At 35.5% G+C, this 106,835-nt stretch overlaps 1 protein-coding gene across 1 annotated transcript; it reads left to right on the forward strand.

The window, feature by feature from the left end:
* The first annotated feature begins 473 nt into the window (after positions 1–473).
* Positions 474–69,576, forward strand: DAP (death associated protein). Its single transcript, XM_074279125.1, has 4 exons — positions 474–817; positions 13,249–13,345; positions 65,905–65,947; positions 67,499–69,576. The coding sequence occupies exons 1-4, from the start codon at positions 763–765 to the stop codon at positions 67,613–67,615; spliced, it is 312 nt and encodes a 103-aa protein (XP_074135226.1). The 5' UTR covers positions 474–762; the 3' UTR covers positions 67,616–69,576.
* Positions 69,577–106,835: the final 37,259 nt, after the last annotated feature.

The following is a 106,835-nucleotide window of genomic DNA, read 5'->3' on the forward strand; positions in this document are numbered from 1 at the left end:
ACCCCGGGACAGGGTTCAGGAGCCTGCCAAAGAAGAGACCCACGGATTGGTGCGGAAAACGCTCATTCGAGAACCTTTTTGTTGTCTAGGAGACTACACTAGTAGACTAGTACTCTGGTACCACGCCCACCCACCCCAGAGTTCTTTCCAATTTTAGCTCCTGAAACAGCTCCTGAGCGAGTGTTCCTCTACCCCGGGCCTTTCGCTTCCTCTCTACCCTCCCCCTCCTTCAAATGAATGAAAGCTGTGCACAGAAACCGCAGCTACGTGGCTCTCGAGTCGGGCCGGGCCGGGCATGCTCAGTCGCCTGGGTTCACTTTGGGTTTGCAAAACTAAGGAAGGTTTCCCCCTCCCCCCCTTTTTTTCCCCATGAGTCCTTAGAACGTGGCGAGCCACAGGCCGAGCCCTTAGAACGGGGTGACACCCGGAGTTCTAGAACGCTATGACGTCACGGCGCACGTCCAGGCCCAAGCCGGACAGTGGGTGGTTCGAGGGTGCCAGGGCCACGGAGGAGCCACGTTGACAAGTCCGGAGGGCGCGCTGGGAGGGAGGGAGGCAGAGTCCTTCCCTGCCCCGCCCATCCCGGTAGTGGGGGCGGGGGAAGGGAGGGGGCGTGCCTCCCTGCCCCGCCAGCGGCTGCTCCAGCTGTTGCAACGCGACGACGCGCTCGAGCTCTTTTAGCGACGAGCGCGCGCTGCTGGTCGCTAGCTCCCACGTCCCTTGATCCGAGACTAAAAAGGAGAGAGCAAGTCACTGTCCACAATGTCTTCGCCCACTGACGAGAAAGTAGAGACTAGAGCTGGACACCCTCCTGCGGGTATTGATTCATCCCCACCCCCACTCCCGTTCCCCCATCCCGCCTCTCTCCTTTGACCCCCAGCCAAGCCCTGAAGAGTTAGGAGGACGACTGAGGGCATTTTCCAGGAGGGCAGTGGACGCAGGCCCTGCTGACACTCCCGCAGGGCAGAGGCGCCGCCCGCGGGGGCTGTCCACGTGCCCCGCGTGGCGGTATTTCACGCCTCAGGCTCCCCAGCTCCGCCACAGACTACCCTGGGGAGGAAGAGGTGTGCGGGGCAGTCGGGCAGGAGGGGTTTCTCCTGGCCTAGCTAGGAGGGGCCGCAAGGAGGGAGGGCATGGCTTCTCGCCTAGCGCTCTCCTTCCCTCCCCCCTCCCCCGGCTCTGGAGTCTGGAACGGCTTGGATGGTCTAGAGACCCCTGGCCAGGAGAGTTGGAGGAGGGGCGGTTCCCCCCTGCTGGAAGGCCTGGCACTTCTCTGGGGTGATGTGACTGATGGTTCTCTAATGAAGTTCTGTGTACCTGGAGTGACATTGATATTCACATCCTACACACCACTTAGGAAATACAAAGCATTATTGTTAGTTTCTTCTGTTTGTTTAGAAACAAACCTACGGGCTTCGTGGCTCTCCCTAGGTGTGGGGGAAAGCTTCCTGGGACGGGCCCATTTATAGATTTGGAGTTAAAGATAACTCTAGGGAGAAGCATTCTTTGACTGGTTCTAAAACCTGTTTTAAAAACTCTTTCGTCGTTGTATTTCAACATAGTTGACTCCCTTTATAATTCTGTATGTTTTGTTTTACTCGTTTAAAAATGTTATTTTGAGAAGAGGTTCACAAGCTTCTCCAGAGTGCCAAAGAGATCCACGACTCAGAAAGGTTAAGAATTCCAGCTTTAAGTTACGTTCTGTGGATTCCAGAAATCTGTATGCTAATGAGGCTTTTCTAGACTCATAATCAAAGTCCTTTTAAAAAACCTTTTAGGTGGTGAATGCTTATCTGGACGACCATGTGTTAGTGTTATTGAGGTTTTTCGGGGGGTGGGGCGAGGAAGGGACCAGAGAGGTAAAATTATTTGCACGGTAATTTTGGCCAATGATCTGATTTTAAGATAAATTTAAAGCTGACAATGTCTTGCTAAAAGAACTATAAGTAAAATATTAACAATTATGACTCAGAATAACATTTTAGAGTAATTTTTCTGACCCTCTAAATTTCCCATTGTTTTTCAACTACAAGGATACTGTTATTCAAGATCTTAAATTCTGATTTAATCGATAAAAGCACTTTTTAAAAATAATGAAGTGTAATTCTAAATATAGACGAATTTAAGTTAGGTGAGAAAGTAGAAGACAAGATATTTTCACCCTACTTAATTCTTCCCCCTTTTCGAACAGTGTTTTTGGTGTTTTTGTTTGTTTTTTTAATATTGTCTAGACAGTTATTTCTATCATCTCTTTGAGTTATACCTCTTGAGGTTCTTAAGTGGGAAGAAAGCATTCTTGATTTAAGGCTTGGTTGTGGAAGAACTAGGGGCAGGAAGCATTGTCATTTAATGTTTCATCCTTAATGTGTTAATTGGCTGAATGTAAAAGAAACTTGGAACAACTTGGAATATAGCAAAGGAATTGGGCCTGTCTGTGTTCTGTGGCATAATTTGTTCCCTTTTTTGCCCTGAACAGAAAATAGTTGAGATCAAATGGGTAGGATTTCTTAACTTTTATATAAGTAGGAGTGTCTAATTCTGGTGTTACATGGTAAGATTCCATTTACATGTTATTTGTGTTCTATGTGTAATGCTTATATTTTATGTTTTATAGTTTGACATGTGACACTGCTGTCCATATAACAGTTATAGTAAAAAGAACTTGTGTTATAATAGAATTCCTTGTGGTTTAAAAATATTGATTCCCTAAGGAAAAACTTCAGAATGCCCTCATTTTTCTTTTTTAAATTATAAAATAAGCATCCTTTAAAGAATTGCAAAATGTGATTTATGCATAAAATAAGAGAATAAATTGTTAAGAAGAGAAGCAGTGTTTATTTTACAGCAGCAAATTTAATAAAGAGGGAAAGAGAAGAGATCTGGTCTTATTCTTGGCTCTGCCATTAATTAGGTGTGTAGCTTTGGATAGTTCAGAAAACTCATTTCTTTTAAAATAAGGAATATTGAATTAGATCAGCTGTATTGTCCCTTCCAATTCTAAGGTTTATAAGAATTTTCTGGCTGTGTATGAAACAAAGTGAGATAATGCTCAATCCTAGAGTCCTATGGAGAATATATATACATAATCATCCAATGTGGTAGAATAGCCCCATGCCTTCTAATTGACATTTTGTATGATCAAATTAATGCTTTGGCAAACTATGATGCTCAATATTTGAATATTCAAATTGATGGACAGTTAGGATTGGTTTTTTTCATCCATTCTTTAACAGTATAAAGCCAAGAGTATGAGGAAGTGGTTTAGTTATCATTATCTTCACTTTATCTTCTCATTATTTTATATAGAACTTTACAATTCAGGTTACTTTGTATATTATACCATTTGAGTTTCACCATTTTATATGTTTACTAGTTCATACACAGCCAACCTTCTTTCTCCCCAATTGTTGGAATTGGAAGAGACAATACAGATGATTTGATTCAACATTTCTTATTTAATAGGAAAGGTTACTCGAGTTAGAGAATTGAACTGACTAGCCCTGACCAAGTAATGAGGAATCACTGAAATTTATTGAGTTGGAAGGGGAAAGGTGACATATTTAGTAGAATGTGAATTGACTCAGTGTGTGTAAAAAGATATATACACGCACACATATATAATTTTTGACTGAGGTTGACATTTCTAGGATCACACATTTACCTGTTACCTGTGTGAGCTTGGGAAAAATCATCTGAGCTTCAGCTTCTCCAACTTTAAATGAAATTGTGATTGGATCAAGGATTCTTAATCTTTGTGTGTCATAGAGCCCTCTGGTCTGTGTATTTCTTCTCAGAATACTGTCTTAAAATGCATAAAATAGAGGATTACTAAGTCAGTTATATTCAAATACAATTAAAATTTTAAAGCAACAGGTTCATGAGCCCTGTTAAGAAATTTTAGTTTAGATGGCTTCTGAAATCCATTCCAACTCCAGAATACATAAACGAGGACTAAGATATAAAAAGACTAGAGAGGTAGGGTCTAAGTTGTGAAGAGAGTTCCGTGCCAAACAAAGGAGTTTATATTTGATGCTGATGGTAACATGGTGTCACTAGAGTTTATTAAGGAGGAAGCTGATGGGACAGATTTATTCTTTAGAAAAATCACTTTGGCATCTGAGTGGACTATAGATTAAAGTGGAAAGAGATTTGAAGCAGGAAGATCAGTTAAAAAAAAACTTTCAATAGGCCAGGAAATAAATGATGGGGGCTTTAATGTGGTTGGTGGTCATGAGTGGAGAAAAAAAAAATATGTAGGAGATGTGATAAAGGTAGAAACAACAAGATTGGGCATAGGTTTGGAGGTGTGGGGTGTATGAGAATATTGAAATTGGGGAGGACAAGAAGCATGTGAGCCTGGTGTCCTTAGCAGAATAAGGGTAATTCAGAAGGATAGAGGGTTTGGGAGGAAAGTTAATGAGTTAAACAGATTGAGTACAAGATGTCTATGGGACATCCATTTAATGTTGTTTGGAAGGCTGTTATCAAGAACATATAGATCAGAGGGTATGTGGTTGTGTTTATCTCCATGTCAAACAGCATTTTGTATTTGCTCTGGGAGGCAAAAAGGAGTCATTGAAATTGAGTTGGGGCAGTGACATATATAGTAGAATTTACATATATTTAGAGTTAATTCTATCTCTGGTTCATAAATCATCTGGGAATAATTGTAGCAGTAAAAAATCCCAAATAAACCCACCAGATTAGAAAGAACATTTAGAAGTCATCTAAGTCAGTACCCCTGTTTTCAAGCCAAATTATGCTTAATTGCTCATAGCAACTAATTTTCCTTTAACAATATTTTAAGAAGTCTCCAGAAATCTCATAGCCATATATTCAAATGTTTCATAATTCCCATTGTTATGAATGTTGTATGGAAAATAGAGTATAAGCTTCTTGAAGGCTTATTCATAGTGACTTGAGCACAGTAGGTATTTAATTAGATTGGAAATATTTTCACATTTTACCTCCTCTGATTAAAATTTCTTTCACTGTCCTTCACTAAAGACAAATGGCCTTATATAAAAACACTCTTCAAGTCTCAAAAATTAATATATCGGTGTGCTTCATTTTGATAACTTTTATACTGGTTATTAATCCTATTGCATATTGTTCATTATTATATAAATAAAGTAGAATTTATTTATATTGAAAGTTAATCCTGCTTAAATAACTGAAAATGTATTTAATTTTCTCTAATGAAGTGGCTGTTTTAATACAGGTCAAAACCCACCAGAACATATTTTAAAGGAGGTGTTCTTAATTGGGATTCTGTGAACTTGTTCTTAAATATTCTGACAAATGTATGTAATTGGATTTTTTTGTCATTTTACATTTTATTTTATGCATGTTAAAAACATTATTCTGTATCTTTTTTTTTCCTTGAAATAAGTGCTCTATTATCTCAACTTAAAAATATTTACCCCAATCACACAAAATAGTTTGTCGGAATAATAATTCGATTTATACAATAATGGCATGAAGAAATTTGAAGTATTAAAAATGTAAATATTTCATCACTTTCATGTGAAAATAGCCAAATAGAGATTTCTGAATGTCCCAGCTAGGAAATCTGGTGGTTTATTTCCCATCCCAGTTTCCATTGTGTAAAATGAAACGATATTAAAAAAAAAAAAAAGAAACGATATTTGTAAAAGCTCTTTGCAAACCTTAAAGCACTATATAAATATTAGCTATTGTTATTATTAACAATTTATTATTATAGTGTTATACAAATGTAAATTCCTAATAACATTATTACCAGATATCAATAGCTTACATTTATATAGTGCTTTAACATTTTGCTTTACATGTTATTCATAGTTTCCTAAGATCCTTTGTGCCTTAGGTCCCCCTGTGAAGTACATACTGTTTTTATTCCTATCTTAGATTTTAGGAAACAGAGACAAAGAATTTGCCTGGATTACCCAGCTAGTATATGGCTGAAGAAGGATTTAAACAGATCTTTCTGACTGAGTTCAACACCTGGTGTACCCTACCAAAGCCAATGTCTGCTCCTCCATCCGTGTATTCACTACTAAGAAAGGATTGCACATAATTTGATATCATCAGCTGTTTGATGTCAAGCTTTGTATTTGTTATAATTTCCTTGAAACATATATTATAGGAGCAGCTAGGAGACATTGTGGATAGAGCACCCTGAAGTCAGGAGGCCTTCAGTTTAAATGTGCCCTCAGACATTTCACAGGGCCTAGCTGTTTGACCCTGGGCAAGTCACTTAATCCCAATTGCCTCGGGCAAGAAAAGAAAATAAATATATGTCAAAAACTTAGCATTTATGGATGTTATTTGATTCAAAATGGAATATAGCTTTTTCTATAATGAGAATTTTACTTTCAGAGAGCCCAAAATACCATGATTCTAGACATTTTCCTACCCTCTTTACCAATTAATTTATGTTAATCTACTAGTTTGGGAAAACTGGATCATTTCTCTTGATAAGAGAAGTACCCCTGAACTTTTTTTTTAACTGTTATATCTAGATGTTGGGCAGAAATCAAGAAAATGCATTTTCACATATAATTTGTAATGTACATATTGCATTTGACCAAAATCAAATATCTCTTTCATCAGACACACAAAGAACCCATTTTTGGACTGTGTTGCACTGTCATAGTCCCTTCATAATGGATGTGCTTTTTTTCTAGGTCTTTTTGCTCATAGCCTTTTTCATGACAGTAACAAATTTTTATTTCACTAGAGCATAGAATAATACTTTTAGGACTGGAAAAGATCTTAGAGATCATCTAGCTTTTTTACAGATGAGGAAACAGGTTCAGGAAGGTCATATTACTTGCCCAACTTTACACAGGTAGCAGGAGACAGGACTGAGATCAAACCGAGCTCATATGACTCCAAATAAATTGCTATTTTTATTCTACCATGTTTTTGAAATCTATGGACTCATCCTAATTTATGTTAATTATAGGCTAATGCTAAGTTTGATTTGGTCAAATAGCAGTTACCTAACATTTTAGGGAAAGGATAAAGAAAATGAGCAGTATGTCTTGGTAAGATCTTTTGTTAGTTACTGAGAGTGACTGGGCACAAGTGCTTTTAACCTCTTGAAACCCCAGTAGTCCCTATCAAGCAGAGGAATAGCACCACTTGCCAACCCTTTATTTCTAAGATGTGAGATTAATGAGGCAGTTAGTAAAGCATTTTGAAATGCTTGGGAGAAAGGTGCTGTGTAAATACAAAGTATTGTTGTTTATGAATGATGGATGATGCTTCATAATGTGCTAGCAAATGTGCTGCAGTTTGCAGTCCTTTGTAAAAATAATCAAGTCTTAATGATTTGAGACCTCACTGCTGCTCTCTACTACTAAATATTTGCAGAGAAATGGGGTGAGACTGCTTGTTTTATGAGAGTTATTGCACATACAGATTAGCAAAGTGAGAATTAGTGAGGTTCTGTTTCATCTAACAGCAGTAATGGTGTTCTGCTGCAGAAAGGAGGACATAATTATGAGCTGTACTATTACTCATTCCTGCCAGTCTTTGTATGCTTATGTCAGTGATGTGGATAGAATCTCATTGTTAAATACATTTGATTGGCCCAGTTCCCCTCCATTTCCCTTTGGAGCCAGAGCCATATGTTGCTAAACTTACTCTAAATTTGATTTATGATAAGTGGGAGTGTTACTAATTTTGATTTTTTTAATGTATTTTGAACCTTGATTGGAGGTAGGAAAATTAGGAGGTAGAGGGGAAGAATTATCATAGTAAGTAAAAATTGGGGGAAATCCATACTATATTTCCCAGAAAATTACAATAGTTTAGTTCTATATTAAATTATTCTAAAGCTGAAGATCCTTGCATATTTTCTACAGATTTATCTTCAGAATGGGTTACCCTTCTACCAACCTTTTTGTGACAAGGTAAATGAGTTCAGGTTTTTATGGTAAGCTTCAGAAGTAGTATTAAAACCCAGGTCTTCTTACTTCTCAGCCCAACATTTTACCCACTATGCTGAGCAATGTATTATGCTAGTAAAAAGGTAATTTTTCTTAACTGAAATAGAAATTATGCATTATTCTAGTTAACCAAAAAACTACTCACATCCCCAATATAAAAAATAATCCACATTGATCTTAATATATTTGTGATCTTAAAATATGATCTCTTTGGAAAGAAAAAAAGTAAATGTAGACTGCACCTGGTTATACAGTATGACTTTAAAATGTTATTATTGTGTAAATTTTTTTTAACATTTCTTTTAATTCAAGTAATGCTTTTTCTTTCCATACTATTGTTCTTTTTTTTTTACATCAGAACTTCCATAGAATTATAGATTTAATCTGGAAAGGATTTTGGAGAGCATTCAGTCCAGGGTGCCCCCCCATTCCATCCTCCAAATTTTATAAATGAGAGAACTAAGATTTTGAGGTCAATTAATTTGACCATACACATACAGCTAATAAGTGTTATAAGTGGGATTTGAACAGTTTCTGATTCTAAAACCAGCATGATATCAAATATGTTCTGTTATCTTTCTTATATTATTTTTCCAGTTATACATTATCACCTAAAGTACAACTAGAGGTTGAACGTAGTTTTTATATAAGCTAAATTTGGGTAAAAAATATATGCTTTGCAAATATTAATGTGCTGTGTAAATGTTACTTCTTTTCTTTCTTGACTTTTCCTATCTTTCTGTTTGTGTATTTCTTTTCATTATTCCTTCTTTAAAATAATTTTCTTTCTGACTTACAGGATTATTTTCTGAATGCTCTCTAAAAGCTTCTCATAAACCAGAGTGTGAATGGCATCAACATTTAGGGAGATCAGAGAAGGGTTCTTGCACAAAATGTTGCTGAGTGCTTCTTAAAGAGACAGATTCTGTGACACAGCTAGGGGAAAAAAAAGGTTTCTTTTAAGCATGGAAGGCAGCCAATGCAAACAAACAAACAAACAAAAGAACAAACAAACAATGTGAGTTAAAATGTGAGGAAAAGAAAGGTAGCAGATCAGTTGGATCTTAGAGTGTGGGAATGGGGATAAGGCTGATGAGGCCAAAGAGATAGGTTGAGACTAGCTTATGTAGGATTTTACCAGTGAAATAGAAAAAGTATTTTCTTAGCAATTAAAAGCCACTGGAGTTTGATGTGCCCAATTTATATCCATTTTGGAGTATAGTGGATAATAAATGCTCTGTGTTGACATATTTTGCCATTTCTTCTTGAGTTGTATTCCTCTAATATAGTAGAAGGCCTTTTAATTACAATAATTTCCTTTAACCTAGGGAATATCTAAACTATTTGTAAGCCATTGTTTTCGTAAGTCTTTCTAATAGGAGTGAGCAATAAGAAATTTTAATGGAGGTTAAAGTATCTAATCCAGGGTGTCATCAGCCAAGCTTTGGTACTTATTTTCTTTGAACCAAGCGTGAGATATCTCATATTCAGATATCAACTCCAAAGTCAAGTATGCTTTTTTATTATCACCAGTAGTTTCTTCCATTAGTCTTGGATTTTCACCAGATTATTTTCACTCTAGAAGACTGCTACAGGTTAATTCTGCATTTGTTTTAGGGAAGAGTGGGGAGAGGAAAGGGAATAGGAAAGTGTTCTATGTATGCATCTCCCCAGAACTCTGTAATCTTGAAATATGTGACTAATGAGACTGGAAGTACATTTAGAGAATATGCCAGGAAAAAAAAAAAGCAAAAAAAAGTTAAATAGAAATTTGGGGCAAAAACCCAAACTTGTACTTAGAAATTTCCTTATGCACACCACTCATTTTTCAAAGAACAACAGCGTGGTTTTCTAAAGTTTCTAGTAAAGAAAAAATATGTTTCCTTTACCTCAGGTTTCCCTGCCCAACATTTTTTCATAATAATACAGTTAATAAATGATCATCAAAATTTCACTGAAATAGTTGTTCTCTCAGAGAGAGAAAAGTCTTTCACACTTTGGTGAAGAGAAGCCTTTCAGAAAGCCTTTACTACTTAACCCAATCAGAAAACAGTTATTGGGTCAGCCTGGTAGTAATTGAATCACCAGGAGCAAGACAGTAAGAACAGGACCACTAATAACTAATTACTTTCCCCCTTCCCCTAGATCTTTGGGTATTTATTATTTAATTCTCCTTGTGGGGAGGCTGCCAGATCCATTGGGGAAAGGCAAGAGTTGTATAGTAAATCTTTACTGGTTTAATGGACCCCATTCAGATACCTCCAAATAATCCTCTTCAAACTCCTGTAGATACGCTCTGAACAGAGCTGGTCTGTCTTGCCTTATCTTTTAGTGGAAATTTAAGCTTCTGTGGTGGGGAAGTTGTGGGGAAAAGGAGTTGATTTTACTTTATAAAGTATCTTGTCTCATTTCTGTGTAAAAACCTAATTTAAGCTCACAGAGTCTAGATTTGAGTTGTTAAATACTGGACCAGTTAGAAATACTCCTGAGTAAAGTCCAAACCAGAATGAAATAGAATTGGGAAATATTTTAGAAAATAAATAAAATTATAAAAGACTTATATGAAATTTATTGTCTTAAAAATATATCTGGTATACAATTATCCACATTTATATATAAAATTTATATTTTATGATATAAAAATATATTCATATACACTTTATACAAAAATAGATTTATTAACAAAAAAACAGTTAAAGTTAACATAATTTTCTGAGTTAGTATGCATCCAGCAGAGATTCTTATATATAATTTGGTGCCCCTGACTCCCTTTATATACCCCTTGTCTGAATGTTAACCACTTAAGAATGTATCTCATAGCTATACAAATGCCTCCTAACAGCTGTCCTGTATTATTTTCCCTAATGCCCCATTTTCCCAGAACTAATTAATAATGTTAGACAGGATATGGCTATGTTTGCTGTTGCTGATATTGTTCCTGTTATCGTTTCACAAATGAAATTTATTCTAGAGGGAGCCTAAAGAATTAGGAATGCCTTTTGGACTTCATTATAAGAGTACCACTGGGTATTCATTGTAACTTTACAGTTATAATGATAAAATCCTAATTTGGGGGTAGTATCTTAAGTAAAATGTTTAAGTAAAATGTAATCTACCTCACCTTCAGTTCTTTATTGGTCTTTTTGTCACTCTATATTTGCATTAATCAATAAACTTAATGGTAAACATGAATGTTAATTGTCTATAAACTTAGTTGATTGAGCTAGTAATACTATATGGCTTTGGTGAGCCCCTTCAAATAATAGTTTGTAGTTATGATGAGAGATGAAAAATATTCTTTTTTTTACTTTAGATGACCTAACTTGTCAACAATTCATATAGTTTTACCCTTCTGCATCTGGGGTTTGTAGCCATTGCGTAATTGGAAGCCTTTTATATTTGTTAATTAGATTTCAAATTCCATTTTACAATGGGAAAATCACATTTCAAAAAGAAATTGTTAAATGAAAGATGCTTTACAGTTTTAAACTGTTGCTGATATCTTTACAGTCACGTTGACAAACGTTTATTAAAGGCATGGTACATGAAAGACACCATTAGATTGCATGGCAGAAATAAATATGACAGACCCTTTTTTAAGGAGCTTACAACCTACTACTAAAATAATCTTTCCAAAAGGAAAGGAAATAGGGAAAATAGTGTTCTCATATTGAAACATATAGAATATTCTTATAATATTGACAATTAATTTCCATAGCAAGCCTTTATTTTATGCTTTTCCCTTTTGTGTATTCTTTTAAAGATAATGTCCATTATCTATTTGTCAGTCTTGATGCATTATATAAATGCTAGCTGTATTATTTATCAAGTTAGTTAGATGGCACAGTGGATAAAGTTCAGGGCCTTAAGTTAGGAAGACTCATCTTCATGAGTTCAAAGCCGCCCTCAGACACTTATTGTGTGACCCCAGGCAAGTTACTTAACCCTGTCTGGATCAAGTGTCTTCATCTGTAAAGTGCACTTGAGAAGGAAATGGCAAACTACTCCATTATTATATTTGCTTTAAAAAAAAAAAAAAAAAATCCAAGTCACAAAGAGTTGATTTCAACGACTGAGTAACAACAAAAGTGGGATTTTGATTTTTATGAAAATAATCAGCATAGGTGTAGCCTCCTCCGTGAAGAATCCAATCCAATTGTATACTCTCCCTTCTCAAGTTACCTTATTTTTTTTCTGTGTCTATATATATAAAGAATGCAAAAAAAAATCCTAGAGGGCATGGAATTCATGTAGATATTTAATGTTTATTGAATTGAATAAAATTGAATTATTCATGGATTAGGAAGTTTGCTTTATAATCAGTTAAGTTAATAAGTTCACACATAAAACTACTACCAAGTTAGATGGGGGTGGACAGAATAATAATATGGTAATAATATGCCAAGGAGACCTCTAGTTAAAGGATCCCATAAAATTTCCTGAGGTAGGAGATTAAGTATCTTTTCTTACAGATGCTAATGGACAAGTTTTGGGGAGAAGAACAACCATATTAGGTGTTAGGAAATTGTTATCCTTTTTATGTTCCTGATATTGTGGTAAGCCCAGGGGATTCAAAGAAAGACAGTTCACTCAAGAGGCTCTAATGGGAGAGACCACTAACAAGGTACATTTAAGATATACACAAAATATTTGGAAGAATCTCAGAAGGAAAAGTATTATGAGAGAAGTTAACATTTTATAGTCAAGTAATTAAGAGCCATAATAAGCTTTTGATTATTTAAAGATAATAGTAGTGAAATTCTTTCCTGTGTTGTTGCTGTTTCCAAATCCTGACCACTCAATAAGCATATGGCACAGTATGAGAAATATTTGGCCAAATCCTCTCAAGTCTGTTTCCTCATCCATCAGATAGGAATAAAAATACTTGTGTACTACTTTATAGGGTTGTTGGATGGTTGAAGTTTTAAAATGTAAAGAGGTTTAGAAAAGAAGCTATGAAAGGGTATAGGAAGTATAAAATTGAAAGGACAGATTACTTTCCCCAACCAGTTTATAATATACTTTCTGTTGACACTAAAAATGTTTGGTTAACACAAGATCTTGGATAAGAATTCAGACAAATTAAAGTGAAATGGATCAAAGTGGACTAAGTGAAGGAAATAGTGATTGAATTTCCATGTCCTGCTTCCTTCTAGACTTATGTAGTTAAATAATGTCACTTTTATTTAATCTATCTACATGTAACCATTTGTCACTTGAAAACACCAAAAAAAAATTTTTTTATCCTCAGACACTTCTTAGTTATGAACCTTCCCCACATTAATTGAACTTTTTCCTCTTTTTATTTAAGTAAAAGCTGGTGGAATGAGAATTGTTCAGAAACACCCTCATAGTGGAGATGCCAAAGAAGACAGAGATAAGGATGATCAAGAATGGGAAAGCACCAGGTGAGAATTTTTATGACCTTGTAAGCATTTCATGGATAACTTCTATCTGGTTAAATATTAATACATGTTCTCTTTCTTAAGTCTAAGACCATAGATAACACTTGCTGTTTATGAAGAGGAAGGACTTTTTAAAGTGTATTTTTTCTTTCCTAATCAGTCATGTGTGATATTTTTGTTCCCAGTAATTCAAAAAAGCAGCAGACGCTCTCAAATATTCTTATGGTTATTAATTTTCCTTTCATCCAGCCTAATCTCCAGCTCTTCCATTTCATCAAGTCATACCAATCTTAACCTCTTTGAGAGCTATTCTTCATGGTTTTAATCTCTGGAATAGTTGAGCTAGAAAAGAAAAGGATAAAATAAGGAGTTTGATTAACTACGATATCTCTAAGTGATTCCAGTGGCTATGAAAACTTGTTGCTTAGCAACTCAGGTTTATTACCCAGTTTGTTTTATTTTATTTTTACAGAAAGCATACTTGAAAGAGAACTTAGGAGTTGTCTATTAAGTTTGGAAACGTGATGGGTCTGCATATATTTCTTAATTTTAAACTCTGAGATCATTAATGTGAAAGTATTATAAAGTTTTCTTTTGTACAGTTTCATGAGTACTGAGCAGATATCAAATTTCAGAAAACTGTGCTTCAGAACATGAAGCCAGTGTCCACGTTGCTAAAATTTTCCAGCCAGAATTGGAAACATTGCATTTTCATAAGACTGGTTAGGTACAATAAAATATTTTGCCAGTAAAAGATCTTGGAATGTTACTAAACAAATTGATAATTTATTGGCATGCTTAAAAAAAACCCCAGCAATCCACTTATTTTCTTAATGTTTTTTTTTTTTTGAGAAATGAAAGATTTATATAAGGTGAGCAATTTAAATAGTCCAATGGATGAAAAATTGGTAGGGGAAAATGGAATATCCCAGTTCTTTAGATTTTAGCAGATATAGTCATCTTGGAGATTTGGTCTTTCCAGAATGCAGCTTGGTCTTTATCTTTTATAACAACATCTATATACAGAGTTGAATCAGACTCTTATTTCAATGAATCTGTTATCTCATCAGTGTGGCTACACTTATCAACAATTCAGATCACAGCCCATTCACAACTTCCTATTATGATTTTTTATTTTTGTCTTCTCAAGTCCTTCACAGAAAGATGTACCCAATGTTTTGGAAATCTTTCTAGATTTCTTAGCAACTTAAGGAGAGCCAGGCTGTCCAGCAACCTTAATCAGAGGCTTAATCTGATTAAATAAGCAACATTTACAAGCAGGTTTACAAACTGTAGGAGCTTAAACTGTAGAATAAGATGCTAAGACAAATGGTTTTGGGGGGATAAGGGGATGGATCAAACAACTCCTTTTATGATCTGTTTTGGCCTAGGTTTTGTATTGGAATAGCTTAAAATCCACCCCACCAGTCATTATATAAAGTCGTCACTATAAACTTTTCTTGCTTCTCAAGACTTAAATCGCACTTACCTCATTCTAGTCTCTTGGATTTTTAGCAGAAGAGCTTCCCTCTTTGAAGATAAAAGCCATCTATATTGACCTTACTCATTGACTCTTATTCTCCATTTCAGATATCTCTGTCACCTTTATTCACCTTCTCTTTCTAGTGAAATCTTCAAATCTCTTTCTGTGTTCTTTAGGACTTGACTTTTATCATATTCTAGTTTGAGTTTCCTTTTCTTAAAAAAAACAAAACAAACAAAAAAAAAACCCCTTTAATCTCTTTGTACCCTTTGGCTCTTTCTATGCAAATGAAATAGTTACAAAAACTTTTAACATAGCTACCCTAAATCACTGTTTAATTTTTTTCTTTTTATTGCTGAATTTCTACCCACCAAAAAGTTGTCTATACACTCTTCCTCACCACTAACTCAGGTATTAATCATCTTTTTAACGTCTGCCCCAAATTCTACTGTATCTATTTCCTCTCAAGGTTTCCAGTTATCTAAACTCTACTTTTTAATAATCATTTTGTAAAAATTTTATTTCTTCTCCTGTCTGTAGAATTCAGCACTGTTGATCTTAATGAAGTAGAATGTTGATGATTTATTTGTCATGGACTCCCTGGACAGTCTGGTTAAGCCTATGGTCTTCTTAGAAGAAAGTTTTTTTTTTTTGGTTGTTGTTGTTTGTTTGTTTTAATTATTATTTTTTATATTTTATTTTTTTATTAATTTTATAATTATAACTTTTTTTACAGTACATATGCATGGGTAATTTTTTACAACATTATCCCTTGCACTCACTTCTATTCCGAATTTTCCCCTCCTTTCCTCCACCCTCTCCCCTAGTTGGCAGGCTGTCCCATACATGTTAAATGTGTTATAGTATATCCTAGATACAATATATGTGTGCAGAACAGAATTTCTTGTTGCTCAGGAAGAATTGGATTCAGAAGGTAAAAATAACCTGGGAAGAAAAACAAAAATGCAAACAGTTTACACTCATTTCCCAGTGTTAGGAGAATGTTTTTAAGTGCAAAGGATTACAAAAGAAATTGATTGTGCTGAATTTTTTTTCGTTTAGTCATTTTTAGTTATGTCCAGTTTTGAATTACCCCATTTAGCAAAAGATAACCAAAGTGGTTTGCCATTCTCTTCAGCATCTTTAGAGGAGGAAACTGAAACAAATAGGATTAAGTGACTTGCCTAGGGTCATATAGCCAGTGAGTGTCTGAATGTGAGCCTTCCTGATTCCAAACTCAGTGTTCTAAACACTGTGCCGCCTAGTTGCCAAGGTGTCTTGAAATACAATTATCAGAATAAAACAAACAAAATATCATGGATCCCAAGAGAAGAAACCTCAAAACAAAATAAATTATTTTAAATGGCTCACATTCAAAGAATCCTTTTTTTCCCCATACGTAACGTCTCAGAAAGGCATAATCTCTCTCCAGAATCATGATATGGATGGCTTTTGGTTTTCTTAGTGCAACAAATCATGGTGCTGGACTTGATAAAGAACTGAGCTAGGATTTAAATGCCAGTTCTATAAGTCCAATATTCTTTCCATTTATAAATGTTAATTTAGATTAGAAAATTTAGATCTGTTCTTTACAACTCCACAGAATATACTTGTAATGTTTAGGCTTTGTTTCTACCACCATCCTTCTTCTTATTTATAATTCCACTGCAGAGTATAGTAGGGAAGTATATCAGCCAGGGACCAAGAGGGAATAGTGCTTTAAGAGTGAGCTTTTTAGGCTACTACAGAACAAGACTTAAAGCTGTTGTTGGCTTTGCTATTTGCCTTCATTCTAGGGACTCCTGTGGAATGCAGAGCTCTCCTACTTCAGAAAAGAATATCCACCCCTGCACACTTTTTTCCTCCAAGGAAAAAGGAACCACAAATTGACTAATTAATTACACAAAGAGTAAATGAATTTCAGAAATGGGAATCTGGGAAATTTCAAGGTACCAGTGGGTTACTTGGACTAACCCTTTACCTTAAAGTCATACTTTTGTGCTAGTCAAAAATACTTGGCATATGCTTCAGAGATCTGTGTGAGGTGGGCATAACAAATAGTGATAAGTAATGTTTATCTCAAGAATTAAATGGTCTTTGATTAAAAAAAAAATTGTACTATGTCTTTCCCGACTTTAGTGAAGAGGGTTGTATTGTTTGCATCTGAAAGTGCTGTAAAAATTTGGAATCAACTGCCTTAAACTGATGATGACATTTAGCATGTATGCTTTTCGTTCTTCAAGTTCAGAATGCTACATAAGAATCATCCTCATGAAAATACAGAGAAATTCTTTTTGCATTTCTTTGTAGATTTCTTTGTTTTTTTTTCCTAAAAACAAAACAAACCAAAAAACAAATGTCTGTACTTGAGGTTTTGATTGACAATTGCAACTATTTGCATTTGCTCTGTACTATAGCACACTTATGAAGATGAACAGGTTTAATTACCACTGGGATTATGAATTCTAGAGAGTAGAATCAATCATTTTCAAAATCTTTTGTTATCACAGAAACTGTTATAGGTGGGCTGTTTAAACTTTATTTTAAAAATCATTTACATTAAGGGCATATAATCCTAGGATTCATACAATGCAAAGTTGACTTATGTTTGGAGTTAAAAGTTTTAAGCACCATCAACATCTGACTTTTTTCTTTAAGCTTTGCTAGACTTTTAACTCAGCAGTAGCAGCAGTATGTTCTATTATTGGATACATTTCATGGTAATGTGAACTAGAAGCCTGAAAAACTGAAACGACATTTAGATGGAAGTTGGTATATAAACAGTGATTTTAGCAGTGCTCTTGGTTATAGTTTATTCTGAAAACAAAACAAAATAAAACAAAATACTAATTTTTGCATAACTATGACAGTAAGTAACTGACAAATCAGTTTGGTCTTAGTCTGTATGCCCAGAAGTTTTATTTTGAAGCTATTGATTATGCTATTATCCATTTCATTACATTGTGTTGTGGTGCCATGTTAGTTGTACCATCAGGCTATAGCCATCATCCTGTCTACCAGGTAACATGTTCATAGGCACTGAATCAGGAGCCATTAACCTTTTTAATAAACTATTTTCCCCCAATTACATGTAAAGACAATTTCAAACATTCATTTTTTAAAATAAAATTTTGAGTTCCAAATTTCTTTCTCTATCCCTACCTTTCCCTCTTCCCTAATACGGGTAAGCAGTTTTATATAGGTTATATGTGTGCAGTTTTGGGCCTTGGTCTTTTAAAAGGGATTATGTCCTTTGTAGCTTGGAAGTTGAGCAGTTAATTTCCCAGGGACTCTTACTTCTGATATTCAGGAGGAAGGAATGGTAGCATCTTGACCACATGCAGAAGCTACTGAGCTTAAGGGATTCCTGCATCAGGTAGTCCTTTGTCATGTGCTGTGGTCTGTATTTAGTTGTGCCATGAACTTCAGAGAGCTTTTTTCCAGTGCTTCAGTTTCCTCTCTTTGTAAAGGGACATAATTCTTGCTATCTGCTTACCTTCAGAAAAATGCTGTACATGTTCATTCAGCAAGCATTTTTCAGACATCTGCTCCATCCCAGGCACAGAAAGATAAAAATGAGCATCCTTTCTCTCAAGAACTTTATATTCTATATTCATGTAACTATAAAAGAATATACAAAATAAATGTAAGGTAATTGAAAGGATGAGTGAGGGGGCTGCAGCCAGTAAAGGCAACTGTTAGGATAGGGTGTTAGAGCCAAACTTTAAAGGAAATGAGGGATTCCAAGAAGTAGAGATGAGAAGGAAGTAGATTCTAGGAGTGAAGGACATCCAAGAGATCAGGGTAGATTGTCCCATGGGAGAAACGGCAACCACAAGGCCAATTTGGCTGAACTCTAGAGGATAAGAAGGGGATTCATGTATTTTAATAAAGCTCAAAAGGAAAGAGGTATCAGAGGAGCTCCTGGTTCTTCAGTCACAAAAGCTGAATTCATATCCCATCTTGGCCATGGCAGAAGGACGTGTGGCACATGGAGCTGAAGTCAGTTCCATCTGTGGTTTGGCCAGAGCAGAGCACAGCCACACTTAGAACTCTCTTGATTCTGTATGTGATGGAGTTGCTTTGCTTGGCAGCCACATCACACTGTTGGCTCGTTTTTAGCTTATGTTCCATTCTGTGTCTTTCAGATGAATTGCTCTCTAGTTATGCCTTGACTTGTGAAGTTGATTTTTTTAAACTTAGAGGCTTGAAATTCAATAATGATAAGTATAATTTTATTAGGTTTGGACTAGTTTTTTAGCCAGCTAAAATATTTTCTAATCTTGACTGCCATCCAACATGTTAGCTAGCATTTTGGTATCTGCAAAATGGGCAAGCATGCTACCTGTATTTTTTAAAGTTACAGATAAAATTGCAGAGATTCCTGGGGCTTCCCTAAAGAATCTTTGTAAGCTGACATTACATTTAGACAGCTATGTGACTGAGTACTCCCAAGTAGACTTGAAGTTCCAAGTTCAACTCCTGCTGCAGAGATTTATTAGCTTTCATTCTCAGGAAAATGTAGCATAGTAATCTGTAAAATGAGGACAGTAATAGCAGCTACTTCACAAGATTGTGGTTGAAGATCAACTAAGATGTTAAGTGTTACATATTTGGCTACTTTAGTACATTATATCAATACTCCTAATTCTTCTTGACAATGATTCTTCATAACCTATCTAATTGTGCTATCATAAGATAATAATAATTTGGCTTTATACATCTAGAACAACAGCATAAAAGTTTTTGGCAAATGCTTTGCTAAAAAGTAGATAAATTATATTTATAGTTCACCCATGATCTATTCATCTGCTTTTGGGGGAATCGGGGGATTATTTTGTAATGAGCTTCTTGTGTAAAACTGTTTTTAACAATGCAGATTGTTAATTTATCTGATTTCTATTATTGGTAAGTAAAAGGTTGGGTGACTTGCCTATGGTCATACAACTAGCATATTGGAGGCAAGACTTAAACTCATATCATTTTGACTTCTAGATAAGATAACCGTGTGTTGAATGAGGAAGACCCGAGTTCACATTTGGCCTCAGACTATTAGCTATGTGATCCTGGACAAGTCATTTAACTTGTTTGCCTAACTTTCCTTATCTATAAAATGAGCTGAAGAAGGAAGACACAAACTACTTTATTATCTTGCCAAGAAAAGATGTCACAAAGAGTTGGACACAACTGAAATGACTGAACAGCAAAGAAGGAATAATAATTTCCCACCTCAAAAGAATACTAGAAGAATCAAATGAAATCATAACTGTAAAACTGCACAGTCCCTGGCATGTAGTAAGCACAGCATAAATGCTCATTCTCTTTCTTCCATGATGCCTTCTGTTATATTCTTCCTCTATTATCAGCTTCTTTCTCTCATCTTCTAGATTATCTTTTAAAAATTTTAGGTGGGAAGAAAAAAAAGGAAATTAAGATACTTTAAACATTAGCATTGGTCTCTTTAGAGAGCTGCATCTTTACCTCCTTCATGAATCACACTTAGATCCAGAAGAGATCTCAATGGGCATGTGGTCTAATTCCTGTCTTGAGGATAGATTTGAACCCAGATCATCTGACTCCAGAAGAAATTGCCTTTCTACTATACCATGGTGCCTCCTCCATGTTAGCTGTAAATAATTACAGATTTGTGAAATCTCATTTTCTAAAGTTTCTTACACAAAATTCTAATATCTCTTCCTGGGAAACTATTACCCATTTTCATGTTCATCGTCAAAGAAGGTGTCATGCCAATTTGTAAAAATACAAATTAGGACAACTCTGGAAATAGAATTGCCTCTTTTTTTGTAGAATTTCATTTTTGAAACTTTCATATTTCTATTGACTGGCTTCTGTAGAATTTTAGTCTCTGGAACAGAAAGACGAAAGGAGATGCATTTGAAGGAAAAAAGGGATTAAACCTTTGCCTTTAGGAAGCTTATGACTCTGTGATTTTGACACATAAGCATAAAAAAGAAGATAATACTTTTACTAGTCAGGCTTCAGATAACTACAGAGCACTAGAATATAAACAGTGCCAATGGAAGAATATAAGAGACTTAGATGGAGGTCAGGGAAATTGGAAAAGGCTGGGGTCTGTTTGTCTTTAGTAAATAATTTCCTTAGGAATGCAGACTGTATGTGTGTGTGTGTACATATACATAAATGTGTACTTAGAAGCCTTATAAGGGAACAGTCTGTATTTTTTATTTCATGTAACTGACTTCACTACTTTAAAAATGACTTATTAATGTTTTTTGTCTTTTCTGGAGAGCTCTTTCCTCTTTCCAACTGAACTCCTTTCTCAACAAAGAGAGTTAAGAATCATAAATATTCCACAGTGACCTCATCTGACAATGTATACAACATTCTTACCTTAATTCCTCCTTCTCTGATATAAGGAGCATATTTTATTAATTGCTCTATTGGTCATTCATTGCTTTTTCACTTATTCAGAGTTCACTTTCTTTGGTGTTCTCATTTAGAGTGTGTGTGTATGTGTGCATGCACATGTCATTTTCTTTTGATTATTTACATTTCACTATCAGTTCATACAAATCCCATGGTTTTTATTCACACATTATTCTATTCCTATAAATTCCATGGTTTTTATTCACACAATAATATTTTATTATGTTCACATACCATATTTTTTCTTCTTCTTTTTTTTTTTTTTTTTTGCAGTTTTCCCAGTCAGTCAATTATCACTTCTTTTTCAGTAACAGAAACATGTGTTATAACTAGGTAGCAAAATGTAATGCACACAGAAAATTTTAGATTGGTAATAATTGGTCTAGCCATTGGCCAAACAAGTATTTCTTGAAACAAGGTGTTAACTCGGTGGAATTAATGAGACATTGGTTCTCTAGTTCACATATATACCTAGTACTTAGTATGGTGATGTAATGTCATCTTTTCTGTCTTCTGAGCCAATCTGACAGGTGTGTAGTGATATTTCAGAGTTGTCTTACTTTGCATTTCTCTTGTCAATAGTGATTTGGAGCACCTTTTCATGTGGCTACAAATAGTTTCAATTTCTTCATTTGAAAATTGTCTGTTCATATCTTTTGACCATTTATCAATTGGAGAATGGCTTGAACTATTATAAATTTGAGTCATATTGTAAATTGAGTATATTTTAGAAATGAAGCCTTTATCAGATCCTTTGGATGTAGAAATGTTTTCCCAGTTTATTGTTTCTCTTCTAATCTTTGTTTGTCTCATTAAGTCCACTGAGTTAACACCTTGTTTCAAGTATACTTCTCCAGAGTTCCACCTTCTACAGGTAATTCATTAGAGTTGACACTTTTTTGTTCTTTGTGTTATGTGGATATGTAAATATTTATTGCAAAGCTTATTTTGTGTGTCTCGGGAATTTCAGTATTATAATAAAACTATTATTTGGAAAAAAAATTTTGCCAAATTGCCAGAGGGATATAAGGTATAATATATCTAATATATACACTCTGACACTCTCAGCTGTCTTAGTCAAAGTGGCAGCTTTTCAGTATCAGTGTAAATTTGTACTGTATCTGTAAATTATCCTGATTTCTATTGTCTCTGGAGAAAGACTTGAAATCTGGCAGGTAGTAAATCAAAGCATACCCACAGAGTGATAGAGCATATGGGCATCCATATGTCAAAAGTGCCTGGCTGGACTCTTTTTAAGTCAAGGGGTGAGAAAGAAAGTGGTTAAAGCCCCTTAGCTTTCCAAGGATGTCTGTTACCGTTAGGTAATAGGCTTTGATACTATATTTGTAGTACATCTGTTCTTCATTTCAAAATTAGTGGAGGAACCAAGTGTGATTTATTAGCTCCTGAGATTCTTCCCTTTCCCCTAAAAAACCAGATTTTCACACTCTCATTCATAGGTAAATTTTTTTTTTTTTTTTTTTTTTTTTTAGTGGATATGGAGATAATAGAAAATAGTGCTCTCAGGTTTTGTTTTGTTTATTGGTTTTTTCTCCTATGGTGATTTCCCAGAACATCTATTAAGCTTTTGATGACTGATGACTTGTTTTTTTGTAGTATTCTTTAAGCAATCCCATTGTCTTTTGAAAAAAGTTTTCTCATTTAAATAAAGCACATCCAATGAATTTAAATCAACAAGTCATCTGTTCAATATTATACAACAGTGATGTTTAATTGAATGGGTATATAACTAAAGAAAAATCTCTATTTGTTCTTTGTTCCCACTGTGATATATTATGTCTGGATTTGTTTTTAATTATGTTTAAAAAAAAAAAGGTACTTTAACACCTTTTTTCCCCTCCAAATTAATTTCTTGTATCTTAATACTTCATAAATACCTTTTGATTGACCTATTTCTTGAGTAACAAATTCTTCCTTAGGAGGGGATGAGTTCTGTCTCTGGACTTAATGAATTATTATTTTCCAGTAACTGAAAAAGCATGTGTGATTAGTGAGAGACTCACACAATAATAGAATATTAGAAATAAAATGGAGCTTACTAATCAACATAGCACCTGAGGGCACTCATGAATTCATATGTGGGTCTCCCAGACAAATTTATCCCAGATTCAGAATACTCAATTCTGTGGCATAAATCTCTTCAAAACTATGTCATACATTCCTCCAGAGAATATAATCTGTTCAAACCTAAGGTAATTAGTGAAATAACATAGTTTAAAAAAAAAAAAAAAAGCCAAAGTTAAAGAATTCCATCATAATCCTAGGTAACACTTTTTTCCACAAATATACATGCCTTCAGAAGAGAGGATACAGATACACAGATACATGGATAGTCTGTGTAGCCAGACTATATAAGGAGAGGTAGATATCTCTAACATGTTAAAGTCACTAAGGTTTACTGATATCATTTACTTTTGCTGTAACTGATACTACATCCTAATGATCTTAACAAATGCAATCTGTATTAAGTGCACATAGCCTCAAATGAATACATAGCTGATGTGTACTCTTTGCAGGCTATGGAGTAGGTAACATGTGTTATTGCCTGCCTGTATCATACTTTAGAAAGTAGAATAGAACAGATATAATCATGATGTTTGGGATGACCTACTCAAATTGACTACTCAGAGATCACTCATAGAAAGCAGAATTATTTATTAGAATCTGGAGAAGTGGACCCTATCCTGATCTGTGAGCCAAATTCACAGCAGGAAAGAGCCACTCCCTTGAAAATGTTCACAGCTCTTATACATTTCAAATAAAGAACCTCCAAAATCCCACCCTCTATATGTTGTGATTGGTCATATAAATCTGTATTCCCCTAGTTGGTCAGTAGAATGTAGTAGACAAGGTGATATACAGCCTCTTCTGCCACGGATATGTTTTTAATCCCTTCTTTGGATAATGGAATGTAGTCTAGGCCTTATCTAAAATCACGTTATTGGGGCCTATAGGCCTGATCTATGGTAACAGTCTCTGAGCAATATGTGCTTAAGTAAGTTCTTCACCTTTCCACACAATGATAATTGCAGGACAGTCCAAATACTCTTGGTTTGTCAGTGGGTTTTTTTTTTTTTTGTGTACTATTTACATTTAGGTAAATTTAAACTTCTCTTAGCAGTCAAATTGTATGTATAAGTATAATTTTTAGAAAACTGATCACAATTTAAAAACAACACAGAAATTGAACAATGAATGCAACAACTGTACATAATTGTACAGAAAATCTTTTTTCTGTTTAAAAAAAAATTTTTTTAATTCCCCCTAGGGAACAAAACTGGAAATAAACAGTAATAAATACTCACAAAATCACAGAACATTAGAATTTGAAAGACCTTAGCAAACATCTAGTACCAACCTTTCATTTTACAGGAAAGGAACAGGTCCAGAGAAATGTAATGACTTAACCAAATTTGCTAATAACTCACCTAATGAAATTTTAGGTAGAATACTTATCAGTTAACTTCAAATTCTCTTTCTAAGCTCAACTCATTTCCATTTATCTTTTCTTTTTTTTTTTTTTTTTTTCTGTTTTTTTGCTGAGGCAATGTGTGCTCAGGGTCACATATCTAGTAAGTGTTAAGTGTCTGAGGTCATATATGAACTCAGGTCCTCCTGAAGGGCTTGTGCTTAAGGGCTAATGCTCTATCCTATTTTTCTACCTATTTTCTCCTCCACCCCCACCCCAATTTATTTTTTAATTACTTCTTTTTTTGTCTTGGTATTCTTAGTGCCTAGCTTTGAGCTTGCCTGGTAGTAGTCATTTATTAAGAGATAAATGTCTTGAAGGCAAGGTAGTATTTTACTTTACTGTGTACTGTTTTACTGTTGATGCATTACATTTAGATCAGTCTGTAGGTAAAATGGAGGAAGGCCTTACTACTTCTAAAAGCTACTACCACATAAACAATTTTATTACAGGAATTAGTTTAAAAGAAGAAACTTATTTAAATTATATGAAAGTAGGAAATGTTTTGGTCGTCATTAATACTTAGCTTACTTGATGTTTGGTTGTGATGCTGTTGTACAGGGTTCTTCCCCCTTTTTTAAAAAAGTCCTTTTTGCTCTCTAAAATTGAACAAAATGTTAGTAGAAATAATTTCAGATTCCAGTTTCAGAGCTGTAAATGCTTCCTGTCTCTATAAGAGTGGTGTTTTTGTTTTTGCTTTTTACATGAAGTTTTTCTAGACCAGCACTGAACATTTTTTTCCCCAGTAAACTTTGACCTATTATGGAAGGCTATCATTCATCCTTTTGAATTTACAACCACAATGTCTTTTAATTGGTCCTTGGAGAAAAACTAGTTTAGTAGATGAAATCATTGCTACTATAAAAAAGAGATTTACAGCCATTTGTAGACTCTTTAATAGCCAAATAAATCTTGTCCACCTGGCATCTTCTTACAGGAAGGTTTTATCCAATTTTTAGCAAGGAGTAAGATAGAATTCCTCACAAGACCAGCTAAAAATTCTACTTAGTGATTTCTAAAATTAATTAGTTATTTTTAGTAAACCTAGGTGACACTTTCCACTAGTTTAAGAAAAGCCCCAGTTTCCATTTAATATAAAAAAACTATATGATTTTTTTCCCTGCACAAACTGCCAGATGCAGAATCAATTCTATAAAGCAACTGTCAAAGGGTCTCTGTATTCTTCCATAATAGCCACTGCCTCTTTGTACTCCTTTATCTCTCAGCTCTTCAGAGGCATATCCATTCATATCTAGAAACTGTAGACAGGGAAAAAATTGAGATATGGCCTAGAAGAAGAGGAGGAAGTGTGGAGACAGAGTTGATTGTTCAGGGCTTTCATACACGGTCTTTATATAATTTTGCAAGTTTTTTTAAGCATTGGACTTGAAATTGGAGAAACCTATAATCTAAGTACAAAGACAAGATGTAAGCTTAGAAATTACAACTAATAAATAAATGTTCCAGAGGTAGCTAGGAGTAAACAGAAAACTTGAAATTAAAGGAAGCAAGAATAGTGTTGCAAACCTATGATTCATTGCTGCTAAATTTGTGTTGATTTTAATTGTTGGGGGAACTATGTCTTAAATGTAGGAAGGGATGGGTGGTGCAGAATGAGCTGAACACCAGATTCTGCTGAAGAATTTGTTTTCTTAGTGCCAAAGATTTTAGAGGAGATTACAGGGCAAATAAATGTAAAATTTTTTCATTTGTGACAAGGCTGAGTCAGTTAATGGCATATTCTTTATTTTAAAATGCTGTAGGGAAAAATGTCAAATTGTAACCAGGAAAGGCATGAGAAGAAGATAAGGAAAGCGGAGTTGCTGTAAACTTTTAAAAACAATCTTAAGTTTTTTAACTCAGGTGACTGAGTTTGCCATCATTGGGTGAAAGACTGATTATAAATCTTAAGAGAAGCTGCCAAGATATGGCATTGGGATGTCTGACTTGTTCTTCTCCCTATGAGTCATTTATGAATCAGTTGCCCTTAGGGTATCATAGAACTAAGGAGAAAAAAAAGATATTTTCAGACACCACTTATGAAAAATAAGGCTGAGATTCCAACTATTCTCAAAGTTAAAAAAAAAAAACAAAAAAAAAAAAAACAACCACCTATGGCACATTTTATAAGAACTAAAGCTAAAAAATCCAAGAAGTCCACCTATCCTTTTGGGTACATAATGATTTCCCACTTAGCCTACTATGGTTTTCACATCTTATTTGAAATATTCTTGCTTTTCTGAGACTAGCATTATCTAAAAGAAAAAGCTCGGGGCAGCTAGGTGGCGCAATAGATAGAGCACCAGCCCTGAATTCAGGAGGACCAGAGTTCAAATCTGGTCTCGGACACTTAACACTTCCTAGCTGTGTGACCCTGGGCAAGTCACTTAAGCCCAGCCTCAGAAAAAAATAAAAATTAAAAAAAAAATAAAAGAAAGAGTTCTAGGTTCTAGTTGGTTTTATGACTAATGAGGATAATCATAACATCAGAAGGGTCTTCGAAATCTTCAGTACCTTATTTGTCAAATGGGAATAATGAAAGTGTCTACTTTAGAATTGAGAATCAAATGAGATAACTATACAATACTTTTGCAAAACAAAGCATTTTTACTTTTATTGCTATTATTTTGTTGTTATATTCCAATATCTTCATTTTATAGAGAGAGTAATTAAGCTCCAAAAGTAAGAAGCTATTGTTCAAGATCATAGAGGTTTAAGTAGGAGGACAGGATTTGAGCCTACTAGCTATACACTGGGTTTAAATTCCACTAGTCATTGCTTCCTAATCAGTACAACCTTAGGAAAATCCTCTGTGGGGATAATAATATCCTAATAATAATAATAATAATAACCTACCTTCCTACCTATTTATAGGGTTGTTGGTTTTTTTCCTTTTTTTAAAATTAATTTTATAATTATGACATTTTTTTTCTGACAGTACATATGCAGGGGTAATTTTTTACAACATTATCCCTTGCACTTAATTTCTGTTCCAAATTTTTCCACTCCTCTCCATCCCCTCCCCTAGATGGCAGGCATTCCCATACATATTAATATATTATAGTACATCCTAGATACAATATATATGTGCAGAACTGAATTTTGTTATTGTTGTTGTTGTTGCAAAGGAAGAATTGGATTCAGAAGGTAAAAATAACCTGGGGAGAACAACAAAAATGCTAATAGTTTACACTCATTTCCCAGTGTTCCTTCTCTGGGTGTAGCTGATTCTGTCCATCATTGATCAATTGGAATTGGATTAGCTCTTCTCTATATTGAAAATATCCACTTCCATCAGAATACATCCTCATACAGTATCATTGTTCAAGTGTATAATGATCTCCTAGGTCTGCTCATTTCACTCAGCATAAGTTGATGCAATCTCCAAGCCGCTCTGTGTTCATCCTGCTGGTCATTTCTTACAGAACAATAATATTCCATAACATTCATATACCATAATTTACCCAACCATTCTCCAATCGATGATGGGCATCCATTCATTTTCCAGTTTCTAGCCACTACAAAAAGGGCTGCCACAAACATTTCGGCACATACAGGTCCCTTTCCCTTCTTTAGTATTTCTTTGGGATATAAGCCCAGTAGTAGCACTGCTGGATCAAAGGGTATGCACAGTTTGATAACTTTTTGGGCATAATTCCAGATTGCTCTCTAGAATGGCTAGATTCTTTCACAACTCCACCAACAATGCATCAGTGTCTCAGTTTTCCCACATCCCCTCCAATATTCATCATTATTTGTTCCTTTCATCTTAGCCAATCTGACAGGTGTGTAGTGGTATCTCAGAGTTGTCTTAATTTGCATTTCTCTGATCAATAGTGATTTGGAACACTTTCATATGAGTGGAAATAATTTCAATTTCATCATCTGAAAATTGTCTTTGACCATATATCCTTTGACCATTTATCAATTGGAGAATGCCTTGATTTCTTATAAATTAGAGTCAGTTCTCTATATATTTTGGAAATGAGGCCTTTGTCAGAACCTTTAACTGTAAAAATGTTTTCCCAGTTTGTTACTTCCCTTCTAATCTTGTTTGCATTAGTTTTGTCATAGGGTTATTTTGATAATAAAATATGACAATATATCTGAAATCATTTTGGAGAAAAAAGCTATAGACATCAAAGAATTAGTAATATTCATTACTATGTATTTATCATTTGGTATCTTTTATGTTGTCAATTCTGTGGGGAATAGAAAAGCTGAATAAGGGAGTTCTCACCATTAAAAATTTTAAACATACAGCTCATTACTCAATAGGTCTGCATACCTCTGCTGTTTGAAGTAGTTCCTAGATGTATTTTATATAAATCATTTTAGGCTTTATTGACTTGGAATAATTTTTTTTAAGAAAACAGAATTAAGTGACTTGCCCAGAATCACAGATAGGAAGTGATAAATGTATGAGGCTGCATTAGACCTCTTGATTCAAGGACCAGTGTTGTAGGCTTCATTGGGCTTGCATTTGTTATATTCTTGAAACTTTTTAACTTTCTGGGTTTTTAAACTTGAAATTATTATACTTTGCCATTCTTGAGATGGTGAGAAAGAGAGAAGGGACTTTCTACTCTATATGATTCATTTAAAAATATATTTTATTTATGCATTTTGTTTATGCATTGTTGTATATTGAGCAAATCTTGACTTATTCTTTTCTTTTTTGATTCAGATACTTTTTTTTTTAAATTATAGTTTTTTATTTATAAGATATATGCATGGGTAATTTTACAACATTGACAATTGCCAAAATTTTGTTCTAATTTTTCCCCTCCTTCCCCCCAGATGGCAGGTTGACTAATACATGTTAAATATGTTAAAGTATAAATTAAATACAATATGTGTATACATGTCCAAACAGTTGTTTTGCTATACAAAAAGAATCGGACTTTGAAATAGTGTACAATTAGCCTGTGAAGGAAATCAAAAATGCACGCAGACAAAATTAGAAGGATTGGGAATTCTATGCAGTGGTTCATAATCATCTCCTAGAGTTTTTTCACTGGGTTTAGCTGGTTCTATTCATTACTGCTCTATTGGAACTTATTTGATTCATCTCATTGTTGAAGAGATCCACGTCCATCAGAATTGATCATCATATAGTATTGTTGTTAAAATATATAATGATCTCCTGGTCCTGCTCATTTCACTCTCTCTAGACCTTTCTGAAATTATCCTCTTGGTCATTTCTTACAGAACAATAATATTCCATAATATTAATATACCACAATTTATTCAGCCATTCTCCAATTGATGGGCATCCACTCAGTTTCCAGTTTCTGGCCACTACAAAGAGGGCTGCCAGAAACATTCTTGCACATACAGGTCCCTTTCCCTTCTTTAAAATCTCTTTGGAATATAAGTCCAATAGCAACACTGCTGGATCAAAGGGTATGCACAGTTTGATAACTTTTTGGGCATAGTTCCAAATCGTTCTCCAGAATGACTGGGTGTATTCACAACTCCACCAACAATGTATCAGTGTCCCAATTTTCCCACATCCCCTCCAACATTTTGCATTATCTTTCCCTCTCATTTTAGCCAATCTGACAGGTGTGTAGTGGTATCACAGAGTTGTCTTAATTTTCATTTCTCTGATTAATAATGACTTGGAGCATTTTTTCATATGGCTAGAAATAGTTTCAGTTTCTTTGTCTGAGAATTGTTCATATCCTTTGACCACTTATCAATTGAAGTGATTTCTTAGAATGTTGGCTTATTCTTAATAATATCTTATGGTTTTGTTATTTAATCATTTTCCAGTCATATATGATTCTTCTTGATCCCATTTGAGGTTTTCTTGGAAAAGATACTGGAGTGGTTTGTCATTTTCTTTTCCAGCTTATTTTACAAATGAGGAAACTAAGGCAAACAGGGTTAAGTGATTTGCCCACATTGACACAGCTAGGAAATGTCAGAGACCAGATTTGAATTCAGAAAGATGACTTCCTGACTCCAGGCCTGATGCTTTATGTATCATACTATTTAACTGCTCTATTTTGTGGTACACAGGAAATACATACACTATTTGTGTCTTGGTTTTTGCCATACTGATTCTTTAAATCAGGGGTTCTCAAACTATGGCCCATGGGCCAGATGCAGCCCACTGAGGACGTTTATGCCGCCTGCCAAGATATGGCAAATGGGCTGAGGGGCGGAGACAGATTGAGTTTTGTTTTTAACTATAGTCCAGCCCTCTGACAATCTGAGGGACAGTGAACTGGCCCCCTATTTAAAAAGTTTGAGTACCACTGCTTTAAATAGACACCAGCAATTGGAGTCTTGTAACAGTCACCTTTAGGAAGCTAGGAGAGATTTGTCTCATTTTTATGCTATCCTTAGGAGTCAACATTAAAAGTGTCATAATTCACCATTGTAATGAGGATGCCTATAATGAGATATGATGAAATATACCACCAACTTCAACTTTGGGTCTTTAATGAAATGGGACATGGTTTTATAAGTTTATTTTCTGCTCAACCCAAAGCTGTCCTGCAACATTTGTCAGTGTATAATACTATGAATTTATGTAGGATAGCAGTTTTAAATGTTTAAGAAAATAACTTCTATTTTGTCTTCTAAATAAACTTTCTTAGTTTATCAGCTTTGCTATTTCTCTCCCATCAATTTTCCAAAGATACTTAAGGAATATGCTTAACAAGAAACATGGCATGTCGGGAAAGCATGCTCAATTTGGAGTACAGACTTCCAGGGTGAACCTTCTAGTGGGAATTACTTACCCTTTCTGGGCCTCAGTTCCTCTTTTATACACTGAGAAACTTGAATGACTCCTCATGTCCCTTCTAGCTTTAAATCTATGATCTTCTGATCTAGAGAGGCAAAAACAGGCATGTCATGAAAGAGGCCATAGATGAATAAGGCTCTCAGAAGAAGCATCTCCACAGTGAGGAATCTAAACTCCTGCTGGTCTTAATTATGAAGTCAGAGAAGTAAAGTGAATAAAAAGACAGCACAGTCTAAGAAAAAGATCATTGGCTTGGAGGTCAGAAAACAGGAGTTTTTAGTTTTGTCTTTGCCTGCTAATTATTTGGATTTTAAGCAAATTATTTACCTTTTTGTGCCCAAGTTTCTCTCCTGCCCCCCTCATCCTGCCCTACTTCACCCCATGTTATTAAATTGAGGAGGTTGAACTTTAATGAATTTGATCTCTAATATCTCTTCAAACTCTAGAATTTTATGATTTCCACATTCTGATAATTGTACAAAAATTAAGGTGTGTTTTTTTTTTTCCATTGAAGGGTGACAATTAATTGATAATTGCTGTTTCTTAAAAAGAAAGTTGCTCATCCTCATAGAAAAGATTTGGATAAGACAACAAAGAGGCTTTGTATATATGTCTTCCTTGCCTTCTATTTCTTTGGCAATGATGTGGCATCAAGAAATAGGGGTTTTAAAATGGCCAACATTCTACTGGCAGCAACTTGGTTTCAGCAGTGTCTACAAGCTTAGAGATATGTAAAAAGTTGGGGTTTTTTGTTGTTGTTGTTTTTTTTTTTTTTTTTTTTTTTTTTTTGGTGTATTAAACTTCAAATGACTTTGCTGCATAGCTTCAGTGATTGAATTCAATCACATAAACACTTTCCCAACTGCAGCCCTTAAGGAATGGTAGGAAATAGCAATTTTTTTGGGGGGGGGGGAGTATAAAGAGTTTTTACACTAGGAAGGGGATATTCCATGTTAGATGCTAGGTAGTCCTCATAGGGCACTGACCTTTCTCCCTAAACAGTTTTCATGTGGGTTGTTATAAAACAAACAAATGTCCACTCATATGAAAGAGTGTTCCAAATCACTACTGATCAGAGAAATGCAAATTAAGACAACTCTGAGATACCACTACACACCTGTCAGATTGGCTAAAATGACAGGAACAAATAATGATGAATGTTGGAGGGGATGTGGGAAAACTGGGACACTGATACATTGTTGGTGGAGTTGTGAAAGAATCCAACCATTCTGGAGAGCAATTTGGAACTATGCCCAAAAAGTTGTCAAACTGTGCATACCCTTTGACCCAGCATTGCTGCTATTGGGATTATATCCCAAAGAAATACTAAAGAGTGGAAAGGGACCTGTATGTGCCAAAATGTTTGTGGCAGCTCTTTTTGTTGTAGCTAGAAACTGGAAGTTGAATGGATGTCCATCAATTGGAGAATGGTTGGGTAAATTGTGGTATATGAAGGTTATGGAATATTATTGCTCTGTAAGAAATGACCAGCAGGAGGAATACAGAGAGGCTTGGAGAGACTTACATCAACTGTTGCTGAGTGAAATGAGCAGAACCAGAAAATCACTGTACACTTCAACAACAATACTGTATGAGGATGTATTCTGATGGAAGTGGAAATCTTCAACATAAAGAAGATCCAACTCACTTCCAGTTGATCAATGATGGACAGAAATAACTACACCCAGAGAAGGAACACTGGGAAGCGAATGTAAATTGTTAGCACTACTGTCTATCTACCCAGGTTACTTATACCTTCGGAAGCTAATAATTAATGTGCAACAAGAAAATGGGATTTACACACATATATTGTATCTAGGTTATATTGTAACACATGTAAAATGTATGGGATTACCTGCCATCGGGGGGAGGGAGTGGAGGGAGGGAGGGGATAATTTGGAAAAATGAATAATTAAAAAAACAAAACAAAACAAAAAAAAAAAAAACCAAATGTGTTTTCTATCATAGTCTTGGGCATGGCAATACCTGCATGTTTCATGTGGGCTAGTTGCCTGATCTCCATAGTCAAGGATTAACAACATTTTATCTAATATGAAAAATGCCCTCCAAAAAAACCAATCTCCTCTTATCCCTACCCATTCTCTAATCTGGGTTGTCTAAAACAAAGTTTACTGAAAATTTTGAGTGTAAATAGGAATTTCCTAAATCAAAGCTAATTTTTCTGCTGACTTAAGTGTAACTTGAATGACTATTTGTCTTTTTTTTTTTTTTTTTTTTCTTTTTAATTAGTCTTCCTTTAGCTAGGGTGGGGGAAGGCTTCAGACACTTAACACTTTTAAGTTTCTCTGTCCTCTCTGCTCTCCCCATCTCCCCTTGGCTGTCTCTGTCAAATGGTTAATGATCTGTAAAGAAACATTGAAATACATTAGGAGAGCTATTTCCTAGAGGAACTACTGGGAGGGTTATCAGACTTTCTAAAATTGGGGCACAGCAGTATGTAAAGTGGGGAAATATTGAACAGTTGGTTTGAGGTAGAGGAAAGCAGCAGAAAAAGTGAGAATACATGTTTATACTTAAAGATTGTGCAGAAGAGGAGCAATGTGTATGTGTTTGCTAAAACTGAGCAGGCTGTATTATCCAGGGGCTGACTGCCTGTCAGGTCTAATTTGAGATCATCAAATTAATTGTTACACATGACACACTGACATGTAAGAAAAGTGATAAATACCACTGTAGGCTTTTCCCTGTTAAAATTCCCTAGTTAGTTTACATGGCAGAAGGGAAGAATGAACAGAACATGACAGCCAGTCGTGGTTCCTTCAGTTGTAAAATAGAAATGGTCCTGTTTTTCCCAGTGACCTTGATCATCTGCATTTTTCAGGAATTATTATCCTTTCTTTCCCTCTCATATTCTATTTAGTATTTATTGGTGACATTTATCAGTTAACAAGTACTTATTAAATACCTATTCTCTGCAAAACATTATAGTGATCTCTGCACTCCATAGGTTTTTTACATTCGAGTTATATCTGCAGTGGGGAGGAGGTTTCCATACCCTGCATTTTCCTATACAGGTGAAAGTACATGTCTGTGCTATATATATATATATATATATATATATATATATATATATATATATATATATTTGTGTGTATACACACAAATATACACTTGTGTATATGTTGCCTGTTTATACATGTACATACACATATATATACACATGTGGTATGCATACACAGAGATGTTATCACATAGAAATCATTCCTGTTGAAGTCTTACAAGGGTTTACTTTTCCTAAGCTTCTTGAGTATCTCAAGATTACAGGACCTCTATTTACTGATAGAAAGATGACACTCACTTAATATTCTACAGAGAAAGAGTAAAAGTGGAGTTTTGCAAACAACACCATCAAGTTCACCTCCAAACCAAGCATTACCTTTCATAAGAGAAAGGAAAAGGTGAATAAGCATTTATATAATGCCTACTATGTTCCAGATATTGTGCCACATATTTTTTTAATAAATAATATCTCTCTTGATAATCACAACAGCCCTTGGTGCTTTTGTCATTCCCATTTTATAGTTACTGAAACTTAAGTCAAATAGAAGCTGATTTACCTAATCATAATAGTGAGGACATATCTGAGATTGGATTTGAACTCAGGTCTTCCTGACTCCAGAACCAGCACTATATCTTTTTGTTACTTCTTGCTCCCTTGAGAGCATAGGACCATTATTTTTCCTTCTCAAGTCTTTTATAATTTGGGCTTCCATGCCTATGAATGTATCTAAACTCTTGAGTTTTACCAGCAACTTCTTAATTGTCAAATCCATTGGCTTTTGCTTATGTTGGCTGTGTTTCCTAATTCTTCTTTCTCTGTAGGATTATTTTTTTACATCCCTTTTCAATTTTCTATTCCACAAAATTTTTGTGTGTTTTATTGCTTTCCCTCTTGTTTTCTATCCTCCCTAGTATATGATTTGCTGTATGAGAGTATAGAATATTTTCACAGAATTTGAAATTTGGGAGAAATCTCAATGGTCTAGCTCCCAGGTTCTTAAACTGTGGATTGGAACTCTATATGGAGTCTTGTAACTGAATGTGTGTCATGAAATTATGATTTATTAACAGTAAATGTTTGATTTGAATACCTGTTTTATATATTTATATACTCACAGTCACGTACAATTTATCAAGTGAAAGGGCATTGAGAGAGGAAAAAGTTTAAGAAGCTTGCTCTAGCTTAATCCAAATTTGGAAGAAATCTTTTATGGATATGCTTTTTATACTGTTTATGTTTTTTATCTTTTATTGATAATACTGACCACTCTCTGCTGAAATAAGCATGTAAACCTTTCTCCCACCTTTGAAGGCTACTCATTCCTTTGTTGGATAGCTCTAATAATGAGCAGATTTTACCTGATGCCAAGCCAAAATTTTGTTCTTCAAGCTTCCACCCATTGCTTCTTGTTCTTTTCAAACCAACAAGTGTTATTGTTCTTCTATTGGACTTGAATACAGCTATCATCTCAAAGTCTTCTCCAAGGTACATACCTAGTTTCTTCAGTTGATCTTCCTATCACATGAACTGAATTCTCATCAGCATGCTAGTTGCCTTAATCTTGATTATAATAACATTATATTATAATGATAGAGTATAATAAATTTCTAATCTCTCCAAATCCCTAAGTTGTGATGCCCAGAACTGAAAATCCAAAGGAATTAACAATGAAATATCAGATAGCCACATTGCCTCTGAGGAATCGACAATCTTGTTAGAGACATTGGAGAGATAAGACATAAACATATAAAAAAAAAAATCCTTACTTGAGACATGCAGTTAAATGCTGAAGAAGTAGTACAGACATGGACTTATAAGCATATAGGGGAAATTTTTAAGAGGGAAAAGATAGGAAGATAATATTCTGTGGACCACACAGAACATGAATACTCAGAAAATATACTGTCTTTCTGAATACAAGATGGGAAGGAATTCATTATGAGAATTTTATAAATACTGTTTTCTCTTTAGGCTAAGGTAATTAGATATCCAATCAAACAACCTCTTTTACCAGTCTGAATTCTGTCCAAGATAAAATGAAGGTTGCCAGGATGTCACAGTGTCATTGGCTTTCAGAGTTGAAATTTTAATTGTTTCTAATGAAGATAAAAGCTTCAAACCTAACCCTGGATTAAATGCTGGCTAGATAGAAAATAGTCCCTACATAGCCACTGAGTGTGTGCTCTGTTATGCTAATCTCTCATTCTGCTTACCCCTAGTTTTCAGTTAAAAATGAACAGATGCTTATGACCCTTTGATCACTTCCTCCCACTTTTTAAAATCTGAATTGTGTCTCTGACCTTTCCAATGTTTGAGCAAGATCTCTTTCATGTTTGACAATTTTGAATACTTCAAGGAGCAGTTTTTAATTTACTCATGTTTAAACTAGGACCTCTCATCTAATTATTATTTCATGAGACATATTACATTCTTGCTTTGTCATTCTTTAATAGTGTGGCACAATGTCGGAATTGTCTAGTTGATGTCTTTCCTTACTAATTGTTTCACATAAATTACAAGATAGATAAACAGGTAATGTATGATAGTCATTTTGCAGAACTCGTTCACTCTCACTGTTAAGTGGTGGCAAAGTCTTGGTGGTGTTTTGAATTGTGGGAGATGCTTTTGTGGGCTATTGCTTAGCCATCATTTGCTTGTCATTGCAACAGAACTAAGTTATCCTGTAGTGGTACTGATTTTTTTTCTGAGCTGGTTTTAATTTTCTAAGGTTCTTCCTACTGGATCTCTTTGAGATTGTTCCCTTTGTTAGTTAATATTTTCCACCCAAGGGAAAAGTGCTTTTTAGGAGTCCCAAGGGAGAAAATGAAGACAGGTAGTAGACAGACCAGGCATTTTTTTCAAAAGTGGCTGTTGTTTCCCTTTCTGTATTAGTTAGTGAAATGACATATCGCCTCCACTGTCTCATTTTGATTACTGTAAAAAGTAATTTTCCAGTTATCAAAAAGGAAAGTCAGCGCCAACACAGGTGACTCAAACACCTGCCTCCACCACCACACACCCACTCCATGCCAGTGCCACCATTGCTATGACACAGCTGTTATGAAGGACCGAGGAGGGAGGGGTAGGAGGTGCTATTTCCAGAAATATGGGGGCCAGTATTGGCATGGCATGATCAGATATAAGAAAGTAGAGACAGAAAATGCTCCTTTGTTTCTCTTAACTCATAGGGGAAGGAGGGAGCCACATCTTTTCTAGTTTTATGCTCATAGCCACAGCATAGAGGCCAAAGCCTTCCTTCTTCCCAGACACAAAAGTACCAGCTATTTCACATTATGGTGATTAAAGCATTGCTTTATGCAGTGATCTTAAAGTACCCTGGCACTGTGATATATTGGAAAGAATATTGCAATAGGAATGAAATAATATTTGTAAAGCATTGAGGATAGTGCCTGACACCTGGTAGCCTTCAAATAAATGTTTGCTTCCTTCTGTTCTTTTGTTTTGTTTTTTATTAAAGCTTTTTATTTTCAAAACATATACATGGATAATTTTCACCTTTCACTCTTGTAAAACCTTGTGTTCAAAATTTTTATCCTCCCTTCTCTAGATGGCAAGTAATCCAATATATGTTGTTCTATATATATTTCCACAAATATCATGCTGCACAAGAAAAATCAGATCAAAAAGGAAAAAAAAATGAGGAAAAAAAACCAGTATGCAAGCAAACAACAACAAAGAGTGAAAATGCTATCTTGTGAACCACACTCACTTCCCACAATCCTCTCTCTGGGTATAGATGGCTCTCTTCATCACAAGGTCATTAGAACCAGCCTGAATCATCTTATTGTTGAAGAGAACTATGTCCAGAATTGATCATCGTATAGTCTTGTTGCCATGTACAATGATCTCCTGGTTCTGCTCATTTCACTTAGCATCAGTTCATGGAGTCTCGCCAGGCCTCTCTGAAATCATCCTCCTGATCGTTTCTTACATGACAATAATATCCCATAACATTCATATACCATAACTTATTCAACCATTCTCCAACTGAAGGGCATCCACTCAGTTTCCAGTTTCTTGACACTAGAAAGAGAGCTGCCACAAACATTTTTGCACATGTGGGTCCCTTTCCCTCCTTTATGATCTCTTTGGGATATAAGCCCAATAGAAACACTGCTGGGTTAAAGGGTATATGCACAGTTTGATAACGCCTTAGGCATAGTTCCAAATTGCTCTCCAGAATGGCTGGATCCATTCACAACTCCACCAACAATGTAATTAGTGTCCTAGTTTTCCCATATCCCCTCTAACACTCATCATTATCTTTTTTCTGTCATCTTAGCCAATCTGAGAGATGTATAGTGTTGTCTTAATTTGCATTTCTCTCAAAAATGATTTAGAGTATCTTTTCATGTGACTAGAAATAGTGTCAATTTCTTCTTCTGAAAATTGTTCATATTCTTTGACCATTTATCTTTTTTTGTTCTTTTTTTAAAATTAATTTTATAATTATAATTTTTTTTGTCAGCACATATGCATGGGTAATTTTTTACAACATTATCCCTTGTACTCACTTCTGTTCCGAATTTTCCCCTCCTTCCCTCCATTCCCTCCCCTACATGGCAGGCAGTCCCATGCATGTTAAATGAGTTATAGTATATCCTAGATACAATATATATGTGCAGAACTGAATTTCTTGTTGCTCAGGAAGAATTGGATTCAGAAGGCAAAAATAATCTGGGAAGAAAAATAAAAAATGCCAACAGTTTACACTCATTTCCCAGTGTTTCTTCTCTGGATATAGCTGATTCTGTCCATCCTTGATCACTTGGAACTGAATTAGATCTTCTCTTTGTTGAAGATATCCACTTCCATCAGAATACATCCTCATACAGTATCATTGTTGAAGTGTATAATGATCTCCTAGTTTTGCACGTTTCACTCAGCATCAGTTGATGTTAGTCTCTCCAAGCCTCTCTGTATTCCTCCTGCTGGTCATTTCTTACAGAACAATAATATTCCATAACATTCATATACCATAATTTACCCAACCATTCTCCAATTGATGGGCATCCATTCATTTTCCAGTTTCTAGCCACTAAAAAAAGGGTGCCACAAACATTTTGGCACATACAGGTCCCTTTCCTTTCTTTAGTATTTCCTTGGGATATAAGCCCAGTAGTAGCACTGCTGGATCAAAGGGTATGCACAGTTTGATAACTTTTGGGCATAATTCCAGATTGCTCTCCAGAATGGTTGGATTCTTTCACAACTCCACCAACAATGCAGCAGTATCCCAGTTTTCCCACATCCTCTCCAACATTCATCATTATTTGTTCCTTTCATCTTAGCCAATCTGACAGGTGTGTAGTGATATCTCAGAGTTGTCTTAATTTGCATTTCTCTGATCAATAGTGATTTGGAACACTTTCATATGAGTGGAAGTTTCAATTTCATCATCTGAAAATTGTCTGTTCATATCCTTTGACCATTTATCAATTGGAGAATGGCTTGATTTCTTATAAATTAGAGTCGATTCTTTGTATATTTTGGAGATGAGGCCTTTATCAGAACCTTTAACTGTAAAAATGTTTTCCCAATTTGTTACTTCCCTTCTAATCTTGTTTGCATTAGTTTTGTTTGTACAAAAGCTTTTAAATTTGATGTAATCAAAATTTTCTATTTTGTGATTAATAATGATCTCTAGTTCTCCTTTGGTCACAAATTCCTTCCTCCTCCACAAGTCTGAGAGGTAAACTATCCTCTGTTCCTCTAATTTATTTATGATCTCATTCTTATTCTTTATGCCTAAATCATGGACTCATTTTGATCTTATCTTGATATGTGGTGTTAAGTGTGGGTCCATATCTAATTTCTGCCATACTAATTTCCAGTTTTCCCAGCAGTTTTTGTCAAATAGTGAGTTCTTATCCCCAAAACTGGAATCCTTCTATTCTTGAAGAAAGAGAGGGATCCTTTGAGGCAAAAGGAAGGAGGGAATTTATTCCAAGTAGTGAGGATGGCTGCCCTCTCCTCCCCCAAAGGCTTGTAGACAGGAGAAGAGAGGCAGGAACAGAGAGATTAATTTATGTTGGATTGTAGATTTCTCTTCTTTCCATTCACTTGTTATCCAGAATATAATCTTAATTTTCTTTATTCCATTTTGCATTAGGATTTAAACTTTTTTTATAAGTAGTTTGAGAGTATCTTGTGGAAATATTTCTCACAGTCACTAATAATAAAATTGCTTATCATGAAAATTCTAAGATTTAGACTCTTGTTCAGTCATGTCCAGCTCTTTGGGACTCTTTGGAGCATAGCACACCAAATGTGAACAGTGTGTTCTTGACAAAGACACTTTCCATTACTTTCTCCAGTGAATTAGGGCTAACAGATTAGGTCACTTGCCCCAAAGTCACACAGTTGGTAAGTGTCTGTGGCTTACTTTGGACTCAGATCTTCCTGACATCAGGCACAATGGTCAGTGCGCTGAGCCACTGTCTCACAGCCACATCCCAAATTGATGGTTTAAAAAATGAAAATAGTTTTGGAGGAGTTGAGAGAGGAAGCTGTTAATGATCATTAAAGCTGTATAACAATTCTGAAAACATTTTAAACCTACATAAGTCAAAAGAGAAAAGTAAAGTATTCTCCCCCTCATACTTCAAGGTCGTGTTCCACTGAAAATAGATCACAAAGAGGAGACAGATGGAAAGGAATATCTCATGTATGCCAAGTTACTCATAACAACTGTTTTGTGATAGAAAAAAAATTGGTAAATAAAGTAGGTGCCCATCAATTGGGTAATGATTGATCCAGTTGTGAGATATAAATATGTATAACGGAGTCTTACTATACCAAAAGGAATTCAGAGAAACATAGTGAAATGATAAAGAACCAGGAAAGCAAAATATACAGTGATGTAAATTAACACTAAAATAACACTGAACTCTTTAGTCATCTCAATAACTAGTTTTAATCCCAGAAAACAGATGATGAAATATATCTTTTTTCCTTTTTTTTTGTAAGGAGGTAGGTATGAGATTGAAGATAATAAGAATACTTCACATGCTGTTAAATATAGTCAATGTCTTACTTGGTTCATTTAACTGGTTTTCTTTTTGTAAATAGCTAGGAGGAATCTTGAAGATCATGTACTTAACTCAGCTGTCATATTGCAGGTGAAGAAACTAAGTCCCCAAGAGGTGAATTACCTTTCCCAAAACACCACGGTGTGGGGAGGTGGGGTGGTATGGAGAAAAAAGGAAGGAATTGCATTTCTTCCAGGGCTGTCACTTAAAATGAAATAATTCTTGTTATCTTATATAAGACTATTTATTGGCAATGTTGCATTTAGATAAATATTTTTGTGGCTCCCCATACCGTATTCAAGTTATTAAAAAGCACTCCCCACAAAATCCAATCTTCTTTCCTTCATATACTTGCTGTAAGAAACTACTCATAAGCAGAGCTTTCCCACATGCTTACTTTTTGGTAAGTAAAGTGAGTTAGTTTTATTGATTTTCATTTTGGAAAAACACTAGTTGCCAAGAGGCATCCGAGTATATTTTATAAAACTAGCCCAAATCCAATAAAAAAACTTTTTCAGCCATTTTGGGCTTAGAGCTTGAAAAATATAAGAGTTTTCCTTTTATCATTTTCAACAGACACAACAAAAGACTAAATTTAAAAACTAGTCTTTGCAAATAGAATTTATAAATGCTATTAAAAACATTGACTATGTAAGTTTTGCAAAAGCTTGTTTTTATCTTTTATATAATAAAGGAAATACTTTAAAGCCTTATTGATAACTCTACAATTTAAGTATTATAGTCAATGAACCACTACATAGAATTCCCAATCCCTCTATTTTTGTCCACCTGCATTTTTTATTTCCTTCACAGGTTTATTGGGCCTTCTATGGCTGAAGGGAGTCAAGGGTGAAGGCCAAATTGGGCTGATTTACCAGTTGCTGCAATGATAAGACCTAGCAATGCTAAAGTATCAATATTTGTTATAAGGATTTATTGAATATCTGAAGAGTTGCTGTTGAATATAAGTCATGCTATGGTTAATATAAAGCTGATATCACTGATAAAGAACAGCTTGTAGGGCAGCAGGTAATTATACACTATTTCAAAGTCCGATTCTTTTTGTACAGCAAAATAACTATATGGACTTGTACATATATTGTATTTAACTTATACTTTTAACATATTTTACATGTATTGGTCAACCTGCCCTCTGGGGGAGAGGGGGTGGGGGAGGAGGGGAAAAACTGGAACAAAATGTTTTGCAGTTATCAATGCTGAAAAATTGCCCATGCATACATCTATTAAATGAAAAGCTATAATAAAAAAAAATTTTTTTTAAGTATTATAGTCAGTTCTATGCTGACACTATTTTTCCATATTATCTTAACTTGTCCTTTTTCAATGTGGTATTATTTAACAAATCCCAATAATTCAGCCCAGAATTCTTGTTTCATTTTTTCCTATTGTTTTTATCGTACTTGATTGCCATATGAGTGAGAAACATTTTATTCCAGAGACTACCAACATTGATACACAGAAATATTTAGTGATTTTACAAATTGAAATATTTATCCCAGATTAGCCTCAGATGTACTGACCTGATAGAATTTGTTTTTTTAAATCTCATGCATATTTACCAAATAATCAGGATTATTGATCCTAAGGTATACCTCTTTTCAAATCACTTTTAATTCTATTACTTATACCTCTGCTCTCAACTCCAAAAAGCTCATGATCTTGTATTGCTTGTGAAACCATAGATTTAGAGCTCAGAAGCTATCTAGTTTAACCCCTTAATTATGTAAATGAGAAGCTGTAGCATATAGAGGTATAAACAATCTTCCCAAGGTCACATAGGTAGTAAGTAGCTGATCCAGGTTCTCTTAACTCAAATCTATTCAAAGCTTTGCTATTAGATAGTTAATTTCTTAGGAAAGGGTCCGGTATATCATCTTAATGTGGCACCTAGCATATAGTAAATACTTAAATGTTTAAACCTAGTTCATTCAGCATAATTCCACATTCAGACTAGACATACAATAAATGTTTGCTGTTAATGTTAAAGGTAGTATATGGTTGCATCAGTTGAAACAAAGTAAATTTATCATGAACTCAGATTTAATCCTTATGCTAAAGCCTTAGGACAGAGGGCATGTTTCTTTTCAGATGTTGTTTGAATCTATATACATTTGGCCCATCATCTATTTGTGACATGTTCATTATCATATAAGATAATATTGCACATAAAGGTCCTATAAATTCTTATTCCTCCCCCTTTTCCCATTAAAAAAAAAAACAGCAGCATTGTTGAAGAATTTAATTCCTAATACCAACCACTGAATGTGAGTATCTTTTTATTCTGTGTGTTTAATTATTCAGGTCATTGATAAGACAACATAAAAGGTTCCCAAGAACTTCCCTCTAGAGAATTTTATCTTTGCAGATCCAGTTCATTATCTTAAATGTCTGATTTTAATGATTAATAGTAAGTGAAATTTCTGGAGAAGCCTCTCTTTACTTACTGTCACTATGGAGAGAATTTTGCTTAACCAGCTCTGCTGGTTTTCTTCCTTACTAACCTTTTCAACCTGTCTTTCTCAAGCCCTAGTTTTTTGTTGACTTTAAGAGTCTTATGCATTTCTGAGGATAAAAATATTGAGTAGCAACCCACCATAATCTCAACCCAAATTACTCTTTTTTTCCCCCTTTACTCCCTCTACAAATAAATGTAAACAATAATAGATCCAGGTCCTGATTAGTGCAAATAATGAATGCTGTGAAGGATTCACATTATTTGAATTCATATTGCATAATTCCATTGGGTTGCAACAAGTTACCATATTTTACATAATTATAACTTCAAATAGTGTGAATTTGAATGCATTTCACTACATCATGAGATTAATTCATATCAATCATGAGCTAACAATAAATTAGAGCTCATGCTTAAAAAGGGAGCATTTTTAGGTATTTACCTAAATAAATTACATGTTCCCTAGCGTGTGCAACAGAAAAAAAAAATTTAATGAGACATTTAAAATGTAAACTATGAAGAAAAAGGGAAAAAAATGCAGAGTGAGAAGGGACCAGAAATATCATGCAATCTAATAACTTCATTTTATAGATAAGGAAACTAAAGTTCAGAGTGTTTAAATGATGTGACAAATTTACTTCCTTCTTTCCCTTCCCAGAGAGAGCATTTGAACTCAGATCCTCTAACCCCAGAGCCAGTACTCTTCTTGTTACCTGTTACTCTTCCTCTTTCTTAAGGTTTATAATGAAGAAACTCTTGTACTAAATAAGTTTAAGGGGTTTGTGATTTACAAAGTAGTTCCTTCACAACTCTGTGAGAAAGGCGGTATTTGATCCATGTATTTTTGGATCCACATACTGAATACTAATTTTTTTTTTTAATTTAAAATCTGTAAATCACTTAGGCTAATGAGTGATAACAGAAAAAACAGTGTCTTAAACATAGACAGTTTTGAATTTGATAGAACTTAAGTTTGTTGTTTCCTCATCTTTGTACTTTTATGAAATAAGTACATGACTAAATTATGCTTTAAAATAGGAATTGAATTCACATATTATATTTTAAGAGATTTATTTTTCTCCTCTTTAAATCAGCACAACTAATGATTTCTTCCAAATATAAAGAATCTGATTATCCTTTTCTTTCCTCTTGCCCAAGTCATAGAATCGGAAAGTTTCAGGAGATGAAAGGGACCTTAGAGACCACTTGTACCAATCCATATGTTAATAGAAATCCCTTACATACCATACCTTTTAAGATACCCTATTTGATTTTGAACATTTTGAATTGGGGGTTTGCATCAAGCACTTCTACCCATTGTTCCTGGTTCTGTCCTACAGGTCCTCCCTTCTCCACAAAAATCTTATTTTCTTTCCATATAATAAGCTTTCAAATACTTTAAATCAATTATCATACTTCTAAGACTTCTCTTCTACAAGGTAAGCATCCCTAATGCCTTTACATGATCCTTAGAGATATGTGAATCACCATCCTATTTAGGATGGACATAAAGCTGAGCAATATAGGGAGCTCAACAAAGACTCAGTACTAGAGATGTAGTCTGACTCACATCAAGTAAAGAAGGATTTTCACTCTTCTGGATCTTTGTATTTTTCTCCTAAAATTATTTTATGGATTTAATAAATACCAAATTAAAATAAGTATTTCAATATACAAGGTAGAATTAGGGGGTGGGGGAAGATTCTACATAAAACAACAAATTACTCCATACAGCTTGCTTTAAAAAAAAAAAAAAAGTAAAAATTCAACACACTATTTTGAAAGATGGCTTACTGCTCTGAGATTCTTTCTGTCTTTTCCTCTATCTTGATTAAGCTTTTAAAAAATGCTTTAGTGACTCTAATTTGTCTTTTGGTAAACCTGTTGCTAACTTCTCTCTCTTGTCAAACTCAATCCCAGGTTTTAGAGAGGGGGAAGAAACCTATGTATTAAATGTTCATAGTCAAGCAAAGCAAATTCCCATCACATTGGCCATCTGTTGAAATGTTTCCTGCTGTACCTTGAATATATTAACCCTTTGACATAGGTGAATGTCATACTTAATTGTTGGACCTTTGGCATATTGGTAGATAATTTAACATAGTTGTACATTTTTTTCAGTTTATTTTTTTCTTTATACTGTTTATTGTTATAAAAATTGTTCCACTGATTTTGCTCTCTTGATCATTCAACTGATATCCCTTCATACAAATCTTGCCAAGCTTCTTAGAAACTATAACTTTCATAATTTCTTACAACACAGTAGTATTCTATTATATTGTCGTACATTAACTTGTTTAGCCATTTCCCCTGTTAATGGGCACCTTACCTTAGTTGCTAGTTCTTTACTAACCAAAAAGCTGCACCAAACATTCTTCTACATATGGATCCTTATGCTCTCTTTCTTTGGTCTCTTTGGGACGTATGCCTAGCAATGGCCTATGTGTGACAGAGAGTATGCAGTTAGTCATTTGGTAGGGCAGAGTTCCACCTCTAGATTTTTTTTACAGGAACTGTTGTGTAGCTACACTTTTCTCATCTTATATTTGTGACATTTATTTTTTTGAAGCTAAGGATACATCAAAGTTTTCTATTGAATGCATCCTTTGATGCCTCTTTTTTTCCACAATATGTTAACTAATTAGGTAAACTAATCTGAGATATGGAAAAATTTTAGCAGGGGTTCAAAACACAACATTCCAGATTATTTTAAAGGAACATGGCCATCAAAGCCCTAAGTAAAATTATAGAATTTGGCCAACGTCCTTGATTTGTACCTACTTTTGACATATCCCTTCTTCATATAATACTATCATTCCCAAGATAGCTAGTATCCTCGTGCTGACCTCTAGCTGCTCAATCCAAGCAATTTTGATTATATTGATTGTTCTTTTGATCTCTATAATATCAGTGTGACTTCAGTTTTTTTAATAGAACTTGCTAACAATATGAACATGTTCACTGTCCTTATATTCCTTGTATTAAATATTATTTACTTCTCATTCTTCTTTATATTTATTTCTCTGGAAAAAGAAAAAAGCTAATTTGAAACAGCCAACTCCTCTCCTCTAAAGAAAGATTTAAGAGAGAACTAGCCCTGTATCAGCTTGAATAAAAACAGTATTGTTCATTTACTCTGAGTGTTGAGAAAGACTGACAATAAAGTGCCAGGGACTGCATATGCTATAGCTAAGGATATTCCATAGTATCCTTATTGCAGTTGTTTGATGTCCCTTTTAACTGCATCACAAGAGCAGGTTATTGTTTGTATTGATCATTTACTGGGAGTTTGCAAAGTCTTTAATATTGTAGTCTTAAAGAGTTGCCATTGGAGTGTGTTATGTACGGGGGGGGGAGGGGTTGTCCTTCCTACACAAAGTTGTTCTCTGTAGATATAGGTTTATTTTATAGGTCTTTTCTGTAATCATGGGCATACTTCATGTGTATTATCATTATCATTACAAAAATAATCTATAGCCTCTGCCCTCTTCAGGATCAGACATTTCCATGTTTGATTTGGTAAGAAAATTTTCTGTAAATAGTTTCATGAATTCTCATTTAGCTAAGGTTTATTGAATGTTAGAGAGATGAGATAGTGATAATGACAATAACCTGGAATTGTACTTTTCTTCCATATTCTGGCTAAACTTGCATTATTACATTGAAACCTTTATTTGCCAGTGCCCTAAATTTGGACAAATTACCTACTTTACTCCAGTCTCACTACTATGGGGAAATCCTATGCTGCTATACATAACTCCCATGTATCAAGTCTTGCTCTTAACTCCATAATGGTAAAACAGGTTTAGGCTTTTTGATAATTAGGGTAGTCACTGATAATACTTGTGTCAAGCAGATGTTTACTTTTTTTAATTAAAGCTTTGTATATTTTTTAAAACATGTGATTTTTACTACTGGGCTTATATCTCAAAGAGATATTAAAGAAGGGAACGGGACCTGTATGTGCAAAAATGTTTGTGGCAGCCCTCTTTGTAGTGGCTAGAAACAGAATGCCCACCAATTGGAGATAGGCTGAGTAAATTATTGTATATGAATGTTATGGAATATTATTTTTCTGTAAGAAATGACCAGCAGGATGAATACAGAGAGGCTTGGAGAGACATATGAACTGATGCTGAGTGAAATAAGCAGAACCAGGAGATCATTATACATTTCAACAATGATACTGTATGAGGATGTATTCTGATGGAAGTGGATATCTTCAGCAATGAGAGGATCCAATTCAGTTCCAATTGATCAGTGATGGACAGAACCAGCTACACCCAGCAAAAGAGCACTGGGAAACAAGTATAGACTGACTGCTTGCATTTTTTGTTTTTTTTTTTTCTTATTTTTACCTTTCTAAATCTGATTTTTCTTGTGCAACAAGAGAACTGTATAAATTATCTACACATATATTGTATTTAAGATATACTTTAATATGTTTAAAAAAAATGCATGGATGATTCTTCAGCATTAGCCCTTGCAAAACCCTGTGTTTCAATTTCCTCCCTTTCCCCCATGCCCTCCCCTAGATGGCAAGTAGTCCAATATGTGTTAAACATGTTAGAATTATGTTAAATCTAATGTATGTATACATATTTATACAGTTATCGTGCTGCACAAGAAAAAAGAGAAGCAAAATAAAATGCAAGCAAACAGAGAGAGTGAGGATGCTATGTTGTGGTCCACACTCAGTTCTCACTGTCCTCTCTCTGGGTGTAGATGGCTCTCTTCATCACTGAACAATTGGAACTGATTTGAATCATCTCATTGAAGAGAGCCATGCTCATCAGAATTGATTATTGTATGGTCTTCTTGTTGCCGTGTACAATGATCTCCTGGTTCTGCTGATTTCACTTGCCATCAGTTCATTTAAGTCTCTCCAGCTCTCTCTGAAATCATCCTGCTGATCATTTCTTATAGAACAATAATATTCCATGACATTCATATACCATAATTTATTCAGCCATTCTCTAACTGGTGGGCTTCCATTCACTTTCCAGTTTCTAGCCACTACAAAAAGGGCTGCCACAAACATTTTTGCACATACGGATTCCTTTCCTTTCTTTAAAATCTCTTAGGGATATAAGCCCAGTAGTAACACTGCCGAGTCAAAGGGTATGCACAGTTTCTTAACTTTTTGAGCCTAGTTCCCAATTGTTTTCCAGAATGGTTGGATCTGTTCACAGTTCCACCAACAATGTATCAGTGTCCCAGGTTTCCTACATCCCTTCCAACATTCGTCTTTACCTTTTCCTATCATCTTAGCCAATCTGAAAGGTGTACAGTGATCAAATGTTTGCTTTTGATTCTGGGTGATTTATTTGGTCTTAGAAAATATTCATCTCCCAGATCACAAGAAACCTGTATACTCCTTAAAAGCAAGGATCTTGCAATTTAGAATTATGTCCAAAAGATATTCTCTTTAATCTATCAGTGTCACTCCTGGGTCTGTATCCCAAAAAGATCATAAGAGAAAAGGACTCATGTGTGCAAAATAAATAAATAAATAAATAAATAAGTTTGTAGCAGCTCTTTGTTTGGTGGCAAGGAAATGGAAATTTAATGGATGTCCATCACTTGGGGAATGTCTAAATAAGTTATAGTATATGGATATAATGGAATTATTGTTCTATAAGAAGTGATCAGCAGGCTGATTTCAGAGAGGTCTGGAGAGACTTACATGAACTGATGCTGAGTGAAATGAGCAGAACCAGGAGATCATCATATACAGTTAACAGCAAGATTGTGTGATGATCAAATATTATACACTTAACTCTTCTCAGCAATATACTGATCCAAGGCAGTTCCAATATACTTGGTGTAGAAAATGCCATCCACATCCAGAGAGAGAACTATGGAAATTGAATATGAATTGAAGCATACCATTTTCACCTTTTTTGTTGTTTGCTCTTTTTCATTCTCATGGTTTTTTCCTTTTTTCTGATTTTTCATTTGCAACGTGATAAATATGGAAATATATTTAAAATGATTGTACATATGTAAGCCATATTAGATCCCTTACTGTCCTGGGGAGGAAGGAGGTAAAGAAGTGGAAGAAAAAATTTAGAATTTAAAAGCTTACAAAGATGAATGATGAAAATTATCTTCACATGTAATTTGTTGCTGATGCTAATGCTTTCGTTGTATTCTTCTGAAATTGCTCTCACAAAAATCATCAGTTTCCTCCTTGTTGTTAACTCCAGTTACCCTTTATTATTCCTTATCTTACTTGACTTCTCTAAATTGATACAGATCACTCCTTGTTTGTTTGTTTTTGTTTTTGTTTTTTTTTTTTTTGGTATTATTTTTGTTTGGACAGCACTATATTGATTTGCCTCTTACCTTATTATCTTCTTCCTATGCCTTAAATGTAGGCATTTCCCAAGAGCTCTGTCTTTGACCTTCTTTAATCCCTCTCTGTTACTCAATCATTTTTCATTCCTGTTCAACTCTTCATGACCCCTTTTAGGGTTTTCTTGGTAAAGATATTGGAATTGTTTGCCATTTCCTTCTCCAGCTCATTGTACAAATGAGGAATCTAAGGCAAACAGGGTTAAGTGACTTGTCCAGGGTCACCCAACTAATTAAGTGCTTGAGTTTTCCTGATTCCAGGCCTGGTACTATATTCATTGTTCCATCTTTACTGACTATCTTGTATATTCTCCTTCTCTTTGTGGTCATCATTTCTTTGTGAATTTATGGATTTCTCCTAACTTTGTCTGTAGTCTGAGCCTCCTTTTGAAGATTAGTTCTCTATTATTCTGGAGTTTGTTATGTTAGCATTCCAGTGGAGTTTCTAGAAGCCTCCAGCCTCCAAGCAGGTGTGGGTGAGGAAGAGTCTCTTAGGTTACTAGGATTTCTTATAATTGAATACCTGGGGGCAGGGGGAGATCCCCAAAATCCCGTCAAACAAAATTGGCCTGAAGAAATAAAAGATCAGATCTAGGGGAAAATGTATTTAAACACCATATTTAATTTTATGTTATACTTGACCTTTTTCTATCACTGCAAATGAAGAAAAGAAAAAAAAATGGAATGGCATATGATCTAGAAAAGAATATGCTTCCAGTTTCTGTAGTAAGACCCTGAATTAAATTTGCAAATATAGAAAGTAGTGAAAATTTAAGCTTCTGATGTCAGAGGCCTTGGATATCAGCTTACCAAATCTCTCACCTGAAATGAGTATGGAAGGTGGATTAAGGATATAATTACTGTTAAATCTAGTAAGAGAAAAATAAAGGGGCTCTTGTCCATCATTCTCTGTATTTGACTAACAGAAGCTGTGTTAGTCCTGCAAGGCCTTGTTTTGTCCAACTTCCACAGATAGCACTGAAACTTGGAGATAGGTAACCAGAGAAAGAAAGAATCTTGGAATATTCCAGAATGTATTTCTATCTTCTCTATGGGGAGAGGGATGTAAGAAGACCAACTTCACTATGTTGGCCTTAGGATGATGGTTTCCTTTTGGATCTGGAAAGTCTCAAAAATAGTTTTTTCGTATCATAAGAGAATTTGTGATCTGTATTCAGAGCAGAGCATACCTGAATTGCTGAATGCTTTAAGACATCAGCCCTAGGACCAAAATGGATCCTTTAGTCCCAGAAAATCTCTCCCTCTCAGAAATCCAAATAAAATATTAAAAACTCTAATCTCTATCTTGCCTCCAGCATTATAATCAAGAACATAATTGTATTCATTTTTATAACCTTTTCTTGCATTTAGAGAAGAGGGAAATGATAATAGGATCATGAAGTTTTCTAAGTTAATTAGATTTTTTGTTCTTAGTTTGAAATATCTTTCTAAACAATTACATCCAGAAGAAAAAATAATCTATTCATTTTAAAATTTTATTCTTAGTTTTTATATAGAACTTAGAAATTTCCTGATTCAGTGATTGGATAAGCTATTATTTTTCCAAATTCACTATTTGGGATCCTCTATAAATAAATGTTAGGCAAGGTTATAACCTACATCCATCCAAACCCACAATTAGCCATGGATCTACAATGTTGAAGTTATCTGGGAGAGTAGGCATGTTTTAGGTTTGTCAAATAATAGAATTCCATCTAAATGGAGAGAGAATAATCCTTTTATACTTTAGACTTAATAAAACAACAGATGGTGAGTGAATGTTCATTTTAAGACAATCACAGTGCCCTCAAATCAGGACAGCTGATAACTATATAGGGGAAAGGGGAGTGGGGGGTGATTGCCTGAATCACAGGAAAATGATGATTGCAGCTAGATTTCTGCTATGTCATTACTAGTCACTGTTAGACTAAAGAAGGCTATATTCCTAGTTTTGTAAGCAATAAAAAAGTGATTTCATTGTGAAATAAAGATTTTTTTCTTCTGTAGGGACTTTTTTTTTTTTTAAGATTTAATCAGCTTTTAAACATGATATGGGAAAGAATTGGATACCAAATAATTTTTTCTAAGGTTTGGATTTTCACTTAGAAGATTTGAATTATGCACCTTCATACAATCCCACTTGACAAGTGTAACTAGAAGTTTGGGTTGTCTTTTTTTTTTTTTTTTTTTTAAAGTTAGTTGCAAATAGCCTTTGCCAAATAGTAACCTTCTATTTCTAATTATTCCCTGAAGCTGTTGATCCTTTGTTTGCTTCCCTGGGATGACAGAAATATTGAAAGATGCAACAGTGCCATCTTGTGGGAAGATTCTTGGTCTTGGAAGAAGATTAAATTGGGGAAATCAACAACCTTGATTGTCAGAAACTTTGTAGAATGACATTACAAAGACAAGTCTATGTTCAGTCAAGTGAAATGTTTCCCTCTGGTAGCCAGCCATGCTAATTATAATTATTGTTTTGGTGTCCAGAAAATTAATAACTCAAATAAATTAAAACCAAGCCTGAAAATGTTTCAAGAGCTACAAATTATAAGCAGTGAGCTTGTATTTAGTCTGATTGCTGAGAATGTTTTAAAATCATCTCAGCTGTGCAATGCTTTCCCTACACATTTCACTACCTTCCACTGTAATAAAAGCCCAAAACTCACTTAAAATCAATACTGGGGTGGAATTCTCCCTGGCCACCAAGCTATTTCTTCTTGATGATAATAATAAGCTCCCATTACTAGGGCTTTAACCAAGAGCTTTCCTTGTGATAACCCCTTATGGTATTAGGGAATACAAGTAGTCCACTCCTCAGTTTTACTGAAGAAGAAACTAAAGTTCTAATTGATGTAATTTGCTTACCTAGGGGCAAAGTACATTTTCTTCTGAATAATGTTTTTTCTCATTTTGTCAAACCTCCTACCTCTATAAAGGCCAGTAGTAGTCATGGTCTAGTCCGCTTATATTTTGTTGCTTGTAATCTGCTATAGTAAAAAAAAAAATCTATCAATTAAGGAATGGTTAAACAAATTGTGCTGCATGAATATAATGGAAATACTTCTGAATATGAAGAATTAAAATATCGTGGTAAGACTTGAAGTTATTTGGAATAAAGTAAGTAGAACTAGTAAAATAATATACAACTACAACAATGTATTTAGGGGGAAAACTACATCTAACACCAAGTAATTAAAATTATCAAGGTTATCCCTAGTCTCTTTTTGCTTATTCCTCATCTGAAAAAAAATGTACTTACTATATGTTTTACTACTTCTGATCCTCTATGTTCCCCAAATCATAGTTTCTTCTCTACCTTGAATCCTTGGTACTGCCCACCTTCACTGTATTCTGTGTAAAATAATCACAAAATGTTAATTCTCTGAATCTTAAAATCCATAAGTTGAGGGTTTGCTTTGATTTTTTTTTCTTTCTTTTTTTTTTTTTTTCTCCTGAGGCAATTAGGGTTAACTGACTTGCCCAGGGTCACACAGTTAGGAAGTGTTAAATGTCTGAGATCAGATTTGAACTCGGGTCCTCCTGACTTCAGGGATAGTGCTCCACTGTACCAGCTAGCTGCCTTTCCTTTGATTTCTTGATCAGAGAAAGGAAACACAAGGATGTAAGCATAGATTTTATACATCTATCTACCGATCTATCTATCTCTATATATCTATATCTTTATATCTATATTTTTAAAGTTAAAGTTTCATGAGGTTTTCTCTTAAAAACAATAGAGTTGAAATTAAGAAACATCTATATTTTGTTAAAGGCTAGGGTCATATAATTTAGAAATGTTCTAAATTCCCTTTTTTGTTTTTTAAACTGCCTTATATTTCCCTATAATTACTAGCTGTGAGCATTTAAATAAAGATGGGTGCGTTTATTTCTAAGGCAACTAGGTAGGGAAGAAGTTTAAGATACTCTAAATGGAAGAAAGCAATGTAGCAGTGATGACAAAGGAGAGAGGTATGTGCCCTCTGGGGGCTGGTGGAGATAACTGCAACATCTTAAGGTTATCTTGTCACCCCCTTCCCCCTTCACCATGTACCAGAAAGAAACTGATACCCCAGGTTTGGAGATTCAGGGAGACGATTACCTAGTGGGCAGCTCAGATATTGCATTCCCATATTGGATAATTAAAATAGGGATGTAGGCTTTGAGATGGGAGAGAACATTCACTAAATTCAGAAAAATATTTAGCCATTCTATGTATTGCTATTTCCAAGATCAGCTCAAACTTTTTTAATCTGTATTAAGGGATATGGCAAAATTTTCTTTAAGCAGTATTTGTAGAAATGACATTTATAATTCCTATATCTTACCCTGAATTCTCAGCTTAAAGACTAATGGGAGTCACAGTAAAGCACTTTATATACCTTAAAGTAATAAGTAAGTGCTAGCTTCTCTTTCTATTTTAGTGATTTTTAAATACTTAGTGTTAATGATGGAAAATATTATTTTTAATCATTTTATTAAAGCACAACTCTTCAAGTATTTATTGTAACAGGATTGTGTCCCTCCCCACCTATATGTCCTACGGAAGTTCTTTTTGAAAAATCTTTTGGTCATAGAATAATGTGGAACTTAACCTGTGTTTATAAAGTCATAAATGTTGGCTTAATATTTATTATTATCTATTAAGATAATATCTATTAAGATAAAGAAAATGTAAAGGGAAAATAGAGAGTAATCAAGTCAGTTTTCATAACCAAAAAAAGATATTGTGTGATCTTCTATGATACAGATAAGATTTCATAATTATTATTTTAGAAGGGTAAATGAAGGTAACATTGAAATCTTCTCCAGAACCCATTTTGGAAAGAAATGTTCGGAGGAATTTTCCCTTAGAAAATGACTGGATTCATCTGGGACTGCTGCTCTAATCAACCTCCCCTTCCCCTCCATCAGCCCCCACACACAAATTCAGTGTCAACACTTCAAGGAGAGCAATAGATATGCCCATTCCCAAAAGTTCTTCTCAAATGGAAAGAATTTCCTGAGTTTCATCAAAGTACATTCCTACCAATTGCTTTGTTGGCTTATTTCTAGTCTTCTCTTACCCCCAAGATTGCCATTTGGACAAAAGAGACTAGAACAAACATAGATCACGAAGATACCACTGAATCTATGGGTCATTATTTTGCTAACATCAAGTTTTAACATCCCCCCACCCCCACGGTAGCAGATTAGCAGGGAGGAAGGAAAAAGAAAACTGAAGAAGATAAATAGTTATAACTATAATCCTGTGTGGTATAGAAGGAAAGAGCATTAAGTGAGGAGTCAATTCAGAAACTTGACATTATTTTGCTATGTGAACTTCAAGTCACTTTATCACTCTTGAATTTCTTCTTTAAGATGAGGAAAATAGAGGTAGCTAGATATGCTACCTATGTAGCATGGAAGTCAGGTGCTGACCTGAGTTCCAATCCAGTCTCAAGTCACTTGACACTTACTAGCTGTGTGACCCTGGGAAAGTCACTTAACTCAGATTGCCCTCTAAAACAAAATAAATAAAATGAGAGAATTAGATTAGTTGATTCCTAAAGTCCCTTCCACCTATAGCCAGCAATGAGCCAATAAAATCAGAGACTCTATAAGAATATGAAGTGTATGCATATATTTGATTTGTTTTGTCCAGACTTATGATTACAGCAATGTATGTAGGTAATTCCCCGTTAGTGAATGAATATTCCTTCCTGTATATGTCGGCTAACATCAGTAATTTATCATTTTAGAGAGTTTATCTAGAGGCATTCAAAAGGTACTTGCCTATGATCATATATCAAGAATATCCTAAATCCCAATTTTCCTGACTTTTTTCTTCTCTTTACCTCTCATCTATGTGCCTTGAACCTAATTTGAAAAAAAAAAAAAAAAAAAAGTGTAGTTTTGTGATCTTGGGAAAACCCTAGATCAGGGGTCCTCAAACTACGGCCTGTGGGCCACATGCGGCCTGCTGAGGACGTTTATGCAGCCTGCAGGGTTATGGCAAAATCAGACCGGAAGTGACGTTCACCCTAAACTTGGGTTAGCAAAGCACACTTCCAGCACTGGGCTGAGGCGGTGGAGACAGAGTATGAGGCGATACCAAGGTGAGGTGAGTTCCCAGGCCCGGGTGTATGGTGTGGGGAAAGGAGAGAGAGAGATGCAGAAGACAGAGAATGTCCCGTGGCCTTGTAAAGTAATAGAAGCCACCACAACAGGCAGGCTCGAGGGATGTACAATGCATACTGCACATGTCATGGCCACTGCAGGGGGAATATATGGGCTATGTCTGGTGCGCGGGTATAGTAACAGTTCTACAAGTCCCAGCTTGACTCTATCATTGTCATTATGCTGAAATGACAATGTAATGGCTTACTCTCTAGCACATGTTGCGGTACTGACTGCTGTTGTCGCCCAGAGTGAGGCTCCTGGTACCAGGCCGTGGCCCTGTATTCATAGTGATCTCATGTCTGGCTATTGTGGTCATCAGTTTTATCATTGTATGTATGTTATGTAGTTTCATAAAGAGATGGAATATTGCTAACATGTACTATCACCTTATAATCACTGGGGGTCTGACCTTATGTTCCCCCCTCACTTATCCTGAGTATGAGGAGGTGCAGAGCTGGTGTACTGCTTTGTCCCCCTCCAGATTCTTAAGGTTCCCATACACGTGTGCAGCTTCAAGTCACATGATGACCTCCCCCAGAAGCTCCAATGTACGATTTGTCATTGAAGTTCATACTGCACATACAATATATTGCTCAGTTATATACATATATGCACAGTCTTGCCTGCAATTATGATAAATTTCGAGTGCAGTATGTACGATTATGCAGCGCTGGATCATGAGAATTGATCCCAGGATTCAGAGGAAGCCAGGGCATTTGGGAGGGCCGCCTGAGTGGTGACTTGTGTGCAGTGAAGACCTGAAGTGGGAGAGAGAGTGCGGGAAACAGAGGCATCACAGTGCAGAGGCAGCTTGGAGGAAGTTGGACATTGCAATCTGTATAGCTCTCTGTGGGCAAAGTTATTACTGGTATATTGTTTTTGTAGCGCTGCATATGTGTGTGTGTGTGTGTGTGTGTGTGTGTGTGTGTGTGTGTGTGTGTATTTTACTAATAGCAGTTTGGAATCCCTTAGAAATAATGATGTCAAGAAAAAGAAAAATTGACTTGGAGTATAGGATATTCAAAGAACAGTGGACTTATGATTACTTTTTCATGCAGTACAAGGAAAGAGCTGCATGTCTGATATGCCAGAATACAGTGTTGGTGTTCAAATAATATAATTTGTGTTGACACTGTGAAACTCAACATAAAGATAAATATGATTGGTTGGAGAAGTGAGAAAAGATAAAATATTAAAACTGAAAAATACATTGACAACTCAGCAAAATATTTTTGTGAAGCAGAAGCAGCTAAATATTTCATCACTGCGAGCAAGTTTTCAAGTTGCCAAGCTAATAGCACGCACTGGCAGACCATTTGTGGAGGGAGAATTTGTTAAAGAATGCCTTCTTTCTGTTGCCAAAGAGATGTGTCCAGAGAAGGATGATTTATTTAGTACAGTGAGTCTTTCAAGATCTACAATTACACAGAAGATTGAAGAAATGGGAGACAATCTGCATCAGCATTTGCAAAACTCCACAAAAAAAAAAAAATTCATATTTTTCCTTGGCACTTGACGAAAGCAATTATGTGCATGATTCTGCAACTTCTAATTTTTATTTGTGGGACGAATGATTATGTTGAAGTGATAACAAGAGCTTGCTGCACTGCAAAGCATCAAAGGAACAACTACAGGAGAGGATATCTATGAAAAGGTTTGCCAAACTATAAATGGTTTGGAGCTGGACTGTGCTAAACTAGCCAGCGTGACAACTGAAGGTGCCCCTACCATGGTGGGGTCTAAGAAAGGAGTAATTGCTCGCATTAACCAAGAGATAGACAAACATAACCATTCTCATCCAATAGCCATACACTGCCTCATCCACCAACAAGTGCTGTGTAGTAAATCACTGAAGTGGGATTCTGTTAAGAAAATTGTGATATCTTATGTTAACTTCATTAGAACTAATGCAATAAATCAATTTCAGGAATTTCTGTCTGAGCTAAATGTTGAGTATGAAGATGTTCTATATCACACTGAAATCTGTTGGCTGAATCAAGGGAGAGTTTTGAAACGTTTCTATGACTTACTTCCACAGATTACAACTTTTCTGCTTTCAGAAAACAAAGAAGTACCAGAGCTTAATGATGCAGAATGGAAATGGCACCTTGCCTTTCTGATAGATGTCACAGAGCTACTCAATAATTTCAATATGCAACTTCAAGGGAAGAGGAAGCTCATCTGTGATATGCAATCACATGTCAAAGCATTTGAAGTAAAATTAGACCTCCTCATCAAACAATGAAGGAGGAAAACTTCTGCCATCTCCCCACAACTCAAAATCTGTTAGCAGAAAAACCGGATTTGAACTCGGGTCCTCCTGATTTCAACTGATTGCATTCCCAAACAAAACATGTGTGGATTCATTGGAAAAATTGCAAAAGGAGTTCCAATTTAGATTTAAAGAGCTTCATCTCCATGAACAGGGCATACAGCTTTTCTGTAACCTATTGACATTGAAAATGTGGATACAATTTACCAAATGGAACTGGCTGAACTGCAGAATTGTGACTCTCTGAAAGACGCATTAAGTCAAGCAGCCTTCATAATTTCTATGCATCTCTCCCCTCTGAGACATATCCTCATCTCAGGAACCATGCATTCAAAATGGCAACCATCTTTGGTAGCACTTATGTCTATGAACAGACTTTTTCTAGAATAAAACATTTGAAATCTCCAACCAGATCAAGACTAATGGATGCACACTTGCATCACTTGTTACAACTAGCAGTGACAAATATGGAACCAAACATTGACCATCTCATTAGCCAAAAGCAGGCCCATAGTTCCCATTGAAATACTGGTAAGTTTGTTGATTTAACTTTACTTCATTTTAAATATTGTATTTGTTCCTGTTTTATTTCTTCACTTCAAAATGAGATATATGTAGTGTTAGGAATTTGTTCATAGTTTTTGTTTTTACTATAGTTCAGCCCTCCAACACGCTGAGGGACAGTGAACTGGCCCCCTATTTAAAAAATTTGAGGACCACTGCCCTAGATTATCTTAGTCTTAAAAAGTTCCTAAAAATTTTGTGAGCATGAGTCTTATAGATGAGACTATCACTTAATATTTATTATACTCATTGTTGTATACAACTTTGTCACTTCATTATAAATATTTTGAGTATTGTATCTAGCATGTGCTTCCTTAGAATGTTCTAAATTTTAAAAATATGCTAAGCTTTGTTAAGAAAGACAATTCATATAATTCGCTATGAGATAGCTTAAAAAATAATAAAATCCAAAAAAGGAATGATCTTGGATTTTGAGGTTTAGCAAGTATAGAACTTAACAATTCACATATATAAAAACCTTAAGTGCTTCAAATATTTTCAGCCTAACAGATAATGGTTTGCTGTTCCCATGTGTGATAAGCTTCAGAGTTTCTGCTGATTTAGAGAAAGTGTTCTAGGGACTTTAATCCTAGCTAATTCTGCCTTGCATGCATTTCCTTTAACCTTAAATAAATGAATTCTTTAAAAATGGGAAAAGCCTGAGAATTTGGGGACAAGAGGGAGAAAGGCATTTTTTTCACTGTCTATTTCCTAAAAGAAAGTAATGTTCCCTCTTCAAAACAACATCTGTCAGACTGATTTTCATCAGATTAAATATATCTTCAAAGCAACCATCATAGCTTACAAAATATTTGAAATATATGTTGTACTTTGAATGAAACATCAATAAATTTTAAAATAGTTGGGCATTAAACAGTTTGGGGAACTGGCTTTTTTGAGTTTGCTTTCTTGCCCCATATCTGAAAGAGAACCAGTACAATGCTATTTAAAGCCATAAATAATCATCTGCCAATTTGATTTGGTAAATTGAAGACAGAAATATATAATGGGAACTTTATCATCAGAAAAAATTTACTAAAAAAAACAATAACAACTAGTTACTGGATATTATTTAACAAGCTACTTTTTTAAAGACAGACTTCAAAATTAGGTGTTCTCTCCTTGTAAAGAAAATTAAGACCTTCAAAATTTAGAGTTGGGGGGTGGGAGAAGATGCTTTTTTTGGAATTATTATATCATAATAAGATTTGGTTAGTTTACCAGAGCTGCTTTAACTTCTCCAATCCTCTTAGGAAGGTGTGTTTCTAAATTTAAGCGACTAGTTTTAAAATATTCTCAGAGATGGATAGAGCACCAGCCCTGAATTCAGAAAGACCCGAGTTCAAATTTGGTCTCAGACACTTAACCCTTCCTAGCTGTGTGACCCTGGGCGAGTCATTTAACCTTAGCCTCAGGAAAAAAATAATAAAATACTCTCAAAGAATAATGTTAAGTTCATTGTAAGATATTAAGACATTGGAAGACCTTACTATGTCCCTCATGCAAAGCTCATTTTTTTGGGCATGGAAGTTTGATGAAGCCTCCCAGAGAAAAATTGGTACCTAAATGACAGGAGTTGTCGATTCTTGATCCTTTCTCTCTACAAAAGAAAGAAAATTAAATATTTCCCCATGTAGCATAATGCTTTCAAAATCTTGGATCCCTTAAGACTTTGCTTGGGAAAGCATAATCTTAAGACCAGGAAATTGAATGTCAGAGGGGCTTCTGGGTTCCTTCAAGTAATAGTTCCTTTTAAGTATCAGTGCTAAAATTTCTAGTAATAATCTGGAATGTATGAAGCAATTTAAGAATAATGGCAAGAGAAAATCTTTTTACGTCTTCAAATAGCTCCTTTTTTTGCCTCAAATTAGTATTAGAGAATATTGTTATCTTTGCCCCCTCCTTCCAAGATAACCCCAAAAGCCAAACAGTTCTGCTTTGAGGAGTTTACCACAGAAAGGGAATCTTACTTCTTATTATTAGAAATCTTAGAAACAATTTAATGGAAGTCTTGAATAAACTTTCTCTCTGACAGAACAAAAAGACCCTTGGAAGCCAAATTTCTCTCATTTATGAGGAATACCAAGTAATTGAGAATTGGGTCTTCTCTCTGCTTTTAAGAAACTATAAATGAAAAATATAGATTTCTGTTAAAAGTTAATATTTCACTCCACACATTTATTGTTCTATTCGACATGTTTAATGTTAGCTTGTAGGCCATCTTGGTGAAGAGCTAAAGGTAAAAGTGATTGGAAGTTTATGACTTATCTTGTCTCATTCTTCTTTTTTCTCAGTACCCAATGAAGAAAGGTTTGTGAATATGCCTCAAACGTAGCAACTTTATCCAGATGTCACACATTTATTCATGAAAAATAACATAGCTAGAAATGTAGAAAGCTGCAACTCATCTCCTCCTCAGGAATGCCTGGTTTCCTTTTGATGGTACCCACACAACTGATGAAGAGAAGGCAGCTTGCAGGAACACTACTCCTTTGGGTCAACTCTGGTGTTAATCAGCTGATGTGAAACTGGTCTGAGGCCCACCACACACAAGAATCTTAATGAATATCACCTCTCAATTAAGAAAATTGGACTGAGATTAATATTATTGCATTATAAGGTGGTAGCTCAGTGCAGAGGACTAGACTTAAAGTCAGAAAGACCATACTTATAGAGTCTTGTATCTGGGGCTCCTTGTGTGTGGTTTTAGACAAATTACTTAACATCTCTGTACGTTAGTTTCCTCAAATGTAAAATCCACCATCCAGGATTGTGAGGATCAAATGAAATAACATGTAAAATGCTTAAAGTACTATATAAGTGATAATTTAGTAGTACTGGTAACTTTCTCCACTAATAGTACTAGTACTGTAAGTGGTAGTAGTAGTAATATTAAATCTGGGAATTCATTCTGTTTATGCAGCTTTAAAGGTCACTGCAAATGTTCTGCCAGTTTATTGAATTAGCAGAATTTTTTGTGACAGGTAACTCTAATAGCATGACTTTTAGGATAATCTCTTGAGGAATTAAGTCCCCAAACTGTAGTAATAGCGTGTCTGCCAGACACCACCACCACCCAAGGATGAAAAAATAAACTTAATTTTATAAGTATATCTTGGGAGTCATACAGCAAGCCCATGAAGAAAGTATCCTTTTTTTTTATTCTAATAGATTGCACTTTTTAACAAATCAAGCTTTAAAATTTTAATAGTATTGCCATTCTTGTTTTTTCTTATTGTAACTATTTCTATGCTTAAGGGAGGATTCTGTAATTCACACCTCCTTAAACAGCCACAACCAATTTTAAATAGTGTAATAGAACTCCCATACCCACTTAATAAAGACTTACTTTTCTATGAGAGTTTTCCAACGCCAGCTTTGCTACTGACTTTTAACATTAACCTCATAACCTTAGGCTCATAGTTTGAATTCACTGGGCTTCAGTTTCTTATCTTTAAAATGAAGTAGTTAAACTAGATCAAAGCTTCTTAAACTGTGGGTCCCAATTCTATATAGAGTTATATATAATTGAATGTGGGGGATCATGAAATTATATTTTATTGTCAGTAAAGGTTTGACTTGTATACATAAAAATTTCTTGGGTGAAAAAACGAGTCATGAGTGGGAAAAGTTTATAAAGCCTTTTGTGTTTGTGTCACACACACACACACACACACACACACACACGTCTGTCTGTAGCCTTTTTTCACCTTGATCCTATGGTATATTCTTTCATCAGAGAGTAGGTCATATTTATATCATTGCCATAGCTTAAATTAAAATAAAATCATTGTAGCTAAGAGGGCTTATCTGAGCCATTGTATTGTTAGAAATGTTGCTGACTTTCAATTACTCGCTTTATTTTTTTTTTTTATTTTAGTCATGTTATTGTCATTGTCATTCAGTTTCAGTTGTATCAGATTTTTCATGACCCCATTTGGGGTTTTCTTAGCAAAGATGTAGGAGTGGTTTGCCACTTCCTTCTCTATTGGATTAAGGCAAATAGGTTAAGTGACTTGTAAAGATCACATAGCTAATGACTATTGAGGCAGGATGACACCAGGAGCAGCTGCTCTTTCCACTAAGTTACTTTGCTGCCTCCAGAACATTTGAAAACAAAAATGAAATTTTCCTCACCCAAGGATATAATGTTTTAGTCATTTATACAATATTTGTTCAAATAAATGTAATATAAAATGGTTATTTTCTTCCATCTACCCCCACCTTCCCTTATAAGAGAACAAGCAGGTAAAATGCACTTAGAATATTTAAAAAGGAAGGTAGTATAAATGAGGGAGTGACCTTTAGAAAACTGGAACTTAAAAAAAAAACTTAGAAGCTGGAGCTTAAGATGAGCCTTGATAGATTCATAAAGTAGAAGGGAGTTACATTTCAAGAATGTCAAGGGAGGGGTAGCTAGGTAGCCCAGTAGATAGAGCACCAGCCCTAAAGTCAGGAGGATCTGGGTTCAAATATGATCTCAGACGCTTTTACTTCCTAGTGGTAGTTACTTAACCCCAATTGCCTCAGGGAAAAAAAAAAAAAAGGAATGAGTGATTTAAAAACCCATTTATCTCTCCTCTGGTCCAGAAATGGATTGTTTTAAAGTGAAAGAATACAAGTATGTTCTAAAGCTTCATGAATTATCATATTCCTGCTCTCTCAAAAATATAGTTATACAGTTAAATGAACCAGGTTTCAGTGCTTAAGTTTTTGATCCAAAAATGTTTAGCTATGACTTAACTATATAGGTAAACTGTGAATTTAATGCTAATCTTAATTTGTTGACAGCTTATATAACTTAATCATGTCATGGTATATGCTCTATATAAAGATAAGAGAGGACCAGATGGGGCTACTGAAACAAATTGAATTTACACTTCTCCTGCTGACTATTAATCCAGCAGCTAAATTGTTTATACAAAAAAAGAAAAGAAAATAGCAAAACAGTTAACACAAAAAAAAAGAAGCCCATCTTGACAAAATAATCTGAAGGCTCTTTTTTTTTTTTTCCTTTCCTTTTGGATGCTTATTCAGATTTGATTTTCTAATGTGTGATTTCTAATTCTGTGATACAGAAATGACTGGGGAGGGTGGGATTTTGTATGTGTTTTTTTTTGTTTTTTTTTTAAACACTAGGGCAGTTGTATGAAAGTGACCCACAACAATTTCTTTGAGGCAGATTTTTTTTTCCCCCTAAAAAGAGGCAAGGCCAACTAAATATATGGAATACTTCATCTGGAGAGCCTTATTGTATTATTGCTTACGTCATACTTATTTGTCTATAAAGTAGGGCATTGGAACAGATTTTGGAGATGGTGAATTTTTCTACCACTAAATGTTAGTAATTATACTTTAATTCATGTAGCCTTTGGTTTCTCATCATTAATTTTTCTTGATCCTCACGATAATCTTGATGTAGGAAGGGCAATAAGGGTTAAAAGGTAGAGATGTTGATTTTCCTAAGATGACTCTAAACAGCAATTTTTGCTCTTCTTGATTCTTAAAACAGTGGGCAGAACCAAATGTTCAACACACTTTTACTCTCCTTTCTGTACCATTTTCCTCAGTATCACTGCTTATTCCCACTCTCTTCACTATCTGGTTCCTCCAAGATGGCACCTAGTTGGCAGGTGGACCATTCTTAGGAATAAAGTTAGGGCTAGAAGAGGCTTTGGGAATCTTTAGTTAGCTCCTTCATTTAACAGGAAACTAAGCCTCTGAAAGATAAAATGAGGCTTGCCAAAGGCTGCACAGTAAGAAGCACAGCAAGGCTTGGACAAAACAGGTCTTCTGGTTCTACAGCTTGCATTCCTTCCACTATACACCTACCTTAAAAATTCCTTTGCTTGTGTCCTATTCTCCCATGTTGTAAATAACTGATTGAGACATAAATTATTTGCACCAAAGGATTTCTATTTGATAATAATAGCTCGATATGCTAATAAATATTACTTGTTTTCAGTGCTTTAGCCTCAAAGGTGAATACTTTCAGATTTTGAAGAAAAAGAAACTTGACAGGACTTTTTCCTTATCCCCTAGCCAACTCTCCACTCTCCTTTACAGATAAAGCTATTTCTAGTTAAGTTCTTGTTGTTCTCCATTAATGCCGGTTTTTGACAGCTTTAAGCAGTAAAGATCCTTAAATTCTTTGGGTCTTTGGCAACTAAGTAAAAGACTAAACTATGTTAATAAAGCAGATTCATATAGTTGCAGTGCTGTTGGGAGGGGAAAATACCTTTCCTATTATCTCATCAACCCACAAACGCATTGTTTAAAGATATTGTTCTTGTCCTTAGATACATTTTGGGGATTAACAACTGTCAACAACAACAAAAAATAAAATGTTCTTAATTAATTCAGTTGCTGTTTGCTACAGTTTATTTTTCTCATTCTTCTTTGCTTAAGCTACCTTCTTTTTTACCAGTTTCTGCCATATCCATTGTTTATTGTATTCACTTAAGATGAGACTCTTGATTCATGTTATCATGTTAAATTATTTTTCCTTTCTTTTTCCAGCCCACCTAAACCAACTGTGTACATCTCTGGTGTTATTGCAAGGGTAAGAGCTTATTTGCATGTATCTACAAACATTCCAAAGAAACTAAAGGCTTTCTCACTTGATTTCATTAATTCATCATTTGTAATTGTTTATTATTTATATTTTTAGTAAACTCTTTCAAGGAGAATTCAACAGGAAGATTAATGAAGCCCAGGTCCTGAGTGGAATTCTTAGACCTATCACACCTACATAACACATTTTCAGAGAATATGAAAAAATAGATAAAAGGTTTAGTACAGTTCATTCTTTGGTATATTAGCTATATTTAATACAACATGGCTTTAATTCCCCTCATTCCCTTATATTTCTCTTCAGATTGACCTTGGGGATTTCAATTATACAAACACTTAATATACTAGGTCCAAAGTAGTGTGCTAGCTCCTGAGAACAAAAGCATAAAAAAATGACATGCAACCTACCCTCAAGAAATTTATAATCTACAATGTTATATGGAAAGACTTTAATATAATACAGGGGATAAAGTATTCTAATAAAATTTGAGAAGAGAAGGAATATCTTTAGCTGGAGAGAATCAGGAAATGCTTCAGAGAATAGACTTAAGTTTTCCCAGAAAAACCACAGAATCTGAAATGAATTTCAGAAGCCATAGTTGAGCCAAGAGTATATTATACCAGGCATGGGAGTGTCCTGTGTAAGGGGAGAGTATAGAAAAGGATCAAGGAACCACTAGTAATTTCATTAGGTATGAGAGAGAACAATATGGGAGTTGGAGAGGAAACAGATGTAGACTAGAGATGCTGCTTGATTAAAATCAATCTGATGTAGCATCTTATTAGTTGTAGATGATGAGAAATAAAGGGACCTGGCAAAGATGGCTTAATGCTGGTGTTATTAGTATCAATAGGAACATTAAAAGGAAGGACAGATTTGCACAGTAAAGCAGTGTTTCAGGTACCAGTAAAATATTGACATAGAGAATGTACTGTTGGAGATAAAAAGCTGGGATAGTTTAGAGGAGAAACTATAGATATAGAAGTCATTTCCTTGGAAGGGGTCGTTGAAACCATGGGAGATGGAATTAGATAATTAAGTGAATATGAAAAGAAAAGAAGGATATGAGACTGTTTAAGTTGTAGGCTTTCAATGCCCTATCCTCAAAGGTGAGTAAAGTGGGACTTGAGTCTTTTTATACTTGACATCCATACTAATCTCCTTGATAAGTTGGAGTAGAAAAGCAATTTTACTTCTCCTAGCAGGGTGAGGGACCCACCTGTATTCTGTGTATATGGAGTTGTTACTTGCAGAAAATCAGTCTGGCTTCAGCAGTTCCTTAGAATATTTATCCTGTCTTTCATATTTGCTGGAACCAACATCTTTTGTTTCTAACTGACAGATCCTATTAGCTAACACGATCAGTGAGCAGTTTAGAACTTCTCCCTGGAATATGTCTTGATTTTCAATGTTGATTATGAACATTGATGATTCATTGATGATTCTAGAATGCAATTAGGTTCACTTCCCTTCAAGTCCCAAATTTAAATTACTCCATTCACCACATTGCTAATGTTATGCATTTGTGTTTGACTACAGGGTGACAAAGATTTCCCCCCTGCTGCAGCTCAGGTGGCTCACCAAAAACCACACCCCTCCATGGAAAAGCATCCTTCTCACAGGACAACACAGCACATCCAACAACCTCGCAAGTGAAAGTCCTGCTACCACCCTCTCAGTCTGGTTCTTGGAAAAGAGCACATTATTTCCTCTTAGGTTTGACATTTATAGAACAACAAAAATTGGTCCAATTTTTTTTTTTCCTATCTCTAGCTCTGTAGAGAAATTTAAGACAAAGCAAATCAGTAGCTTCCTTTGCCTTACATTTCTTTGTTTACTGCCTGCAAATAGATCAGATACTCATGTATCTTGTTCAACTAAATGCAAACAACACTTGAGTCTTATTTTTATCCCAGGATCTATGATCCTTACTCAATTTAACCTTATCTGCAGTTTTGCTTAGAAAATACAGTGACGTTTTTAAAAGTTAATTTTAGTAGTTCTGAAGTTGCCTTTGATTTATACCATAAAGTGAAGTGTGATATTTTAAAATAATTATAAGCAAATTTTGGGAAAGGTGAGATAAAGGTTAGAAAAAATGGGTCATTTTGTAATCTTATTTTTTATCAAACACTAGAGTCTTCCCATGGAGTCCAGAGTAAAATGGGGAAGTCAGTTGAAATTTCATACTGTTCTTTCAATGAATAGCCAGAATTTACTTGTTGCTAGAGGATGAGAATCCAAGAAGGCCTACTCAGAATTAAACAGCTTGCTTCGAGTCACATGATTGGAGAGTTTGTTGTATCTGAAAAAAGTCCTGACTTAAGAAATAGGCCAATTTATGTATCTCTGTAATCATCTTGTTGGTTTGGATTTGAGGGGGACTCTTAGGACTCCACCTATTTTGGGGTAGAGGTGGTGGGAGGAGAAGATACATGGGTAATGGTTTTAAAGATTTATTAAAACAAAAGGGAATAGTAGGTTAAAAATCCACCAAGTTTACAAAGTTCCAATTCTCCTCCAAAGGGAGATTAATCTCACTGTCAAGGAAAAATAAACACATTCCACTTTAGTTGGAGCAATCTGTTTGCAGACCTCACAACTGTGGTCAGATTCCCCTTTGCCCTAATTATATAATTACTCCTACTAATGTTTAAGTGTTAGATGTCATTCTGAGTTATTTTGTGTGTGCTTCTTGCCAATTGATATTTGTAAGGCTGCTGCTGGAGTGATTGCTATACTATTTTTATGTTTGAAAATAAACTCATTCTAGTTATTTGCATAAGGAAAAGCTCTTTCAAACAATACAATTTTGTGGAGAAAGTATTGCTTTGTTAGGATACCAGCAGTCTGTTTTGAATCTATTTATTGCTGTAGGTCAGCAACGAATGGCACTATGAATGGTTGGCTATACAACACCAATCATCCTCAGATAAAACATTGAAATCCACATTTGTCAATTGGTAGAAATAGTGATAACTTTCCCTTGATCAATATCTCAACTCTCAAGAAGAATGTTCACAGTTTGCTTTGTTTCATGTTTTGAAGAAAACTTAGGGTACCCTTAGCTCCAGATTAACAGCAGGCTGTTTCGTATGGCAGTGACATTGTATCATCTATGTTGTTTCATAATGGCAGAAGTATTAATGTGAACATTTTCTGCCTCTCTAAGGCAGTGTATTTTGTCATTACTTCACAGTCGTCAGAACACATACCCAGAGGCTTGCTGGTTGATATTCCTTTGGAGCATGTGCCTAAAGACTTGGCAGCTCCTCAGAGCTTTGTTCAGAAATAAACATTTCAAATAGGAAGGGAGAGCTTTATGATACTTGGGAAAACAATTGAAAGTAGATTCAGTCTAGTGCAATCTATATATCACACTCTCAGCTATAAGAATAGTTTAGGAAGCTTCTCCCACCTCCCCACTGCCTTGAAATCTCCACTGAGAGATAGCGGAAAATGATAACCTATTATGTTTCCAAAAATTTCATTTTACATGTATCTTAGATGTAGTATATTCCACATGTTCCAAATCACTGAAAAGAAACAATTATATCAAGTGTTTTCTTTTATAATGATTTGTGTTTTTCAGTAATAAAAATTGTGCCTGCCCTTCCCTTTTCTTTGTGCTGTTTTTCTTCTTATTTCAGAGATTTCTATTTTAAATTAGACTCCACTCATTGTCTGCTTTAAATTATGGTACCATAAAATGGAAAAGCATAATGCATTTGATTAAAACTGGTAACTTGTGACTATTAGCTGGCACTTTCATTAAGGTAGATAGGACCTTTTAGGGCAGATTTAATACAGCATTACCAAAAAATGTTGTAATGGTAGCTAGCAGCTCTTTATCAGAGTCAGTATATGTATTTGCCTTTGTTTCAAAGGGTACCCTTTAACTATTAACTCCATTCACTTAGCAAACATTTATTGAACACTGCAGAGGATAGAAAGATGCAGAAGGTACAAACTTATGGTCTAAAGGAACTTAGGCAGGTGGCATATGTACAAAATTTTAATTTGAAATATAAAATACTCTCTTTTATCAATATCCTTCCAATAATTTGGAGTCTGGAGCTGAACTCAGTATAGTTAAATGCTATTTAATATAAACACTGAATCTGATTAAGTTGTCACATTATTAAAATTCTTAGTATTCAAACTTATGATTATAACCAAATATGGAAATTGTTTTCAATTCCACAAAAATATACAGTGAAAAAAATGTTTAAGAAGTTTGCTTATCTATTTTGTTATTTGTAACAGTAGAAGGATAAGAAATCTATTTTTAGCTTAAGCTTATTACAAAGTAACAGAAAGCAAAATCTGGAAGTTAATGAATATTATACCTAAAAATAAGCCTACACTGACAACATGGAGAAAATGTCACTATTGTCATTTAAGATATTTTAGCAGTATAGCCTGAACTGTCTTTAAATCTTCAAACATAGGCTGTTAAGTTCAGAGAACTTTATTTATATTTCAGCAAATTTCCTTGTTCATATTTCTCATAATCTACCTAGTATACTTGGATGACTTGGACCATTATCTAAAATCGGTAACACTTTAAACTTAATATTGTTGTCTTTGCAATATTTTTCAGCAGCTGGACTAAAATAACTTAAAAACCAGTCTTTGAAAACAGTTTTAATCACTAATACTCTTGTCTTTGACCAAAGAAATAGAAGCAATTGATGGATGTTGCTTCTCAGAGCATGAGGATTTTGAGACCAATAAACAAGCGTTGGTTTTAATTTAAAATCCCCTTTTGCATAACCTTCCAGTAAAAGTTTGTGATCCTTAGACATTTTAAATACAGAGTTAAGCAGCTTTGTTTTGTTTTCTTGGAACTGTAAATTCTGGAAGGCATCTTTTCCTAGAATAAGCAAGCCTGTTTTATACACTATTAAAAATTTGATGATCAGTATATTTTACCTTTTTTATTTTCTTCAAAGCACCAGAATATTTAGCTGCAGTTTCCTCATCTGCATTTGAACTCAATTTGTAAAGCTGTCCAACAAGCTAATACTTTCAGTAAGTTTCTTAATCACTTCCTTTCTATTTTCTTTAACTATCTTAAACAAATTTGAAGCTTTTGTCTGAATGGCTGCTCTGCTCAGGGAAAAAAATTATATTTTTTAACATTTTTATTAGAAGTAGCTAGATTATAGTTCAATGGTTAGAACACTGAGCCTAGAATCAGGAAGAACTAAATTTAAATTCCACCTCAAACACTTGCTGGGTGACTGAACTAGTCACTTAATCTCTTATCTCATTTTCCTCAAATGTTACGGGAGACTGATAATATCACCTATCTCTTTGTTGTTGTGAAGATAAAAACTTTTTTTTTCAATTGATTGTTTTTGACATTCTTTTCCTTTGAAGTTTTGCTTTCTAAATTCTCTCCCTTCCACTCCCTCCTTCTACCTACTGAGAAGGCAAGGAATATGATACCCATTATATGTGAAATCTTGCAAAATAAATTTCTGTGTTAGCCATACTTCAAAAAAGTTCTCTCTGAAGATGGATAAAATTCTTTTCATTCTGAATCCTTCTTAGATCATTGTATTGACTGGGTTAGCCAAGCCTTAAACAATTGATCATGATTACAACATTGCTGTTAACTATATGATTTCCTGGAATGTTTTTTTCTTTTTTTTTTTAAATTTCACTTTGCATTATTTCATATAGGTTCTGCCATGTTTTTTTTTTTAAACATTTCTCTTGACATTTCTTATGCCACAAGAATACTCCAGCACATCATGTGCCACAACTTGTTAAGCCATTCTCCAATTTGTGATAGTATCCTGATTTCCAATTCTTTGCCATCACAAAAAGAGTGATTATAAATGATTAATCTTTTTTTTTTTTTTTTTAATCTCTTTGGGATACAGACCTACTAGTGGGATTTCTTGATTAAGGGATATGCACACCTTAAAAACCCTTTGATTATAATTTCAAATTGTTTTCCAGAATGGTTAGACTCCATAACCAAACAATTCATTGGTGTACCTAATTTTCCATTATCCCCTCCAGGATCTGTCATTTCTGATGGGTGTGAATTGGTACCTCAGAGTTGTCTTAACTTACATTTCTGTAATAGGCAGTAATTTAGAGTATTTTTCATTTGATTATAAATAGTTTTGATTCCTTCTTCTGAAAGCTGCTTATTCATATCTTTTGACCATTTATCAATTGGAGAATGGACCTTATTTTTATGAATTTGATTCTGTTCTATATTCAATATATATTTGAAGCATTATTTTGAAGTTTTTTGAAGGGGAAAGTTGGAATTATCACTGGCTCCACTGAAGTAATACTTGTAAAGTACTTAGTACAATTTTAGCACTCAGTAGATGCTATATTAATGTTATCATTACTATTGCAATATTAAATCTATACAGCTAAAAAGAATCCTAGCCATTTCTGTCTTTCAACACTTCTGTTCTTTGTAGTTTGCAAACCATAAAAAGTTGGTACAACTTATCCTTTTTGTTGCACCTGCAATTTTATTTATTCTTTTTCTTCCTTCTATTGCACATTTGTCTTTTATGATATTCTGTACCATAGATGCAGGTACTCATTCCAGCATCTTGTCCTATTTTAAAATTAACTATGACCATGTTCATGTCATTCAATTATATAAAATTTTGTTCAATTTTTGCTCTTTTTTTTTTTATGTGGCTGGCAGTGTTTCCATATGAAGCATTCTTTCTTTTGTTCATTTTAAGCTCTCTTTTTTTAAAAATTAAGATGATTGTTAATAAGATGGTACAGTGGGTGTATCATAGCCACACAGAGGAGCACATCAAAAACCCTCAACTAGCTTACATCATATTAATTGGCTTGCATTAAATGTGACATGTTCAGTCATTTCAATACTGTCCAACTCTTTGAGACCCCCGGTTGCTTCTATGTATAACATAATTTTTAATTCATACTAAATTTCACATTATTCAAACTCTTCCCCCCACCCGAAGTTTTCCTTATAGACACAAATCAAGATTAGCTAAAAAGCCAAAAATTAAAAATACTAATTGACATAATCTGAGTAACTTCGTTTAGTACCTCCCTTTATCCATTAAACAATAGGCAAGAACTGTTATGAGAATGCTGCATGCTTTCTGTGGATTCACTACTATAGTATTATTAGCACTTTTTGCTGTGAGGACATCACAGATGGCTGCACGATGTTGTGGATACTATTAAAAGGGAAGGGAAGAAATAATCTCAGTACCAGATGTCCATGGAGTCTCTTGCAAGTACTGATATTTCTTCATTTGATCTGACTCTCCAAGATAAAGAGGAGAATATCCACAAGAAAAATAACTAGATGATAATGAGCTATAAAATCATGACTAATGAGGAAGTTAAAGAATTTAAGGATGTTTGACTTGGAGAAGATAAGATTTAGAAGGAATATAGCTGTTTTCAAGTATCTGAATTGAGATTCAAGCAACTTCACAAGTATAAGATGGAGGAAAAATGACTAGGCAACAGTTTTATCTGGAAAAACTAGGGCTGTTTTCTTAAACCTTTTTCCATTTGTGACCAAGAAATTTTTGTGTGATTCCTGGTACATAGATATAAAATAGGTATACAAATCAAACATTTATTGATAATAAATCATAATTTCCAAACCTCCCACATTCAGTAACAAGACCCCATATTGGAAATCTTGACTCTCAATTTAAGAAGATGGGTTTTAAAGGACTTCAGGCTTAATGTGAGTTAACAGTAGGATACCACATTTAGAAAATATGATCTTCAGATTCATTAAAAACAAACAAACAAAAAAAACCTAGTGTCTAGAACTTCATAGTTCAACTTCTCTACAACGAGGTATGCCCATGAGTCAATGTTTTTCTTTTTGTTTACATCCCATTTTCCAATTCAGTAGTTTACTTAAACTACTGGAGTGATGCCATTTCCTTCTCCAGATCATTTTAAAAATGAGGAAACTGAGACGATCAGAGTTAAGTGACTTGTCCACACATGTAGTAAGTGTATGAGGCTAGATTTCAACCCAGATCTTACTGATTCCAGGCCCAGTACCCTATTTATTGTACCACATAATTGCCCCTCCAAGATGATTACAAAGTCTGTAATCAAGTCACTTCCCTACTATTGTGTAATGGAAAGAAATCTGAATCATTTGTCAAGAGTTCCTTTTAAAATTCAATCCTATTCTCTTCCTTGTAACGCTGGGCAAAATAATTTCACCTTCCTGGGCCTCAGTTTCTCCATCTTTAAAGAATAAAATAACTGAATAGATGATTTCTAAGGTCTTATTAACTCTGAAACTTACAACAAAACCCAAAATTTTTTTTTAGGGAGCCAATTCTAGTATTAAAGCATATTGAATTTAGTACCAGAGCACCAGGGTTCAAATTCTGGCTCCTCTTGTCACTAGTTCCATGATTTTAAATAAGTCAAATAATCATCCTCATCTGTATAAAAGGAATGTTATTGATACCAGCTACCTTACTGGGCTGTTTTGAAAATCAGGAATTAATGAAAGTAAAGTCCCTGATTCTGGGACAGATTAGAGACTTCACACCCTACACCTAAAACAGAAAAGAAGAAACAAAGTCCAAGAGACTATAGACCCATCTTTCAGGGGCAGAGGCTAAAGAAGGAGGGTGAAAAGGAAGCAGAGTCCAGATTGTAAGATATTTAGCAAGAGCAGGCCTGTTATATTTGAATGTTTGCTTTTAAAGCATAGCTTGGGATATGTCCCCCAATACCCCCCTGGTCTAAGAGTGAAAGGGGTAGTGAAGTGGAAGGTGATGATAGACTTTTAGCTTAGTTAAGCCCCCAAGTTTTTGTACAAAGTTGGCAGCTCCAGCTTCCCCTCTGAGCTGCCATATTGTAGCATGCTCATTAAGGCATTTCTACTGGATTGGCTACAACATTCTGAATTCCTGGACTCCCCGATTCTGGGACAGATTAGAGACTTCACACACTACACCTAAAACAGAAAAGAAGAAACAAAGTCCCAAGAGACTCTAGACCCATCTTTCAGGGGCAGAGGCTAAAGAAGGAGGGTGAAAAGGGAGCAGAGTCCAGGCCCTTACCCTTTATTGCATAGTGAAGTCATCTTTATCCTTAGGTGCAAATGGAGAAAAATTCCTAGCTATTGCCAAGTAAAGCCATTTAAAGATGCTAATAGTTCTGACTAAATCGTGTCCAATGGACATGTGTTCCAGTACTCTAGTCTTCTGGAATTAAATTCCCAGTATCTTCTGCCCAGATGGCAGTGCCCAGATTGGTTGACCAATACATGTTAAATATGTTAAAGTATAAATTAAATACAATATTATGTATACATGTCCAAATAGTTGTTTTGCTGCACAAAAAGAATTGGACCTTGAAATAGTGCACAACTAGCCCATGAAGGAAATCCAAAATGCAGGCGGACAAAATTATAGGGATTGGGAATTCTGTGTAATGGTTCATAATCAACTAGAGTTCTTTTGCTGGGTGTAACTGGTTCAGTTCATTACTGCTCTATTGGACAGAGTTCTTAATTCTTAAAAGTTGTGTTGTCTTTATGATGTTATTGTATCAATTGTTCTCCAAGTTCTGTTCGCTTAACTATCAGTTCTTAGAAGTTTTCCTGTTTATAACTCTTATTTATGTTTTATTATTTGTAGCTACAAAGTTACAAAAAAAGAACAGTCTGTATATCAATAACCAAATTAACAAAAACCATATGATCATTTCAATAGATGCAGAAAAAGCATTTGACAAAATCCAACATCCATTCCTACTAAAAACACTTGAGAGTATAGGAATAAATGGACTATTCTTTAAAATAATCAGGAGCATATATTTAAAACCATCAGTAAGCATCATATGTAATGGGAATAAACTGGAACCTTTTCCAGTAAGATCAGGAGTGAAACAAGGTTGCCCACTATCACCATTACAATTCAATATTGTATTAGAAACGCTGGCCTTGGCAATAAAAGTCGAGAAAGAGATTAAAGGAATTAGAGTAGGTAATGAGGAAACCTGTCACTCTTTGCAGATGATATGATGGTATACTTAGAGAACCCCAGAGATTCCACTAAAAAGCTATTAGAAATAATTCATAACTTTAGCAAAGTTGCAGGATACAAAATAAATCCACATAAATCCTCAGCATTTTTATATATCCCCAACAAAATGCAACAGCAAGAGATACAAAGAGAAATTCCATTCAAAATAACTGTTGATAGCATAAAATATTTGGGAATCTATCTACCAAAAGAAGGTCAGGAATTATATGAGCAAAATTACAAAACACTTGCCACAAAAATAAAGTCAGACTTAAATAATTGGAAAGACATTAAATGCTTTTGGGTAGACTGAGAGAATATAATCAAGATGACTACTCCCTAAACTATTTTATTTATTTATTTATTGCTAGACTAATCAGACTCCCAAGAAACTATGTTAATGACCTAGAAAAAATAATAACAAAATTCATATAGAAGAACAAAAGGTTAAGCATTTCAAGGGAATTAATGAAAAAAAAAATCAAATGAAGGTGGCCCAGCTGTACCTGATCTAAAACTATATTATAAAGCAGCAGTCACCAAAACAATTTGGTATTGGCTAAGAAATAGACTAGTTGTTCAGTGGAATAAGTTAGGTTCACAGGACAAAATAAGGTACAACTATAGCAATCTAGTGTTTGACAAACCAAAAGATCCCAACTTGGGATAAGCATTCAGTATTTGACAAAAACTGCTGGAAAAACTGGAAATTAGTATGGCAGAAATTAGGCATGGACCCACACTTAACACCACATATTAAGATAAGATCAAAATGGGGCTATGATTTAGGCATAAAGAATGAGATCATAAATAAATTAGAGAAACATAGGATAGTTTACCTCTCTGACTTATGGAGGAAGAAGGAATTTGTGACCAAAGGAGAACTAGAGATCATTATCGATCACAAAATAGAAAATTTTGATTACATCAAATTTAAAAGCTTTTGTACAAACAAAACTAATGCAAACAAGATTAGAAGGGAAGTAACAAATTGGGAAAACATTTTTACAGTTAAAGGTTCTGATAAAGGCCTCATCTCCAAAATATACAAAGAATCAACTCTAATTTATAAGAAATCAAGCCATTCTCCAATTGATAAATGGTCAAAGGATATGAACAGACAATTTCCAGATGATGAAATTGAAACTATTTCCACTCATATGAAAGAGTGTTCCAAATCACTATTGATCAGAGAAATGCAAATTAAGACAACTCTGAGATACCACTACACACCTGTCAGATTGGCTAAGATGACAGGAACAAATAATGATGAATGTTGGAGGGGCTGTGGGAAAACTGGGACACTGATGCATTGTTGGTGGAGTTGTGAAAGAATCCAGCCATTCTGGAGAGCAATCTGGAATTATGCCCCAAAAGTTATCAAACTGTGCATACCCTTTGATCCAGCAGTGCTACTACTGGGCTTATATCCCAAGGAAATACTAAAGATGAGAAAAGGACCTGTATGTGCCAAAATGTTTGTGGCAGCCCTTTTCATAGTGGCTAGAAACTGGAAAATGAATGGATGCCCATCAATTGGAGAATGGTTGGATAAATTATGGTATATGAAGGTTATGGAATATTATTGTTCTGTAAGAAATGACCAACAGGAGAAATGCAGAGAGGCTTGGAGAGACATCAACTGATGTTGAGTGAAACAAGCAGAACTAGGAGATCATTATACACTTCAACAAGGATACTGTATGAGGATGTATTCTGATGGAAGTGGATATCTTTGACAGAGAAGATCTAATCCAGTTCCAGCTGATCAATGATGGACAGAATCAACTACACCCAGAGAAGGAGCACTGGGAAATGAGTATAAACTGTTTGCATTTTTTGTTTTTCTTCCCAGGTTATTTTTACCTTCTGAATCAAATTCTTCCTGTGCAACAGCAACAACAACAAAAAATTTGGTTCTGCACACATATATTGTATCCAGAATCTACTATAACATATTTAACATGTATGGGACTACCTGCCATCTAGGGGAGGGGGTAGAGGGAAGGAGGGGAAAATTCGGAACAGAAGTGAGTGCAAGGCGTAATGTTGTAAAAAAATTACCCATGCATATGTACTGACAAAAAAAATTATAATTATAAAATTAATTTTAAAAGTCATATGAAAAAAAAATAAAAAGAAAAGAAAACTGGGTATAAAGACTAAAGTGAATCGTCAATAAATATGGACAATTACTTAGGATTTGGGAGGAACTAATCTTGATTTATTAATTTTGATAAACATTCCAAGTAGCTAAAACAGGGTCCTGGACTTCTATACTTGGGCCAAAGCAAGTTAGACACCATTGCTGTTTGGTAGGAGAGCAGACTGGTAAATCACCCTTCTTCCTTCTTCATAGTTTCCTTTCTCCCCTAACCGAAGGACAGAAAATTCTCTCTGGAAGAAAGTAAGTAGTTGATGGTGGTGACAGCTCATAAATAGTAGGAGGGAAAAGGGAGTGTTTGGATTTAGTCATTGATTCCCACACTCCAAGAGTGAGGGCTTGAAGAGGAAGTGAGTCCCCCCTTTTCATTTTCACCTTCAAAACAGATGATACAAAGGCTGCACAAGACAAAGCAGGTACAAAGGAAGCTTGAATAGGAAGATACTATCAGGTCAGACAGCTAGAGGGCTCAGTGAAGACAACACTAAGCCTGGAATCAGGAAGACCCGAGTTCAAATTCAGTCTCAAAATTTGTGATAAGGAGACATCCTGGCACCTTTCTTCAGCATTATTCCAATACATATACTGAGCAAATAATTTGGTTTTTTTATCTTTTTGGTTATATTCCTTTCTGAAATATATAGGGCAATTCCAATAAACATTGGATAGAAAACGACAGTGTAAATCAATATTCTGCATTCACATTTTTTTTTTCTTATCTTTTTTTCTCTCATGGTTTTTTCCTTTTGTTCTGGTTTTTTTCTCCAAACATGACTCATATGGAAATGTGTATTTTAAGATTTTTAATGTACATGTATAACCAGAAAAAATAAAACAATATTTAAAAGGAAAAAATATAAAGAAAAATATCATTCTCAATTTCCTTTGAAGACACACAAGAGCTTGCTTTGCTGTAATATTGTTCTGTACATAAGTCACATTTCCACTTTAAATGACTTGTATTCTCAAATGCCAGAAGATTCCAAGAAGTGGTTATCTTGTTAGACTTCTAATACGGTACAATGTATACCTTTCATTTAAGGACCAATCTAACTAAATTCAGTCAGATGAAAATTGTCAGTCAGATGTATTGTTCACCACACCTAAAAAAAATCAAAATAACAGAATGATGGGGTTATGTGGTGAATAGTGGCCAGAGTACCCATGCTTGTTAAATCATGAATTTTTAAAATTCCAGTTATACAAAAATTACTCAAATGATTAAAGTGATACCATAACATGGGCCCTGTGAAGAGTTATATGAAAGTACAGCATATATACACATATATATATATATATATATATATATATACACATATAGATGCATGTATGCAAATGTACATATGTGTGTATTGTTATCATACAGATTTTAAATTGTTATTAGCCCTAGTGGAACATAAAATACAATTTAGGTCAATTTTACTAAATAAAACTTAAGAGAATTATTTTTTATCAAGTTAAAAGAACACTACTTAGCAGCAAACAGCTTAGCAAAGCATTCCTCTGAGAGCCACAAGTGGAGCAAGGTACAGTTTCTGATTTCAAATCTTTCTGGACTAGGTCTTTTTATGTCTTAGGGAAGCACAGATGCAAAACAGCCTCCCTGCATCCTTTATATCACCATCCCAGCTATAGGAACTAGGCTTAGCTCCTAACCAAAAAGGTTCTTATTTACTAGGAGAAGAAAAAAACAGCAACATATAGGGGGGAAAAATAAGCAAAAGATTCAGAGGTAGAAGACTTTGATTCTGAACTTAAGTTTAACTCAATTTAGGACCCTAACAAGTCTATTACCTTCCATTAGCCTTGGTTTCTTTATTTGTAAAATGAAAAATCTGGATGACTTTTGAGGATCCTTCCAACATAAATCTATGATCCTAGGACCTGTGGATACTATTACCATTACTTACTACTCAAATTACATACTTGATTTACCATCCATAATCATTTACCACACCATTACTTCAGTTCAGCCTGTTTTAATTCCAGGAAAGGGAAGAGGCCAAATTAGCTTCAATCCTTATATCCCCCTGGAACCCATTTACCTGGCCTTTTGCTTCCTCTTAATGAATTTCTCTGGCATGCAAAAATGTTGATGAGTCCTTGACTTTTGCTTCTCACTCAATAATAAAGCTTTTCCTAATCCCCCTTTTACTGCAGAACTTTGCATCCTTTTGAGAACCAAAATGAAACAATCCAACCAAGGAATTTGTTTTCCCTGGGAACTGGGAGTACCATGTACAGAATAGATAAGAAAAGGGGGGATGTGAGAAAGGGTTAGAACTCATCAGTGATTTATAAATCTCAATTGTGGCTTAGAAATAAAGGCTCAGGCAAGACCAGCTTTGTGTTTTAGATATTTTTAGAACTTTAACTATGGAAACACCGTTATAGATGTCATGAAATTATTAAATGGAAAACCTAGTATGTGGAAACTGATTTCCAACATCTTCAATAAATAATCCATCAACAAACAATAACTATTATATTCCAGGTACTGTGCCAAGCAGGAACTTGAGATACAAAAACAAAAAAAGTCCTAGCCCTCAAAAAGTTGACCTATCAGAGAAGACAATGTCTACATATATATTAATATAACCTTGATTCAAATGACCAGTTATATGAGACTATCTCATTAATGGAGATCAATACTGTGAGCTCTGGGATAAGAAGAATTTGGGAAAACAGGAGAGAAAAGAGATCCATTCTCTTCTATCTCTTCAGACTCCTCTAGCTTCTAGCTTTGAGAGAAAAGATTTGTTATGTCACCCTCTCTTCTGATTGCTGAAAGAAAAAAAAAAAAACAAAACACTGGCAAGCTAATATGAGAGGAACTGGCAATCCTCCTAGCTTCTCTAGCCTCAACTTGTGACAATGGAGACTCTTAGGATTGAGCTGTTAACTAACTCCTGGTAGGAAAGTTCTTTCGCACTGTATTGTCTGGTCTGTAAGTAAATGTGTATATTTCCTTTGATTTCTGTTTTAGTGTTCACTTGGATAAATGTCATCTGTATATATTCATTGTAGAACTGGCATTGGTGGGAAGGGAGTCCAGCCTTGCATATAAAACTTGGGGGTCTCTTCCCCCCATTAATGAATAGATTTAGGATGTGATCTTAAACCTAACAGAGCTAGCAGTACTTAAGGAAGAAAACAGATTCAACTTTATTTTGTACCCCCTTTCTCTGAGAAAAGCAGAACTGCCTGCTTCCCCTCCTGACAGAAACCAGTCTTCCTTAAAAAAGAGTAGTTGAAAGATATTATGGAGTCTACTCTTGCCACTCTATAAAACACTCACATCGTCGCCAATCCTCCCCCACCATAGCCATATGCTACATATAAAATAAGTATATGGAAAAGAGTTGATCTGTGATTAACCCCCTGGGCATAAAACCAAAAATTCATATTAACAAAGTCTTTTACTGTAAAGATGTGGATGCCCTTTCCTAATTTAATTAGAAATTAATAAAGTGATCAAAGTATCCCATCCCTTGGGGCATTAAATAGCTATTTGTGGTTGTTAGATCTTTTCCGTTGGGTGATTCTCATGACCTCATTTGGAGTTTTCTTGGCAAAGATATTGGATTGGTTTACTAGTTCCTTCAGCTCATTTTACAGAAGAGGAACTGAGGCAAACAGCATGAAGTGCCTTGCCCATGGCCACATCAATAGTGTCTGAGGCCATATTTGAACATTCAAGTGCTGACTCCAGGGCCAGCACTTTCGTTGCTGCACAACCTAGCAGCCCTGTGGAGCTCTTAGCTGAGAACCAGAAATGGAAGAACTAGGATGCTGATAGAGAATCATCCTTTGTAGTGGAGAAAGGAGGAGAATAAGGTTTTTCTCTCCTTCCTCTCTGGCTTCATTGACCTTTATGTCACTTTAAAATGAAGTAGGTGAAACTATTAATCTGGGAAGACAAATAATCAAGACACACACAGTTCCAGAGAAGATATTACTAGGAGAAAGAAGCATCCTCAACAAATGGAACTTCTGGCAGCAAAGAGAAGAGCTGAATACATTTTTTTTAACTTTCTTATTCTTGAGTTTGTTTGATTTTTTTTTTTTTTTTGGTCTACATTTTCTTTTGCAACATGGCCAATATAGAAATGTTTTTCATGACTGCACATGTATAATCTGTATCAAATTACTTGCCTTTTCAAGGAGGGGGTAGAGAGGAAGGAAGAGAATTTGCAACTCAGTGTTTAAATAAAATGTTAAACTTTTTTACATGTAGTTGAGAAAAAAAAAAAGTGATAATAGGCAGGAGCAGACCCTGGGCACCCACTAAACAGAAGTCCAGAACAGATGGTACATACATCACACTACAGAAACAATCTGAAGAGAGCAAGAATATTGAGGTCCTGAATCCCTAGGAATCATTCATTGCCTTTGTTATACATGTGTTCCATACATTTGCCTCACTACCATTTTAATCTAAGTCTGAGTCCATTCTTATGGATACTCTTATTTGGTTTAAAAGGAGGATATTTTGTCAGTTCTATGACATAATAAATGTTTTTGCTAAAAACTACCAATTGTTAATGGGAAGAATGCCACTCGAAATATGAGCTGTAATTTTAAAAGGTTAGTGCCACAAAGTACACCCTTGAACTCTGAATATAATATCTCCCTAAAGATCCGAAATGTGCTTTGAGAAAACAGTCTGAGAAAGGCTGATATATATATATGGCAGGAGCTGGCAGAGATCAGGAAAGATATCATGTAGAAAGTAACATATAAATTGAGTTTTGAAGTACAGTGGCTTGAACCCAGTGAATACTAATTATACGTGGATGGAATCAGAAGGGTGAAGGGTTCACAAGCTGTCTTGGAATTCTATTCCAATACTTCCCTCTCATGGCTAGAAAAGTCACTAAGACCTTATAACATGATAATTGATATATCTAAATTGCTCAGGACCAAACATAATTCAAGTATTATTAAAATCACATATTAAAACAGTCTTCTGTATAGTATCAGCATTTGGCTCTCATCCATTGAGTGTGGGTATTGCCTAAGGCTCAGACTTTGGCCCTCTTCTTTCTCCATACCTTCTCTTAGTTATCTTATCAGTTCCCATAAATTTTATTATCATCTTTCTGCAGATGACTCACAAATTTGAATATCATGTAGCCCCAGTCCTTCTAACATCCAGTCTCACATTGCTAATTCCCCATAGAACATCTCTACTTAGATGTTCCATGAACATATAGAACTCAACATATTTAAAATAGATTTCATTATCTTCCCCCCAGACCTTTTCTCCAATATGCTTTTTTTCTGTTGAGCTCACTAATCCAGGTACTCAAGGTCAAGCAGCTGCTCCCTCTTCCCTCTCCCATCCCCACATACTCAAAACAGTTATAATATCTTATTAATTTTACCTTCACAACATCATTTTATATCCTTTCTTTTCTTACTTACACAGCTTTTATTCTAGTTCAAATTCTTATGATTTTCCACATAATCTTTGAAATAACCTCCTAAATGACTTCTTGCCTCCTGCCTCTCTCTTCTTCCATCCATTTTCATGTATTTGTCAAACTGATATTCTTATCACACAGACCTGACCATATCCCTCTCCTACTCACAAATTTTCAATAGCTCCTTTCTCAGTTTGTTTATGGGACTATAATCTGGTTCCAATCTTCCTTTCTAGTCTTATTTCATTTTCTCTTTCATATTCTCTATTTCACTCAAAATGACCTATTTTCTGTAAATAACTTTCCATCTTGCAAGTCTGTGAATTTGCATAGTCACCTAGGCATGGCTCTGCCTTTGAGAATCCCCAACTACCTTCTTAGCAAAGCTATGTCACCACTTCTTTCTACATACTTTTAAACATAAAAAAAAGAACTCAGAGGTCATTTAGTCCAATCTCTTCATTTTACAGATGAAGAAACTGAGGCTGAAAGAGTTATTTATTCGCTGCAGAGAAGGGCTGGGTTTTGAATGGAAATTCTCTAACTGAATTCACCACTCTTTCCATTGAACCACATTGCCCCCCTTCTTCCCTTTTCCTGAATCCCTTAATTGTTGGTGCCCTCTGCCTCTTGAATATACTTTGTAATATTTGGTATATAATATTCTTCATTAGTGTACATGTTATATGCCCCAGAATAACTAATGTATACTGCTTGAAGGCATGATTGTTTAAGTTTTGCCTTCTATCCTTCTACCTTTCATACTGCTTTTCCCATAGTAAGTCCTATTTGTTAAATTCAATTCAGAGCTGTTTCCGAATACCAGCCTAAAAGAGAATCTTTACTGGTTTATATAGAAAGATACACTCTTGTTTGTCCTTCATTTCCAAAGAGAACCATACATACAAGTGAATTGTATTTAAGTGAAGAAGGACTGGACTGAGGACTTCTATGAAATACAATCTTTTCAAAATATTTCCTTGATGTAAGGTAAAGTAAGCCTATATAGCTATATGCTTTAAATATACTTGAGATGGATGTAGGAGGGAAAAGTATGGTATAATGGGAGAAAAGAAAATTCTACCTTTGGAGTCAAGGACTGGGGCTCGACTTAGTACTACATGATCCATGTTTCTCCTCTGGTTCTCATTTTCCTCATCTGTAAAATGAGATTAGACTAGCTGATTGCCAGCACTAATATTCTCCATGCCTAGGTGCTATTTTTTTCTGTTATATGGGCAGAACAATAGAATTTTATAGAGACCTTAGTAGCCATCTGGTCCAACTCATAGTGAGAAAAGCCCAAGAGACAAAGTTTCTAGGTAATTAATAGTCAATTTATTATTTAGGGTAGAAAATAATAAGTTGGTGCTCAGTAGTCTCTCTTGGTAACTAAACAAAACTGTGGAATCACTGAATGCTTAAATATCTTTGGAAAGGGAGTTGTCCTTGACAGGTGAAAATCAACCTGATTGATTAACAATTAATGAGTGGGTAAATGTTTTTTGAGAGGATGGGCTCAAAGCCCTCAGCTAGTCCCTCAGAGAATGAGAATTCTGCTTGATCAGGAGACTAAGCGACCTCCACCACATTTTCCCCCAGAATCCAAGTCCAAGCTTGTCTCTCTGCTGCTTCTACCTATTGCTCCTGGTCTGCCTCTTAAAACCAAATAGAATGAGACTAATCCCTGTTTTTCATGACAACCCTTGAAATACAATTATCATGCTTTCCCAGAGTCATCTTCGTTCCAGACTAAAAAAAAATCTTCGATCTTCATACCACACATACTAAGAGCTGGTTGTTCTACATTGTCTAATATGTGATATTCCCTTATCAATGCCCTTCTTCTATGGCACCCCCCAGAACAGAACATAGACTTCCAGTTATGCTCCAACCAAGACAAAGTACCAAGGGACTATGATTATCATCTTATTCCAGGAAATTGGATCTCCTTTAAAAAAAAAAAAAAAAAAAAAAAGTGTTTGTGTATTTAAAACTTAAAAAGAAAATAGAAAAAAAAATTGTCATGTGCACAGCAAAACATTAGGGAGGATTCAAAATATGTAATAATAAATTTCCATTTCAAAAAGCCTTTATATTAATAGAAAACATTGTATTCAGAACTATCCATATTTTCTTTGCTTCCTTGTAGGTTTTCTTTTCTTCTCTACTATGCACTTTTTCCTTATTCTTTTTTTCTCCTTTCCTCTCCCCCACCTCACCTAAGCAGGTTGTAATTAAGCAATTATATTTATGTACACACATACACTCATATATATACACACATACACATGCATATGAAACAATATTAATATTAATAATAATATGTAGATTTCTCTCTTGATTGAATCTATTTTAACTATGATTTTGTCAGAGACCCTAATTTTTTTCTAATAAATTCTACTTCTGATCATTGTTATGTTGATGTATATTTTTTGTTTTCTGTCCCTGCTGGTTCTTCTACTTTACTTCTACCCATTAACAAGCCTCCCCTTTTCTCCTTACTTAACCTCACCTTGCCCCAAGGATTCCTCCTTATCTTCTCCTCCCAACCTTTTCCTCCCTTTTTAAGCCTTTCCCATTAATCTACACACTTAATCCCATTACTATTTATCTACACACCTTTCTATACTTTACCTTATCCTATTTCCTTCCCCTCTCTTTCTTTATATATTTTAGAGTGTGTGATACCCTTATGTGTGTGTACATGTATACATATATATGCATATATGTGTGTGTATATATGTACACATATATATACATATATATTTGTATTGTTCCCTCTTTAACCCATTCCATATGTGAGCAGTATTTCAGAACCAGCCCTCTTCCCCCATCTAATTCTTCTGCATCTGTTCTTGCTCTTATACCTCATTTATTCAGTATAATTACTGTTTTTATCTTTTCCTACATGATTTTGCTTTTAGAGTCACAATATACTCACCTCTGCCTCAGTCTTACTTTTGCACTACCCAATTACTATCATGCTCTTAGATATATGGTTTATATTTCTAAGTATAAGACATAAACAGTTTGTCCTTATTGAGTCCCTTGAAATTAATCTTTAAGGTTGGCTCATATGTCAAATTTTCTATTGAGTTCAGATTTATTTGTGATAAAATACCAAGAATCTGAAAGTTCACTGCTTGTCCTTTTTAAAAATTTAGTATTATATTTAATTTTGCTGGATGTAATATTTTCAACCATAACCCTAGTTCTTTTGATCATCTGTTAATATAACAGTATTCAAGGACCTATGGTCTTCTATTGTAACCACTGACAGTGCAATTCTAATGGCAGCTCTAACATATCTGAATTTTTGTTGTTGTTGCTTGTAAATCTTTCTTTTTGATTTGGGGTTTTTGATATTTAGAACTGATGTTTCTATATGTTTGCCTTGAAGGATCGCTTTCAGATGGTGATCAGTGGATATTTTTTCTATTTCTACTTTCTCCTCTTGTTCTATTACTTCTGGACAATTTTCTTTAACTATTTCTTGTATTATTTTATCAAGATTCTTATTTTTGTCATAGCTTTCAGGTCATCCGATTATTTTTTTGTTTGTTTTCTTGATCTATTTTCTTATGCATTGTTTTTCTTCTAAGATGGCTCACATTCTCTTCTATTTTTTCATTCTTTATATTTTGTTTTGTTATTTCTTGTTCTCTTATAATTTCTCTGGCTTTCCCTTGCCCAGTTATAATTTTCTTTTCTTTTTTTTATATTTTTTTATTTTTTATTATAGCCTTTTATTTACAAGATATATGCATGGGTAATTTTTCAGCATTGACAATTGCAAAACCTTTTGGTCCAACTTTTCCCCCTCTTTCCTCCCACCCCTTCCCCCTGATATATGTATACTTGTCTGCTGGAACTCTATCTTCCCAGAAATCAGCAGGAGTCAGGACCACTAAATGTCTTTATTCTAGATCTTTACCGTCACCTCCAACGCCAGGTCACGAGTGCAAGTGAGCGTGAGTTCCACCACCCAAGTTTCTCTTGCTCCTCCCACACAAGTCACTTCCCCCTCTTTGTCCCACCAATCCAGTCAGCACAGAACAGCTGGGGAGGGTCAACCTTCAAACAAGTTAATAGGGAACCATCCAATTGGCAATTAGTCTCATGTGCTTCATTATCCAAGTGCATTGCTCAGTTCTAGCCCTTTACATCTCCCGCTTTCTTTTGTTTTAGACCAGAGGTGGTGGCGCCATTCCTGACTTTTCAGGGAGATGAGAACCCCAAAAAGGAGGTGATCACGCCCCCCCTGACTTCTCAGGAGGGGAGATGAAAGCACTAAAAAGGAGATAATCACGCCCTCCCTGACTTCTCAGGAGGGGAGATGAAAAGCACCAAAGAGAAGTGAGGATTTGCTAGCGGGTTTCTGGATTGAAGGGCCTTATTAGAGACAAGTATGCACAAACCCATCAGCATGGGAGTTATTACACAAGCACATAGCAATAACGCAGAGGCTATTAGTGGTGACTCTCCCCACAGTCAGTGCAGACTCGATGTGGTGTAACAAACAGGAATTGTACATGCAAGTAGTGATATAACAAACAATATAAATCAACATGGTATTGTAAGAGATTTCCAGAAGTCCTAGAAAGAGGGTATGTAAACACCAGACACACATACCCCTTCTTCAGCAACCAAGAGATAGTCCAAAACCAATCTATTGTCCATTGCTTCACTGTTAGGGAATCCAATGATCCCCACAAGTTTTTGAAATCCCACATCAGTCTTTTTATATGTTAGGGAATCCAATGATCCCCACAAGATTTTGAAGTCCTGCAACAGTCTTATGATGCCTCAGAGAATCCAATGATTCCTGAGGATTTTCAAGTCCTACAATAGTCTTATGATGTCTCAGAGAATCCAATGATTCCTGAGGACTTTCAGTCCTACAATAGTCTTATGATGTCTCAGAGAATCCAATGATTCCTGAGACTTTCAAGTCCTACAATAGTCTTATGATGTCTCAGAGAATCCAATGATTCCTGAGGATTTTCAAGTCCAACAGTTTTTGATGTCCATGGGTCAAACGCCATAACTGCCAGGTTCTTTCAGTGGTGGGCACAGTCAGCAACGGAACCACCCGATGTTTCTTGGGCCTTCTCCTTCGTTTCAAGGGTCTGCTCTGTCTCTCTCCGATGGACAAGGCGAATACGGCTCGTTGGCACCCATCTGATTCCTTCTCCATCTGTAGAGATACAAGCAAACCCTCTCCCCCAAGCAGTTAACCTATCTGGTCCTTTCCATTCACCACTTTCTGGGTCTCTCCACATCACTTGGCAATTATCTAAAGACAGTGGAGCTGCTCGCACTGGACACTGCCCTTCCGGTAAGTTATAAAACCTGTCTGCTGGCGCCAGTGCATCTTTGTCAAAAATTAAAAAATTAATGGTATAGAGAACTAAATTTAGAAGTTCTCTAGGGTTACCCGTGGCTCCCCCTTTCTTTTGTTTTTGGAGGAGTGTCTTAATATCTCTGTTTCTTCTCTCTACTATTGCCTGCCCTTGAGGATTAAAGGGTATGCCGTGGTATGTAAAATCTTATACTGTGCACAAAAGTGTGTAAAATGTTTAGACATATGTGTAGGTCCATTGTCTGTTTTTATTGCTTGTGGAACACCCATAATTGCAAATGCTTGTATAAGGAATTCAGTTACCACTCGGGCTGTCTCTTTTGCTGCTGGCACTGCAAATGTGAATCCTGAAAAGGTGTCTACCAAGACATGGATAAAAGATAGACGACCAAAAGATTTATAGTGGGTCACATCCATTTGCCAAATTTCATTAGGTCTCAAACCATGAGGGTTCTTCCCTGGAGGGAGTGTAGGAGCATGGAAAGGAAGGCAAGCTGTACAGGCTTTTACTATGCTCCTAGCTTCTTCTCTTGTTATTCCAAACTGCAAACGTAAAGCTCGGGCAGCCTGATGATATTTAGAATGAGACTCTTGTGCTTCTTGAAATAAAGGAGTACTGGCCAGCATGGTTAGAAGGCTATCTGCCTTTGAATTACCATCAAAAATAGGACCTGGAAGTCCACTATGGGAGTGGACATGCAAAATATAAATCTTATCTGGATGCTTTCTCACTTGCTCTTGAAGCTCTTTAAAGAGCTGATATATATTGGAGGCTACAAATTTTATTTGGGCTGTGGCAATTCTTTGTACCACACCTACTGAATAGGCCGAATCAGATATTATATTTATGTCTCCCGGATAATAAGCAAGAGCTAGAATGATTGCATACAATTCATTCTGCTGAGTGGACTGAAAAGGAGTTCTGATTACTTTCTTTATAGTTAAGTCACGAGAATACACAGCGCAAATATTATGTTTGGATGCATCTGTAAAGATAGTTGGTCCTTTAAGAGGAACTTTAGAAAGCTTTTCTTCAAGAATCCATTGCCAATTATGTAGCAGTCTGGTTCTCTTTAATGGAGACCCGTGTGCAAAATTTGGAGCCATGGTTAATAAAATTTGCCACTCTGGGATGGTTTTGCAGCACACATTAACTTGTGCATTAGTATAAAAGGTGTATATCTTGTCAGGTCTTGTCCCAGATAATTGTACTGCTCGTTTAATGGCCTTTAATAAAATTCTAGCCACAAGCACTGGGTAAGGAATAAGGCTTTGTTCTGGTTGTGCTGGGAGGTTCACCCACTCTATCACACTGTCTCCTTGATGAAGGACTGCTGTGGGGGCCTCTTGTGTAGCAAAAACTGATATTTCCAAGGGTTTTTGAGTGACTCTTTCAACCATATTGGAAAAAGCCAGTTCAACTTGTCTCAAAGCCTCTTGAGCTTCTTTTGTAAGCTGGCGTGGTGAATTTAAAGCACTGTCTCCCCTTAAAATGTCATATAATGGTTGCAATTGACAGGTAGTCAAGCCTAGCACGGGACGCATCCATTGGATATCTCCTATCAATTTCTGAAAGCCATTTAAGGTGTTTAGCTTCTCTGTTCTTAAGGAGAGTTTTTGTACTGTAAGCACCTTAGGATATACTTCATATCCTAAATATTGAAAAGGAGCATGTCTTTGAATCTTTTCTGAAGCTATGTGCAATTTATAATTCCTTAGTGTTTCTATGGTTTTTTGTAGACATGCTTCTAACATTTGTTCCTCAGGTGCACATCCCAATATATCATCCATGTAATGTAATAACATTACTTTTGGAAATGCTTTTCTTACTGGACTAAGAGCAGCAGCAACATACATTTGACACATAGTAGGGCTGTTTTTCATTCCCTGTGGCAAAACTGTCCATTCATATCTTTTATAAGGCTCAGCTAAGTTAATGCTGGGCACTGAAAAGGCAAATCTTTTCATATCCTCCTTATCTAGAGGGATAGAATAGAAACAATCCTTAATGTCTATAACCCACAGAGGCCATTCTCTAGGCAACTGAGTAGGAGATGGAAGTCCAGGTTGAAGAGTTCCCATAGTTTCCATCTGTTCATTTACCTTTCTTAAATCAGTTATCATCCTCCATTTTCCAGATATCTTTTTTACAACAAATACTGGGGAATTCCAAGGACTTAGAGAAGGTTGTAAGTGTCCTTGGTCAAGTTGTTCCTGTACTATGTCTAGTAAGGCCTGAATTTTATTGTTATCTAAGGGCCACTGTTCTATCCACACTGGTGTATCAATTTTCCACTGGATAGGAACAGGTGAAAGTGGTGGCAGGCCTTCAACAGCAGCCCTGCCTAAAAAACCGAAGTACTCATTTTTAACCCTAATTGTTGTAAAATGTCTCTTCCCCACAGATTGATGGGGAATTTTTCAACTATAAAAGGAGTAAAAACTCCTGTTTCACCTTCAAATACCCATCTTAAAGGGGCAGCACTAACTTCAGCTGCTATTGATCCTCCTCCCCCAGACATGTAGGTGTCTGACTTAGTCTTTGGCCAGTGACTGGGCCAGTTGGCACCTCTAATGACTGTGCGATCTGCACCTGTGTCCACCAGTCCTTCTAATGCTATGCCATTTATATAGATGGTGAGCATAGGTCGGTCAGCTGTCACAGCTGCTGTCCAGTATATTTCTGGGTTTTTCTGCTTGGAGTCCGAACGTGGATGACTGTCACCAGGTTGCTTGTTAGGGGTCTGTATCAATAAACCCGATGCTACTACTTCCCCTGGTTGATAAGTCACACATTGTCTCCCTGTGTTAGTGACTGGGATATTATCTACACATTCCCCAGTTTCCCACATCAGTGTATGAATGAACACTGTCTTGTAAGTACTCTCAGGAGGTGAAATGGTCAAGCCTACTGTGCCTGGAGGCAAGGGATCCATAGGTTGGAGAGGAACAGATTTCACCTCTCCAGGGGGTATCTCAATTGTCCCAGCTGCATACAACTCTATCCTCCCTAATTGTAGTCCCTTTCTCCCATCATGTTGCTTCCTGGCTGACTGATTGTGTAATCCCTTTCTCCCATCAGAGGGCTTCCTGGCTGATTGGTCATGTCTGGATATTGGACTTGGAGGCACTCTCTGGGTGTGGCATCGGCTGCCATCATGCCCCAAGTGTTTTTTGCATGGGGCCCTGGAGCTGGGCCCCTCATCCCGTTTCCCTGAATCAGTCTACACTCTGAGGCCCAATGGAGTCCTCTGTTGCATTTTGGACATGGGATATGGGGTCTTGTTCTCCCAGCCTGCCTTCTCACTCTGTCTCTATGCCAACATTGAGCTTTCAGATGGCTTACTTTACCACATTGAAAGCATTGATGAGTCTCTCAGGAAACCCCTTGCCAAAAGGGATCCTGTCTCCCCATGTTGGGATCTTGGGAAGTCTGCACCATAGCCTGGCTATAAAAGGTATTTGTGCCCATTATGGCACAGCGTCTTATGATCTCCTCTAAAGGAGCATCCCTACGTAGTCCTAGTATAATCCTTCTACAAACCTCATTGGCATTGTCTCTAGCAAGTTGCCTCACCAAAGTGTCTGTTACTTCATTTTCACCATTAGTCTGTATGACAGCTGTCTGCAAACGTGCCACAAAATCAGCAAAAGGTTCATTTGGTCCCTGTACAATTTTTGTGTAGGTCTCACCCTTGTAGTTTTTACTGGGGAGAGAAGCCCATGCTTTGATAGCAGCAGCAGCAATTTGTTCAAATGCTGTTATGGAGTAATTAATCTGTACCGAAGCGTCTGCATAAGAACCTACACCTATTAGTAGGTCATAGGTGATGGAAGTATTAGCTGCACTTTGACTATTTTGTTGGGCTTGAATCCTACAGAGCTCAGTAAATTCAGAAAACCACAACAAATTTTGTCCAGGTTCTAAGCACACTTTTGCAATGACTTTCCAGTCACTAGGGGTTAAGGTTTCATAAGCCAAATTGTGTATTAACATCTTAACATAATCTGATGTAGCCCCAAAGACAGTGCAAGATTTTTTCAGGTTTTTAAGGACATCCATATTAAAAGGAGCATATCTTCTACTCTCTTCACCTGCAGAATTATACTGTTGAATCACGGGAAAATTTTGAAGTTTGAAATCATTATCTACTTCTTTTCCATTTTCAATTGCTTCAATAAGCCCTCTTTCTAATCTAGTTACAGGAGTGGGCAGTTGTTGGGGGGGGGCTCTGTGTGGGAGGAGGGGGGCGCTGATGATGTCACCACCCCTCCCACTACTCCTCCTCCCTCCGTCCCTGAAGGTGGAGTGGATGTGGGCTGATCAATAATCTGCTCTCTAGGTGGGGTAGAAATTTCTTCCGGACAATCAGAGTCTACACACTCAGATTCCTCATTCAAATCCCCTTGCCCTCTGGCAATGTCCTGAGTTTGCCTATCTTCTATCTTTTGTTCCTCACGCTTCCTTCTCTGTGCCTTTTTAGAACTCTTCCTTCTTCTAAACTCTTCTTGATAGCTTAAGTCTAATAGAATCAAGTTGTATAGATAAAATACCTCTGGGAAAATTTGACAATTCCCATTTTTTGAGTAAAATTCTTTCATTTCAAGTCCCACTAGCTTCCATTTATCTATACGTAGTTTTTCTTCATTTAAGAACCAAGGGGACTTGCGAATCAATGAGTGTAAGAGATTATTCATTTGTGGGATGGGAACAAGTAAACTTTTCTCATCAATTATCTTAATTATATCCTCTGTAGCATTGCTAGATGAGGCAGGGGCTGGGGTTGGAGCAGGGTCAGCTGAGGCCCAGGATTTACCTAACATCTGCCCCATCTCAGTTACTAGAGATTGCTGATTTAGTCCTTAACAGGGTAAGTTCCTTATTTCTATTAGAATACTCACCTAATCTCCTGGTCACAGGAGGACTTCAGTGGAAGTAGGGTGCCAGCCACACGTTGGATGCCAAATGCTGGAACTCTATCTTTCCAGAAATCAGCAGGAGTCAGGATCACTAAAAGTCTTTATTCTAGATCTTTACCGTCACCTCCAACGCCAGGTCACGAGTGCAAGTGAGCGTGAGTTCCACCACCCAAGTTTCTCTTACTCCTCCCACACAAGTCACTTCCCTCTCTTTGTCTCACCAATCAAGTCAGCACAGAACAGCTGGGGAGGGTCAACCTTAAACAAGTTAATAGGGAACCGTCCAATTGGCAATTAGTCTCACGTGCTTCATCATCCAAGTGCATTGCTCAGTTCTAGCCCTTTACACTTGTCCATACAGTTATTTTGCTGTACAAAAAGAATTGGACTTTGAAATAGTGTACAATGAGCCTGTGAAAGAAATCAGAAATTCAGATGGACAAAAATAGAGGCATTGGGAATTCTATGTAGTGGTTCATAGTCATCTCCCAGAATTCTTTCGCTGAGTGTAGCTGGTTCAGTTCATTACTGCTCTATTGGAACTGATTTTGTTCATCTCATTGTTGAAGATGGCCACGTCCATCAGAATTAATAATCATATAATATTGTTGTTGAAGTGTATAATGTGTATAATGATCTTCTGGTCCTGCTCATTTCACTCAGCATCAGTTCATATAAGTCTCTCCAGGCCTTTCTGAAATCATCCTGCCCAGTTCTAATTTTCAAAGAATAATTTTCTTCCTTAATACTCTAGTTCTCCTTTTCTAGTTGGGTTGACTTTCTTTTCATAATCTTGTTTTACTTAGATTGTTCTTATTTAGTTGTTCCTCAGTCTCTCTTATTTGATTTTTGAAGTGTTTTTGAGTTCTTCTGGGGCTTGATTTTTGAAGTCTTTTTTGAGTTCTTTTTAGGCAGATAGCCATTTAACGTTACTCTTTGGGATAGTAGAGGCTTTTAAAAATCCTTTTCTTTCTTTCTTTTCTTTTCTTTTTTTTTCTTTTTCCTTTTTTTTTCTTTTTTTTTGGCTGAGGCAATTGGGGTTAAGTGACTTGCTCAGGGTCACACAGCTAGGAAGTGTTAAGTGTCTGAGACCAGATTTGAACTCGGGTCCTCCTGAATTCAAGGCTGGTGCTTTATTCTCTGCACCATCTAGTTGTTCCTAATCCTTTTCTTAAAATGAACCCCAGTCTTCCCTATTTCCATAGTAACTTTCTGTAGTTGGGTTCTTTAACCTCTGCCTGATAATTTAAAAAATAAAAAATAAGAGCTTGTTAGTGTAATCACTTCTAGTCCCAGAAGCCAGGGGAAGGGGGGGAGGGGGTGCTGCATCTGGCTTCACTGTAAGTGCCTGGGGCAGCATCTTCCCTGCCCCACTGCTTCTGCCCTCAGCACATGTGCTGGTTCCATCATTCTTTCAACCTGAGTGGTTTTTTCCAATTGGATTTTTTTTTTTTTCCATTTCACTAATTCTATTTTTCAAGGGGTTGTTTTCTTTTTTCCATTTTGCCAAATCTATTTTTTAAGAAGCAGTTTTTTTCAGTATTTTTTTTTTCTATTTCATCAAATGTATTCTTTAAGGAATTGTTTTCCTTAGTCAATTTGTTTCCTTTTCCAAATTCTCCTACAAAGCTCTCAATTCCTTTCCCCATTTTTCTCCCAACTCTTTTTTAATATCTTTTTGAATTCTTCCAAGAGTCTTTTGAGTTGGAGACAGTTCATATGCCTTTTTGAAGCTTCATCTGGAGGAGTTTTACTTTTTAGTGTCCTCAGGGTTTGAGTTCTTTTCTTCCCCGTCTCTATGATCAGGGCTCTTTTTGGATTTTTTTTGCTCATTTTTAAAGGTTGAGGTCTGCTCCAAGGGCACAGGGGAGATTGTCCCAAGCTTCCTCTACAAGACAACAGGGACTTTACACTGCCCTAAGGCTGGTGGTACTGCAGGCTTCTTCCCTTGACTGGATGGGCCTGGCCAAGTCCTGCCTATTATTCTGAGGTGCAGGGCTCACTGTTTGCCTTCTGTAATTGCATTGGAGATCTCACAACTAGTCTGCTGATCCACTGGCCTTATGAACCAAAGCAGAGTAGCCAATGCTGCTATATTTTGGCTAAAAGGAAAGCCAGGGGGAGCTCCAACAAAGGCCTGTCTTCTCTCCACCATCTTGACTCTGCCCCCCTGGGGTTTTTTTTAATCCAAGTAGAAGACCTTATTGCATTTCATCTTCTTTAGATTCAGCTCAATGTTCTAGAAACTATCAAGATCTTTTCAGATTCTGACTTTATTAAAAGTGTTAATGATGGCTCCCAATTTTGTGGGTTTTTTAGGTTCATTTATTTTATCAGTGCTCTTATCTCTTAATCATTTTCTGTTTTATACTTCTCCATTAGTGTGTCTTTCTCCTATTATTACATCCTTATAAGCACAAAAGTGAAGAAAATCAAGCTCTCCAGTTTGACTAGATTCCAGTTCTACAAGGCTCTATGCTAATGGTGCTGGGAGCTATACATTTCATTGTGTATAATCACATTGCTGTGCAATTTCCACCCACATGCTATTTTTCATGGAAATCTGTTTTTAGGAAATAGAGGTGTGCTTATTTGAAAACATGATGCTGCTTAAAGATGGCAGACTGACCTACAAGTCAAATTTAAGATGGATCTTGATGCTGTTTAAAAGCACCCAGCATTTCATCAAAAGCAATTACCTCTTTTGAAAGTGGAAATCACAGAACACAGAAAAATGTAAAATGCTGAGTGGTCAAGCTGAAACAGAGAAAAAAATCCTTGCTTTGCTCAAAGTCTAAAAGAGAGATAGGAAATAAGACAAAAATGAATTGCAGACATCATTTTATCATTCATCTGGAAGAAGGAGGAAAAGGAGGCAGGGAAAAAAAGGAACTTGGGAATCAATCAGTTATTAAGCATTTATAAAGCACTTACTATGTGCCAGTCAGTGAGAATGGGGAGGAATGAGCTGAGAAGACCAACCTGCAGGCTATTGCAGTAGTCCAGGCTGGAAGGAAGAAAGGAAGGGAGGGATGGAGGGAGGGAGGGAGGAAGTATAAGCTGGACACCTCACAGCTCCACTTTGCTGGAATAGTAAGGAGCACACTGCTGGGCTCAGAGTAAGAGGAGAAAGGTGATTGAGGTGAAAGAAGGTTGTGAAGCTGGGGAAGTGGGGAACAGGAAGGAGGCTGTCATGGCCAGGTAGTAAATTATCTATGTCAGGCGGTCCTTTTCTAGTTATGTTAAGAATGCCCAACTGGGAGAGCTAGATTTTGTTGTTTTTAAAAGATGTATTTCTCAGTCTAGTCCTTCTCACCTTAATAAGTGTGACTTCCTGGAAATGAAATCCAAACATCCCTCAGACATCTAAAGGAGAGATACAAATAATATTTAAATTAGTTGGCTTGGAGTAGAACAGAGACATCATTTAAACTTAGAGGTCTCAATATGTAATAAGCAAAAGATAAACTTCAGTCCTTTAGGCAAATTGTAAACCTTTGCCCAAGTAATACATTTCCTCACACAAACTTCTGTGCTTCCCAGTGATGCCCTAGGGGCCTGCATGTTAATAAGAACTGAGACACTTTCAGACTGAATCCCATTTTGAAAACACTGTTCAGAGAGCAGAACTACAGAGGGGTGCTGCCACATTGGGGAGCTCTCAGTCACAATCTCTTAATGAGCAGCATTTGGGAGTTTAATAAAGTCACTCTATTCCAGCTCACAATTGCCAGTGGCCTTCAAATGTGTCAGAGCAAGGCACTGATAAGAAAGGAAGCAATATTAAATGTATGTATAAACTATGGAAACTAAAAACTGATTGATCCTGCGCAAATTTTTTCATTTTATGAGACAGTGGCCAAGGTGGTAAAAACCACCATTTCCTAGAATATACCACTTCTCAAAGAAGTGTGAAATATACTTTGAACCTCTCTTCTAAGAGGAGGATTTTTAAGAAAAATGAAGTGCAGGGAATTGGTGTTTTACTAGGGTAACTACAGAGTTAGGAGAAGTTACGTATTGTAATGGATATCAGGATGGCCTTCAAATTGGTATGACCTAGGATCAAGAATCACCTCATAAAAACTGTAACCTTAAGCAGACACTTCACTTCTCAATGCTCCAGCAACTCTTAACAGGGTCTGTTAAAGATGAACAGCAAGAGCAACGAAACAAGCCAAAACTTATCTTTGGAATAAGGGGGTAACCCTAGAAGGAGTTCAAGATCCAAGTTAACAGGATTTCAGATATAAGGTTATGGGGTTTGGACTTTACTCTGTAAGCAAAGGGAATCCATTACAGATTTTGAACAGATGAAATAGAGTGGTGACAGCAAAAATGAAAGGAAGGAATAGGTGCAAGAGACATGGCAATATATTATCCTTTTACAGTGGTCTATGAGCAAGTGTGGCAGTTACTACATCCATGGAGCATTCTAGTTCTTTCAACGGAGAGAGAGAGATACAAACACATATTTTTCATATTTCCTATCAAATTTTCATATCTCTGATTCTTATCAAATTTTCTAATAGAATAATTAAATTCTCTGGGAAACAACTAGGCCAGGTTGATTGTTTTTATTACACATTCCTTCATTTCTTTCCAGACAGACTACACAATCGTCATTACACAAATATCCCTGTTTTCCCACAATCCTGCCAATATTGGGCTGGAGCATGTGCATTTAGTTTCACCAGCTTAGTGCATATGACATGGTACTTTACAATAATTTTGAATTGATTTTCAAGATCCTTAGTGAGGTCAGATATATTCTCAGGGATATACTTTTTGTTTTCTCATTTACTGTCTATCTGTCTGTCTGTCTCTCTCTCTCTCTCTCTCTGTATATATATATATATATATATATATATATATATATGTTTGTTTGTTTGTTTGTTTTGTTTTTGTTTTTTGCTGAGGCAGTTGGGGTTAAGTGACTTGCCCAGGTCACACAACTAGGAAGCTTTAAGTGTCTGAGGTCATATTTGAATTCAAGTCCTCCTGACTTCAGGGCTGGTGCTCTCAATACATATTCTTTGACCATTATTTGTATACTGGAAACTATACAGTTGTTCCCCCTATATCTTAGTATTAATTCCTTGCAAAAAGATCTAAATATAACTTTATCTGACAATTATTAAAAATATTTTTTCTATTTTGTTGCTTTTCTTTTATCTTAGTTTTGCTTTTGCTTATTGGGTTAAACTTTTAAAAAGTTATATAATCAGACCTTCAGACTTCTTCCCATTAGTTTTAGCTTCACATTAGATCTATTGACAAGCATTCTCCCCTCCACATTTGGAATAAAAATAATATATATGCTTTTTTTTAATGTTTTAGTGATTTGTTATTTTGAATTTAACTCATTGATCCAGATGGAGATTGTAATGCTATACCTGTTAAGGTACAGATCTAAATTCACATTGTTATGCAGTTTTCCATGCTTGAATTTTTTTTCATGCCTATTCAAATGTTGCTATAGGATAAGAATCTTTTCAAGAAGAAGTAAAAAGTGAAGAGCTCTTGACTGTGCAGAGTAGCTTTTATTGTCTATGGATAGTAAAAAAAAAAAAAAAATTAGAGTTCTAACAATGATGAGTAACTCATATTGATGTTTAATATTAAATTTCTAACAAAACATGTATTTATTTAAAAACTGAAGAAGGATAGTGTTAACTGGATTTGAAGGGGGGAAAACAACACAAAAATCTCTTGAAGTTATATATTGATATAAAAGCTTTATCTTTTTAATGCCAGTATTTCTTTTTTCTCCCAATGATATTTTAATGGCTCTAAGAAAATGGATCTCAGAAGAGTCATCAATGCAAATAAATGCAGTGCTTCATGGTGAATACAAGCAAATGATTTGCACATGAGACATAGCTATAAAGAACTATGATAAGAAGGGGGTCAATCATACATTAGTAATGAATGATAATAGATGGACAGCTCATGTGTTACATCTACTATCAGTAAAAGAAACAGGAGGCCTCCATTATATTCAATATATCTTCTATAGGAGACTTAAAGGAAAGAGGTTTGCAAAGTTGGGGGTGAGTGGCTGATGACTGATTTTAATTAAAAAAAAAAAAATGGATCCACAGAATGACCAAAATATTAGGAAGCTTCAGCATCCTTGAAGAGTGTTCAAAAATTGGCAAATATGAGATAAAATGGAGCAAAGATTAATATCTGGGATTCCTTGGTTTGGAAAAGACCTATGATTCAAAATTCCAAGATTCTATCCTTGTTTTAATTCTTATGGATCAGGATCTGTAAAGAGATAATGAACTAGAGTATATTAGGAGTAGAGTCTCTATTAGATTTATGTTTTGCTTGAGATTCCTTTTGATCCTGGGCATAGGAAGCATCTGTAGCAAATAGTGGGAGTACACTGAATGTACAGATGGTTGGAATTCTGGTTTTCAAACAAATCTGCTGAAAATGGGTGAAAGGGAGTGGATCTCAAACTTAAGGGAAGGCCTGGTGAGAGTTCTGGAAAAACAAAGTATAGCAGTAAAGAGTCAAAAGTACAATAGTTTTCTATCTTGTAGAGGTTATCATGAAGCTGGTAGATCTGTTAAAGGTGAAAAAACATCTTGTTGCTAATTTTCCACCAGTCATTTAGTTTAGAGCTATGACAAGCCAAAGACTAAAGGCAGGACATGTATTTCTCTCCTATACAAAGAAATGATGTGACTGGTCAGTGTCCAGCTCCAGGTAAAAAGAGAGATTATAGTGGAGGGAAAGGGACAGTTTCCTAGTTGCAGAAATGCACAATCAAGGTCTCAAGCTTCTAGTATTGCTAAATGAAATTCAGATCATTTGTATAGTGCTTACAATAATGGCCAGATACATGATGGGCGCTGAAAGAATTAACTCATCTTTACCTAAATATCCACTTGGCCTGAGGGATTTAGCATTGAGGAAAGTAAAGTCAAAGTTCATCCTTCCCTCATCCCTGTTTCCCTGAAGCTTTTTTTTTTTTTTTTTTAAATAACATCTTCTAGGAAACAGAAAGACTGCTTCATCTCTCTTTCCTATCTCATAGTGATCTTAGGAGGTTCAAAAAGAATTGGGTTTTTCCTGAGTAGCACCTTGAGCTCCCTGCAGAAACTCACACTATACAAGAACGAAGTACTTTGGGAGGTTCAGATTTATGGAATTATCTCACCTAAAACAGAACTGCAGCTGAAGTATTGACTCTAAGAATAGCCTTCCAGCCAGTTGATTTAATTAGGCAATCTAAGCATCTTCACCATATGCTCTTCTGGGAAAAGATCCAAAATAATACTAATAAACTAAGAAAGGCATTTCCAACATTGGTGCATCTTTAACCAAACTAAGCTTGCCTGTTTCCATTTTCACTAAACTTCTTTCTTTCAAAAATTCACTAAATCCAAAAACAAAGCAATATTGTCTCTGTTCTCAAAAGTTCATCCTGCTGTTTACTTTATAGCCCTCACTTGTGCACTAGAAAGTGCACTGGGATTTGGAATCAAAGAACTTGGGCAAATCACTCACCTTTTCCTGAGAATTAGTTTCCTTATTCATACAGATTGAATTAGATTATCCTGGAGCTCCTTTCTGGCTCCTGAATCCAATGAGTCTTAGTAGAACAAGGGCAGGAAGGGTGGGAAGCCAGGAATTCTGGAATCCCTTCTTCCCTCTCATGCAGCTTGATGGATAGCAGAGCAATAAAGAGAAGATATACTCCTAATCTGCATTATGCAAGGATGGAAAGGCACAGACCAACCTGCCTTGATGTCCTGGGTCAAGTGCTACATTTTGGGAATGAACAGTCCAGAGCAAGGCTCTAAGCTTCCCTGCTTGAAGTCTCAGCATCTTTCAGCTATAAACCAAACACCTGCCTCTGCTGATTGCTGAGAAACAATTACCTACCTTGCAGTGGGCTTGCCTCCAGGGATGATGTCCAAACAGCCCCTTTGAATGAAGTAAAGCCAAAGTGACTAATAGAGAAAGCATTTCATAATGTATCATAAGCAAAAGCATGAAATAAGAGTCACAAACAAGCTGAATTATACATGAATGAACATACAGTTCTAGCTATCTAGGACAAACAAAGTAGCACAGGCCAGTTGTCCTTAATCTAAGAGAAATTTAGTAGCTTCTGCCTCTCCTTTCTCTTGCCCCTTTTGTGGATGTTTGTAGGAATATTATACTTCAATTTTTGTTGTTCAGTATTTTTTTACTTGTATCCAATTTTTCATGACTCCATTGCAGGGTTTTCTTGGCAAAGACACAGTAGTTGTTTGCCATTTCTTTCTCCAGCTCATTTTATAGGTAAGAAAACTAAGGCAAACAGGGTTAAGTGAATTGTCCAAAGTTACTAAACTAGTTAATGTCCTGAGGCCAAATTTGAACTCATAAGATAAGATTTCTTGACTCTAGGCCTGGCACTATTTACTGCACTTCCCAGCTCTCCTAATACTTCAATACCTGATTGTATTTGTGTTTTGATTTCAGGAGGATACTGACTTCAGTAATGTTGATCATACCATATCTACAGCTTTTCTTCCTTTGTTATTTTTATGTCTTCCAGTTAATTATTCACAAAAATTTCATCTGGCATGTTACTGTTCTTCCTCCTGGGTCAAATAAAGTTACATAAATGCCAACATAACTTAAAGCCATATTAGCCATTAGTTACCTCTCATACTTGTTATATGACAAATCCACTTGCCTCAGTTCATAGAAATGAAAAATTTGAAAGTTAGGAGGGACCTCAGTTGCCACTGAATTCAGCCTATATCCAGAAGTGAACTTCCCCACTAAAATAAATGATCATCTACCCTTTGCTCCAACATTCCAAGGAGAGAAACTCTACTTCCTAAGGCAAACATTCATTCCATTTTTGGCCCATTCTAATTCTTAGGAGGGGATTTTTCTTTCCCCTCAAATACTCCAGTTGTTCCTTCATCTGATCAGTGGGAATGTTCCCTCCAGCAGGGCAGCTCGCAACCCATCCATGCCTGTCTTTCTTGTGTAACTTTTCCATGTCCTCCCTTATTTCAACATGAAAGGAGCTGTGGAAAACTTGTTATCTACCACATGACCTGTCTTGTCTCCTTTTCCTATTATAGTATGTTGGATAGTGTGTCCAAAAAACTGTGAGAACTTAGACCCAAAGCTTGGATCATAGACTCTTTATAGCTTCTCCCTGAGAACTGCTCCTACTTTCTGTACTAGAATATTATTTTTTTAGAATATTATTCTTAACTAGTCCATCAGATTACCTCCACCTTATCAACAGCTTTCTAGTCTCACCTACTATCAAGTCATTTCTCCCCACATTCTAACAGCATCACATGGCACACACCTCCACTCCTGTTGAATCATCAAACAAGTGCATTATTTTCCATCTCTGACTCTTGGCTCCAGACATTTTCTCTGATTGCCCCCCATACATGCAACACTCTCCTTTCCCTGCTTTGACTATTGAGCTCCCTGGCTTCCTTTAAGTTCCAACATAGGAACCCTTCCTCTACCCTTCTTAATTCCCGTGTCTTCCTTCCATTATTTATTTCCTATTTATGTTGTACATAGCTTATTTTGTGTTATTTGTTTGCATGTTGTCTCCTCCATTAAACTGTAAGCTCCTTGAGAAAATGGACTATCTTTTGTCTTTTTTGTATCTTTTGTGCTAAACACAGTGCGCTTTTTCTGTTCTTTTTCAGTCTGATTCCAGGTTGGAATTTTATCTACTGCCCCACCTACCTGCTCACTTAGTAGGTACTTAGTCAATGTTTATTGACGGATTCACATGAGAATCTTCCTTGCTAATCTTTGGGCTGTCACCCTCCTAAAAATTATCAGTAAAACAATCAGTTTTTAACCCTTCACTGAGGTCCAACTACTTAATGTGAGTTAGTTTTTATAAACTCCTGGGGCAGAGTCTGTGGCTGAAGATTCAGAACTAGCCATGGTTTCTTTTCTTCATCCTATGCTTGATTACATCTTTAAGAAATTACTTTTTATTTTGTTACATTGGTTTAATCAATGGTGAAAAAGGTATAAAAATAATTTACTATCTTCACAAGATATTCAATTGAGGTAGCTCAACTGATAAAAGAATTCACAAGAAATCCTTTTCTAGTCATAATTATTTGCTTTACAAGAATATTTGCAAAAAATTGTACCAGTTTTCTTATAAAATTTTGAATATCTCAAATATTTTTTATTTTTTTATTCATTTCCCCAAATGAATTTTAAAATGATTTATTTATAAGAATCTGAATTACACAGAACTCTACACATCTGTTGTTTTTGAGCTCCTTTGCCCTGCTTGGATTTCCTCCTCCTCATCTCACAGAATCCCTTTCTTCCTTCAAGATACAGTTCAGGCACCTCTACACAAACTTTTCCTGATCCTCTCAATTGCTGAGCCCTGTACCTTTTTAGTTTGTCTTTCCAAATTTACCAATCATATATTAACATCTAAATTTAAGGACCTTCTCTCAGTTCTCATTCTTCTATACTTCTGTGCTGCATTTAACACTCTTAACCAATCTTTCCTCCTAAATATCCTTTTCTCTGAGATTTTATAAGGCTATTCTCTCCTGACTCTTTTCCTATTTGTCTAATCACTCCTCAGTATCTTTTGCTGACTCGCCATCCATATCACTTTATCTGTATTTCTCAAGGCCCTTTCAGGGTCCCTTTCTCTCCAACCCCACCCAAATCTCTAATGTTTGTAGTAGCACTTTTTGGGGTAGCAAAGAATTGGGAAATGAGTAGATACCCATCATTTGGGGAACGGCTGAATAAGTTGTGGTATATCAAAATAGTGGAATAAGATTGTTCTTTAAAAAATTATGAACAAACTGATTTTAGAAAGGCCTGGAAAGATTTACATGAACTGATGCTGAGCAAGAATGTGCAATGGTCAACTATGAAAGGCTTGGTTGTTCACAATGGTTCAATGACCCAAAGCAATCCCAATAGACCTGATAGAAAATGTCTCTTGCTTCCAGAAAAAGAACTAAGGAGACTGAATGTAAATCAACATATGCTATGTTCACTAACTTTATGGGGTTTTTTTTCTCTCCCATGTATTAAAAATAAACTTCCTACAAAAAAATTCCTACATAAGATCCAGTATCTCCACTAATACAATGACCACTTTGATTTAGATTCTCAGTGCTTCTCATCTAGATATTAATGTACCCTCCTAATTGGTCTCCTGGATTAATACCTCTCTAATCCAATCCATATTCTCCCTCATCATCAAAATTATTTTCCTTACAGGCAGATCTGATCATATCACTACCCTGTTCAGTAAACTCCAGTAATTCCCTATTGCCTCAAGGATAAAACATAAAATCTATTTGTATTTGTCTCAAACTGCTCCCAAACTATATTTCTAGTATTTATACTTTACTCTCTTTCCCACACTTTTATGGTACAAATTGGCATTTTTCTCTACTCATATACAGCAGTTCATCTCCCATCTCCATGTTTTTGCACTGGCCACCAGCATGCCTATAATGTTCTCATTCTTCATTTGAGCTTCAAAGAACCCTTAAGCTTTAAGCATCTACCTGAAACCTTTTCTGCAGTACCCAATTATTTTTTCATGCTTTTTAAAATTAATTTTATAATTATAATAATTTTTTGACAGTACATATGCATGGGTAATTTTTTTTTTACAACCTTATCCCTTGTATTCATTTTTCCAAATTTTCCCCTCCCTCCTTCTCCTCCCTCCCCTAGATGACTGATAATCCCATACATATTAAATGTATTACAGTATAACCTAGATACAATATATATGTGTAAAACCGAGTTTCTTATTGCACGGTAAGAATTGGATTCCGAAGGTATAAGTAATCTGGATTGAAAGACAATAGTACAAACATTTTACACTCAATTCCCAGTGTTCCTTCTCTGGGTGTAGTTGTTTCTGTCCATCATTGATCAACTGGAAGTGAGTTAAATCTTCTCTATGTTGAAGATATCCACTTCCATCAGAATATGTCTTCATACAGTATCGTTTATGCTCATTTCACTCAGCATCAGTTCATAGTACCCAACTATTAATGGCCTTCCTTCCTACTTACCTGACATTGTCTTCCATTAAACTTCAGCTTATTGAAAGCAGGTACTTTCTTTTGGTTTTCTTTGTATCCCTAGAATTTAGTACACTGCCTGGCACACAGCAGTGTTTATTGATTAACAATCTTGTATTTATTCTGTATATATGTATGTATGTACCTGTTATCTCTTCTGATGAAATGTAAGCTCTTGGAGAAAAAGGATTTTTTGATTATATGTAGTGAGGGTTGTCCCCTACATGTAGCATGAGAATATCATTATGTAGCTCAAAGGAAGGCATAATATATATTTCTTTAGACTCTTTTTTCCTCAATGATTCTCTAAGAGAGACTTTTAATTCCTTCCAGGAAGAGAAACAGGAGGTTGATATCAAAATTTCGTCAATTTCCTTTCCTCCAAAAAGGGGGTTCCAAGCTTTATTTTATCTGTTCCCTTAAATATTATTAGTCTATAGGATGGTTCAAGCTAAACTTCTAAACACTATTAACTAATGGAGGGAGGAAACCCAAGTTTTATAACCAAGGCTTGACACCCTTCCCACCAAATATCAGATTTATAATGAACACATGTATTTGGCAAGTAACAAAGAAAATCATTTATTCAAGTTAATTAATTCAAGCATTTGAATAATTTATTCAAGTTAACAGAAATCAGAGAAAATAAAAATTGGAGTATATATACCAAAAAATTCAAAGAAAAATTTTCTCATTTGGAGCATGACTTAGTTTAACCAAAAAGAGAGAAGACAGATCTTACCCCAACAGGAAAATTCAAGTTAATAGCAAAACAGAAATAAGAGAAAATAAAAATTGGAGAATATATACCAGAAAGAGAAAACTTTTCTCATTTGGAGTAAGAGGACTCAAGAAAAGAAAAGGCTCAT

Source organism: Sminthopsis crassicaudata, chromosome 1 (assembly GCF_048593235.1).
Source record: "Sminthopsis crassicaudata isolate SCR6 chromosome 1, ASM4859323v1, whole genome shotgun sequence".
NCBI classification, from domain to species: domain Eukaryota; kingdom Metazoa; phylum Chordata; class Mammalia; order Dasyuromorphia; family Dasyuridae; genus Sminthopsis; species Sminthopsis crassicaudata.

What these genes read in the sequence shown, in the direction of transcription:
- DAP (XM_074279125.1), top strand. Translation starts at nt 763, where the DNA reads ATGTCTTCGCCCACTGACGAGAAAGTAGAGACTAGAGCTGGACACCCT. An exon ending in AGCTGGACACCCTCCTGCGG is followed by an intron (nt 818 to 13,248) that starts GTATTGATTCAT and finishes TTTTTATTTAAG; the next exon opens with TAAAAGCTGGTGGAATGAGA. An exon ending in CAAGAATGGGAAAGCACCAG is followed by an intron (nt 13,346 to 65,904) that starts GTGAGAATTTTT and finishes TTCTTTTTCCAG; the next exon opens with CCCACCTAAACCAACTGTGT.